Source organism: Struthio camelus, chromosome Z, assembly GCF_040807025.1.
Source record: "Struthio camelus isolate bStrCam1 chromosome Z, bStrCam1.hap1, whole genome shotgun sequence".
In the NCBI taxonomy this organism is placed as follows: Eukaryota; Metazoa; Chordata; class Aves; order Struthioniformes; family Struthionidae; genus Struthio; species Struthio camelus.
Window position 1 is genome coordinate 12,972,397 of NC_090982.1, and position 144,179 is coordinate 13,116,575.

The 144,179-nt window shown below is 46.0% G+C and overlaps 2 protein-coding genes and 1 long non-coding RNA gene across 8 annotated transcripts in view; 2 read left to right on the forward strand and 1 right to left on the reverse strand.

Moving 5' to 3' along the window:
- Positions 1-2,431: 2,431 nt before the first annotated feature.
- Positions 2,432-118,486, reverse strand: PSD3 (pleckstrin and Sec7 domain containing 3). 5 transcript variants are annotated; one of them, XM_068926708.1, is made up of 18 exons: positions 118,395-118,471; positions 117,518-117,575; positions 116,174-116,637; positions 105,209-105,317; positions 90,693-91,755; positions 87,499-87,891; positions 74,283-74,489; positions 74,094-74,174; positions 71,032-71,144; positions 68,223-68,281; positions 64,126-64,215; positions 40,091-40,134; positions 31,505-31,698; positions 29,126-29,196; positions 21,689-21,846; positions 20,372-20,516; positions 17,083-17,226; positions 2,432-11,647 (listed from the first exon to the last, which is right to left on the reverse strand). In XM_068926708.1, the coding sequence occupies exons 4-18, from the start codon at positions 105,210-105,212 to the stop codon at positions 11,435-11,437; spliced, it is 2,979 nt and encodes a 992-aa protein (XP_068782809.1). In that variant the 5' UTR covers positions 105,213-105,317; positions 116,174-116,637; positions 117,518-117,575; positions 118,395-118,471; the 3' UTR covers positions 2,432-11,434. The 5 variants fall into 5 exon arrangements, with proteins under 5 accessions (XP_068782809.1, XP_009685851.2, XP_009685854.1 ...); XM_009687556.2 differs by lacking the exons at positions 116,174-116,637; positions 117,518-117,575 and having other exon boundaries at positions 118,395-118,486; XM_009687559.2 differs by lacking the exons at positions 116,174-116,637; positions 118,395-118,471.
- On the forward strand, positions 94,869-100,424 carry LOC138064402 (uncharacterized). 2 transcript variants are annotated; one of them, XR_011137645.1, is made up of 3 exons: positions 94,877-95,035; positions 96,764-97,091; positions 99,765-100,424. It is a non-coding gene; the product is annotated as an uncharacterized lncRNA (long non-coding RNA). The 2 variants fall into 2 exon arrangements; XR_011137644.1 differs by lacking the exon at positions 99,765-100,424 and having other exon boundaries at positions 94,869-95,035; positions 96,764-98,056.
- A 24,118-nt stretch (positions 118,487-142,604) lies between the features above and the next one.
- Positions 142,605-144,179, forward strand: part of NIPSNAP3A (nipsnap homolog 3A) — a 7,021-nt gene continuing 5,446 nt past the window's right edge. The window contains exon 1 of the mRNA XM_068926690.1: positions 142,605-142,847. Within this exon, the coding sequence (XP_068782791.1) occupies positions 142,764-142,847 (84 nt within the window). The 5' untranslated portion in view covers positions 142,605-142,763. The remainder of the gene's footprint in view (positions 142,848-144,179) is intronic.

Below are 144,179 nucleotides of genomic sequence, written 5' to 3' on the forward strand. Positions count from 1 at the left end.
TCCAAAGTTACTGCTGAGGCAATCTCAGCTTATGCAGTACTACTAACGCATTTGCCTGGGTACAGGGGGCCAAAACTTCCCTACAATAATCCACTTCTTACTAGCAATACTTTATTTACCCTATACCAGCTCTAAACCCAATCATTCTACTTTACCCTTGTTTCCTGCACCTTATTTCTGTTAAGTGCCCTGTCTTTGTACATCACTGTCAAGAGCAGACCAGCAAAACAGAGACCCAAATGGTCTTATGTACTTGATCCACCCAAAAACTAGCTGCTGTATGGAAAGATACACGCTGTAATGATATGACTGTGTCAATGACCCTGTAGTGGTATCTAGGTGCCGCACAGTATTTTTAGGACTGTCATTTCTCCCTGAAATTGGCTAACACAGTGGGTGGTCTGACTTCTTTTGAAAAAGATCTGTTTAGCAACAAATATAGAAAGACAGTGCTGGAAGATATGATGACCTGACACGTGGCAACCTGGGTCATCATCATAATAATTCCCCTTTGTAATGTACCAAGCTCTGTCTTAAAAGCCACTGGGTATTTTTGTCTTTGCCTTGTTATTTCGGAGGCCACTGCAGAAAATCCCTGCTTTGCCGGGTAGGAGGCTTTCTTCTAACCAGATGTCTAACCTAGAGATATCCATGACAGTTTTAGACTAATTTGTGCTTTACTTTTGTCTTAAGTCACCTGCTCGTGCTAATTGATTTACACAGAGCCCGAAAGATGTGCAGCTTCTGTGGACTGTGGAGATTTCACCTGCATACACAATACAGTCCTTCCAGGTTTTCTTGATAATTATATTCCTTACTTGAAAACTTGAACTGAAAACGGACAATAGAGAGAATATAGATGCATCTGTCTTTCACTTCGCGGCTGTTTTGTCATTTTGTTCTGGTTTAATGCATTGTGAGCAACGTGACACGACTAAAGATTCCCAGCAGAAACGGATCAGCAGAAAATGTTCAGTGTTGACTTTGTCAGCTAGGAAGATAATGGGAAAAGATATGGTGAGCAGTCCTGATGGTCATGTTCATATACAGTTAAAACATTCATCTGGGCTTAGGAAGGCACTGAAAACATCTTCTACGTAGGTACAACCCCACCCCCCATCCCCCCACACACTTTGTTTGGTCCTCTTATAAAAGAAATACTAATCCAGGACCAGGTTCTGGAATCAGTAATCCCATCGCTTTCAAGTAACTGGTTTATCTTGGATGGCAATCTGGGAACAGCGCTGAAAAAGTCTGATGGCATAAAGTGAAAAAAAAATGTGACTGTCTCAAGGGCTGGAGGTCTTGCCTAAGATGTTGCCTCATCTAAAGGCAACGTGCCTCAAAGATCCAAAAAAAGAATCATCTCAAGACAGTCAAACATTCAGAGAGGTCTTTGTAAGAAAAAAGCATGTCTTCCCTACTACTGCCTCCAATCAGAAACTCCCAGTCCTGTTGTGAAGCCTCCCTGTGCCCCACCTCGTAAGCTTTTGGATACCTCCTGCTGACCTGTAGCTTATCCATTCCCCTTCTGCATGTGCCCTGGTAACTTCTCATTGTTTGCCTCTCTCTACCCAGCTTCCTGTCTTCCCACATTGAGGCACGTCCACCCCAAGAAGAGGGAGCAGAAGACTGTTTGCTTTGCACTGTACAATCTGCTTCCCCTCGTTCGGGAGGGCCATGGTTTCTCACCTGCTCCCACCTCTGTCTTTCTGTGTCCTCCTTCTTCTCCATACCCTCCCACTCTTCTGTCTGTCAGAGGTCCTCACGTCCCATCCACCAGACCAAGAGCCACCCTCAACCTAGGCAGTGTTCTCAAAACAAGCTGTCTTATAATAATTTGGGGGGAGGGCAGCAATTCCACATAGTTTTTGACCAGTTGATCACTGCAGCCTCCCTCTTCCAACCCATGTGCTGCCAAATCCATTTTTTATTTGGTTAATTGCCTCCTCAGGTCTCTTCACAGCTAACAACTCAGCAGGACATACCCACTGTATATTGCCCAGAAAGAAAGCCCACCTCTTGCAGAGGGGCAAAGGAAGAGAGAAGTATTCCAGCTACCCTCCTGTGGGACCAGTGTGCTTGCTCTACCCCCGCAGTCTACATGCTTCCTCCTGTCTCCTTTGACAGATAAGGACTATTTGCTGTATATTGGTGTAGGGCCTTGCACAGGGCTCTACCCTGGCAGAGGTATTCAAGTCCAGATGGAGTTTCTGAAAGATACGCAATACATGCACACTCTTAAGTCAGGAAACCTTTACACTGCTGACTCCCAGAAGAGTGCCCTGGGAAAAGAACTGTGTCAACTAATTGCTCCATATCTTCCCCATGCAGGGCTGCAGACAAGCAGTCAGGGACTGCTGTATGACCTCTGGTAAAGCCATCTTCATGTTCTTATCCATATTGAGCAACAGTAAGGACTCCAACTGCAGAAGATGAAATACGTTTGGTTTATTTCTTTCTAAAGTTTGTACATACACATATATCAGATACATACATGAGATCCTTCACTGGGGTCGCTTGATTTCAATTACATAAAAATTATTAGGAAGCTTGCAGGCTCTCCATTGCCTGTAAGCAACACTTATTCCAACTTATAAAAACACAGAGGAACAGAGTAATAGTCAGGAACATGGACACAAGAGAGAAGTCTACTTTATATCTCACAGTTTCAATACATCAGAGGCAAGTTATTTATTTGTATACCATAGGCTTACTTTATCAGCAATGATAAAATAGAAGGAAATATTTATATACAGTCACCTCAAGTGAAAAATAAAGCAATGTAAACTTAAGTTCCAAAATATTATTTTAAATGATATAACAATATCCCCATGAGTCCTTTTCCCAAGGGAAAAAAGGACCTATTAAGTGCCTTCATTTGTCAGGAAAAGATCATTCTAGTACCAGTTACATGAAGTAGAATAGGGGATCCAAGGGCATCCTGTGGTACCTGTAGAAAAGAGTGACAGCTCTGCTTCAGGGAAGCATCTCTGTGTAAGCAAGTATTATGTTTGAGTCCCTACGGACATCTACAGCACATGGAAACATATCCCATGAACAGGGGCTACGTTAAGCCTGCACGGCTCTAGCTGTGATCAATGAGGAGGAGGAGTGTACTTTTCTGGCCATGCATGTTCCCAGGGACAGAAGAAGGTGCCCCGGTGGTAGGACAGGTGCAAACCTGAGACAATGACCACCCCAACAGTCAGAACAAGTTTCATGCTGCTGGAAAAGACTTGGTGATTATCTCAATGCTGCTTTGCAGCAGACCGGGAAGCTACCACAAAGCAGTGAGACCAAGACTGCACCTCTAGTGTGTTGCATGAAAAACGCTCCAGCAATTCAGTCATGAGAGTAAACTAAGTTCAGGGTTATTAGAAAGGAAGTTCTTACACTTCGCAAAAGAGATAGGAGGCCAGCCAGAGGAAAGGTCTTGCACAGACTGCTGCCGGGCCCCAAGGGTAGTCCTGGCCGCACTCATCAGTGAACCCCGCAGAATACTACAGTAAGGTTTGGTATGCGCAAAGAAGATGCACAGGGTGTGTGCACATGCATGTGCACGCTGCTCTTTGCAGTTCTGCTACCAAGAGTTAGTATTCCTACATGGGTACTTCACACACGAACTGAGAATTCAGTCCTCTTTCCTGGCCTAAGGAAAAACAATGCTGCAACAGCTCAGGTGGAGAGTACACGATAACTCCTAACTGGGACTCTACATGTGACAGGGTTGATCCTCCTCTTCCCACTGCATCACCATGTGAGGCAGGTAAGCCACAGGAACAGCTGAGCTCCTGAAAACATAACTTCAGGCTTACAACTGGCCCGAAATAAGGTGAAGGGGATGCCCCTCTTCAGTTCATCCTGAGCTACAGCCCACTCGAGTCCCAGTCCTAAAGACGCGATCACTCTGGCCATGGTCCAGTGAAGCACACGGGCATGACTTCACTAAGGTCGCTCAAGTATTTAAAGTTAACTGAACACTTAAGAGCTTATGACTACAGGTAGAAATCTCACCCTAAGGCTTTGCTGCCCCTTTCCTGGGTTAATGCAGATCTAGTGCTGCACTCACTAAAGGTTAATAGGAACACCCACTGGGTTTCATTATGTCTTTATTCAGACCAGCAACTTGTTAAGGTTGTTTAAGCCTCCCAAGAGAAACCTCTGTGAAGCATATGAGATGCCCAAGGGAGACATTTCAGTCTTCCTGCTCTTCTTTTCACTGCTGACGAATTGAACAGATTCTTCTGTAAATCTGTACAGTTGCAGAAGAAAATCCTCACTACCAATGCCTGATTACATCTGCAGAACACATCACAAGCACCAGTGCTGTTTGAACAGTTTTGGACATGATATCCCCTTGGTGAATGTTCACAAAGCGAGGCAAACATTTTCAGAAATAAAACCATATATAGATTCCCATGGTGTGACTTTCAGAAGAAGTCTGCATGGATGGTCACAGTGCAAGCAACATCAGCGTGGAGAAAGTTAGCCCAAAGCTGAGCAAGCAGCAAAATCCCTCCCCGTAACCCTTGCTTAGATACTCAACTATATGCCTTTCTTTCTTTAACATGCGCAACAGCAGGCAGCACCTGTTGAACAACATACAGAGAGCAAGGGAGCTCGAGGGATATGCAAAATCTGCAAAAGCTCTGATGACTGTTTAACTTAATCTGAGAACTAGAACAACAAGCATTCTACCAACATTTACAGCTGCTGAAGCGCTTGGCTTGAAAACAAGCTTCAGAAAGGAGCAACAGATTTTGTAGTGCTGAGCCACATAAGCCATACCACACCTATGAAACACATACATAGATCTATAGGCATCCCTTAAACACATTTACCAAGTAATGTAAGCTTTAGGTTGTACCTCATGAGAAAAGCGGTGATTGCAAAGTTCTCAAACTGCCAAAAAGTTCTGGCTTCTTAGCCAAGTTATAGTCCTATCTTCAAGTGAGAGGACATAGTTGTCATGACTATTCACAAATGAAAAACACCCCAGTTCTCATGCTACAGGTTTTCAGAATTTGACAGCACTCAGCATGAGGCTTTCGTGATATGTGAGTGATTTAAGACTTGGAGTAATGATAGAATTTGTCCTCCAAAGCCACCTGGGTATTTCTACAAGTTGCTTCCAATGTTTTCAGTGACACAGACTGCATACCACAGACCTCCCTTTTCCAGCAAGAGGCTGGGGGAATCGGAAGATGATTTGCATCACACAAATCTCTACAGCAGCTTGGCTAGCTGCTATGCAGTTAGACTGGGATACTCATTTGGCCCAAGGCAAAGCTGAAACCTTGCCTGCTTACACAAAAGGCATCTTCTTGTACTGGTCTCATTAACATGAATTAAATGCAGGACTGGTGCCACTGAGTGACTACTAATTACAATGGCTTGTGTCAGAAAAATCCTACCCTTTTAATTTGTAGCACTTTTAATCCTTTCATTGCTAAATAGAACACTTTACACTCGGCCCAAATAAACCTCTGGCCTGTACCCCAGTTGATCCTTGGCACAGATTTAACAACAGATGACACAGGAGGTCCCTGGCAGTTTAAAAATGTATGATTTGTACAGAGTACTTTACTGGTCAAAGGGGAGGACAGAAGCACTTCAAGCTGGCGTAAATTTGCTCTTTTTGACCATGGGAGCAAAGTTAGGTCAATGGTGTGGTCTTTGGGAAACCTGTTGCTTGCATTTGTTCAGGGAAGTGATCCCATAAATAATTAACACGAAGTCTCGACATAGCTGACAAAATGAATGAGCAAGGTACCTTCCCTCTGAGCTAAGCCTGCCTCCGTTCACTGTCAACTGGATGTTGCCAACAGGAGAGCAGAAATTCACAGAGGGTGTCAGGACATGGTGGGAGACCTCTGAGAGAAAGGAGAGGCCAGGCATAGTGCACAAAGACGCATTAAAAAATATCCCCTTTAAAGTATAGGCTGGAGACCAGCTCTTTCAAAGAAATTTCTGAGGCAGCCTCTTTGGCTTGCCCCTCAAGGCAGCCTAGACAGCAGGCACCAGGACCAGGTGCTGAGGAGTTTTGGTCATGCTTAGGACTTCAAAAGTGCCTTTGCAGGGAGACATGAAGCCCAAGAGCACAGGGAGAGGAATGCTGGGTAATTTTTAAACAAGTAGCCGGCTGGAAGATTGTTTGAGATAAGCTGTTCACACTGCCTTTGCCTCTGCAAAAGCAGCCAGTGTTTCTGACCGCCTAGCTAATCATCTCTGCGCTTGAGGGGTGCTGTCTGAAAATGGCATCTGTTTTACACAGCTCCCCAGAAGGCCGCAAAGCCTGATTTGCAAGGTACCTGACTCCTTGCAAAACAACCTGTCAAAGGTTCCCCACAACAGGGGTTGCCTCTGCCTCTGCTATTTTTGGAAAGGAGACCAGAGTTGGTACTGGTGGAGCACAAGTTTCTGGTCTAAGCGAAGAGGGACATCTTGTATCCCTGCAGCATACCACAAAAGGATCACAACGGTCTGTGACTCTGTCCTGCACCAGCCAGCTTTAACTGCATCGGGAAACACAGGCTACAAATGAGCAGAATCAGAAAGCTGTTCAAAGGGTTATCCATTCAGTGCAGCACCACCACAGAGCAGGTTTTCTCAAGGCAAGAACGGGACAGTCAGAGTTTCTGCATTTCTGCATGCACGCAAAGAAAGAGACCTGTTATACAGAAGTAGCTGAGGTGCTAAGATGACAGACAGGAGCAGCTTGACAGAAAAGGAGGAGGAGCTGTCAGACTAACTGCGAGAAGGTCAGAATTGATTCTGGGATGGAGAATGCAGACATGGTATTGCTAGGTGCCATCTACAGAGGAAAAACCTTCCCTATTTTCAAGAACATTCCAGTGCAATCCCTCCAGAAACTCAGCAATAACCTTGCTACCTTAGACTTTCTCCACTGTCACAATCATTTTCCGAAGGAAGAGGCATCTCTAACCAAGCAGGAAGCCATCTCACCAGAGTGAGGTAAAAAGCTTGACTGCTCTGAGCCAGAAGCATTGTTACAGGAGGGCATGGGCACCCTGGAAAGGCACAAAACCGTGCAGGTTGTAAGGGACCTCTGGGGGCCACCTAGTCCAAACTGCTGCTCAAAGCAGGACAGGACACAGCTCTCCAGAAGACTCCCTGAATTTGGACAGGCAGCAGCCTGGGAGCAGATGGGACCCGAGAGAGGGCACTTCAGCAAAGAGCAGTTACGGCCCCTAGAAAGCTTCTGCTAACCCTTCACAAATGGCTGGCTATAGATGAAAAACTGTCTGAATCGGCATCGCAGCTAAACAGCGTTCCCCCACAGCTCCGCTACATTAATCACCCAGCTGGCTGGCTTATCTTTCTACATCAATTAAAGACACAACATAAATACTGGATTAAAAAGCTGCAGTCGTGTTCACTGGTCCATGCGTGATTTATCTGCAAGACGCACACAAACACACAGCCAGCCCAGAGATTCTCTTGCGCAGCCCCTGACAAACAAAAATCATCTGAGCCAAACCCCAGAGTCCTGCTGACTCACAAAGGAGAGCGCCGTTTTGGCTTTGGGAGAATTTCTCACCCACTTCGGTTGCTGAGTGGAGAGAGAGGAAGGCAATTTCATGCTTTTCTCTCCTCTCCTCTCTCTGCTGTCAGATGAATTTTGTTTATTTATGGGGAGGCCCAGTGGAGGCCCTCTCTCCTCCCTCAGCAGGACAGAAGAGCTGCTCTCGCCTGTGGAGATTAAGCAATGGTCAATGCTTTAAATCAGGACTGGTCCCTCTGGGTCCAGTCCTGCTCCCTTCCTCATGTCCACCCTCTCGAGGTGTGGGCAGGGATGTGGCTTCCTGGTGTCAGGGAAGACGACAAGGGAGGACCGAACCTCCCTGCAGTGCTGAAGCAAAGGCTGGCGTGGGGGCTGGATATAGGTATGCTCTGTGGTGACCCACCAGTCGCAGCCTTGAAAGAAAGTCAGGCTACTCAGGCATCATGCAAAGTTAACTGGCCTGATTCTCCGTGGTGCCAGCTGGCACTCACCACCGGTACCTCCTGCAGATCTCCCCACCCTTTGCAGCACCATCGGAAAGAAAGCAAATGACAGTACTGCTTAGCAGATGTTCTTATGGGACTCCAGGAGGTTTTGCCATTCGCAACAGGATCTCCTTTCACCATTTTCTCTCTACCTGCTGAAATATGCATTTCCACCTGAGAGCCTGGGGTGCCTGGAGTTCATAAAGCAACTGAGCAAAATGGCATTAATTACAGCTTGAGCAGAACCAGGCGGATTCTCAGTTAACTAATCTGCACACCTCAGCAGTCTCACCTAAGTGCCCTAAATCCAGCAAATATTTAACAGCTAAAACTGCAGTGAAAAGCTGCATTTACTAAGCCCAGATGAGACATAAAAAATATACCACAATCCATTTACAAGTATATACGGAAATAGAGAATAAATAATGAAAACTGAAAAAATAAATAAAAAAAAAATCACTTTCGCTGTTTGCTATTTGACTTTTCATATTGCTTCAAATCATCTCCCCTGCAACGACTTTGAAGATGAATTAACCAGTTTCTATGCCAAAGCTGCAAAAACACATTTTACAGGAATCATTTCCTTTTTGAGCTCAGCAATTTAACTGCAGTCTACAGCAGCTGGAATATTTTAAAAGCTGGAAGAAAAGTTAAATGTCACCTCTTTGCCTTTAAAAGCACTGCACTCTCATCACAATAGGCTTCTGGGCATGTTCCAGGCTGCCTTCAAAAAGCCCATCTAGAGAACCCCCCCCTGCAGGGGGTCACAACAGGGCCCATTTACAAATCTGCACCACTTCTTTTGTTTCCACTCCATGCTTCCCGTGAAGCACAATATCAAAGACAGTTACACTTTTTCTTCTCGAATAAGTGGATTCAGCATTCCCCATGAGATTTTATTCCTCTTAGCGTAACTTCTCTTCTGTTTGTTTTCAGCCGCCACGGTATGATGAACAGCTGCAGGGATCTCCTGGCTTTGTTTCCCCTCCAGGAGCTGTTGATCTACCACACTTAAGTGAGTAATCCAAACAATCCTTCTGCGCCTCTCTACGCTAAACTTCTTCTCTCGGCATTCTGCAACTTTGGCTTCAGTACCAGGAGGCATCTTTTCTTCAGGAAAATGCCTGGACACTTGCTGCAGTCTAGGCACACGCATCTACCAAAGCCCCAAAGCTTGGGAAGAGCTGACAGTTTCCATTGGGGACTAGGCCGTCCTCAGTGATGCTGTGGGGGTAGGTGCTGACTTCCTGACTCATGGCACAGAGAGGCCACTCTCAGTGGCAGATGCAGTACATTTGTTTGCCGCGTTGCTTGCACGTCGTATCACCGCGCTGGAAAGCCAGTTCCCTCCGGTTTTGCTGCTGGGCTGCAGCTTTGAGGATCGATTAGCTTGGAACACCTCCTGGAGTCTGGCAGCACAATGTCTTTGTTACAGCCAACAGCCAGCGCAGCACAGGGAAAGCTGTTGCACAGTGGTCCTCAGTGGGGAGGCAATTCATTCACCTCCTGCAAAGGTCCTTCTCGCTTTGATTGTTCCCTTTGCTGCTCACTAAACTGGCAGTTCAGTAAGCTAGACTAATTGACTCGGACCCTTCAGGAGGTCTGGCAGAGCACAAATCTACTCCAGTGGTAATCTTTTTGATGGAGATACTTGCATGGCCTACAACTACTGGGGCTGGAAGTACCAGCACACTTCTAAACGGTCTTGATCTTGGCTCTTCTTTACACATTGAGAATTATATCATTCAGGAATGCTGACCTCAGCCAGACACAACAAAAAATAATAGCAACAACTTTCATCTGACACTTCAACAGTACCTCTTCAAGACGCCCTGTGGAAAAGGCCAGCGTGGTTATACTATTCTGCATATGGGACGTGTGAGGCATAAAGGGAGAAGAGACCTGTCTGAGCTCACTCAGCAGGCCAGTATCAAACCTGAGATTAAAACCCAGGGTGTTAAGTACCGGGTGAGTTGAGTGTGTGCTCTCCACAACGCCACACTGCGCCCAAAGTTGGAGGGGCTAAAAGTGAAAAAGGAATTTCTGCGTCATCTTTTTATCCCCTGACGCCAGTGCCCAGACTGTGGACCACCCAAGGAACCGCAGAGCAAACAGCAGGTTTTGAGGTATGGAAATCTCTAGCCACGTTCCTCTCTCTCCATCCCGCACTTGCCCCTAAAAGCCCGAAGCGGGACAGGTTGGAGCTGCAACGCAGGCTGCTTCACGCAGGTGGAGGGTAGGATCTGCCAAATCAGAGGCTGTTCTGTGCTGACCTCCAGACACAGAGCAGCCAGGATGGCATTGACCTCTGGCCCTGAGGAGCACACGTCTATCCCACTCCCCAGTCTGCGCCAGCCTGTTCCACTCAAACATGAGCTAAAGGAAAATGGATAGCCGAGGAGAATCCCCTCCTGAAGAGAAAAGGCAAAATACTCGGTCGCTAGCAGAGAAATTGCAAATATCTGTGCATACCAACAAGGAAACTCCTGGAAGGGGGAACATGGATGAATGATGTATCTATTGTAAGGCTCTCTGTATAGCAGCTAAGTGAGGGTGTATAGTTAAAAACTACACAAACACCCTCTGTGTTTAAAACATAATGCTTATAATGGCTGGCATCTACGGTAGCCTCTTTGCAAATAAGTTTAAAGTCCAGGCTCATTCCGGCTGGGTAATCTCTGGCCACAGAGACAGCATAGGTTTCGATATCCCCCAGTCTGCTACCTCAGGAGAAGACTTTCCTGAGGAAAGAAACAAATGAATGACTGCAATGCTGCCGTCCCAGCACTCCCAGAGATTTTCAGGTTTCATTTCTTTGCCTTTGCGGGTCCAGAGTCAATGCCACAACCATAAGCAACAGTGCCTATTTACTGAAGCACGCACTGCTCAGTATCAGTATCACCTGCTCTGCACTGTCAGGAAAACACCATTCCCAGCCCCCTGGACTCTAACCAGCCTTCTGCAGCTGCCTATTTGCACACACTTCTCACAGCAACAGTCCGAATTCACAACACTGCAGCATTTGTCCAGTTACTTCACCCACTGACCACATAAATAAAGTGACAAGTGACTTGATAGATGAAAGCCACGTGCCCATGGGAGGAGATAAAAGGGGAAGAGACAGATAATAAGTCACAGAGGTCTACCCCTCCCCCACGCTCCTTTAGAAACAGAAGAAAACAAAAAAATCCCCAAGGATGTGCTTCAATTGCTAAATGATAAATTAACAAAGCAAAGCAAATCAGGAGCAAAGACATCTCCCACAATCTGTACAGAAACAACAAAATATACAATAGAAAATGTCACTAACACCCCAATCAGGCAGATGCACTTATTTTTGTGAATGACAGCTTATCAAAGGAAAAATGTTTGACCACCGGTGTTCTGCTGCATGGATATTCCCCTAGTTGCCATTTCCACCCTAAGTGACCTTCTGCTTAACGCTGGGTGTTTCTGGTCTGTAGTCCTTTCTCTCTGAGACGTTGCGTTTCACCTTGGCACTGACTGGAGACTCCTGATTTAAGGAGGGACTCGAGTGGGATTTCTTCAGTCCTGGCCCATCATTCTCTCCTCCACTCAGCAGCTCCTTCACCCCTTCTCTCAGGAGGCCAACATAAATCTCATAGCGCGTTTTCTGTGGAGAGAAGAAAAAATAAAAAGAAAAAATAAAAAAGGCCTGAATCAGTCTGGGAAAAAATCTACAGGAGCGCTTGAGAGACCGTCTGGTTAACATAATGGTTTCTGCTGGCCTTGAAAGCCACGCGTTTCACACAGATGTGAACAATGGTGGCTAATGTGGACATGAACAATAGTGGCTAATGTATATTACACTGAAGAAAAAGGATTTCAGTCAGGCAGAGCCCCAAAAAGCTGTACAATTACAGACACTTATTTCTGCAGCATACAAATCCCGTCGCTCTGCTGAACAGTGGCTCTCAGCTAGTCAGGGGGCACGGTGATTTCTGAGTCACTATCCCAAAGATTTTGCTGACCTTAGCCAGGCTGAGTCACAGCCCATGGTCACATAGGGCCTGAAGGGAATTAAGTGTCCAAAACAGGCATGTTCATATGGGAGAAGTTCACTTTACCACGGCCCCTTATACTGGTGCTTTCCCTTTACAGCGGGAAAACCTGTGCTTTATGCATCGCAACAATATCCTTCCGCACAGAACATCTCAGCAAACAACAAAATGAAGGCAGATTAACAGAAAATCCCTGTAGGACCTCCAAAATTGTAGGAGGTGTGCAAGGGGTGGAGAACACAGTCCACCTCACGGCATTTGTTTAATAGCCTGTCCCTGACAAATCCACTGACGACACAGTGCAGGCATTGTATTAAGGCGATCTCAGTGGGATGGGGTATTAAACATTTCTACTGATTGTTAATCTGTTCTGCCAAGTGATAAAACAGCTACCAAATTATTACGTTCCTGACTGAGCAAAAAGTGTTTAATGAAATTTTTTCCAATTTGTAATAAAATAATAACGTTCAGGTAATAATACTACTTATTTGAGGGCAGAAAGTAGAAAAGCTTGGGAGCTGCTTTGAAGAGTGAAATGACAAAAAAAAAAAAAAGAGAGAATGTGACTGGGTTTCCAAAGAGTCCCTTGAATAAATAAAATCTCATAAAGGAGGATCAAAAGAGAATCCACCTAAAAATTAAATAAAGGAAAGCATTCTTATCAACTCCATATCTGGAGCTTCAGCTCCACAATGCAAGAGGTAAACGTATTAAGCAGGTAAGACGTGTCACTCAATAAAAAAAGGAAAGAGAGAAACAGCAAACAGAACTCTGATGATGCAGTGGGCTGATGAATGATTCATCACACAATGAACAGTGCAAAAAAGATGCCAAGCCATTGCTCTAAGCCTGGGATCAGCACAATATTCATCAAGGAAGAAGGGGAACATTACTGCCATATGGACCTCTGCTTTTCATTAGACCAGTAAACACCATCAGGGTCACAAGACCTGGCAATCAGAATGGAAACCTACAACCAGTTTTTGCCCTACACTTTAGTCAACGAGCATTTTGCCTCTGACTTTGTGGGTCCAGTATTTCCATCTCAATTAAACAATGCATTAAGAAGTTTCTCTTTCAAATTCAACTGCAAACTTGTTCTTTTAGTGATGTGGTGCATGAAGCTAGGTATTCAAGCTGGTAGAAATTTTTTCTTTTTAAAGAAAAAAAAAGGTAATCTGGAAAATTCTGTCAAGAGAGAAAAGACACAAAAGGTAAAAGAAAAACGTTCAAAGACTTTTGCAGTGTTATCTCTGAAGACTGGATGCACACCATAAAGAGACGAGATAGCCGCCCACCAAATTTCTGGTTTAACCTCTCACCTGACAACACTCAAAAGCTCTCTTTCATACCCAAGATTTGTCACAACGAGCAATCATCATCTGGAGCAACATATTCTCAGACACTGAGCAAAGAGGAAACTAGCGAGGAGAAAAAGACTCTGAAAAAGACTAGGCAACTTCTGGTTCACCTCCCCTCATAAGGAGATGCCATCTCACTTGTATTCTGTTGGGAATAAGAATGAAGGAAACTCAGGTGGTTAAGGAAGAGAAATTATAAGGGCATACAGGAAAACAATTTGGCTTCTTCCTTCCTAATAGGACCATGCTGCTTCCTTTGGCAATATCAGACCTTTTTACTGTGATTCTGTGGATGTATTAGCATGGTTCTCCGCACACCAGTGCCAGGCTTGGTCTGCCGCCTTAGCCTGAAAGACTCAAGCGCAAAATGCTGCCTCACCTGCCTCTTGCCATTTTGCTCTGACCTCATGCAGCAAGGTTGGTCACCAGCTCCTGCCTGGCCCTGACAGGACTTTACTCTGAAGGGAGGCAGAGGAAGCCTCAAAACTGGTGGAAAGTTTCCATTCAGGATCTCCAGGTAGCTCTCACGTTTTTCACCACCTACCAACAGTTGTACATGTCCTGTGAAATGTGTGCCAAGCTTGAAGGTTTGCACAGCGGCAGCTTGCATCACCTTCTCTCACACCTGGCAGAAGTTGGTTCATCACCTGCCTGCCTAAACAGTGTTCCTGGCAGTGCTGATCACACATGTGAACTGCAGGATTCAATGATTATTCAAGGATATCGCAAGGGAAGAAGGCTGTTTCCTGTGCTATAGCTGTTCTGCTTTGTACTGAGATACCTGAGGCATACTTCTCCAAAGCCCACCATGATAAAATTGACAGAAAACAAACAAACAAACAAACAAAAGTACTACTTTTTTCTTCATCAGTTTTCTTCCTAAATCATCAAACACTCCAGCCTACACTTCATCCTAACTCAACATGCTTCCAGAAGCGACAGAAAATAACCTTAGCATCAGTCGGCCCAAACCCAACAAACTCTTTGCTTTCCCAAGTGCCACAAGCCACCTACAAAGATTCTACAGAAGGAAGTGTGTGGCTTCCTCTGCATACCCAAGCACTGTGTTCAACCCTGACATCAGTTTTACACAGACCTAGTCTCTCCCCTTCTAAAACTAGCCTGGCCTTGAGTAATTCCAGAAACCCAGACAATTCTCCCTGCTGAACAAGGGACCAGGGCAAAAAGATCGCAGGGTCACGGAATGGCTGTAGTTGGAAGAGACCTCTGGCAATCATCTGGTCTAATCCCATCCCACTCTAAGCAGGGTCATCTAGAACATGTTGCCCAGGACTGTGTCCAGATGGCTTCTGAATAGCTCCAAGGATGGAGACTCCACAACCTCTCCGGGCAACCTGTGCCAGTGCTCGGTCAGCCTCACAGCGAGAAAGTGTTGTCTTATGTTCAGGCACGCCTGCTTGTGTTTTCGTTTGTGCCCGTTGCCTCTTGTCCTGTCGCTGGGCACCACGGCGAAGAGCCTGGCCCCATCCTCTTGACACCCGCCCTTCAGATATTTGAACGCTTCGATAAGATCCCCCCCCTCAGCCCTCTCTTCTCCAGGCTGAAGAGTCCCAGCTCTCTCAGCCTCTCCTCACAGCGGAGGTGCTCCAGTCCCTTCGTCTCGTCTCGGCGGCCCTTCGCTGGACTTGCTCCAGGAGGCGCGTGTTCCTCTCGTCCTGGCGAGCCCACGACGGGACATCTGCACTCCAGACGGGTCCCACCAGCGCTGAGCAGAAGGGAAGGATCACCTCCCTCAGCAACGCTCTGCCTAACGCAGCCCAGCGTACTGTTGGCCCTCTTTGCCACAAGGGCACCTTGCTGGCTCACGGTCAACTTCCTGTGCCCCAGGACCCCCACAGCCTTCTCTGCAGAGCTGCTTTCCAGCCGGTCAGCCTCCAGCCTGTACTGGTACCTAGGCTTATTTCTCCCCAGGTGCAGGGCTCTGCACTTCCCGTTCCTCAACTTCAGGAGCTTCTTCTCTGCCCCTCTCTCCAGCCTGTCGAGGTCCTTCTGGGGTATCAGCCACTCCTCCCGGTTTTGTATCATCCGTGAACTTGCTGAGGGTGCCCTCTGTCCCTCCGTCTAGGTCCCAGAGGAATAAGTTGAACAGTAGCGGACCCAGTATTGACCCCTGGGGGACACCACTAGCTACAGGCCTCCAACTAGACTTTGTACTGCTGATCACAGCCCACTGAGCTCTGCCATTCAGCCAGTTTTCAGTCCACCTCGCTGGCAAACTTGCTGAGAGTGTGCTCTGTCCCATCATCCAGATCGATAATGAAGAAGTTGACCCAACACTGACTCCTGGGGTACACCTCTAGTTACTGGTATCTACCTGGACTTTGAGCAACTGATCACAACCCTCTGAACTCAGCCATTCAGACAGTTTTTGATTCACCATTTCTTGATTAGAAGGTCTACTCTCTTCAATTCTGCATCCTTTGCTTGCCAACCCACTCGATGACTTTCTGTCCTTTGTAACACAGCAGGAAGTTCATTCCAGCTCTGGATGTTTGTATTACCACCACTATCTCCTCTGGTGGTCTCCCTGCCTTCTGTCTTGGTGCAGTTTCTCCTTCATTATTCACCAAGCCACAGCCTTAGTCAGAACTGCTCTCGCGCATGGGGAATACAGGAGACGGCTCTCAGCTCTTCTGCCCACTAAGATACAGATGCATTGCCCAAGAGGACAAAAGAAGAGAGTGTCACTGCTAGAGCCTGAATGAGAACCTGGAGCCACAGAAAAACCTGCCCCAGTACTCTTCTACTCTAGTGCCACTTGGTTTACTAATTCTAGTGAAGGAGTTCCTCCTTCCTGGAAGAGGAAGAGGGATGTCTGTATCAGCAGAGGAGTAAGCAACTTCTCAGAGACTGTAACAGAGAAAATACATATGCTCTTCCTCTCCTTCAGACCATGGATTTTCTTTCATGAGCAGTGTCCATTTGGAGCAGGGCCCTTCCTTTAAGATCTAAGAAAACTTTGTCTGGCAGTTCTGCACGAAAGTGCTCAAAGGTGCTGCCTTGAAAAACACTAGGCATCTGCTGGGTTGTCCACCCCCTCCCACATAGCCCTATAAAGTGGCAGACACACTGATGGATAAAAGCTGCTGTCAGAGCCTCAGAGCAATCTCTTAATGCAGCTGCCTAAATTGCATCACTCTCTCCCATGACATTTCAGTCTACCCCTTTCCTGCTCCTCCTGATGTCCAGGTCACTGGTAAAAACAGCTCTGATGAGGTGTGCCTGTGAGTTAAGCTGTTCCTTCAAAATCTACCAATAAAGACAATTATCATGACCTGTATTACAGCAGAATGTTGTCATTCCAGGTAAAGAGCGGGGTCCTGCTACGCTAGGCAATACTTAGCCTTATAACAGGGGACAATCCCTTGCCTGAAGAACTTGTAATCTCATCTATAGAGATAAAACAGACAAAGATAGAAGGTGTCATTTTTCTCTCTCATTTTACAGGGGAGGAACTAATTCTTTGGCTAAGATCACAGAAAGTCCTTATTAGAAGGAGGAGCCAGGTCCCAGCTGCTGAAAGTGCTGCCACTTATCTATCTAACAAGAAATCCTCCTCAGTGAGGTAAGGTGCAAACTCAGAACTCAGGGACTGTATCCCAAGTGTGATCACCTGTCCCTTTCCATACCCGAAAAGTAAAAGTAATAATGTTTCCCATACCTACCTCGAACTCTAGGTAGTGGTCCTTCAGCTTATAATCATCCACTTCCTTGCCTTTGAGCTTCTTGTCAGGAGGATAGGAGCGATGCTCGGCAAGCTCAGTGGAGATCTGCTTCAGCTTAGCTTCATGGGATTTCAGCTGTTCATCCTTCAGAAACACATTAGGCACTTAAGAGAGAGAATCTAAAATATTCAATAAGCAAAAAAAAATAAAGAGAGATCCCTGTACAACAGTACCAGGCAGTTTCTTTTGCTTTCTCTCTTTCTTTCTTTGAATTAATTTTAAATAAATTGCTAACACCTATTCTAAGCTCTGTCCCCAACAGCAGTCTCAAAGGGGCCAGGGCAAAGTAGCTGGATTTGCAGAAAAAACTCAGCAGCTAGCAGATGCCGCTGGGAAGGACAGCAACCCTGCCATCCCTCACCTGGCTGAGGGCAATGAAAGCAGCTTGCTGCAGAGCATTACTGACAACATGACACCTCTAATACATTTTGTGGCAGATTAATTAAGGCTGTTGTATGTAGTCAGTCCAAGGGCAGGATTCAGCTCCCCGTCTCAGGTCTCTACTATAAAAAGTAGCTCCTCCTAAGACAAAAAGAACATACAGACAAAGCCCTTCCTCCCATTACTCTACTACCAAAGGCTCACTGGTCTGTGGTTTCCATTCGTTCAGAACAATGCAATGCAATGCACCCAGAAGAGGAAGTCTGTCCTCTCCTCAAAAAGTAACTCATTTTGCTAAGCTGCTACCAACTTTTATCCCACTGTGCAGTGGGAGAGAGAGAGGAGCTGCTACTCTTTCTTTCTAGGCAATTTCCTTTATTATAATCCCAAACCCACTCACTTCCTCCAGTCCATCTGTACATGGAACAGCTACCCTTCTCTTAGCTCAGGAGGTTTCCAGCTCCTGCAGCACGGCCTTCTGGCCATTTCTAAGCTTGGATCTGAAATTCCGCTTGCTTTAGATAAGTCTAAAATACAGATATGGTCATGCAGACCTCACTGACTTAGCCAGAGTCATAACAGCAGCCAGCTTTTGTAGTACCCAGCTCAGCTACCGGATATTGACCTAGCATCAGAAGAGGGAACTGCCGCCAGTGTTTGTCCCCCAGTGGTGCAGCTGTGCAGTGTGCGGGTTCAAGCCTAACTGAGACATGTCTGTACTGCACTGTTAATCACATCAGGGATTTGAGCCTATCAGCTCACTTAACTAGAGGTGTGGAAAAGAGCAGAAAGGGGAAAAACTTCTAGAGCACATCAGAGCTGAGCCCCAGCTAATCTTATGTTTTCTCTCTTCCACAGGGAACTACAGAAGGAAATATGTGGGATAATTTGCCTCCGCCTCTACAGGGTAGGGCTCAAACTGATCTCTATTGGTTGACAAAAATTCTTGTTGCTGTTAGTAACTACTCTGGATCTGCTTGCTCTTTCTATTAGTGGCCAACCAGTCTTTAGCATATTATGCTAAATCCCTGGTCTCAGTGACATCCTATTGCAATGAGTTCTCCACATCCTGATGACAGCAGGTCTTTGAGCAACTATTAATTTGCCACTCTTACGTTCCAGGGCACAAGCCCTTTGGTGGGTTTGTGTGTGCATGCACACTCTCATAAAGAAGGAAAACAAACCTAGCAGATATTTTCTAGGCCAGTCATTCCTTTATACACTTTTTTCACAACTCTTCACAGTAACCAAGATCAGACACTGAAAGCAAACTTAGCACAACGATTTTGCAAAACTTGTCATGTCCATCCTCCCTTCCCAGCCCATGTTAGGTTCCCATTGCATCCTGAATTCTGCCTGACCAGGCCCTCTGAAGGACGTACTGCACATCATGATTCAGCCCACAAAATCCTAAACAGCAACTAGAGATTTGACAATTCATATTTTGTTGTCTGCCAAACAAGAAGAAGCCTGCTGGCAGCTTTTTCACACTGACAGATAAAAGCAGACATGTTTCTGCTTGTCTTTGAATTTATCTGCTTTGAACACTTAACATTCTTCTGCCTTTAGCCAAAACAGTTTATCTTATTCCACTTCTCATGGCTTCCCTTCTTCAAGGCACAAACCACAGGGCTGTGCGCTATTTTTTTCCCTTTCCAGATTAAATGGAAACAATGAGAGTAGGAAATAATATGCTAAATGGAACAATCATACAGAACAATGATGAGTAAAAAGGCTTTTTTTGGTGACTGTGGGTAAATTATTGAAACCACAAGTTGAGCTATAGCATAAAAAAAAGGTGAACAAAACTACAATCTATGAACAAAGGGTAAACCGCAAGGACAAGACAAGTTAGCATTATCCCCTATGAGACACACTTTAAACTTCAGCTGAGAAGAGAAGATGGAAAGTCGGTCACTACGTCATAAGAACGGCTACTGCTACGGAGAGGGAAAAAACAGGGGCAACATGAAAAGTACCACCTTAGAGAAATGTAGATCCTGAGATAATGGTTTCCAAGGAGTGTTGCTAAGCTGTGATGATGGCAAAAAAAGCATTTAAGAAGCAATCCTCTCCAGGGAGATGGCTTTAAAAGCTACAGGAGGTTATGAGCAAAGAATACCCCTAGGACCGGGTTCCGTCTCCTCCTGCCACATATCCAACCAGTTACACAGCCAGCGGTGTGTTCCTGCTGGCACAGGAGGAATTGCAGGCATGCATCACATCCCTTAAAGCGCACAGAGCTACAAGAGCAATTATCAGACATAGCCAGTTTGAAGCAAGCAGAAGTAGGTGTTTTTTCAGGCAAAAGGTAATAGAGCTGTGAAACTCTCTCTCATAGGATGCTGCGTACGCTAAAAGCTTATATGGTCATATATATACGGTCATACTAGCTGAGATCGAACATGTTTCATGAAAAAGAGTTCATAAATATACATAAAACAGGAAATCCCTGAGCTGATATGGGTTGAGGTCTGGAAAAGTATTAGGGAGAAGTATAACTGATGCTTGCCCTGGCCTTACTTTTCCCTTCACATTCCCTGACAGCAGGAAATGAGAGGGGTCCTTGGTCCGACTGGCCCAGTACTATTGTCATTAGCCAGTAACACTGGTGATTATTTCTTTTCTTCAGAAAAATAGAACCATTATATCCAAGCCTGATCCCCCCACTTAAAATCTTGCACCAGGAAACAAGCAGAGAATTACCCTGCTAACAGAGATCTGTGCAGGCCTATTTCTCATAGGAATGCCCTTGGTAACAGGAAAAAACAATTTTAAGAACCACCTGCCAGAATCCAGCTGGTCAGAAAAATCTCCATGACCTAGGCTCAAGATAAAAACAGCTCACCTGAGATAGCTTTGTTGTGGTGGCTGGCAAAAGTGGGCGACTGAATTTCTTCTGAGACCCAATCGCAGCTGGAAACGGTGGTGCAGAGAAGACAGCAGCCACACAGTTAATCTTGTTGATCCAGGCCTGCATTTCTTCTTGGCTCCTGAGGAAGAAACGCATACTGAACACCTGTTGATGCAGCCTTTTTTCCCTTGTTCTCTCCCCTTCAATTACATTTTTAAATAGAGAAAATAAAGAACTGGACAAGTTCTTACAGCCAGCTGAGTTTTGTGGCCTATCTTCGAGAGCAGTTAAGTGTCAGGTATCTCAGCCATAGGTTGGCTCATGGATAGGTCCATAACTCATCCAACTAAGCAGCATTCCCAGACTTGCTTTGCTGATTTTGTAGGAAGCTGAAGTCTTATGGCACCTCCCAAACCTGAATTCAAGCGTGCCCTCATCCTGACCACATCAGGGGCTTATAAACGCATTTAAAGTCGACGCTGCATCATTGCGCATCAAGTTATTGAAATCTGACAACATTCTCATGCAGTGTAACTTTTGTTTTCAGGGCTGGCTGCTCAAAGTAGTAGTCCTAGGAATGGGATGCGATATAAAGCCAGGATCTCTTGCTGTGTTCTCTCTTGTCCTCGTCCTTCCAGTATGGCTGCAGCTTTTCCTATTCCAACACAAGTGACACATGCCAGAGCCAACTGATGCTCCAATTCCACTATATGTCCTAAGGTTTCAGCTGTACCGCACCCCTCAGATTTCTGGGAGGTTTCATGTGGATCTCAGTGGAAAAGAAGGCCTCATGTAGAAAACCGATGCACAGGTTTTTAATACCAGAAGCAAAAGGCAGGTCATCTGTTCTGTCGGGCTATTACAGGCTGAAGAATTTAATCAGATTATTCCTACACTGAAGAGTAACTTTGTTTCTGACCAAAGTGTATCTTCTAAAAAGACATCCAGTCAAGACTTGATGACCTCAGGGGATAGACAATCCAAGACTGCCTTTGGTTATTTGTTTTAATGATTAATCACCTTGGATATTAAAAGTTTGTGCCTTGTTTCCAAATTGAATTTCCTGCAGCTTCAGCTTCCAGCTGCTGCATCTTGTTATGCCTTTCTCAGCTAGATTAAAAAGCCTCTTAAAAATTGATGTTTCTTTCTCATGAATGACTTATGCGACCTAACTAAATCACCTCTTAATCTTATTTCTGATCAAATAAACAGATTGAACCTCTTAAGTCTCTACCTTAACCTGCCCAGACAGGTCTTTCAGCACTGCTTGGCTTCCTCAGCCATTGCCATAATTCAGAAAAGAGAACTTACTGGGCTTGGAAAAGCAGGACCCTCCAATCTGCTGTTTTAAGCTTAAGGACATTGGGTTTCTTCTCATAGTCTGTTGCCTTGGATGCCAGTGCATGGTGCACACTAACTGCATTCTTCAGATCTTCCTCCGACAAAGCCTTTTCTGGTTTATATTCATCCTGCAGGAATTAACAGGGAAAAAGATGGCATATATTTCTCCATGTGACACTCCTCTTTCCTTACCTGAGGAAAAACTTACTTCCATATAAAGCTGTGAACATTATTAAAGTATATGAATTGAATGCAATCCGATTTGAGCACTTACAGTTCATCAGGGACAGGGGGTAAAGAAGGAGTATTTAACTACCACAATAGCTATAGATTACTTGTCTTCACTTCAGGAATCCTACATGACCGGCTTTCCACCTCCACTTCCCAGCTGCTGGTTCCTGCTTGGGTTCCCAACTTCCACTGCCTCATTTTTATTTTTCTCAGTTACCTTTGGACTTCCCCCTAGACAGGCCTCACACAATGGAGGAGCTAATCTATCACTCTACAAAAAGCAAGCATGGGAACCTCCTTTAAATCTCTCCTTTGCTGTGGTCCTAAGGAAAAAAAAAACCTAGCAGTAGCTAGTCTGCCACCACACTGACAGTGTGATGGACACAACATCACCTCACAGTTTGCTTGTACATCTTTTTACACCTGCACCCATCTGTTGTCCTTATCACAGGAATAAAGAAGAAATACCTTAGGCTCTCAGGCCAGTTCCCAGTTACACCACTTTATATGATCTCTCTGGAAGCTCAGAGTTGCACATTCTGTGGGCAGGGATTGCCTCTGCTGAGGGTCTGTAAGTGCCAAGCGCAACACGGTCCTGATTTATGACGCAAAAATACTACCCGTAACAGCAAATAACTAAACAGGGGGTCAGACTACTCTGTGCCACAAGCATCAGCCTGGAAACAGTCTCTGATCTCCTGAGGGATAGGAGCTAGGTGAGCGTGCAACCATGGTGTTGCCATGAGTTCAAATTAAAGCTCACCTGCCTATAAATGGCTTGCTGAACATAAGGCAAGCCAGGAGCTTTTTCAAGGAAAGGTCACCCACTAGCAATGCTACAACTGTGAAAGCATATCCAAGTTCCTTAAGGAGAGGCTGGAAGCAGGCTATAACTGACTCCACTTCTCTCCTTCAGTGGCATCACAGAAATCAGTCTTGTCTGATACACGTGCCAAGAGAGGGAGTGGGATGGCTGCAAAACAGAAGAGTAAGTCCCAGCAGGCGTCACAGTTATTCATCGCTTCTCTCGAACAGTCCTTGCTTGAACACCCAGAGAGCTATCTGTCCCTAAGAAGAATGGGCTAAAGCGTATGAAACACATAACAAGACTTATCTGGTAGCTAACAGACAAGGGCTGCAGCCAGAGGCAACTACGTGGCATTCATGCTCTCTCCAGGCTAGATTTTACCCTATTTCTCTGTGGTCAGTTTCAGGGAATATGGAGTCACTACTCTCTCTCAGAGGACAGCGTAAAGCTTCCCACTCCTCTGCCACATCATTTCTTAATTGCCCATAGAGGTTCATCTAAAGCTGGCTCAGGACCTGCTGCTCACGCCCTCGACCAACACGTTAAGGAAGAGTTAGCTAAGCGGTTATACAGTCACAGCACTAGCTCAGTTTGGGGCCACACAAGGGCAAAAGCCACTGCAGATCGGTGGCAGACAAAGCAGAAAGGCTGAAGACTGTTGCACAGAGGACAGAACCGAGGTAGCCTTTAATCTAATCCTCCACAACATAAAGGGGTTTTCAAAGTCTGGTATTCTGGTAGCGAGAGAAGTCAAATCTTCCCTCTCTCTCACTGCTACAGCTCCTGCTGAGCCTCAGCAAGCTTTTGGAGGGAGCTCCGTATCTTGATGCACTCTGCCTGCTCCCATTCAGGGCACTCCCTAAACCTTCTTTAAGGAAGAATTAGGGAAGTCCACAGCCCAAGAACAAGCACTGAAGGATGTCTTGAAGATGGAGCAAGCAAGCCCCCAGGACAAGCCCCTTTCTTCATGGTTGCAGAAGCTGATTTATTGGGTAGTAGCTTTGGGGGAAATGACTGGGATCGCTATCCAGGCAGACTGGGAGAACTTTAGGGCCAGGAAATGAATTTAAACAGACCTCGGAAGAAGGACAGTCTGGCTTTATTCAAGGGGTTGCCTTTGAGGCAGTATCAGCTATCGCCTTGCCTGATGCTTCCAAGCTTTCTGTGGAAGGAGTCCAACAAGAGAAGTCCAACATTCACAACATGTTCTGGTACCTAAACCCGTTCCAGAAGAGTTTGACATCTGGGCAGTCACAGAAACAGTCCTCACTTAGGACCCCTCCTTATCAATGGACGGAGTTCGTGGTAATGCTTGCTAATCCCACTGGATCAGCTGTCTGTAATTCACCTTGACAGCTGGGCCTCTGCCAGCTCCTCCACAAGCACTGATCAGCGTACCAGAAATGTCTTCAGAGTAGTTGGCCAATCTCAGAAAAAGCTGGAGGGATGCGAACGTGCTGTCAAAATTCCTCCTCTAAGGCCTTCAGCTCTTTTACACTGGCAGAGAATGCTAAGGGTGCAATAACATCCACATCTCATATGCAACCAAGAACAGCACATGCTCTTATGTGCTGGTGTCAGCATGCAAGAGGAGCTGAAATGAAAGGCAGCTCACTCAATTCAGACCAAGACATTGGCAAGAGAATTACATCCATATCTGTATCAACTGAACGTTAATGTGAATATTTTATACAACACAACTCCATGTTGAATTTGTCTTTCTAAAACTCCCCCAAAATGACTTCTCCATTTTCCACTGACCTAGAGTCAGCACATTTCGAAATCCATTTCTAACACAGCAAAGAATGACATTTGGCTTTTTATCAGCCAGTGTACTCTGGGTGGGCATCTACGCTCAGCTACGAGTGATCGTTACAAAATCCTTTCTTTCAGAAAGCCTTGTCCCTGATGACTTTACATCATTCTGGCCTCTTTCTTTTTTTTGTTGTTGTTTGTAAAATATAGGAAATGCATTTTAGAAAAGCTATATAAAAAAATACCTGAAAGCCTACAGGATTATAAAAAGCCACAACAAAGAGCCACAATTTTGCAGACCTCTCAGGAGAGCACTAACGCAACATGAAGGCCTGTGTCCTGCACTGTTTGCACAGAAACAATTTCTAGCAAGGAAGAAAGGTCAGGCTTATGTCCTCTCCTTATAAACCTCTTTTCTGCATAGGCACTTCACATCCCACATCAGTCTACTGAACAGACATTCTGTCAAGCTCATACTTTGCAATTTCCTCCTGTTATAAACACAGAGGAGAGGAAATTAACCTTGGCCTGAAGATGTCCAGAGACAGGTCCAACAATCCCAAACGTCAAATCTCTCATTTTACATAATATTGCAGGCATGTTTAGCTGGCTAATTGCGAATGTTTCCACCGAGCCCCTCTGGCAGTTTTTCTGCTTACTGATTCAGAAACCATCTCTCCCAAATCACTCATTTAAAAATTAAAAAAAAAAAAATGCAGCACAGCAATTAGCCCTGGAATAGTTCCAGCAGAAAAAAAAAAACGTGGGCACAGGGACAAGACTGCCCAGATAAACTCCCCAGTAAATCTCAAGTCACCATCATTTAGGAACCGCTCTTATATATGGAGTTTGACAGTAAAACAGGGAGAACGAAACTGGGAAGCAAACTAAGTGAGAGCAGAATTGGGACCACACTACCCACTGCGGGGAATCACAGCTGTGACAAACTATTAATATTTATATTAGAATAGCATCTCGAGGGAACAGCTGAGGTATAGATAAACAGAGAAAGCAACGATGTAGAGGTTTGTGCACACGGTTAATGACTGACTGGTAGATGAGGGGAGAGCAGTGGATGTTGTCTCCCTTGACTTCAGTAAGGCTTCTGACACTGTTCCCCACAACATCCTCATAGACAAGGTGATAAAGTATGGGCTAGATGCGCAGACAGCGAGGTGGACTGAAAACTGGCTGAATGGCAGAGCTCAGTGGGCTGTGATCAGCAGTACAAAGTCTAGTTGGAGGCCTGTAGCTAGTGGTGTCCCCCAGGGGTCAATACTGGGTCCGCTACTGTTCAACTTATTCCTCTGGGACCTAGACGGAGGGACAGAGAGCACCCTCAGCAAGTTCACGGATGATACAAAACCGGGAGGAGTGGCTGATACCCCAGAAGGACCTCGACAGGCTGGAGAGAGGGGCAGAGAAGAAGCTCCTGAAGTTGAGGAACGGGAAGTGCAGAGCCCTGCACCTGGGGAGAAATAAGCCTAGGTACCAGTACAGGCTGGAGGCTGACCGGCTGGAAAGCAGCTCTGCAGAGAAGGCTGTGGGGGTCCTGGGGCACAGGAAGTTGACCGTGAGCCAGCAAGGTGCCCTTGTGGCAAAGAGGGCCAACAGTACGCTGGGCTGCGTTAGGCAGAGCGTTGCTGAGGGAGGTGATCCTTCCCTTCTGCTCAGCGCTGGTGGGACCCGTCTGGAGTGCAGATGTCCCGTCGTGGGCTCGCCAGGACGAGAGGGACACGCGCCTCCTGGAGCAAGTCCAGCGAAGGGCCGCCGAGACGAGACGAAGGGACTGGAGCACCTCCGCTGTGAGGAGAGGCTGAGAGAGCTGGGACTCTTCAGCCTGGAGAAGAGAGGGCTGAGGGGGGGATCTTATCGAAGCGTTCAAATATCTGAAGGGCGGGTGTCAAGAGGATGGGGCCAGGCTCTTCGCCGTGGTGCCCAGCGACAGGACAAGAGGCAACGGGCACAAACGAAAACACAAGCAGGCGTGCCTGAACATAAGACAACACTTTCTCGCTGTGAGGCTGACCGAGCACTGGCACAGGTTGCCCGGAGAGGTTGTGGAGTCTCCATCCTTGGAGCTATTCAGAAGCCATCTGGACACAGTCCTGGGCAATGTGCTTGACCGGGGGATTGGACTAGATAATCTCCAAAAGTGCCTTCCAACTTCAACCTTTCTGCGATAATTAAGGGCAGCACATGCCACCTAGCACAATGAGATTTACCCGTTCTCTGCTTAAATAACACTTAGTGCACTGAAACCTTCATCACAGCTGCTTCCTCCACAGATATATAAACAATGAAAGAAAGAAAGAAGGAAAATGTGTGTGTGTGTGTAGGCATTCGTACGCTAACCTAAGCGCTACATAAACAGGAAAGAAAGCAAACAGAGGCAAGGAAATCCCTTGCCTATGACCAATGCCAGAGCTCTACATTTCTACAAAAACTCAAGCTGTTTTAAAATGCCGCTGAATGTTCTGAAATTAGGATAATTTCAGTCTCCTGCTACACTGCAGAAGGAAATCACATTTCAGCAGCTTTTACTGTAACTAAGCTTGGTCAAGCTGTGCATTTTAAAACTTTGGCAATCTCATCTTCTGCAGTACCATTTCTCTATCAGAAGTAAGTCTATGTCAGGGTTGAAGTGAAGTCCTGCTGGACTTTTTGGAGTGAAGGCAAATCCGAGAATGTTTTACTGCTGCAATTTGAGGCAAGGGGACTGAGTAGGGGCCAGAGACATGCAGGCTCGCAGCTGCCCCCTCGCTCTGCAAAAGAGTCACTTCCCACCAGGACCCTCCATCAACTTTCTCCAGCACCAAACTAAAAGCCTTCTTTTTCACTGTGGCACGGTGGCTCGAGTGCAAGTGCTTTCAGGACTAAGTGAGAGAGCGCAGCTTTTGCAGAGTAACCACAGAATTCGAGTGTTGTGACAACTGCAAAGCACAAGAACAAGAATTCCAGCAACATATTTTGTTATGCAAAGACGCAGTCAGATGTGAAATTACTCCCTTGCTTTCCAAAGGATGAAGGGGGAGAGTGGGAAGAACCACCTTCTGTAGTAAATTTGTGCGCTATATCAGCATCTGTATGTTTTGTCAGAAAGAGTTTATATATAATATTCCAGTAACAATCATAACAATATTTAATGAAGACACTAAAATAAGACAGCTCCTCCATTTCTTCTTCTTCTACTAACCACCCCTCAGGTATCCATTAAGAAATTAATTCATATCCTATGGACAAGGAACCTTCTTACTTCATCGTAAGGAACCATTTGCTCTTTTCAGGTGAGCACTACATATGACTCATTTCAGAAATCAAAGCATGACTCCAGATCTGACTCCAATTCACCCAGGAAAGAACACATACAAACCTGCCACGAAGGACAGCTTAGTAAAACTGGTAATTGCTGCCCACAATAGGACCAGAGGGAAAACTCAGCTGGGAGGGATTCAGACTTGATTCTAGTCTCTCTGATATCACATCCACTCTTTGACCCAAATTTCCTCTCCTCCCTGCAGGCTCTTTTATCTATTTCAGTATTTCAGTACTCTCTGTAACAGGGACTGCTCCCACAGCATCCACCTTGTACAGCACACGCTGTTAAGAATTTAACCCAGACCATGCTCTTCCTTCTCAGAGACCTTTCAGCAGCACCTAGGCTGGCTCCAGGAAAAAAAAAAACAACTTCAGAAAGCCAGAGTAGAAGAGGAGGAGGAAACAGCATTCTTGCCTGATAGTTGCAAAACACACAGTGTAAAAAGGCTTTCAGTGGAGCAGACTTCTACAAACCAGGGCAGTTTGGACAATCACTACCTATTTCATGAATATTTCACCTATGTTTGCTAGGCAGTAAGGGGGAAGCAAAAGCTTTATCAGTCTACTTTGCTGCTACCATTTATTTGATCTTGTTAGTTCTTGTTCATATATTATATTTCACTTTGCAAGAGAATCGTTCAAACTGTGACATAATATACATAAACTTGCACTGAAAGACTAGAAGGGTTACAGCTGACTTTTTTTAGACTTCTTGCTGGTGGGGAGTAAAATTTTTTAGAAAGGATAGTGTTTCGTTTTGCTTTAGGAATAAAGGTTTCTCCCAAATTTGCTATGGAGCAGAAGGTGCAGTTTCCTACCAGGACCAAGTCACTGTTAAACTACTTTGCAGCTGCTCTCGCAGTCATCGTGGAATAGCACGCTGTGAAAAGAAGAGAGAGGAGGACGGCCTCACAGCAGGGGCAGTCATACCTATAAGCTGGGGTGTTAAAAGCAGCCCAAAGACATGTGTGCTAAACGCAGAGAGATGATACCATTTTTGCTGGTGAAGCTGGCTATTTTTTCAGTCTTGAATGGCAGCAATTCTATAAACTGGAAGTTGATGGGGTGCACATGTGGACGGGGACAAGAGGACTGAACCTGAGAGCATCAAACGGGGGACAGAATCAGTGCCAGGTTTCATGCCTGAAGGAGTGCATAAACGGCGGTGGGAAGACAGTGAACAACTACACTGCGTATCGGAGGGAAAGAAACCTGGAGGTGGGCTGTGAGAGTAGAGGAAGCCTGCTGCTTTATCCCTCTTTAATTAGTTTCCAAAAGAGAGTGATTTCTCTCACCTTCTGCAAGTACAGGACTGTTCCCTTCAGCACAGCATAGAAGGTTTTCCAGCCTCGCTTCCCTCTGGGAGCTGCAAAGAAAACAAATGAAAACCCATTTAACTCAGATCCATTTTTACACTTTGTCTAGGCAACAGGAGAGCTACATTAGTCCTATGTTAAACCTCCTTTGTACTCTCCTTTTCAAAGGACAATGCAACTCAGCACAATGCCGGCACATACCTGCTGCGAGAGAGAGTATGAAAGCAGCCGGTTGACAGCCCTGGACGGGATCAGAAGAGAGTAGGAGCAATGCAGAGAACAGGCCAGAGCGATCTAGTCTATGCGCTCCTGCTGGGGCTAGGCCCTGCCCCTGCCCAGCAGGGTCTGAGCTCAGCGCAGGGGCAGAGATTCGAGCAGCACAAAACTCACGTGCAGGAGGCACTGTACAGAAGTAGTGTGCCTTTGCCCAGGATGCAACGCTGCGCAAAAGCATCCTTCCCTCCTGCAGCTGCTGCACAGTCAGCAGCGCTGGCGGAGAGCTCTCGACCCCGGACCCCTCTCCCAGCAGCCTGCTAAGGATGCCAGAGAAGGGGGGAAGGGGAGAGGGGGCAAACAAAACTCTAGGGGAAAAAAGTGAGTCGGTTAGAGGTGGCACTGGAGGACCATACCGAAGACAACACCTCTAGCTCACAACCATTTAGAAAAAACAAAAAATAAAAGATAATTCAGGATGAAGGTTCCAATTAGAAATGGATTTAGCATGGCTAAAGCGTCACCCTCAGAAAGACATGCCATCCTCGTCCACGGACACCAAGTGACGGTGAAGAGGTTGTTAGTCCCTTGCTCCAGAGGTTAATCATTCCCACCTCACACCATGGGCCTTCTTTCTAATTAGCATTTGTCCAGTTCAGCTTCCAGCCACTGGCCCTTGTTACGTCTTTCTCCTCTAGAGACTGGCTAGCACTTTCGCCTCAGTACTCCTTTCCTGAGAATGTATTTACGCAGTGTAATCACATCACCTCATTTGCTGTCTTACAGGAGCTGAACTCTGCCCTGCAACAACACCATTAGAAAACAAAATATGAAAAGCACTGTCTTTAAAAATGAGTTTCATTTTATTTGGAACTCACAGGTCAAAATGTAAATTTTTGATGTGTTGCACAAGAATGAGATCAGGCCACTGACATTTATGGGAACTTCTGACAGCACGGACCCAATTACCTTGCACGTAAAATGATTACCCCAGAAATGCCAACATCCAGGGTGCTGCATAATGAGTGATTCTGCTTATTTGTAATTAAATAAATCAGTTAACAAAGACAACCATACACAATTACTTATTAGGGTTAAATAAACAAAATTTAATAAACAGGAACCCATTCAGACTATCCAGTCATCAGAAAGGATGAGGTCACTTTGATTTCGACATATCCACATGGTTTTAGTTGCCCAGTTGTTTCAGCCTCCAGGTTGAAAACATTACCCTTCCGAAACATGCTCGCAGAACACACAAACTCCGACAGGCTTAGTCCAGCTAAAGAGAGCTGCAGTTACTCAAAACCCATTACAAGGTCAGATTTCGCCCTTTGGATTCCGCCCAGCAACTATAATATGAATGATTACAGATTATGAATGATCAGTAATGATCAGGGAAAAAACAGATGCTCCGAGTAGCCTCTGCTGTTTCCAAGAACATAACCCGAAAACAAACAAACGAAAATACCCAAACAATAAAACACACGGGTAAATCAAAGGCCTTTGACAATCAGTGTACCACAACTGAAGTAGGATAAGAAGGAAAGAGGATAATTAAACCAAATGAGGTAGAGTTATTACACAGAAAGGACAGGGAGCAACTGCACGGTGTAATTCTGCCTGTTACAAAACTAAGCTTCCCTAGGACACGAGACCCCAAGGCTGGGAAAGGAGGAAAGGGAACGGTTATAGGATCTTCAAAGCAGACATAAGGAACACTCTTTCTCTGAAGACAGAGATGGAAGGGAGGGGAGATTAGAAACAGTTTTGTTTTTCATCCAGTGTCACATAAGGAAAAGACAAATTACCAAACTACTACAGAACAACTACTGTAATTCACTTTAAAATGCTTTCACTTCTATAAACAATGAGTTTCATTTGCTTTTAGCATAAAAGAGTCACATTAATTTTCTATAGCACGTTATTCACCATAAGCGTGCATTACAGCTGCTGCAAATGGGACTGAATGCTCAGTAAACTGCGTCAGCGATAGTGTGATAATGCAACTGCTGCACTGTTTGCAATTGCTGCAGTCTCCACTAATGAAACAGCGCTATTTGCCTTGAGAAGCACAGCCTCATCATGTGGGGCACTGTGCAGAGATGACAAGGAAATAAGATTTTCAGAGTGAAAGATACTCACTTTTCTTTCCGTCCATATCAGCATGGATTTTCCGAGCCAGGAATCCTTTCTTATACACAGCAGCGTTGGGGTCATGAGGGATGTCCAAGAAAGGGTTATTAGAGTTGCCAATGCGACCAGTAGCCTTTGTCTGGCTCCCATTATCCTTTTCATCAGTACCATCTGCGTGAGATTTTTTTTTCTCTTCTTCATCTCTAAAAAAGTGATAAAAAACTAAGGTAAAACAAATGAGCAACTGTTCAGCAAGGTTAGATTTTAGTAATACTTGCACACTACTTGTTAAAACATACCCCTCTTTAAAGTTGACTGTATTTAGAAAGGAACCAAGACATGTACCAAAACAGAGACAGGTCAGAGCAACACTTCTGTTCATTTAATTTCACCAGCACAGGTCACGAGAGCTGAATTTTCAAAAAAAGCCCAACTTTGTCTCTTATAGTCCCGAAAGGCAAGCTTTTAAGACAGCTCTGTGTCCTACAGCTTCAAATATTTTTACATTCAGTTAAATAAGTGCTAAAATAGAAGTACTTGCCTGCTGGGCTTTTCTGAAAAATCTCCAATTTCCTTCTGAGTTCACACGTAGATGAAAGGAATTATATTACTACAGATCACTGTGGCTTGCCCCTTAACTTACTATATGAAACACAGACTCTACCTCCTTTTCTTTATTTTCCTCCACAGACTGGCATAAAAGTAGTAATTTAAAAATAAAAACTACAACTGTGAATTATGTTATCTGTATTTTAGAAACAAAACGTTGCTCAAAATGTTACTTATTAGTGCAATGTATTCAACACGGCTCTCAGGGACAACAATGCAACCCGTTCCAGCAAGTCACAAGCACTGCCTGTCTAACAAACACCCTCCTGCTTGCCACAGCCAAAAGCTAAGAGGAGAAGGTGGCCAGGAAAATAAACACCCATTGTGAAGGACGTCCACCACAAGATGACAGTTATCAGAGAACAACAAGGCACCGCACCTAGGTGGATGGTGCACCTCAAAGTGATGGTTGCTGTTGGGTGCAGGAGCTGTCCTGTCTCCTTTGAGGCCTCACAAGTTTCCCCCCAGGTGACTAATGAGGGAGCGTCAGAGAGGATGAGTAAACGTGTCCACTTCTAGGAATGCCCACTCAAAGAGTTGTCTTCAGAGGAATGCTAGCCAGAGGGATAATCTGGGATATTCCAGTCTTTGCTGAAAGCGTCTTCAAGGGCATTACTTTGTCCAAGGAGATACAACAATAACAGACTGCTGTGGCAGCAAAGAAAATAAATCCAAATCCAGTTTAGAGGCATCACGCTGTTTTGGAGAGCAAGACTTTTCAATAGTATGGATATGGACTGCTATAGACCAAATGTCAATTTAAGAGCTGGAGCAAGGTGATAGACATTTTATTTAATGGTAGAGATGTAGCAATAGCTCCCCTTGGCCCGGCAGTGTACCATTCCATCACGATGATGTCTGGCAAGGTCTCATGATGAAAAGGAACAAATCTTTCACTTGAAGGCCGGATTCCAGCAAAGATCATCAGTCTTTACATCCTTCAGCCTAGCAGTATGTGTTTTCCCACTGCTGAACGGAAATACCTGCAACATTTCTTTTGGTGGTCAAAGCAATAAAGATTTCTTCATGCATACATTGGTTGAAGCCCTTCACCAAACTAAAAAGTGCAGAAATTATCCCAAAATTTTTACTGCCCCCTCTTTTTCTCCAACTGACTGGTGGGCAAGCACAGGTGAAATCCGAACCAGTGTGTGACACATGTTGTTTAAGTATGTGTCCGTTCCAGGAGTAAACTCTCTCTCCGTAACTCTGCGTGTACCTTATGGTGCCTAATCCAGACTAAAACCTCTCACGGGGCACAAGCACTCCAGCTGATTTGTAATTTAGAAGCGCTGTGTGAATTCTGGGATCTCAGCCAAGGACACAGTGGATTTCTCCTTGTCAGCAGAGACCTAATGCAGCAAAAGGCTCAGCATCTTTTGGAAGGAGCTGTCTGCTTTGGAGCCATGGGAGTAGGTTATCCTGTACCAACTGTATCAAATATTCCCATTCGAGCAGCCAGAGGTGTTGTGACAAGCAGATATGGGAATTCTGGACAGCACTGGTGCTGGGGGCAGTGCTCTCAAAGTCAGCTTCTCCGCTGGAGCTGATAAACAGGAATTCTTCGAAAGATAAATGCAGACAGGACTAGATAACAGCAACATGGCATCTCCTGACTACCACACAAGAACGAACCTTCAGCGGGTATTGAAAATGGGACACCTTTAAGATCCAGAAGCTTCAGGTGCTTTTGAGAGCTGGATGCTTTGACACATGAAATAGACGGTTTGGAGGTCAAGAGGCATAAGCCGGTTCAATCCATAAGATCTGATGAGGGGCAAAAGGGCCAAGGGGGACTCACTACAAAGAACATGAAGAAACGAATGAACAGCTGAGGAAATAAAACTAAAAAGAGCCTGTATCCGCCTCTGTTCTCAAATATTAAACCATAGTGGAAATAAAACCAAGGGCTCTGGGACCCAGTTCTTGAAATGCTCCATTTTGCTTCAGTGGTCAGGAATAAGAAGAAAGCAGGAGGATTGTCAGGAAGTTCAAAGCAGCAGAACAGCTCTAGTAGTAGTCTTTACTTGTGTACCCTCCACAGTTGGCTGAATAGGACTGGCCAGGAATGGTGTCAACTGGGGACTGATCAAAGTACAAATCCTTACATGGACTAGTCAAGAAGAAAGGTGATGAAGGACTGGTTAAAACAGATACCTCTCTTGCATGACTGTCCGGAACACAAGGCTTTAGAAGAACAGCTCAAAACTGCATAAGCTTTCCTTTAAATGATCCCAAAGATTTATCAGTTTGTGCTTACTCCTCACCAGCCTTCAGGATACGGTTGCAAAAAAGAAGAGCTACAGAAAACTCAGTTGGCCTCCGGATACACACACCTGAAGACCGATCTTTGTTTGAAACCTTCGGCTGTGAGTGCTGAAACTGTTTCCTCTTCCTCAGATGGCTCTGATGGATCATTCACGGCTTGTAACGTCCCTGATGTGAAGGGCACCAGTGATGCTCGGTTGACAGCTGGTGGCTTGTATCTCTGTGCAAATGTATTCAGTGCCATGGATTTAGTACTACACAGTCAAAGCTCAGGTTCTTGTCAGGGGCAGGCTTGATGCCTTGGCTTTTCATTTGGAATAGCTGATAGCATGATCCCTTTATCTTTGAGGAAGGGAAAAAAAAAAAAGAAAATATGCTGGTTCCAGCACTGATTTCAGTAGCAAAACATCAGCATCTGGGTGAAATCAGGTTTTCAAAAGTCTTAAGAGGTTTTCTGTCGTTGACAGCAGAGAGAGAGAGAGATCATTCCTGTTTCTGCTTCTCGGAGCGATTCCTCTTGCAGCCTGTCTCCGGGGGCAGAAAAGGGCTGATGCCTGTGAACCTGTTGTGGCTGAAAGGTAGCACCAAGCAGTGTCTCTGGGGTACTGCTGGCAAGAACAGGTCTGTAGAGCTTTTCCAAGACACTGCCCAAGTCACAGGCTATTTACACAGTTTCCCAGAAAGAAAAGCTTCACTGGCATTTCATTTAGGTTGTCCCTTTGGAAAAAGACCTGCAGATGGAGCAGTGCCCCAGGACACAGCTGTCCATGAGAACTAGCAGTCCAAAACGAGAACCTGCCTGCTCTGCCATTTGAAGAAAAACAGCAGTGTTGTGAGCCCCACATACGTGATCACTGAAAAACAGAAAATATTTGCCTCCTTTATTCCTAAACACACAGATCTGAAACATACGCAAAGATACGGATGATGCCATTTTGGTGAAGAAATATATTTTTGCCTCTCTTCTCAAAAGACCTCCTACAGAAAAGCCCCATTTTTATCTTCTCCAAGAAAAACACCACCCAGGTCACTCCATAACAAAAACCTCTCTGTACCACTCAAAGACCTGACTTGAGGCTCCATCTTGGAAAACTTCAAATTCACTAAGCTGGAAAGACAGGGTCAAGCCCTTCATTTTTAAAGGTCTGCTGCTTCTCTGCATTTCTTCAAATAGAAACTCACATCACATGGCAAAAGACTGAATTTATCATTTAAAAAACCTGGTATTTAAAAAAAAATCTGATTTGTGGCATATAATTATACAAATCTCTGGAAATGAGAATATTTGTGTCAGGAAATCGACTTGAGAAACCAGTGGAGAGAAGTTCTCCATGATGTCTTTCTTAAAAGGAGGAGAGAAGATAGAGAGCCAGATGATTACCAGATGGCCCCTCTAAAACCAATTTTTAAGTTGAGAACTTAATTTCCTGGAACTTGAGATAAGAAGAGGTAATTATCATGGGGAGAGATCTCTGGATTTGACCTAGGAAAAAGGGATTTTCCCCACAGAGGCCATTATAACCACGTGAGTCTCAGCATAACAATTTGCCACAGAAAACACAGAAGATCCAGTTTGGCAGGTCCCTTTTTATACGGCCTTGCTTGCGGAGATGACTACCATCACTGCCTCTATCACCTGTTTTGTTCTGGCTGGAAGGAGTTGATTTTTCAGTGGCACTCAAAACAACAAAAAAAAAGGACATAACGTGTCCATGTCTAAATTTTTGTAGAAAGACAGCTTTGTCATGTATTGGCTAAAACCCATAAGGTTTTCCTGAAAATTACACCATCCTGCTTGGAGAAAGCTTTCACAGTACTGACGGCTCAAAAGCAACCACTTGTTTTCTGCAGTCCTGTTAGTGTTACTGCAGGGTTTCAACTGTTAATACTAGATCATCATCATTCAGCATATTTTAAGATGATGATATTTTTTACTCCTGTCACCTGCAAAGCAAAGCAGACATAACATTTCAGACAGTGGAGAACAATAATGTTCACCGCAGTATTTCCATGTAGACATCATAGGAGAAAAACATATTTAGCCCTGGCGCCACTGAAATCAAACTCATTCTTCTTCTTCATCTTAAAGATGATAATGAGTGCAAAAGCAAAAGGACAAAGAAACCCCTGCAAAATCCAGACCGTAGTATTACAGACAACGGGACTGAAAGTATCTTAAGAGCTCAGCTAATCTACTTCTTTTCATCCAAGGCTAAAACCACTCTTCCTAGCCAATTCTGGACAGAAATTTGTTTAACTACTTCATAAAAAGCTCCACTGAAAGCAATTGCATAACTAGTTCAGGCAAACCAATTCCCTGATTTAAAAGCTTTATCGTTAGAAAGTTTTCTATCATATTTAGGGTAAACCTGCCTCGTTTCAAGTATTAGCCTATCCACATTGGGTGTGAAGAATACCTCATCCCTATCTTCTCTGCAACAACCTTTTTGCATATTGAAAAAATACGCTCAGGTGCCTTTCATCAGTGCTCTCTTTTCTGACTAAGCAAACCCAATTCTTTTAACCTCTTCTCACAGTTCATGTTCACAACGATCTTGAATTCATTTAAGTCTTATGGGTGATGTTGGGGTAGAAGAGCAGGAGGTAGCCGTTTGACATTACCACAGACGAAAAAAATTTCATGGAAATACCAAGTCATTTAGGGAAGTTTAAGAACCATGAGGAATTACATAACAATTATTGGGGCTAACTGCACTCCTAGAGTGGTTCCAGTGGCCTCAGTCAACTGAAAACAGGATGCATTGGACTAACTGGGTAAAACATTACCTGGTTTCACTGCAGTCAGTAGGAATTTCTGCCACTGACTGCAGTGAGGCCTGATGACTAATAATTATGCTTAGTCCTCCACTTGTGATTCAAAAAAGCGAAGTACAGTCCAAAGATAGGAGAAATCTAGAGCTGTACATATGCAGTAAAGCAGAGACATAGAATGACATAAAAAACCTGAGAAAAATCATATTTCTCATGGTTAATTTTCCCATACTGCACATTCTCTTATCTTCCAGGACACTGAATGACAAGGGAAGCAACTGAAATAAATGGAAGAACACTTCCTAGCAGTTTTATTATGGAAAGTGACCAAGAGAGTGTTGCAGGGAAGTGGGCAGGGGGCATATCCAATCCTACGTTGACCAGTTGTCCATGACTTCCAGGTCAGACGTGTTTCACATCTCACAAATCAGGGTATACGATTCACTTTAACCTTCAGGAGAGCTTGGACGTGGAACTACTGCAGAAAAAGAACTGTAATGCAATTTTCTCTTCCACAGCTGTCCTCACATTTCCATGTTTATAAAAGATAAATTAATATTCCTCCTACTGAATGCCTCTGGAAATACACCTGAAGCACGTGTGCTGATTAAGGTGACACTTCTCTTGGCTACAGATCCAAAGCTGGAATCAATGATAGCCTCTCTTTTCAGTGCGCTTAGGACCAGATTGTAATTCTACTGGAAATGGACATGTCTTGCTCGTAACAAGTGAGAGAAGGATCATGTAGCAGTCTTTCCCAACTCATTTATCACTGTTGGCCTCCCCTGCTTAAGGACTTATCGACAGCTGTTAGTCCACCAAATAACGCACTGCTGGAGAAGCTCTTCAATTGTCAATTAACTCGTAAGAAAGAGTTTTAGATCCTCAATAGGACTCAGGCTGGAGGACTTGTGTCATCACATCAGCATCATGAAAGAGCTTATGCTGGACTTTGCAATACGCTTTCCAACCTTGCTCTACCTCCCACTTCTCCCCCTGCCACCTCCATCAGGGGAAGCAAAGGGACACTCCTTGGAAGGGAGGGAGACCATCTTCCTCAGTTCCATCACAGCAGAACTGACCACTGTCCCTTCCTCATCCACCTTTCTCTGCGGATCACGACAGCAGAGCAAGAGACAGCAATCTGCTTTCTCCTTCCAACCCAGGCATTAACAAGGCCGCTTGGCATAATTATCCTACACCAACCACACAGCTCTGTAAAGGTGAGGAAAGAGATAGATATTCATCCTCACTTTTCCAGTCAGCATTCCCAGCCCTAAAACTAAAGGCACTACCATTTCACCTATGTCTGGAACGAGCCTTGTTTCTCAGCACAGAGAGTGATTTTCACACAAGTTGCAGCTGTGTTTCCGAGTTTCAGATCTGAATGGAAAATTGGCCACTTGGAGCGTTCTACAGGGACAAGGTGGCTTATGGGTGGTTTCAACAATACCTCAAAGCCTTCTTTAGGGAAGACTCTGATTTCCACGTCTTCCAGGCTGCTTGCATTTTTTCCCAAACAAGTCATTAGTGAGGGATATGGACTGGGCTGTGTAAGTGCCAAAGGAGTTGTTATCTGTACAGGAGTAAGCTATCTCATAAATCACCTTGACTGAAACTCATGGGAGTGGAGCCAGGAATGAGCCAGTTCCCACCTGGAGGTTGCCCAAGTGGATTAGACACAGTATGCTCTCTTGCCAAGAGCTGGAGGAAACCTGTGGCATCGGGAAGGTCACATAACAGATTCTGCGGGGTCTGAAGTAGCTAAGAGCGAGCATCTTGCAAATAGCTCTGGTGTTTGGACATGTAAGATTCATACGACATAGTCTAGGTCCAAGGTGCACTTTGCAAGAACCTGTCTCCCACCCTTCCTCACATGATGCTCATCAGAGATGGCACTTCTCAATGATTCCCATTACCAGCCCACCTTTCTCACTACTCTGACATTATTTAACACGCTCCTTACACATCTGAATAGGGGCTGCAACGCCAGTTGGGACCAGCAGCCCTCACGAGCAGGGTTGTCTGCCCTGGTAAGAAATTCAGTTGCAGATAAAGAACTTACAACAAGAAAATTTAGGAGCCGTTGGAGTAGAAAGACCTATGACAGCAGATAGGACTGCTAGCCCAAAAGATGCAGGAGCATGCATTCCAGACATACACTGCTCTCCAGAAGATGAGAGTTCAGGTCTGTGAATCCACATTAAGTAAACATCTTGTAGAGGCAAAATAGTCATAAGACGTGATTCTTCTCTCCTCCACCAAAATCTGCTGTTCTACAACAGGGAAAATCTAGAGCAAACCCTTTTCCTCTCTGCTGGCATACCTAGACCACATACAACCTAAGCACAGGGAAATGTCGATTTAGCATGATCAGAAACGAAAGCTCTTCCTTGTACGCAGTGTTTCAGCGCTTGACAAGTGTTAGCCTGTCGAAAGCAGCTAATGGTGGGCAGAGATCAGACTTGGTCCAATTTATCATCTTTCATATTAGGTTCTTGTCAAGCTATCCATAGTTAATCAGGAGACAATCCAGGACAATAAACCAACAGCAGGAAACTCAATCCCAGACTTGTGTTTCTATTCAGTGGTTCTGACACAATGTACTGAAAGATAAAGGGAGAAGTCAACATCTGTTTTATTTATGCAGTCATAGTAATAAAAGAGGATTTAATTTCTCTCTTTTCAGGCTGAAGTTTCCTATTAAATGAAATGTCCTCTTTCCTTACAAATGCAGTTGGTCCCTATCATTAGCAACTCCCCTCGCTAGGGAAACAGATAAGGCAATATTGCCAGGTCATTCATTAGCAGAAAGGCAAACTCATTACATCTACTGGCTACCTTCTACAGGTTTTGGAGGCCACACAGACAGTCACACAGGAATTATAAACAAATTACTACACAGGTACCATTTTTAAACTCCTAAATTCTATGCAGTATACTTACACTGCCCATTCAAGCTTCTCATTCTTGATTGAATTGTAGAGGGCCTGCAAAGGGAAAGAAAGGACATGGGGTTATTGCTTTAGCCCTGCTACACATACAGTAATATGCTAATAAAAATTACCTATCTAACACTAGAAAGCAAGCTTTCTCTGATTAAGGAAGTACCGTATCTCCTCAAGATAACACAAAAGTCTCAAGCCTGAGGCAGAAATATCAACTAAGGAAAAAAATATTAGAACGTAGGGTTTCAGAGTACAGTCATTTTCTGGAGCAGAGTTCTTTTTTAAAGTAAGCCAACAAGTTTGCAAAACACAGGAATCCACAAAAATGCATCCTCTAGTTACACACCCAGATAGCTGATATATAAAATGGATAAAAGCCTGCTATTACTACAAGCTAATGGAGGTCTTCAAATAGGCCACTTCAGTCAAGTGAAGTATTTTGGTATGGAATGTCCCCGATTCTAGCACTTATAATCCACATTTGTAATTTACCTTATATACATAGCTTGATTTACTCCCTCCAGCACATAACTCCTACACAGCCTCAAAATATGTTAATATGTAGAAAAACTGTGGATGCACATGATTACCAAAAAGCAGCACACCAAGTATGAGCAAGTCTGCAAACCACATACTATAATAGCTATGACATGCTCAACAGAAACAGCAGCATTTAAATAACCTTAACTTTGACCCATAACAAAAATAGTTTGGAAGACGGAAGAATCTAAGGTGGGCTTTTATGTCACAACTAAAAGTGCAATGAGAATCCCATGAGCATATCCCACTGTTTATCCTGTGCTCCAGCAGCTCCTTTTCCAGTCTTGCATGGTCCATCCGAAGGTTTTTAGTGTTCAGCTCTGCAAAAATTTGGCTCTCGATCGAACCGTACACACGCAGGTCAAATACACTGGTACAACTCACCTCACACTGACGAGCTTTTAGTCCCTGCTCACCATAAATCTAGCTTCCTCAGAGTAACAGAACAGATATGATCACGAGCAGGAATCATCCCATATCCTACTTACATTGAGCTAGCACAGAGAGGTTCCCAGTGCTAACAGAGCTTTGCTGTGCTGCACAGAGCAATATGATGAAATATTTCCAACTCTGGAGTGTTCACAGTCTATTTCTATTTACTCTGTGTTCTCCAAATTTGCACAAGGAGGTCATATCCAAAGGCAAACAGTCAGACAAAGGTGAAGGAAAGGGCATTGCTGGCCACGTGTAGACACTTTGCCTAATTTTAAGATGAGAGCTAACAAGAGTTTAAGATGACCCTGCAGGAGGAAAGCAAAACAAAGGGATAACACCTCTCCTACCATGCACCCAGCAGTGCTGCAGAATTAGAACCATGTTCATTCTTCTGCACAAGCTGATGCTGACACTGATTCCCTGGGCTTGCCCAATATTTTCCATTAGAAGGCATTATATTTCTAATGACTGGGTCAAAATCCTGTACTTAACTCTTTGACTCGGGCATTTTTTCATACTATTATCAAAATCTCTTCCATCTTGAGCCAGAAAACTATTTCCAAAAATAAGGTAAATATGTGTATTTTCGTATTTTCCCCCAGTTGCTGGTTGGATGAGCTTTCAAAACTTCTCAAAAGCCTGGTCTAGGGCAGAGAAGGGCCTTTTGCTGTTATCTGGCCCACATGCCTACAAGACTGGGTGAAGACCTCTGAAAATTAACACCTGCCCTGCACAGTGCTGCTTTTTATGGGTTCTGCTGCTAAGGAAATCTCTAAGGATCACTGCAGCGGAAGAATGCCTATTCCTAGAGCAGGAGACACAAAAGTAGAACTCCAGATTGGCGAGGGAATAACAAATGCCCCAGGCTTTTGCCTTGTGCAAAGTGACATGTGTTTGTCCCCTTCATAATTTTCATTAATGAGCCAGACTCCATAATCCTTCTTTAAGAAGTAACAGACACCAACCCAGTCATATGGCGCACATCTGACGAAGGACACAGTGTCCCCCACAGAGCGTCAAATACAGCTGTCTCAAAAAGTCTCTATCATTTACAAGAACTGAATACCTCACAAGCAATGCTGCCACCCGTCAGTACAAATAGCATACACTATCCCTGATATGGAGAGTAGTTGCAAAATACCAGGGAAGTGTTAGCGCTAACAAAGACTACCGAGGTCAAAAGGGAAAGCAATCCCCTTGCAAGGGACAGAAGTAAAAGGGATAGACACTCCACGCGTGCCTCTGTGCACTGCTTCATGGTCCTTCACCAAAGCAATGCGCCCACTTTATGCTTAACATTTTCCCCACATCCGGTGGGCTCTTCCATTATCTGGAGAAAAAAAAAATTCCTCTTCTTGTATTTGGAAACCCGTGGCAGATGTGTACAGCCCAACTCCTGCTCTGTCATTTCATGGCTACTTCCCAAGGCCCTGATTCAGAGAGCATCTCTTTTCGGTAGACATCTCTCCAGAGCATGAGTAAATCAAACAAACCTGAAGAAAGGCACTGAACTGCTTCACTAATTTGGAACAAACCTCATCAGAGATTATGGTGGGGACATGACTTTCACCAGTACTTTGCTAGTTGCAAGGATGGGTCTTATTTACTTGTGTCTTCCCACTGGAGAAAAACATCCCAAGACAAAAAACAAACAAACAAAAAATATGGCTCTGATTTAAAGCATATTAGCAGTTTGACCCTCCCCCAAAAACAAAACAACTCAAAAAAAAAAAACAAAAAAACAAAAGAACAATCACAGCTTCTTACCCGCTTGCCTGAGAAAGCCTGTGGCAAATTTACCTCCACATAAACCAGAGAACTGGGGGCTGGGCCACAGCAGGGAATGACAGAATCGGTCTTTCACTATCTCATCTCCCATGCGGGACCAATAGCACTTGGAAAGGAGAGCGAGCTTTTATCTCTTCCACCCTTCAAGGCACACAGGCAACTGCAGAGGGAACCCAAACCCATGGCTACAACTATTCAGCACTGTCAGGGGTTTCTGCTTTAACCATTAAGCTGCATTACCCAGACCATACATGCCAACTCACTGCCGTTTCTCCTCTCCTGAGGACTGCTGATCTCTTGCTCTGAGGCCCAGCACTGCTCTGTGCTTCCCTGACAAGCAACACCAATTTTGAAGACAGAACAAAAGAAATGAACTGCTGTATAACGCTGGAGAGCGGGCATCATCCTAAAAATTTTTCTTATTTTAATTCCACTGCTGCTTTCCCAAGCTTCAATTTGACTCTTAGCAACCTGCAGTATGAAAAAAACAAAGTGGGATTTGTTTGTATTCAGTTATTACTTGGGTAACTTACTTTCTTTTTTTTTTTTTTAAAATGGACGCCTAAGCTTTGCAAGAAGTTGCTGACTGCTGAATTCCATCCCCAATCCATAACTGTCCAAGCGAATTTTCCCTTTGGTAAGTAGGTAGGTTAACTTAGGAAAGTTATTGTTGGGGGATCATCAGTCTCATCCCTACAAGAGATGCACCAGGTGGCCTCTGCAGCCCTCACCAGAAGGTCCAGCAGGGCACAAGAAGGCAGACAGGGTTGCAGCCACTCCGGAGCTGGGCTGCCTGCCAGCCTCCACCGCAGCCACTGACAAAAGAAAAAATGCCTGAGGACATTTCTGCTTTGGCTCCACCTTGCAGCAGGCAGGGTGAACTGCAGGTGGCCAAGGAAGACCCAGCCACATGAAAAGACACAGAAGCACTCCTCCTGTCCCACAGTCCAGGGCCAGGGCAGCTCACAGGTACAGCAACGGCACCTGAAGACACAGTGTGTGTATACATACAAGCAACACGGTTTCAGGATTACCTCTACCACCTGCCCTCGCTGTGGTCCACAGATGGGAGCCACATGCTTCTTTCCTTTCCGGACCGGGCACACAGGGGCTGCGCCCCATTGCGGTTCAGCATCTCTCCTGCTCATGCAGCACCGGTCCATCTGCTCTGTCACCAGGACAATGGCTATCAGCCAGTCACCAGCCCAGCCTTCACCGTACACAAATTACTGAGGCAGGGAAGGGGAAGGGACAGGGCAGAACCCTGCAAAAATAAAGCATACTACAGAACTAACAGATAGCCGACATCACAGATACCTGCACGCGGTCCTGACAGGTATTGAACTTAACACGTCAGCGCTTTGGACCAGTGTCTCTCTGTGTCACTACCTCCTGTCAGCCTTTGGATGGAGTGAGACACATTGCTATACACTGCTCCCAGCCTCCTGTTGAAGCTATTACCTTCAGCAGGCTGGCTCTCCCCTAAAACTTCTGACTTGCACACAGATCTACATTACCTCACCATCTCCCATCCACCCTCCAAATATTCAGCTCTTGAGCTTTTTTCCTCTTCCCAAGCGCAGATCTGTAACACCTGGTGAGCCCGTACAAGGGCTCTGAACACTGAGTGCCTGTAGCATCTTGACAATCTCAAAGCCAGCATGCCCCTAAATGTCTTTCTTCTATCACATTTTTTCCCTTCTGAAGAGGGTGCAGCAGGGATGCCAGAACGGTACCCAAGAAGCCCATGGGTTCATCTGTGGTGTGGCACGTCTGCTGGCATCACTCTCAATTTCAAATTCCACTGGTGTGTACAACAAACGTTCTTCTAACAAGCCAGCATACATTATTCATAAAACAGCACAGAGCTGTTCTGCAGCATATGGAACCGATGAATGTTGTTTTGGTGTGGGTGGAGATAGGGTTGATAGGAATGTTTTAGGGGGAAGGAAGGGAGATCATTTCACTCAGGGAATTTCGAGTGCGTCACCAACCGGAGGAGAACATTTCTAAGAGAAACTCCTCTGTTAAAAATCTGGTTGTATGGAGAGGAAAGAAAAAAAAAAAAAAAAAAAAAAAGAAGGAAAGGAAGATTGTGCCAGATACATCATCATCATAAAACAGAAAAGGAAGGTTAGCTGGGGCTCCTGAGAGCCAAAAAAATTAATGCCACACAAGAATTCCTTCCTTTCTAGTCTTGATACGTAGAGGTTGCTAAAAAGATTTGTTCAGTACTTGCTGGAGCGTTTAATTCATGTTATTGGTAAAGGGAGCATACTGAGTTATTACAGGTGAACAGAGGAAAGGCTAGCAAAGTGTTTCTTTATAGCGGAGCACCTGCACAGCCTATTGCAGAAATTGTTTTACTGGCCCTGTGCGTTTGCAGACCAGACAGGCAAGGGCACTTTGCAATTCAGTCCCTGGCTGCAGGAAAATAGTGTCTGTAGGGAAAAGAGATGGCTGAGCAAGCTGGATCACACAGGAGACCCTAGCGTCCTCCAGCTCACCTTACATGCATCCTGGGTTTGAGCCCTCTCTCCAGTAATGCAAAAATAATAGTTCACCAACCCTCAATATCCTCTTCACAGGTTCTCCTGCTGGCCTGAGATTGTGAGACCTGTTTATAACACACATCTAGGATGCATTCGCTAACGGCACCTGTATACATACAGGTACATGCGTGCCTATGTGTCTGCACAGCATTGCCTGATGTTTTTAAAGCAGATGACAGGTCCTTGGGTTATCTGACTTCTTCGCCACCGGTAGCAGGCAGACCCGATCAGCTTTTGGTGCCTTGCTCATACTGGCCGGTGCATAAGGATGTATAACATTCTCCACCTGAGCGAAAGCAGCTGATTCACATGTAAGTGGAAAGAATCAGAGGAGTTTGCTTCAGAGGCACAAATGCGTTAGATTAATCTCCTGCCCCAGGTCAACTGTAGCAGATACAGACTAGCTCCTGAGCATTTTAATTTCCTTGTATCGGGAGCAGATAAAATACAAGGGATTCCAGATACCAATACGGCAATATGAAAAAAGACAAATCAGCCAATCTGGCCCTGTTTGAGAGAGAGTGAATCTCCATGGCAGCTCATCTAGAAAGCCCAGCCTAGAACTGAAGACATCTTGTGAGAGCTGATGTAAAAACACACCCCGACTTAACGGATGAAAAGACCTCCTCTGCAACGCTATATCTTGACATTAACTTCCAGGTCTCTTCCACCAGTACAGCAGTATAGAAGAGCTACTGCTCAAACATAATTCAGGTCATGAAATCAGTGAGAGCTTTACAGTACAGGTGGGCAGACAAAGAACATGGAGGGGAACAGATGCACAGAGAAGAGAGAGTTGCCCAAAAATCACAGGGCTGATCAGTGGCAGAGCTTTCCTCGCAGTCTCATTTACAAGGAACATAATGGCCTGCACTGGGGACAAGAGGGTAAAGTCGGCAAGAGGAATAAATCCATGTGGGCTTGTCATCTAATCAGCTGGGCAAGAATCACTCGTCGGGGAGGAAGGGATCTTCTCAGGCCTCCAAAAGGCAGCCTTTACAGGTCTTAGGTACTCCACAGATACAAACACCTTGGCATGAAATAAGGGAACAACACTGCAAACAATAATGAAGTGCAATATGCTTTCTAACTTATTGAACTAGGCTGGAGGAGGAAATAAATAAATCCCCTACCACAGCCTACACAGCTGAGCACTCAGGAAGCAGAAGTCTGTCCAGCTGAAATGCGAATGCCACACAGGGACAAACACATTATTGCAGTAGTAAAAAAGGCCATGTGTCAGATGCTGCACATGAGTGAGAGAAAGTCCCTGCCCTGAAGACATTACATGCATACACTGTGGATACAAAGCCTGGGAGGGAGAACACAGGCACAGAGATTAAGTGATTCACCTGAGGTCAAAAAACCCAAGTCTCAGACAGTACGTGGAGACCTGTTTTACCTGCACAAACCCTCCTACTGAATGCACTGAAACTGTTCCCATGCCTCAGGTGGAAGTGTTTGCAAGAGCAGGGTCCCAGAGTACTTGCAAGATCCAGCCCTTACTTTGGCATTTGCTAGAGTAGCACATACTGCATCAGCAATAGCTCCAGAGTGATGGCCGTGCTATTCTCTGACACAACCCTGGTAATATATTGTTTCTCAGTTATGGTGAATAAGGCCCTCAAAACAGAGGTTCCTGAACTGCACTGAATAAAATATTCCACTTATTTCTATTTGCATTACTCCATGACTAGAGCTCTGCAGCTGAGTCTCTGAAACACCATGCAACCTGTAAACTAGCAGAGGGGGATCTGCCGAGAACTACTGTGCAGCATATGGATATTTTCACCACGGCAGAGGAAGTTCCTTTCCGGATAGATATGGGATTTAGAGCAGAGACTGAACAGGTAGATCCAGAGACGGTGTGTGCCTGCAGTTTTTATTTGCATGCACATAGATATGCTCAAATGCCTTTGGATGTTGTCCCAAAATATTTCAGTCTCATCAAAACACCTCAGCAAACAGTTGCATCTGCTAATCCCAAGGCAGAATCAATTTGCAGCAGGAATGAAATCCGAGGAATACTTGGTCACTATATAAAGTTCATCCGATCCTACGAGACACAGAGCACCTTTAGGAGGGAGAAAGGTATTAAAGCTCTGGTCGGAGGTTCCTGGCACCTCTCAGTTACTGACTGAGAATGATGGAATGAGGAAAGCAGCTCTTCTGCATAAAGTAGGGGTTTGTTTGCCTAGGAACTCAACAACTGTGCTGAGCTGGGCTTGGAGATGCTAAACGCAGCCACGGTAGCAGCTGGGCACAGCCTGTGCTCCCTACAGTTAGACAAACAATTATATATATTCTTATAAATGCAAAAGTGATGTTTTCCTAATAAATATTTGATGGCAATATTTAGTCACACGTACAAATCAGATGATATTTTTATCTAACACCCACACGTACTAAAACATAGAGCTGCACAAGAGAAAGCGAAAACTATTTTTCTACTTTAAAAAAATCTCATTAAATAAAGAATTCCAAGGACATCATTTGCCAACTCATGCAGCTTTCCTGGGAGCAGAGCTCCAATTAGTAATCTTTGTAGCAAGTTTTTACTGTTTACTATTGCACCAAGCTCAGTGACAGGGCATTCCTCTAAAACCTGATCACTACCACACACCAGACCCTTTTCACCTTCAGCCTCTCTTCAGTCCTACAGATCTGCTCCGACTTTACAGCAATTCTGTGACCGCTGCAGATTATCCAGATCCCTTCATTCCTAAAGAGCATAACCTTTTCTACATCATCATCATCTCTACCCTTAGCAAAGAGAAAGACTGTGGATATTTATTTATTTACCTTGCTTTCTTTAGCAGAAAACTCAGAGGAGTTGGAGATTTTCATAGATTTGGACCGATGGGACTGCCGCCAGAGAGATTCTTCTCGGGAGTATTTCACTGAACCTGTGGCTCTCACCCGGACTTTGCTGGTGCTCTGAACACTGTTAACTCCGATCATTTCCAAAAGTGAGGGTATGGGATGGGGGAGAAGAAAACTAATGGCACGTCCCAACCCCCGGCAGAGGAACTGGAAAAGGTCTGGCGAGCCCAGGCTCAAGCAATCAGTGTTTGCTTAAAATGCACTAGGCTGTTTTCTCCAGCATCTTCAGGCACAGTGTTTGGAGCCAGCCTGATTGTTCCAGGCATTGCTCACGTCATTGGATGGGGAAAAAAAAAAAAAAAAAAGAAAAAGAAAAGGACGACAGAAACCCCACCCCTGCTCCACTCCCCTCTCTGGCACAGACTCCCTCTTCATACACATACCGGAGGAGAGAGGGAGAGAGGAGGAGAGAAAGATGCTGGAAGAAATGCCAGCCGATCAAGTAGGAGATTCATTTTCAGTTCACAGAGCCACACTTCCCTGCCTGCAATGGCCTGCCATGCTCATTACTGTCTCCAGTAAAAAAAGGGACACCATAAATAGAGTCCTCAGCTGCCTGCCAGCTACAGGCTTCTGGAAGTGAGAAGTACTAATGGATTCCTTAAACCCTGAAGAAATCAGTAAACCCAGTGTAAAACACAACATCGTAACGGAGTCCTGGAAAGCATGCAAGCCCCAAAGAAGTGAGTCCATCCCTAATGGTCACTGGTCACTGTCCATCCCTAATGGTACCAACAACTCTAGCTGTTAGCACTTCTAAGAAGTCACAGTCTTCAGGGCGCCCTCACAGGGCCAAGGGAGAGAAAGGCCACTTTCACCTTGGGAGAGAGACTCAGGGGAACAAAATGACTTTCCCAAGGTCACACAGCAAAGGAGTGGCAGAGCTGTGAGCAAGCAGCCAGGGGACTAGGTCTCCAGCTGGCATTAAAAACGGAGGTAACAAACATCCATTTGCAAACAAACCACGTGCTCCGCGAACCTACTCAGCAACAGCGCCATGGGCAGGCTGCCCCCTCTCCCTCCCAGGAAACCCACACCATCGAACCGGGGTGGGGGCGCTTTCCAGAGCTGACACAACCCACAGGCACCGCTTAAACCTGCTGGAGCTCCACTCTGTGGGTCAGAAGCGCTCTGCACGCCTGGAGCCGCTTTCCCTCGGCAGGGGGGGGAGCAAGAGGAGACCTGCGCCAATCATAGCCCGTGGCTTCACAAAGGGTGGATGTGCTATATAAGGGAAAGCAGAGAAGATGTTTACCTCAATGTTGCAAAAGCACCATCATTTCTGGCTCCTGGAGACCCAGAACGCAGCAGACTGCACATTACCATGGCAACCCGCTCCGATGAGAGAGATCTCTACTACGCTTGCCACAGAGCTAGTGGCAGCTGATGGCACGCGCTGAGGCAGGTAGAGTGGCTAGTACAAGAGTGGAGAGAGAAGCAGAAAATGGGGACATTGTCCTGAGCCCAGATGGGAGAAACAACTTGCACAGAGAGCGCGCAAAGAGCTGAACAGCTGGGCTGGCCGAGCAGCAAGTCACAAAGACCTCACCGTGTGCTAAATGTAAGGTTTGAGACACTGTCCATCTGCAAGGCAGGGCATAGCCAACCGGCCTAGAAGCAGCAGGGCCACAGGCTGGGCAGACATAGGAGCCTCTTGTCTGCCAAATGGCACCCACCACCACAGTGTCCAATCTCCTCTAGGAAGGGGAAATATCACCCCATCTTCCCTCTGGAGCCCATCAGCATCATCCCTCACATCCCTCACCCTATCTTCCTGCTGCAAGAGGATCATGGTTGATGGACGGCCATCCATCCCTCACCCATCTTTTCTCTGGAGTGTATTGGCACTGCGTCTGGACAACGGTCCGCGAAGGCTGCCAGGGTTCATGCTTCCGGTGCTACGCTGGCGGTGGGAACTGGCCCCCGGGGACTATGTGCGGTGCCAGACACAACTGAGCCCCCTGCCTCACTGTTTGCACTAAAGCGGTCATCGTCCTAGATGCTGTGCTGAGCGATGGTGAAGAGCAGTGAGACCCAGTTCGAGAGGCATCCTGTGCTAGTGGATGCTGGGCACTCCCATCCTGTCCCTTGCACAGTGGTATTTCTGCCAAGATATAGCTGGGGAAAAGAGTCCCTATTTGCTGTCAGTTACCACAACCACAGCAATGAAACACGGGTTATTTCTCTAGCACACAGACACAAACGTCCCTCACTGGAAAACATCGGTTACCTGAAGGTTAGGTTAAGAGGCTCCAGCCCTGATGCATACTCGAGTCCCATTTTTAGTGTAAGAGCTGCATTAATGCAGAGCAAGGGTTTATTTAGTCTTTATCATATGTGATACAGCACCCAGAAGCAAATAAGAAGCAGATGAACTGAGTGGGTGTTTTGCCTGGTTATACCTTCTCAGCCTCTTGCAATCAGTGATTTATGCCCTTAGTGGACACATGAATAGATAATCACATGTTCTCAGACATATGTTTGCTAGTAGAAGATTGCCGCCTCCCCAACATACACCCTCGTTCAGCCAGCAGCCTCCCTTCACTCTCGCTCCCCACGGAATGTCACGGCCACAAATCCCACCTACAGAGAGGACTTAGGAGACTGGCAGTGGAAAAGCAAGAAAGGGGACCCAAAGTCCCATTCCCATGGCCATTTCTGGCTTCTGTCCTGTCACTTCCCAATTCCTCACTGCTCCCTTCCCAGGCAGCTCCCTTCTCAAGCTGCTTGTCTCAGGCAAGCCCTTGCTAGCTATCTCGGTGAAACGGGGAACGAGGAACCTAAATACCAATATAAAAACTGTTCACGGAATGACAAAGCTCTGATTCTCCACAAATCCTGCCTCTGCTCTGTATGAAGCACTGACCTCTTCCCACGTGGCAAACAAGCAACACGCCTTCTTATTTCCACAAAAAGTCAGGTCCAACAAGCCTACCTCTACCTCACACATTGGGCACAAATTCCATATGCGCTCCAGCCTTTTTACACAAACCCATTATTGTTAGGGGTTGCCTGACAGAACAGGGGATCTGACAGAAAGCAGCAGCATACTCCAAGTTACTTGTGCCACTTCCCAGAAAGCATTTTACATTGCTTAACCCATTTGATATTACCCACTACTAGCGGAGAAGCTTTTCAAAGAAAATCTCTTCTTAGAGGAAATTTTCCATGCAATCAAACTGTTCCAGATGAGCTAAGCAGCAGGTCTTGACAGGTGCTACGTAAATGGCCACAAATCATTCCCTAACCTGCCAGCCCCCTGCTTAGCAGATTATTCTTGCTCTTGGATTTATAAGGCCACCTCCCTAAGCACCCTCAGCATATCTGAAATAATTACATTCCCTAAATATAACAAGCAGACCTAGGCCAACGTGCATTATGCAGAGCAATTGCATTATTAAACACAAGCTAGACACATAGAACATTTCCTTGCTCTTGCCCACGACACGGCAGCACCACTACTGCTTAAATGCAGCAGTTCTCCATCCAGCATCCTCTAAGTGAGGTTAGCAGGTCCTGAGATGGGACACAAACCTTAATTCACATGGGATCAGGCCAGATTCCACTGTCACCAAGAAGCAGTCCAAAACACCAAGAGTGACAGCCTGCATCTCGTTCAAATCCCCCCGCCTTTTTCTTCAACAGAATATGAAAAACATTTGCCAGCTCACGCGCTCTGAAAGAGAGCGCCTCTTGAGGTCCTGCTTTTGAAGCCTTAAATGCCCTCAGCTCAGGGATTCAGCTATTTTATCAGCGTTCCCGATTTTCATCTGTAATTGATAATACAATCTTGTAGTCCTGACTGAGCAGTTAGAACTGCGTACACAGCGATTACTTTTCTTCTGGAGAAAGATCATCACTCTTGAACATCAGAGAGGTCCTACCATTTTAGAAATTAACATGCACACAGGATTGATTCGTGTCTGTAACTGAGCAACAGAAATTTCTAAAGGAGTAGGGAAGAGGGTTGTTAACATAAATAGAGGACTAGAAGGAACTTCTTTAAAGAGGGGCTGATATGGCAGTGAAATACCAGAGAAACCAGACCTCTTTGCACCACAGCAGACCCAGCTGTGGTGAGAAGTCATGGTCTTCCCCTTGGTCAGAAGCCAAAGAAGAGGAGGTGGGAAAACAACAGAAGGCAGATATTCTGTCATTACTTAGTTAGACAACCCCATGACATCAGCAAGAGGGACTGGACTCTCTTTTTATTCGTTTACAGCCACCCAAAATCTTTTATCTGCCACAAGCCCAATGGGCAATGGCATAGTACGTCTCCCATGTAGGGAACAGGTTCATGGTGCAACAATCTCCTTCTCATCTCCTCTCCCTCCCATCAGTCAGGTTTTCTGGCAGGTAAGCATATCCAGCCCTTGCTTTGTCCTCCTAATGTCATTCAGCAAATAAACAACACAGGAAGAAAACCTGTGCAATTCAAAGTGAAATTCTATATGGGTTTCTCAGCACAAAAATCCAAGTAAAACAAGCTGTTATGTCTCAAGAAGAGCTTCAGTGTCCTCAAACAAAGCCACAAGGATCCATTAGGACCATTTAAGCCTCACCCCAGTAACAAAGAGGCCAACAACAAGAGCCAGCAAAATACAAACATGCACAAATCAGTTACATAAAATATATTCTCAAGAGCCAGTGACCTATTTGTGCAGCACAGAAAAGCAACAATATTTAGTATTGCTATTACTGTTGTTTGTTAAATAAACAACATTAAATCTTTTATAAGACGATTGATTCCCTCCTTCCTTCACCCCTGATTTTTCTTCTCCCCAGAACAGATACAGTAGGAGAAGTTAATTCTGCTAGAGAAATTACATATACGTGATGGCTACTGAAAGAGATGTTAACAAGTGATCAACAGTCAGTTGCCTTCAGAACTAACATTACTGGAATATTAATAAAATCATTTCTGAGGTCTGCTGACCAGTGGGAGCTGATAACCAGAATTAAATCTTAAATGTCTGCCATTCATAGACACAGCAGATACTGAAATATTAGAGCAACTACTTCACTTCTACATGCACAAGCAACCAGGCCAACAAGGAACCATAACAGGATAACAGCACGTTTCAGGCACAGTAGGAGAATCATGGAGATTGACAGAAAATCGTGAAATTACCCACCAAACTCTCCCTGTGGCATACTCCTTACTGTCTGCTGATCACAGTAACTTACTACCAGACGGTTACAGAGATTCTAGGTCTTATCACAGTCTCAGTGAATTCACCACCAAAAAACACCTGCTGATGTCTCTGAGAGTGTCTTTTGCTTTCTTACGATTTAAAATGCAGTACAAACACCTGTGCTGAAGAATCCCTGGAGACGAGACTCATTTCCCTTACACTATGGAAAATGAGCCTTACAACGGAAAGTGATCAAATTACTGCAGCCAAGATAGTTATCCCACGTCAACTAAACTACTGTAACTGCACGAGCATGGGCTTTTAGACTACCCTGACCATGAAGCAAAACACACCAACTCATAATACCAGGAAAACACAAGCATTGACCCAATGAGTCCCTGAGCCTAACTAAGTTTGTACGTTTTCTTTCACGTTGGAAGCAGGCTAAGAGCACATCCATGTTCAGTTGACTTGGGTCCGAGGCCCAAGTCTTTACTACTTTTTTCATCAGTTAATCCCTCAAAGGTGAGCAGAGCGACAAAACCGGAATGTTGGAAGACGACCAAATTAATCCTCATATCGTTATATCTCTCTGGGAGGCATGCAGTATCTTGACCCAAAAGACATCATTCTTAGACAAAGTGCCCTGCCGAGTATGATGGGCGACTACAAATTTAATACAAAATAAAACTCTTTGTTAATAACAAGGGTGCAGAGAGATTATGTCCCCTTTATCCTGATTAGCGCATTACAAGTGAAGAGATGCCAGTACCCATCTTGATCTTTCTTGCAGCACATCCTAAAACAACTCAGTGTCACAGACTAGCTCTGTCGAGTTTCCACTCTAAGCACTGTAACCTACAGGCGAAGTCGTTCATCTTCATGCATTCCTTTGCGTAAGCTCTAGTCTGTTACACAGCAGGCTCACAGAAATGAGTGGAGCCATGACATAAGCATCGCTTAACAACCACCACCAAATTCCTTAAGTCAAAGCTGCCAAATGCAACCACAGAAAAGATCAGCACCCCTAACCAAATCCATAAAAATGCCAAAATACTGCAGCCCCATGTGGCTGTAACTGTGAGAGCACCCACATCAGGTTGATTCAAACACTGATGCAAAGCCAGTCAACTCTTGCTTGAATCAGCCCATGGACAACCCTGCCTCTGTACCTGCAGCAAGCATGCTTAGCCTCAGCAACATCAGAAACGTCCATAAAAAGAGAAAATCGCCACCCTTCAGTACTCCCCTCTGATTCAGATGGCCAACACAACTAAAAAGACCAAGCCCACTCCAAAAACCTTGCAGGCTTCACAGGGGTGTCGTCTGTGCCATAGGTGCTGCAGTGCGGAAGGAGCAGCCCAAGTGGGGAAAACAGTCATAGCCTTTGACATCCCTTTCCTCCATAAAGGCATGTACCTATGGAGAGGTGTCCACCTGTCTTGCTCCAGCATCAGAAGAAACTCCTGTCAGACAGAGCCCATGTGTCAGCAGGGCACAAAATAGATAGCTTGGTTTGGCCCCATGTTTTTACTAGGATCTTAAAGACTTCATGATCCAAGGAAGCATGAATTTGGAAGAAAACCACATGTTCCGTTTAACCTCAAAGGAAAGGGGAGAAAAAGGGGGGGAAAAAAAATCAAAATGCAAGCAGCAGCCTAGTGCTCTTGCTTGAAAAAACAGTTTAAGTAGGTCAGAGAGAGAGTAGTCCAATGTCATCTGAAGAGTGTGATGACTAACAGAAGGCAGGGATACCAAAGATTTATACAGCAATAATTCCAAAACCAGTCAAGTAATATTTTCTTTTCTTCTCTCTCTTTTTTTTTTTTTTTTTAAATATGGTATAAATTATATTCCTACTCCTCCTTCCCTCGAGTTGCAGTACAGAAGTTAAATTTCGAGCAGATCAGTGGGTGGAAGATCAAAGAATGTTTTTCAGAATTTGTTTTCGACCTACATGGAGGTGGGAGTAATATGTCATAGGGACCAAAACGTATGTGTGACACTGCATTAGAGATTTCCCAGCTCGAAAGGAGCCCAGAATTCCTTCTTTAAAGCAACAGGGCACACCCTTCCTGGAGAATATTATTCTATATTTTCCGAACTGACAGCACAAGAATTGGGAATCTCGGAACAGAGATACTCGTCTTCTGGAACTGCTATGCATTTCAATTAACTGCAGCATAAATGACAGCCTTGGCTATCTGACAGGACAGAGAAGCTAAACATCAAATGATTCACTTGCCTGATCCTTCCTTGGACAACACACTAATGAGACTTTGCCTCCACAGATGAAAACCAAACCCCTGAACATTCATTAGGGAGCCTGGCATTGAACCACGTAATTGCCGCCAATAGTAATGGAAATTCTTAGCTGACTCTGCTTGAGTTTCATCCCTTGCTGACACAAAGGCCCGGTGGGCTGGGTGAGGTCTTTCGACTAAGAGTCTGAAAGCAAAGGGATGAAGGGTTGGAGGAGAAAAGATAATGCAGAGAAATACAGATCAGAAACATATACAAATACAGAGCAGAAACAGGCCTCTCCTAAAATGCTTGCTTTGACACTAAGAGAAGCAATCCCTCATACCACCCCTAGGCCACAGAGAAGAATCCTTATTCCTGGATCACCTTTACAAGATATTATCTTTTTAGCGGTTTCAAAAGTTTTATTTTCCCTGCTCAGATATATAAAGTCGGTGGAGAGCATCAGGCCTTTGCTGCTAGTTCATGTTGCTTTCCTAGCCATAATACTTGGGCTTATTTGCCTTGAGAGAAGTGTACAGATTTCAGATTTGTTCTTTTCTATGACTTCAATCAAGTTCCTGGATCACGGAAAGAAATCTATCGGCATTTCAGCAGGGCAGAGAGGTGTCAGGATCTCAGTTAGTGGTGGAACCCAAAGCAGTGAACACACATAGAAACATCATTATAATCCAGGTTAATTCATAGCTCTGCATAGGCTTCCTTTAGCTGCTTATTACCCTTACAGAGGATAAGCCACAACACCCACAATCACAAACCAAAGGAAACAAAGGTTACCCCTGCGGGAAGGTCCTTGCTGAGGATGGGGGACGGCATTAAGACGACCTGGGTTTCTCTTCAGCCACTATGACTCTGTGGCTTTCCAATTAGTGAAAAAGAGAGTATGTTTTCACAAACAAATCTTTAAGATAAGGATTAACGGATTTATTCAGCATTTCCTGACTTACACTGTTGGATTAGACTTGGTCGTCTCCTAGCAGCTGAAAGAGGCCTTCAGTAAGAGTTATTTCATTTCAAACAGATAAGAAACGACTGCCCCAGAAATATTATCCAAATGGAAACATTTTAAAAAGGAAAAAAATCATTTTTGAGGGGAAACAGGGAGGTAAGTTCTGATTCCTGCCAGGGAGAGTGCTAGCTTTTCTGACAGAGCACAGGCATTTTGTTCTGTCAACCCCCCTCCTGTGCCCAAAGCTGCACAGTACTGCAGCAATAAGTGCTGTCCTTCCACGGTCCTTCACCTTTTCCCTTCTGGCACATTGTACTAACTCCTTTCTCATTTATCTCTGAATCTTTTCCATTCAGCAACAGCAGGAAAGTGGAAATTCCTTGCTGAAGAGTGTCAGCCATAAAATGGAAGAAGTGCAGAGACTACAAATGAAAGCAATTAGAGTGTGCACAGCAGTATGATTAGTGTGATTTCCTCTGGATAAATGGGAGAGAAAAAAGTTAGCTGCTTGAATGTCACACCCTTCTCTCCACTAGACTCTTGAAGTGATTGGAATGGATCAAGCAAGGTGCCAGTAATTCTCTTTTAATCGAGTGCTTGCTTTGGTGGATTTAAAGGAAAAAGAAGAGACAGGAGACAGAAAGACAGTGAAGAAAACAAATCCTTAATTAAAGTGGAGGGAACTGACAACAAAATGAGATAAACACTACCTTGCAGCTTCTATAGGAAATTGCATATCTCAGGAATCCTGATCAAGAATTCAGATCATTTAGGAAATGAAGGGGAATAGGTTCTTCAAAAGAGCTCAGCACCAGCATCTCCCACCCAACTCAGTCATTTCATTCCAAAGCTTCTCCAGGAGATAAAGCCTAGCCAAAAACCAGCCTTTGAGAAACAAAGCAGATCATCTACACAGGACTAGAATATTCTCTCTGTCAGCAACCCCTGTGGTGCCTTTGCCAAGGCCCAGGACCACATCCCAGCTCCCTCAGCTTGACGGAAAAGCACTGACGCTGCTCCTCCGACATGATGCTGGGTCAGTGAAAAGCCACCACCTCCCACCAGAAATCATCAGTGCTGGGCAACATCTCCCTCCCTTGCACTGCTCATGTCATGGGGCAGCATGGCCGCCAGAGCCAGCCAACCTCAGAGGCTGGATGGTGCAACAGATGAAGTGAGGCTCCTTACAGCTTCTTCTATCACATCCAACGCCCTTTGTCACAACAAATGCCCAAGATTCTCCAGAAATAAAGTACTTTGGATGCAGCAGATTCAGAGGAACATGGGCAGGTGGGATCTTCACGTAAGGCCTAAAAACAGAGCACCCTTCTTAAGACGGAGAGCTTCGTTACCACAATCTGTGCACTGCTTTTCTGAGGGTAAGTAACCCTAATAAAAGTAAGTATCTCTTTCTTCCGCGGTGAATCAAAGACAACAAGAAGGGGCTCTCTGAATACATAATTAACAAAAGGAAAACTAGGGAAAATGTGGGCCTGCTACTGAATGGGCAGGAATCCTGGTGACAGAGGACATAGAAGGCAGACATACTGAATGTTTTCTTTGCTTCAGTCTTCGCTACTAAGGCCAGCCTTCAGGAATCCCAGACCCTGGAGACCAGGGAGAACGTCCGGAGAAAGGAAGACTTTCCCTTGGTGGAGGAGGATCAGGTTAGGGATCACATAAACAAACTGGACAAATACAGGACCCTGGGCCCTGATGGGATAGACTCATGAGCACAGAGGGAGCTGGCAGATATCATTGCAAGGCCACTCTCCATCATCTTTGAAAGGTCATGGCAATCAGGAGAGGCGCCTGAGGACTGGAAGTTACCCCACTCTTCAAAAAGGGCAAGAAGGGAAGCCAGGGAACTACAGGCCAGTCAGCCTCACCTCCATCCCTGGAAAGGCGATGGAGCAGCTCAGCCTGGAGGTCATCTCTAAGCATGTGGAGGACAAGAAGGTGATCAGGAGTAGTCAGCATGGATTCACCAAAGGGGAAATCAAGCTTAACCAACCTGATAGCCTACTCTGATGGGACAACTGGCAGGATAGATGAGGGGAGAGCAGTGGATGTTGTCTCCCTTGACTTCAGCAACGCTTTGGACACTGTCTCCCATCACATCCTCCTAGGCAAGCTCAGGAAGTGTGGGCTAGACGAGTGGACGGTGAGGTGGCTTGAGAACTGGCTGGATGGCCGAGCTCAGAGGGTTGTGATCAGTGGCACAGAGTTTAGTTGGAGGCCTGTAGCTAACAGTGTCCACCAGGGGTCAATACTGGGTCCAGTATTTTTTAACTTACTCATCCATGACTTGGATGAAGAGTCTCCTCAGTAACACCTCCTCAGCAAGCTTACTGATGATACCAAAGCAGGAGGAGTGGCTGATATACCAGAGGGCTGTGCTGCCATTCAGAAGGAACTCGACAGGCTGGAGAGATGGCCAGAAAGGAACCTCATGAAGTTCAACAAAGGCAAGCGCAGGCTCCTGCACGTGGGGAGGAATAACCTCATGCATGAGGACAGGTTGGGGGCTGAGCTGCTGGGGAGTAGCTCTGCAGAGAAAGACCTGGGGGTCTCGGTGGACAACTAGTTGACCATGAGCCAGCAATGTGCCCTTGGGGCCAAGAAGGCCAATGAGATCCTGGGCTGCATGAGGCAGAGCGTTGCCAGCAGGTCGAGGGAGGTGATCCTCCGCCTCTACTCAGCCCTGGGGAGGCCTCACCTGGAGTGCTGGGTCCAGTTGTGGGCTCCCCAGGACAAGAGAGACATGGAGCTCCTGGACCGAGTCCAGCAAAGGCCACTAAGATGATTAGGGGACTGGAGCATCTTTCCTATGAGGAAAGGCTGAGAGTCCTGGGACTCTTCAGTCTGGAGAAGGGAAGGCTGAGGGGGGATGTGATCAATGTGTATACGTTATCTGAAGGGAGGGTGTCAAGAGAATGGGGCCAGACTCTTCTCTGTGGTGCCCAGTGACAGGACAAGAGGCAACGGGCACAAACTGAAACACAAGAAGATCCATCTGAGCATGAGAAAAAGCTTCCTTACTGCGAGGGTGACTGAGCACTGGAACAGGCTGCCCAGAGAGGCTGCGGAGTCTCCTTCCCTTGGAGATATTCAAAAGCCATCTGGACACAATTCTGGGTAACGTGCTCTAGGTGACCCTGCTTGAACAGGGGGGTTGGACTAGCTGATCTCCAGAGGTCCCTTCCAACCTTAACCTCATTCCATGACTCTGTGAATCTCTGCAGCCTCTCTACAGGCAGGGACAGCCACTTTCTTTCTTTGCATAAGAAAGTCCTTGTCCCTGCCTGCTCACTGGAGCAAAGTCTCATAAACCTTGCCACAAGGTGACTAGAGGAAGACACTATGGCTAGTTCCACCTTCAGGGAACAAGGCCAGAGTGCACAGTCAAAAATTACGCACATTCCAAGCCAACCTCCTCCTTTTCTCACTTCAAGCAACCTCATGAAGCCCAACTTGGAAGATAGCTATGGCCACATAATGCAAATTCAGAGTATTAGCAGTGAAGATGGTATCACCATACTAGATGAAAGTTGGTGTTAGTAAAAGAAGGAAGCCAGCCTGCAGATAAACTGCTCCTACACTGTAGTCATGAGGTTCCCGAAATTGCCCGAGTGATTTTGCCTTCCTTCCAAGTAGCCAGACACTAGCAGTGACCTCCCTTTCCACAGGAATAAATGAACAGCCATCTGTCTATGACTCCCTTAGGTTAATAACCCACAGGTTAGCCTTAGTTGTTTTAACTGCTCCTGGCATGTTATCTGTAACTGATTCGCCACTGTGGTGCTGAATCTCTCTTCCAGCTTCTCTCATTATCCTCAACAGCATCTGCAGCAACTGATCCCAGGATGCCAGGTACATCTGCTCTGAAGAGGCTGGTGCTGCAGCTGGGTTCCTTTGTGCCTTGCGCTTCTGTTAAATCTGTCACCTGTCCCCCGCTGCAAATGTTTGTAGCTGTGTGATTCATGATCATCCCCAGGAATGTGCAAGAGTTCGTCGACAGCACAGCATTTTCGCACGGTGAGACAGTCGCAGCACCACCACGCTTGGTATTTAGTACTTCTTCCAGGGTTTAAACTCACCCCGACCAAGGGACCTTTGCTACAGGGGAGTATAATATCAAAATTAGAAGGAAAACGTTGCTGGCATTTCAGGATCACATTGCCTGATCACAGCTTGATTCAATATAAAATAATTTGTATGCTTAGAGTGTGACAGCTCAGAGTTAAAGGACAGGAGTTTCAGAAAACCTCCTTACCTTTGAAAAATTTCTCTTTTAGCAACCTTAACCCGCCTGGATTCAACAGGCCTGGTTCACCTTATTTATACCAGTCAGCTTCATAGACAGCCGACAGCTTGGGAAGAGAAGAGAAGAGAGTCACAGCTTGGGATCCTAGTTCTCATTCACAACAAGGAGTTTGTCCCAGTTTGAAGGTATCTGGGAACCCAACAGCAAGTATAAATTACCTGTGTCCATTCTCAGGGCTGCATGCACTGACTGTACCTAACTGGATATCAGGCTACTGTCTCTATGTCTAGTCCTTACTAGCAGCTGATGGCAGATTAACGGGACGTGTGACAGACAGTCAAAGTAGAGCTATGATGGAATAAAAGGAAAGGTACGTACATCTGCCTGCTTGGCAAAGTACTGGCTATATAAATACTGCAAGCAGATCCCATGGGGAGAACCATGCTTTTAATCACAGTTTGGCTTATTTGCCTGTATGGGTCTCAGCATTAAAAGCAACCTCAGATCTGACAAAAGGAGGGAGGAGAAAGAAAAGGAGATGAATCTTTGCACAAATAGGGGTACAAAAGTGACACTCAGTTTCAGTGGTCAGTGAAATGACCAAACAGATAGAAAGACACACGGTGAGTGAGATCATATCAGCATTTCTCACTTCCATTTCTAGCTAGAATGAAGTCTTAGTTCCCAAAGCCCTATCAACAACACACAGAGAATCACATCCTGAACTACAAAGCTTTGTGGTGTTTATCAAAGGGCCCTTACTTTGGAGGGGGAAAAAATACAAACAAAACAAACAAAAACTTTAATAAAGAGACAGCTCTCTCATAGGAGTAGGGAGAAAAAAAAAATACAGATTTCACATCAGAAATCTTCTGAGGCTGCTCCGTACTACAGAACTGACCTTCTCATACATTGATGTCTGCTAGTTGAAACTCTGCTATTTTCCTACTCAGACAAAAAAAGAAAAACACTCAGGACTGCACTCTACTCTTAGTGACACTAAGTTTAATCGGAGTGACTGAAGGCAACGTTTCATTTCTACATGGTGTGTTGATTGTCCTGGATATCTCAAGCATGATTTTCATCCCTGATTATGTGTGTTTGGTCTACGGCAAATGCTACAGAGAACGTCCTAAGTTCGGGATGGACACTTTGAAAGACCATAACAACTGCAAAGCTTTAAATACTTGTAAAGTCTCCCTACGCTTCCAATATTGTTAAGCTCTGATTTGGAGCTTGGCTGTGTGAAGGTGCAGAGCTTCTCAAAATGTTAAAATGCTCACATTAGAGCCATGAGGAGAACACAGAAAGACTGAAAAGCCTAATTCTTTTCTCATCTTGCCTATACTAATCACAAATGGGTGCCTACTGAGCCAAACCCCTTGCTCACTATCACACTCCCACGAGGGCACAGTGCCACCATGCGGAAACTCTTCTTCCTCTCTCAGGGCTCACAGACAACTTGGAAATGCTACGGAGAGGCCACCTGCAGCCTCAGTGCTGCTCAACATTAGTTACTTTGCTAATGCACTAGCAAACCATCAGCAGTTGAGCTCTGTGCTGAACCACGGCTCTCTGAATTTAATTTTATTGAGACTAATGCAAGTTTAATTTCTGTTAAATATTTGTAATCACATGTCTAGTGTCAGGGCGGCTGCTGCGGATGCAGTAATGTAGCTGCTGCAATGCACAGTTCCTGCCACTCACACTGTTTCCTCTCGGCGAAAAATGAAAGCCATGAGGAGAAAATCATCAGCCAGACTCGAACAGACCTCCAGAAAAGCAAGATGCAAGCCCAATCCCTCTTCCCCTGACAGACCAGGGCAGCACACAAAATAGGGCAAAACGCCCAAAACAAAGCAGGACACTGACACGGACCGTCCTCCAGCCCGCCGCCTCCAAAAGACCCTCAGATTCAGTGCCTGGCTTAGGACGTGCTGGCAAAGAGCCAGCTAACCTTAGCATTAGATTGGAGGTCAGCATTAAAAGCCAAGATTCAGTCCCAACTGGGTAATTCTGTCAGCAGGAAAACAAACAGCAGGTGAGCGCCAACGGAAGTCTCTTCTTAGTGCACTCAGAATGTTATTTAAACACAGCCTGGTGACCTATTTACTCAATAAGGACTGTAACTAGCCTGCAAATTAATCTCAACACATTTCTCGACAGCAGAGTGAGAAATTAGCTTTTTTGGAATTCTTTTTTAAGTGATGCTGCTGACACATAAATTTTCTGTATCCAGATTTAAAAAAAAAAAAAAAAAAGTAATTAAATCTAAAAACAAGGTCTGTGTTTATATTCCCTGATCTCTACAATGAACTGAGGCAGAAGGGATCAAGGTGAAGCTCCCTGAAGAAGCTAGGGAAAATAGAGGGAAATACCAAATGTTAGAAAACAAAGTTTGTTACTTGTAACTATGCAGGTGTTCTGCATTTCCGAATGGGCCTGACACAAAACCTACTGAAGAGATGGTGTTTCTTTCATTCACTTCAATAGGCTTTGGGTCACACCTCAAATGCAGCAACCCCTCATCTTTACTTCCATTACCAAAACATTTATGAACTCTAGCGTAAGCGCTGCTCTCCTCATTCAAATAGACCGATGTTTCAGGCCAATAATCACACAAAAGATAGATGAAACATTCTCATTATTATTGACAATAAAATAAGATCCATCCTGCTTAGCCTCTTTTACCGTTGTTCGTATTTAACTCCTGGCATAAACTTAATGAACAAAACCTGAAGCAAAGCAGCCCATACCAGATAGTACATTCTAATCTGAAATTACATCTCCTGTTTTAATGTGAAAACCCCAAAGCACCTTTGATGAAAAAACACATACACCTCCCAGATATGCAGTTTAGCATTAGCCTCTACGTATTCAGCAGTGAGAACCGACTCATCGTCTGTCTGATTTAATCAGGAGGCAGCGCTCTAGGCCGGCATGATCATCTGAGCTCCCACAACATGCAGCTCTGGAGCTGGCCCCACTGGTGTTCAGTCTGGCCTCTCCAGGCTGCACACAGTCTCAAACACATTCAAGTTAACGGCAGTGGGAAAACTACAGAACAAGTTTTCTTTATGTTCTGCATGGAGGAACACGTCCATTCCCTGTCACGCTTGACAATTCGGAAAACATAGGCAGGGTGTTCTGTTTTGAACCATCTCTCACTAACTGAGCCATGAAATCGCAACAGAAATCCATATTCCACAGTTCATTTCTTACCTTCAACAGCCCTTTTGGGAAGTCTTTACCATCATTCATCCCCTGAAGATTAGCAATGAACTCCTGACAGGTCATCTTTTTTCCAATGTTCTGGAAGGGACGACAGAGAAACACAGCATCATATTCATGCTGCTTTCCAAAATGACGTTAGTAAGCAACACCAGATGAACTGCATCTCCTTGCTTCTGCTCAAGTCTGAGGCAGGCAGTCCTGAGAAGGTATTCCCAGGATTATTCAAATGCAAGCATCCCCATATGAATATATTTGGAAAAGGAAATGTGCCCTTGGACCCCAGGCCCCACACCCGGCTGAAAAGAAAAACAGCTAAATACTGCAGGTTAATGAAGAGGACGGTAATGAAGGTCCCTCGTTTGTACATGGTACCTCCCACACCCACATCTTCAGGGGCCCTACCAACCTCTGACAGAAGAGCTCTACTTGATCCTGCTGTGCAGCATAAAGAAATAACCCGCTGAGGCCCTTTCCAAACCTTTCTCTTATGATTTCCAATCCTCACTTGCAGTGGCAGCTGCCATGCAACAGCAGGATGCCCAGAAGCAGCCACTGTGTTTTCTGGTTCCCAGGGTTGAGGCTGCCTTGACATTTCCAAAGAACTCTTTTCTTCTCCTCGCTCTAATTCTCAGACTGAAACTTGCCAGATAGATTGAGTCATGACCAGAAAGGGAACTGCTGTGTTCATGTAGGACCCAAACTTCTCCATTTGGAGGGTGCTCTCAGCTGCTCTTTGGATCCAAGTCACCATCACCGCTCGGAGGTGTCTGTCCTAGGTCCCCTTGGAGCCCTGGGCGCTAAAACCCCACACCTGCATACAGAGAGGGCAGCAGTGAACTGGTGAAAAGAGGGACTAAGGGAGATCTGAGGGAAAGTGAGCTTCTAGGCCTGATTAGAGCTGGCCAGTAGCTCTCATCTGTGAGCCTCTGCCTACAGCACAGGGTCCTCATGGGCTGTACTGCACTTGTTGCCTCTGCCTAGAAGAATACAGCAGAAGGTATCTGCCTGGTTCCGGTCTGCCAAGTGGTCTGTTTGCTTTCCCCTGAGGCAGCAGCCTTTGAGCTTGAAGCCGTCCTCCTTGCCTTGCCAGCCAATGCAAAGTATTCACAGCCTGGAGTGGAAGAGCTCTCTGTGCAGACATGACTCAAGTTAGGAGCGAGAGCCCAAGTTAATGTAGCAGTGAGGCCCCAAGAAGGGGATCAGACTTTACTACAGATCATTCAACGTTTCAGTTACATGACGCCTCGGACTGCACGTCTTTACTTCCCCTCCCGACTGTATGACCAGGGAGAGTTGGGAAACCACCCAGCATTGACCGTCAGCATCTAAGGAAGACCCCTCAATCTGTGGCCAGCATAGATCAGCGCAGAGAAAGCAGAGAGAAACACTGCTTTCCAAGCAAAGGGAACTTCTGGGGAGGGACGCATGATTCACCACCTTCTGCATCAAGAAGGCTCCTAACAACACAGTCTGGCCGTTACCTTGTCTCCTCCGGTTGGCTATGCAGAGCATAGCTCTTCCCCACCTTCCCTGAAGCTATTCTCACAGAGTCCCAAACGCTTCCCTCCTCCCCGCAATAAACTTCAGCCTGTTTCTGTCCATTTCCTCCTTATATCAGTTTGCTGTTTCCCCATGTTGATCAGAACCAGTAGCAATGAGGCTCATTGCACCTGCTGAGCCCTGCTGAGGAAATTAGCGTGGCACTGAAATGGCTGTGTTGCTCCAGGACCAAAGCTAATGTCTCTACACAGTACTACACAGGTTCAGGCAGATGTAGCAGGCAGTTTTAAGCTAGCTTAAAAATCTAGAGATTTTTAAACATGGCATCGCAGTCTGGGTGACAACTTGCCAGCAGAGAAGCGAGCATGCATCTCCAAGACACAATTTGTGAAAATTAACTGTAAAAACAGAAAGACAGAAGAAGAAACTACAGAAAAATAGTTACAGAAATTTAGTTATAGAGAGAATATAACTCAGCATGACATGAACAAATAAAGAGATAAGTAAGAGTTTGTCTACAAGAGCTAAGGGAAAGTGTGAACCGAAGGCACAGCAGCTCTCCTTATAGCCCTACAAGCAGTTGAGCTGACTGTGAAGTAGAACTGTCCACACTTAGTATTAGTATGTCAGGAACAAGAATAGCTCACTGTAGACAAGCCCTATGACTCATTTGTTTCCTGCTCTAACAGAGTCATGCTAAGGATGGGTTGGAGCAATGCTTATTAGGCAATTAGGGTATATGTGCAAAGGGCTGCATTCCAAGTCAGAAATGCCCAACTTACCACCTATGTAGAAAAATGAAAAGCAACAAGAAGAAAATCAAAATTACAGGGAATCCCAGGAAGAGAGAGAGAACAGACGCCCGGCAAACAAACATTGCTGCTTCATCCATGTAACAACACACTAATGACTGACAGTAGGACAGAAGGGCAAGGTTAAAGAGTCCTACAACAACCATAGCCATCCTAGCTTCAGCTGCAACTCTGTGGCAGCAATATTGGGCCAGAGCCAGATCTCTTACTCCAGTACCTCAAAAAGACAGCAGGGCCCACCAGAGCACCTGCATTCAAGAGAGCAACGGGCAGCGCTGCCAGGCTTAGGCACATGTGGTCGCCCTCTCTGGACTGCCACGCAGGGAGGCTCATTGCTCTGCAGAAGGGGATACCAGGGAAGCACCTCATCTGTCAGGCAGACAGAGACAGGCCAATTCCCAGTGTACCGGAGAGAAGCAGGATATATCAACAGTCACACCAGGGTACATTCCCATACCTCCGCTCCCTCTCCCATGGGACTGAGGCACTCCTTAGTTGGGGAAGGGCCAGTATTCAGAGAAATAAAAAAAAATCCTTTGCAACTCCTGCTTGTACAGCTTTCAGATGGGAAATGGGAGGTGGGTGTCAAATCCCCCAGGGAAGCACAGATGAACCTTAGCTAAATTGCCCACGCTTGCTGCAGAGCTGCACCCACATAGGGCCAGGCCACCCTTGGAGAGCCCAGGTGCCCCAGGAGGGCTGTGCCAGGCCTCCCTCCGCTGCAGCCTGACCCCCCTGCCCTTGGTGCATAAGGTCTGCAGGCACTCCTCTCCTGGTGCACGCCTGCTGGACCTTCCTGTTTGGGATATGGTGGTGATGCCAGGCCTGGCACTGCTGAGATGACTAGCACTGGCACTTCATGGGGCCACCCTGCAGCAGGCACTTGCCTGCCTGGAGGAGCCCTGGGTGGCATGGTGGAGGTCCTCAGCTGGAAAGAAACCCCAAAAGCAGCAGGCTGAAGCTACAGCTCTTGCACACTGATGCACTGCTCTTCCCTTGGCTCTCCCCTTGGCCGTGACGGAAAAGGCCACCCATCAGCTCAGGGTTACCATGCACAGCAGTCATAATGCACCATGAGCGCTGAAATACACGTCCCACAACTGCTGGCACTGTGAACCACCTGAGTGTGACCGAGAGGACTCAATCTGGAAGCCGATTTCCCCTGGGCAGTCAATGGGGAGAGGCATGCAGAGGGGGCATTTGGGGCTCCTGTGCAGGACGCCCACGCCACCCCTTCCTCCGCTCCCACGGCTCTGTGCACACCAAACATTACAATGGCTGAGCAGCACGCTGGTCCTCCCAGGTCTTCCCCCGTGTAACTGGCTGTGTGCAAACACCACTTCCTCGCATGACACTCTCAGCCCCTTTCTGCCTCCCTTCCTGCTTCTGCCTTCCCAGATGTTTTTACACTCCGGAAAGGGGAAGCCAATCCCAACCACAGCTTCCTGGCCAGGGCCAGCTGCCTTCACTGGGAAGGATGAGACACACACCAGAAAGAAAGGGTCCCGAGGACAAGGAGCATCCTTATACATAACAGCAAAACCAGGCACAATGCCAGCCCTGGACACAATCGCTCCCAGGCATGCTGGAAAGCCTTGCCGAAGATTACAGCTCTATGAGGGAGCGCAAGCCTATCTCCACTTGCTTTCCACACTGCAGACGTTCAGGGTGCTTTAACAGTATGCAGGCGGCGAAGGGATCCTGCTGCCAAAAGACCACCCCTACCAGCACAAAGTTGACTGGAGCAGTCTACATGAAGATGTGTATACTCACATGGCCATGCAGGTCAGTGTTCAGCAGCATCATGGCACACGTAAGACAGTGAACCCCATCTGCAGAAAGAAACATAACCCAAGTCATATGCAAGCCCACAACTGGACCTTTAAGAAGAGTGCAAACCAAGCCTCATAGCCTAATTGAGTCTGTCTTCTTAATGAGTATCTGTTCATCAAGAAACACACATAATCAAGTAAATCAACAGTGAGGTCATCCCACAGCTGCCAAGCCAGAACAGCCTTTCTTTCATCTTTTAATGACTGACAAAACTAGTGTGCAGCAGCCACAGAAGGCAAACAGGAAACTATGCTGTCTCCCTTTTCTTGATAATACCAATACCACAGCCTGAATCAGCTCCTCCTTTTTCATTTGTTCTCATGACAGAACATACAAAATAAGCTACGTCCATTCTTGTCTCAGTCTGTACGGACACAGACATCTGACGGTCTGCCTCTGCCAAAACATCTGCCCCTGAAGTGTGCAGAGTGGGCACAACATGACAGCATCCCGGTTTTCTCCATCTCTAGCCCCCTCCTCATTCAGAGCTCAATTAGACTGAATTTTGCAGAACTTTAGTCGGCTAACGTTGCCTGTGCTCCATAGCGGGTAGTCAGTGCTTCAGTGATGTCTAAGAAGCAGATCTTGCAGCAAAACTCTCAACAAGCAACCAATAAAGGCTGGCTCCATCCCTGGAGTCACCATGGTAGCAGTGCAAAGTCAGTGCAGACCACTACTGGCAAAAGAGGACACCAATTTTGTTTTCTCCCTTTTCCAGACATCCCTTTAGAGTCCCAAAGGTCTTTGTTTATGCACAAACCCACACATAGGTGACACTATCCACTGTGCCATTTAACACCACAGAAAATTCAGGAACCAAATGCCTCTAGCCAGTTTCAAAACATGAGGAACATACTAGAAGAAAATATTTTTTTCCATCTGCCTGTCTTCAAACACATGGTGCCACCTTCCCTTCACTCGCAGGGGTGTCATGAAGAAAAACAATAATTTATAAGACACACACACACACACACACAGCAGTGAGACACTTAAGTAAAAAGCTTCATCACTAAGTCTGGATAATGACCATACACAATGTCACTCTGTGCTGTAAAACAAAGAGGTTGGGGGTAGAGGGAGGGGCAAGGCAGGGATGGAGATGACATCCTTCAAAGTCAGTGGGACTATCACAGGCTTGAATACCCGTAGGATCAAGCCCTTGCAAAAGGATGTTCCCCAAGGTCAGGACCATGTGTTCTTACACTGTTTGCACAGGCCCTAGCACCCAAGCAACGCCCCACACCTCCAGCAAAGTATTAAATAAGAGAAGCAGTACTATCCCTAACAGCACTAAATTCAGAGCAGCTTGAATCTGGGGCTGTGGTGCTCCAATTCAGGTGCACGTATTTCTGTAGGGTAGCCTGCCCTCTCATTCCCAAATCACAAGTGCCTCCAAAGGATGAAAACAAGAGCGGGGAAAAAAGAGAAAAGCAAGCAGCAGTGCACTCACATGACTCCAATCCAAATGTAATCCTTGATTTTCACTGAAATGAACAAGTATCTTTCTTCTGCAGTGGAGCACTTGACTACTGACAGTGGAAATCCAGCATCAGAATTACTGAAAATGCCTAGACAAAGTCTATGGTGCTCACTTTAATCCCTACACTTGCTTGTGCTCTGAAGTGGAAAAGTTCCTACAGCAATCTGGACTGCAGTAAAACAGCTACATCAACATACAAGTCATTATTTCTATCCAGAAATGACACACTTATTCTAATTGATTGCCTTGGGTATCCTGAAATCGGAAAGGCATTAGGAAGAGCACAGGAATGGTGTGGGAGCAGAGCTTCTCTTGTTGCTACCTATTCTTTTCCTTGACACATCAACCAGTGATGCTGATGAGGCACAAAGCGGGCAAACTTCACTCTCCCGTTAATGGGCAAATCACAACACAAGGACCCCGGAAGTGTGATGGTACCTCAAAGTGCAGCAGTTACATGCTGCTCCTTCTGACTTACACTTGAGACCAAAGTCACAAATGAGCCCATGCATTTTTCCTTTCTTGTCCTCCTCCTTTTCTCGGCTTTCAATGGTGTGTGATCAGCCGACATTGGAATTACAGGGTCAGATTTCCCTGCTGGCATGAAGGGGCGAGCACAGCAGAGGCACATCAGTGGACAGCTCGTCCTCTTCTGCGGTGCCAGCTTTCCTGGGTTTGATCCACACGCTTGTTTGTTTCCTCAGTCAACTTCCAAAATGACTGAAAATGTTGGCAAGGAGGCAGCCTCCAATTGACGTGAGCTAGTCTAGATGAAACCATGCCAAGGTCTGGATACTGCACCCAAAATTCACTCCCACAACTGGCAAGAGCTGGCACGTCTGTTGCCAGTGCATGCAGTGAGACATGCACTGAACTGAGATGAAGAGTGAACCCTTGCTCTTCCACACAAGGTGGGAACTATTCACATTCGCATATAGGTAGCTGGAGCACAGGCACCTACATACACTCTAAGTCAATGACACCAAAGCCAAAACTAGGGATATTTATGTCTGGACATGTTTAAATTAATGATTTCCAGTGAAGAGGCCTTAATGCCTTCCCTGACTGGGTAGCAATACAGATTTTCTCTGCCTTACTACGATTACGTGTACAAAATGAAGAGGATTTCCATGCTCACCACAGGCAATTTCTACGCTTTAGCACAGCAGCTACACATCTTCAGTTCCCAAATACACACCACAGGTGCTATTGAAGGCGAGAACGAAGGAAGAGGGAGACCACAGTCCTTGTTATCAGAAGTAAAATTACCTTGAGTCGAAATGGTGTTTGGGTTACACTGATAGTATCTGCTGGAGAAGTGGATTAAAACTCTCTCTCGTTCCTGAGTTTCTCCAATAAGTGAAAAGGCTTTAAAGAAACTCCTACAAGAAGCGCAGAAAACAGAGAAATTAAAATCATAAATCTCTTCTGGCCTCACACAGCACATACAGCACAGCATATTTCACAGTAAGAAATATGCAAGCACACACTAGAAACTCAGTTCCAAGAAGCCTTCCTAGGAAAACAGATTATTATCCCATGTGCATTTAATCCTAATATTACAGTAACTCAACCAGAAGTAGTTAGAGTACCGCTGGTCTCAGTCATAGAATATATAAGCTAGTAAACAATTATACTCTTTAAAACAGCTGCTCTTATTTTTAGTGGTTTTCATCATGGCGGGGAAGGCAGCAGGTGGCATTTATGGAGGATGCTCATTCAGGTGCTCTCTGTCCTCTTCGAACTGTCCACTAGGCCTGTATGCTTTAACTTTATACCTACTACTATTCCCACTGAAAGCCAAGGAACTACTCCAGGCAGTGAAGGCAGGCAGGTACACTACAGACTTGGAGCCTGGCCTGGATGTGCAACCCTCCGCAGGGAGGGACATGTACAGAGCAGCCATCACCACACCAGTCGCTTTGCAGACGTTAATGGACTTGCAAAGGGGCAGTGTCACTACTTGACGCACAGGAAGCATCTGGCAAAGGGGGCAGAAGAATCACAACTTCTCCCACTGCACTTCAGGAACAGCAAGAGCAACCTGGCCTTCTTAGATTTCCCCTCACAACGCTCCAGAGCACGGCGCATGGGGTTGGCACATACCTGGGTCCACAACCTAGAGACAGTCTCTGAACCATCCCCCTGTTCTTCCTACTAGAAAGGAAAAACTAGCCTTGTTGCCAGTCCTCATGAAGAACCTCCGTACTTGCCGAAATTCCCAAATCCTGGAGTCCAAAGCTGACCTCAGAGGTCTCAGCCTACATTTATTTGTCAGGCTGTTACTAAAAGAGCCTGAAAACACAAAGCTTACGGGTCTGAAGAAAGAAGGCACATAAAAATGAGTGTCTGATGATAGACAATTTTTGAGTATCCGATGAGATTTAAACTAACAGCAGATATGAGAGGCCTGGGAAACATTACAGGAACATTCAAGGTTATCTAGCCTGCGTGAATAAGTGTTAATTTCATTTCTTTGATGTAAGGTCAGAGACAGGCTGTACTTGCAATGATATCACACCCATACAGAGTGTGATCTGATGGGTAATAACTTAATTTGACATGTAATGCATTGCAAATAACCAGATTCACAAGTAGTTACAACTGAGGCTTCCCAGGGTTTCTCATCTCACAGCTGTGAGGGAGGCAGGGAGACAGCCCGAACGAAGGGCAGACAGGAGGGACCTGAGAGACGGGTGACGGGAGCAGGCCCCTACGTGCGAAAGCGGAGGGTGAGCCAGACTGGAGAGATTCAGGACTGATTCTGTCCATGCTCAGGACTCACCGCTGACTGCAATACACCCTACACAACAGCCTCCCACAGTCTGGGGGGCAATGTGGGTCTGGACCACAGCCAAGGGCTCTGACAAGCCAAGTTGCCCCTGGTTTAACAAACTGCGGCCCCTCAGCATGCCAGCAGTAACAGGGAGGCTACTCACCGCAAACGAGAGGCAAAACATTTTGGCTCGGCTGAGGTTGAAGCCAATGCTTTGTGCTCAGCCCGTGCTGAAGGCATGCATCTGGCCATTACTGCAGCTTGGCCAACAAGCGGTAATGCAAGAAATCTCAGCAAGTCCCTTGTGTGCCACAGTCACATACCAGCTAGAGCGTATTTTGCAGAAGGTCATGACTATTAATATTAACAGGAGATCTACAGGGAGAAGAGACCTCCTAAATATGTGCCATGAAGTAATTAGGTATTGGATTGCACAATTTAAAAGATGAGGTATATTTAAAACCATGCTTCATGGCCCCTAGTAACCAAAATAAGGAGCAGATTTCCTACTACCAATGCTGCCACCCCTCCAGGACACAGCGCTCTGGCTTTGCTCTACCCAAACACTTAAGCGCTGGATTAACTTTTTAGCAGGTGTTTCCACTGTCTTCAGCAAGTTGGACTCCGCTTTGCTTTGCCGACAGGGGCTGGCATTCATGTTGTTTCCTGGAGCAATCCCTCTCCAACTAATTTTGTAAAAGGGACTGGCAGCAAGGGCCGTTGGTCTTCCGAGCTTTGTATCATTAGGAGTAAAAAAAAAAAAAAAAAAAAAAAAGACTAGAGTAACGTGAGCCAGATAATTAAAAATTACTTTAAATTCCTCTTCTTTAATGTCACTATTTAACTGTCGGAACATCAGCAACTACACTAACAGGCCACTGCTACACACATTTGGTATTTTGACTCATAGGATTAAAAAATATTGAAAGTAAACATTGTTAAGGCCTAGTTCCAGGATAAAAAGGACATGAATGTTGAAGGGATGGGTTTTCAAACACCCACATAAGCAGCTACCAAACACTCAAAGTATTTCCCATCTGGAAGCTTTTGCTGTTCTGCACATTTTTAGACACCTCAGAGGGACATGGCGAGGGGAGCTGCCAAGCTGCTTGCAATCCTGGCCCCTTCTGTACATGGAGCAGCTGGGCAGAGCAAATGCCACAAGGTACCAGCCGAAAAGGCTGCGAGCCCTGTGCAATTTCGCTGTAAACAATGTCTTTATCCTTCAGCAGCACTCAGTAGATTACCAGTCCCCTGTTCACCAAGTGACTAGTCTTTTTTGTCCCTCTCTCCTCTACTGTGTCAAGCACGTAACCTATCTCTAAGGAGGTCAACCGAAAAGTTTTCTCCTCCAGGAAACGTCACCCCTCCAACGGTGTTACAGCGTACACCATCAGGCCAAGGCAAATAGGAGAGAAAAGGTCCATCCCAGAGTGCCTCACACCTCCCTTTTCTCCCCTGTAAGCACTCATAGGGCAACTGCTTCAACTGGGACAACACAAGAAACAGCACTGTTACTAAAACAAGAATGCAAGGTTTGCAAACAGGCACATACCTCAGCGAGCAGTCCAGCGTCATGCCCGTGAAATCAAAAAACTTAAGGTATTCTTCAGCCACAAGTTTGCTGAATTCGTTGCTTTGAAAATAAAATAAATAAATAAAAATAAGGGTCAGTCAACCAAGAGTGAACTCTCCAGAACCAATGCTATGAACAAGATGGCAAAGGCCTTATTCCAACACGTACTTTTTACCCAAATGTTTCGCCACATCAGAGCGTTTGAATCTATCCAGATGGTAGAGGCGTTTGGCCAGGCGTTGGGCTGCTTCCAAATTGCTGCTGCTGCCATTGCTGATATCACGGCCCAGGGCTCCTGCAGCATCCTTCTCCTGAAGCTCATTGCTCCCCATGGTAGCACTGGACTCTAACACCATATTCTTCAGGCCAACATTGCTACGGTACAGAATTAATGGGGAAAGGAAAAGAAAAATAAAAAGATATGACAGTTCTGAGAAGGACTTAATTTGTCTCAGACTAGGAAGCAATTAATGACACAAAGTCAATACTACATGATACAGCAAATTCCACCTAACCGAAGGAACTGGGTAGAACAGGGATATTTATTTAGCGGTCAGAGCTCAAAGGGTTTAAACACAGAGGGACGAATCTGGGTTCCAGCATTTTGCTCTGCACTCACCTTTTGAGAGTGCTGAGAACGAGAAAGCCCAAAACTTGGTACTCACTTCACAGAAGACCGTTTGCTACTATCAGCCTACAATTTACACCTACCAATAAGGACTCCTTGCTCACTTCTTGCACTACTGTTTCTAGCCCAGCTGGTCGCCAGCAGTAGGTACCCAAAGTCTTTGAGAACAGCTTGAAAGGGTGCCCTGCAAGAGGGAGGCCACGAGCCACTTTCCACAGGAAAATGCAGCGAGCAAGCCAGGATATGCAGCCGCTCCAAGCTGACCCAACAGAAGTCCCTTCCTCATTCTTCTCCAGTTGTCCTGGAAACACTGCTACTCTCCAAATCTAAAATAACCTCTGCAGAAGTCTCACCAGCACCCGTGCTGCCCACGTGCCGTGGGCATCCCGCTGGGAGGCATCACCAGGAATAGGAGGGCTCCAGGCCAGGAACGTGTCTTGGAGAGCGGGACGGAGATGCGAACCATGGGGCCGGTGCGGAAACCATTTGCTTTTCTCCCACTCCCTCATGGCTGCCATGATTTGCCTTGCGGCTGCTCAAAGTCAGGATGCACAGCATTGCAATCCCAGGGCGCTTTATATAAGTCATGCATTTATAGATTCCTCCCACTTCTACTACAGCAGGAAAGTTCTTGCTGTGTACTTGTTTCGCTTCTCCCGTCAAAGCAGCAAGTCCTTCCACTTAAGAAAGCGCTCCCCCGCATGCACCCCCCCCTGCACACAGAGACTTTTTTTTTTTTTTACTTTAGCAATGCTTTTCTCCAACAACTGCATGAAAATTCTTGCATAAAAACATTTCTGTGTGTGTGTGCAACAGCATTTTTATTTAAAAACAAAAAAACCCAGAAATTCTTTCCATTAAAGTCCCGTTTACACAGGGCTAATGAATGCCCAGCAGAGGTTATGAGCAGGGCAGATACGAGTGGAATGAGTTAAAGATGATTTTAAACATAACCCTGCAACATACCACAGTTTCATAAGCCACTGTAATCTTTGAGCTTGACAAGCCATGGTGGAGAACAACCAATCACCGGACTCCTGTAACAATTTTCTAGTGATTTACTGCATCTTCTGCCAGTCATTTATTAACTCTTTAAAGATGGGATCTTCATATAAGGTAAGCTTCAACTACAAATTTTGCTATTCTGCATGCCTCCTTCAACGCAAATCACCGCAACGCATTACCAGGAGGGAATACGCCTCTCCGCCCAGGCATGGTTTCAGAAAAAGGAGGTGCTGTGTTCCTGTGGGGAAGCAGGCTTGCCTTCATTTTGCCGCTGTTTGCATCCTCCTAGTACTGTCGTAATATCACTGAACAAAAGCATCAACTTAATCTTACTCGATGGGGGACGTTTTATGGGGACGAAGGAGAGCAGGTAAGCTAACACAGCTACAGGGCCTTCCAACACAGCAACGCGGCTGCGAAGGCCGCTCTGGCTTGCGCAGCCTCGCTCGTAAATCACAGCCCCGTTTCACCACTGCTCTTCATTAGGGCAATAATTATAACCGTGAAAGACGGCCACAGCTGACAAGAAACATCTGCATTCTGCTAGGAATCAGTGAACTACGGGAGTCGGTGTTACCGCAAACCACCATCAGTTTAGGAGAGGAAGCGCCAGCATCTGCCACTCACTGAAATAAACAGCGCGGCAGCTCCCGGCTTCTGTTTTGCTGCTCGGGACAGCGGTTCAGACCTGAAAAGGGAACACACCCAGCAAGAAGAGGAGAGCGCTCCTTCCCTTCCTCTCAAAAACTAGCTGACAGGGCTGCCTAAGAAACAACCTCTGTCTCCAGCTTTCCTGATTTAAAGCTTCATCCCTGATGGGGAGTGTGCCAGGACATTTACCAGCTCAAACGATGCTTCACCCCGCGAAGCATCCTGACCAATTAAGTAACTTATTACCAGTGCAGAAAGGGGCCACGGTCAGTTAGCAGGTGGTTTGTAACCTAAGCCTCTTGTTCAGGGAAAACGCCAAACAGGTGGTGAGACCTCAGCTCTCCTATGTTATCAGGTGGGGAGAAGACACCGGTCGCCCGCATCACTGAAAACAGAGCGACACCCTCGGATGCGCAGCCTAGCTATAGCGAGCTGCCACTTTAATGCCCCTTATGCACAGCTCGTTTTGGCAGGATCCCATGGGTGCTACACAGGACTGTGCCGGGCAAAGGCTGGCATCTCTTCTCGCCTCCCAGCCTCAGGCGGTGCATCGCTTCGCTTCTATGCCTCAGTTTCCCCAGCTGCTGAACGGAGATATTAATACTGGCCTCTCGCCGCTAAAGCGCTTCAAGCAGACTCAGATTGAGGGCTAGGAATTATGAAGGCTGAAAACAGGTCTATCTTCCGCATGCAATGATTTCTACACATGGCCAGCCCACAGCAGCACTACTAGCTAAAGAGAGCTAGGAAACAGCTTCAGGAAGCAGAGCAAGAATACATAGGCTGGACACTGATTCCTCATCCGGCTTTACTTATCCCATTTATCACATAAAAATGAGAAACCATCACTGACAGAAGTGGGCTGGAAATGTCATATATTTTATTGCACCTAATCCTGAATTCAAGGCCAAAAGAGACTATAACAATACTATGGGGTAATTGCCTGTATAGCAACAGCTGCTGGTTTTCATCTACAGACTCTTAACATTAATCTCTGACAGCAGGGAAAACAAACAAACAAACAAACAGAAGCTACAGAAAAACAAATCAACCCTCCAACCTTTCAGTCACATAGCGCGTGAGCTCTAACTAGAAACCAGCTCCTTACACCTCCTTATTTCTGGCCTCAGCAATGCACTTCACATACATCCTCCCCACCTCTTCTGCCAAAGCACCCCCAGATTCACAGCTGAATGTGCAGCCGCCCCAGGACAGCATCGCCAGTAGAAATCACGGCAATTCAGCAAACAGTTGCTGTGGTAAATTCAGCATCTCTAACTGCAGCAACGCTCACTGATGAAGCACAAACAGCTTGTAACATCTGTGCTGCTGCTTTCCCGTAACACGCTCTAACAGCTACAAAGGGTCTGAAAAATTTTATACTGTGTTTTCACTTACCTCGTTATTTACCAGATCTACGGTGATCTGCTAAGTCCCAATGCCAAGGAATATAGACCACGCTGTGCTCCACATGTAACATACTTGCTCTGCTCAAGAATTTCCTAGATTAACTTTTTTTGGGTGTTATTTTGAAATTGAAAACCTCTACCACAATGTGCATTTGGGGAACAGCTGCAACTTCCAGTCAAAACCGGAGGGAGACCAATAACACAGTGGCAAGGATACAGGTGCATCTCATCTCACACAAGTTCAATTCCCCGCTTGACTGCGCTGCAACTGGAAACTTCAGCCTGAGTTATCCCCAGTTTCAGCGGCCTTAAACCTTGGGACGCTGTCCATTTTTTTTTTTTTAATAAATTTGAGGGGAGTGGGGAACCTTCTCTCAGTTTTGTCCCAAGGGAGAGAAGCACCGTAACTCTTTGTGCAACGGGAAACAGCTCCTGCTCAGACACCGCGCAGATCCCAGCAGGCTGCGGTCAGGGCTGCCGTCCGACTGATACTGCACAGCAGAGCACCTCTGACTTGTTCCCCGCCAGATGCATGCAGCTCCCTCCCCGAGGAAGGACCGTCCATGCGGCATGCGCACCCAGGAGCACGCAGCTTCAGCCAGGGCTTGAGTGGGACGGGGCTGTGGCCACCTCGGGTCTCCTTTGGAAGGGCAGGAGGAGGAAAAGGGAGAGGGCTTTGATAACACCTGTTTTTTCCTCAAACAAACCTGCATGCTCCTCATACCAGCTTTAGGCATGCAAAGTCAGGCATTTGTTAGCAAAGTCCATCACAGCAAAACATGTAACGATTAAAAATAAGGAAGGGCGGAGAGGAGTTACGGCTCTCGGGAACTAGGGCCAGAACAAATGTTCTCTTCAGCAGGGGAACGGCGCCTGCCAGGGGACCAAACTAGGGTCAATACAGTTTTTTGCAATGCTAAGCTGTTCCTGTTGTTTTAAACGCTCCAAGTATTTCCCCCTTCCCCTCAGTTTTAAAATGAGGCACACCTCCTTCCTCACCTATAACCACCAAACTCTGGCTGCGAACAGCACTTGCTGTTTTTAATTCAACAGCACCTCAGCAGTGGTTTTCCACTTGCAGCATCAGAAACACAGAAGTACGTGGCTGGCACGAAACCAGCCTGGATTGCAGAGGAACAGACCTCGCTCCGGGAACAATCCCGCCCGAGGAAAACGAATCCCTGCCCCGCGAAGCTGCAGGGAGAGGTTCACGCTCAGCCAGCGTTAGGCTCCCATAGTTCACAGCTGAATATATGTAGCTTGTGGCACGGGCAGAGTTTTATGTCAAAGGAGCAGAAGCGGTGTGCTTGAGCGGACTGCTGGAAGGAGTATCCAAGCCACGGGAAGACGAGAGATCCCGGCAGCGAATGACCAACCGCACAGACAGGCTCGGAGCTGCGTTTCAAAACCACGGCAGGCAATGTAGTACCTTCCCAGTTAACTCCAGTTTCCAGTGCTCTTCCCATACACAACTGTAAGAAGGCGTTGGGGGGTGGGGGGGGGAATAATAATAATAATTCCCTTTCCTGGCAGATGACTCACTCTGCTTTTTTACTCCGAATGGTTTAATCAGCTTTGAAGTCCTACGTACGGGTTGTCTTCAAAGACAGGCTTTGAAGTAGATCACTCTTTGAGGACTGACACAGCTGCACTTCTCTGCAACTCAGTTCAGTGGGCGTTTCACGACCGCAGCATCCCTGAGCGTGCATGAAGGGAGGAAGGTTTCTACAACTCCAAGCACCCACTAAGCATCCACTAAAAAGCACTCTCTGCTCAGCTTCGTCATGTCACACAGAGAAAAGCGAAGAAAAGGAAAAAAAAAAAAAAAACAAACCCTATAATCCCTCATTTGTTATCAATAAAATAAGTGTGTAAAGTCATCTTCAGGGACTGAAACGCACTGCACGCTGCTGCTTAAAATAACCTCACGTTCCCTGTGATCATGTTCCTTTCTCTTTGATTAGAAGAAATCCCACAGGTCATAAGTAGGGAGCTAACAGCTAAAATGTTCAGAAAACGCCACTCCTGGTAGGCCTGCATTCCAGCAAGTCCAAATCCTGTCTTTATACGATCAGGGCATTAGGAGTTCAAGTCCCACCGCAGGCAAGGACTGCATTACGACCCCACACGAGAGACAGCGCGTCCTTTATTAGGCAGACACGCTGGCGGTCTCAGGGCTCCCTGTATGAGTATTTCTGCCAGCTGAATGCATGCACAGACTGGATGAAAAACCCTGCTGTCGTACACATCAGCACAGCCCCGTGCTCACCCGTAGGACCTGGACCACCTGCCACCGCACGTAAGGAAAAACCAGTCGCAAAGCTTGCATTTAAACACCAGTTACCTCAGTCAGCAAGCGCTCGGCTGCCGGGTGTTTCGAGCAGGCAGGGGCTCTCCCTCCAGCCCATCTGCCCGGCCGTCACTTTCCCCGGGAGCACCCTCCGTGCGCGGCAGGTGCCCAGAGCCCCCCGCGTGCCCGGCGCCCGCGCGACATTTTCCCACGCTGCTCCTGCGGCTTCCTCCCGGCCCCGGGGTTGGGGGGGGGGAAAAAAAGCTTGGAAAGCGGCAAAGCACTTCCCCCTGCTCCTCCGGGTCCCTCCACCAGACCCGCTTCGAAAGCCCACGGCAAAGTCACACATGACCCCTCGCTACTGCTCAGTTTAACCGTTTGGAGACCGGCCCAGTGAGCACATGTTAATGGTGCAGCTGGTCCCGCTTAATTGTCCCCCTGGCAGGGAGGAAAGCAGATGCATAGAAATACGGGGGCTAACGTCTTTCAGTGCAGGCTCCCAGGCAAACATGCAGATGGAGGGTTTCAGAGCCAATAGTTTTTTTCCACAGGAGTCTTATGTCGCAACCCTAGAGTGAAGTGAACTCCCCTTTTCAGAAAGGATTGCTCATAGTAATAAAAAACAGAGCTCAGCGATAACTGGAAAAACAGAAAACCCCCACAGCTCACCCAGCTGTGCTAGCAAGCAGTCTGAATGTTATGTGCGCTGTCCCGCTTTGCCAGCACTCTTGCATCAACTCCGGAGCTGAATGTACATGTACAACTCCCCCCTGCCCAGCCTTGTCCCCCTCTACCCAGGAGGAGGAGGAAGAGAGACAACCAGCACGGATGCAGAGGGGGCTCGACTGGCAGCCAGATGCAGCTAACGGAGGAGACAGCGGGCTACACATCGCAACTGACTTGTAGCTGGCACGCACGCTTCAATTTCAGCGAATGAAGGCTTTCTTGGCCTAAACGGCTTTGACTTTAATGGACGCGTGCCAACACATGCCAGCTCAGAAGCTGAACCGCTGACAGCTTCATACTGAAGCGCTTTGTGCAGCGGTCTGATCAGCTGCTCTACCTTTTTTTTCTTTTTTTTTTTTTTTGGTGGTGGTGGGGTGGTCTCTGTCAGCTCCTGGATTTTCATTTTGTTGGTTTCGTTTTCAGAGGAGGCTGGGAACTGAAGAGGTGAAGGGTCAACAACCCTTTTTCCTAAAACAAAAGTTTATTTAGCAAGCAGAAGCAGTCTTACAAACCCTCACCAAACTTGTTATCGCAAACCCCCTGCTAACCATAGCACAAGCCAACTCATTTCTGTGCGTCCCGAGAGCCTAGGTAAAACGAGGATACCCTCCTCACACCAGTAACCCCAGGGATGGGAATGGCTTTCCGTTTCTGAAGCTATGAAGGTGTGAGATCCCGGGGCAGACCCTGAGCTGCCGGAGAGCCGCCGACAACTTCCGAGAAGCGACAGAAATCTCCCCCTGCTCTGACTCAACCACTTTGTCTTTGCTCGGGTTTAACATACCAGCGCCGCTCACCACGGTTCAACACCTGACAGATGCGGTAGCCCACATGCAGGCAAGGGCACCCCAGGGCCTCTTTGCCTGCAGATGCGTTTCGTGTGTTCATTTCTCTGTGACAATAACTGGCTATACTCCTCAGAACAACCACCCTTGTGCTAGGCGGGTTTTTCCCCTTCAAGGGAAATCAGAGGGGTGAGAAATGGCTTCTCTACCTTTGGAAAGGTACCCAAGAAACATGACCCGCTGTCTGCCAGGCCCACGGGTATTTTTTACTCCCTTTATTCACTCTAAGCCTTACCCCAGAGAACAGTCCCTTTCACCATCCTGTTGCATCACTTGTTCTTTAAAATGACCATGAGTTTATTTGCTTATAGCTGAAACGGCAACTGCTGCTGCTGCTGTCTTGGCAGTGATGTGAGAAGTTGCTCCTGCTTTCGAAACAAATGCTTTCAAAGGAAAATTGGCATAGAAATGCAATTGTAAGAGAGCTCCTCTTTGGCAGGATGCTGCTGGCTAGCAGGAGCAGCGAGACGTGCGACAGACCCACCTCCCAGAGCTCAAAAAGACATGAGCTTGAAATAAAGCTGCAATTACTCCCAACTGTACCGCTACAGGCACATCCAGATGAAGAGATGAAAGAAATGAAATCTAGTGTTAGTCTGCTGTAAGTGTTCACGAGCAATTCGGACACTTTCCGCCACATGAATTTCACCTCCAGATGAAAGACTTTATGGCAGGAAATATTAAGTGCCATCTTCTGACAGCCCTACGTACCCGAGTCCATTGTGAGGTAAGCCATGCCTGAAGGCCAGAAAATGGTCACGTGAAAACACAGAGATCTTGGGCAGATTTTTATGCTAAATGAAAAGCCAGCCAGGTCATAAAGTGAGTTTCCAAAGGGGGGGGGGGGGAATCCTACCAGACACACGGGACTGCTGTTGGACAGAGTAATAAAATTAGTGAATACAGGTTACACGTAAAATATGCAAGTATTGCATAATATACCCACACTGAAAATCAAATATAAACTATCTTGGACAAAAATACCAAAATGCGAACTGAAAACCAGAATTATGACTGACAGGCAGAGCACTGATAAAACGGGAGGAGACAAAAAAAAAATCAACTTGGAGACTGGGTTTAAAACTGGTTTTATCTATCAACATAATTACTGCCTGGAAAAAGGAATAAGCAGAGTGCCAACAAAAAAAGCACCCATACGCAGAAGAAAGAAAACTGCCTAAAATCTACTACTAGGAGACTTTAAGAGGCCCAAAACATTAAATAACATGACTTGCAGAATTTGCAGAGCATCAGCAATGCTCTGAAGATGATGGCAGGTGGCAAATATTTCACATATTTGAGGATTAGGAGCTGCAGTACAGATTTTTTCCCCTTCTCTCTAGATTTTAATAATCTTGGGCTGAGTCCTACTGACAGGGACCACACCTTCTAAGATGAGTCAGGAGGACAGGAGGAGAAATGCCATAAGTTGGGGGGGTTTTTTTGTTTTTTTTTTCCCCTTTCTTGTTCTAACCGTAGTGCACAGGGGAAGAGAGAAGGGAAAGTCTACTGTAAAGAACGCAAAGAAAAAGAAACTGTCTGAAAGCAGAAAAGGAAGAAAGGAATCAGCAGGCAGAGAAACTTCATGCTTTACTTAGACGCTTCCACTGCTTCTCTGTCGCTCATTGTACATACAGCAAAGGCACCAGGGGAAAAGCAAGTGATACCCCACCACACTGGAACCGCTTCATCCCACCTTGACCAGTGGGAACGACTACAGCTAGCTCAAACCATGCAGACTCCTGGTCCCTAGACAGCACCTTGCAAGAAGTCTTCTATAATGTCCCCTGGGCAAGACGGACCCCCAGAGGCAGGTGCCTTTGCTGCCCCCACAGCAGGCCTGCGTGCCGAGGAAGAGAACCCACCCCGCAGGGGCCGCCACGGAGGTGTCCCCCTTGCCTGCCTCTGCAGCGTGGCATGGCGACAGGTCTGGTGACAAAGCTCAGCCCCTGGATTTGCTATCGTTACCCTGAGCAAACCTCTCTCAAGTCTCATAGCTCCTGGATTTTGGCACCTTTGGGCTCTGGATGCTTCACAGAGATACCACACTGCCCGGGGCAGGGAAGCTACCAGTTGCTTCACTTCCAGCAACTGCAGTCACTGCTAAAACATTGCATGCGCTCCCCTTCTTCCCCCAATTCTCCTACCCCTCGATGGAGAAACCGAAGCCCACCTCTGCTGCAGAAATCTGGCTTTTAGAGAGAAACAGCTATTACATAACTAGGAAAGATAATTAAACCCAAAAATAACAACAAGAGCTGAAATCCTTCCTGAAGGACCGTAAACTGCACACACTTTTCACTCAGACTTCCCCATCTCGTCTCTTCTGCGTACCACCTGCCAGGCATGAAAAGGTAAGGAAGCTTTACTGAGAAAGGATTACTCTTAAAAAAACAAGCCAACCTGTCCTGCAGCAAGGCTCTGCAGAGGTTGTGCACGAAAACCCACAGGCTAGCTGATATCCTCCCTGCTCTAAGAAAATACTGCAGGTCCCTGCCACAGCAGTCACAACCAGTGTCACACAGTTTGCGTAGGACTTACTGCATTTAACCGAGGCCAGCAGCTGATAGGACAGCAGGGACGAAATATCCAGACACGAAGGAGCCCCTAGAAACTTGGAGCCTACAAGCCTCTAATCATTTTTTTTTTTTTTTCCTTTTTCCAGTTGCAAAGGCATGTGACTGGCCTTCACATACCAGAGCTGACCCCTCCCAGAGCCAGTGATTTCTTAAGAGCGGAGAAGGATGTTACCCTCCTGCTTATTCATTAGAAGATTAGGTTTCGATGTTATGCACTAAAACCTCACGCCACCTAGGGTCCATGTGCCATCTATACTAGGGATCCTTCCAGAGAGATACAGGAGATGCTGAGGTGTGTCTAGGGGCAAACACCAGGGACCTGCTCCCAAGGTGGCCTGGCCTCCTGGAGCACCTGCTCCTCTTCTCCTATTAGACATCCGTTTTCATTTTCAGGTGTGAACCATTAACTCATTGCTTTCACATCCACCCTCTGGTTCTGTCCTGGACCAAAAAGAGCTGTCAGTCTTCTACAGTCTGTTCCACCATAAATTATCACTGCTACTTTCTCCTTACACACACTTTATGTCACCGAAATACCAATATGCAGGAAGCTGCTGAGGTTCTGGTTTCGATTTCTGTTTGCTGTAGTTGGAAGTGCAGTTTCTGAGAAAAGGACGGGTTTTTTCTTTCACTGCACTGCAGCTTTACTCACATGCCCCCTGCCTTGCAAATTTCCTTTATGCTCGTCACCATTCACGTGCTGAAAGCTTGCACCTGCCCCAGTCTCTGTTGGCCCGAGGCCTCAAATTGCTCTACGGGCGTGCATCCACTCTCCAATTACTCTACAACACAGGGTGGCTGCAAAGAGCTGCGGGAGCCCCAGGCTTCAGGGAGAGCCTGCAGTTCTGCGGAGGGCACAGAGACCTCCGGTGGCTTCACGGTGCACTGCAAGGAAGCAGCTGGCGACAAAGTCCTACCTGTGGCTTTAGGCCGGATGTGCAGGATGCGCGGCCAGGGAAGGCTGCCTGGGAAAGCAGCAAGCTCACAGAGCTGTGTACGTCTGTCTGTCCCTAACCTCATTCTCAGGAGGAGCTGAACCAGTTTAACCGAAGCCTGCTGATAGTCACTCAACACCAGGCAGACGCTCCGGACAGCAAATCACAGCCCCAATACCAAGTTTGGCACAGCAGTAAGCGCTAGGAAATGGAGTCACGTAATAGAAGGCACAAAAAGGAGCTGTGGTGGCTATAACACTGAAAACACAGATACATTTGGCTGAAAAACAGTGTGACGTTGCTTCAGGCAACACAGTCGCACACTCAAACCTATAGGAATAACGTCTGTGGTTCAGGCAGCTATTTCTGGTACAACTGGGCACCGCAGCAACGCGCTCTCTTCACCCCTCCACATATAAATCTCTTGCAACCCCCACCACGCGCACTGCGCTCCTCATCAGCACACTGTAAGCACCATGGTTTGTCTCTTATTCCAACAGTATAGCTTACAAGATCTGGCAGGCAACTGTGCCCTGCTGTAACACAGTATAATACTAGAATCTCACAGGGAGGTGATAATTAGGTTATAGTCTGCAGGAATACCCTGGTGGGCACATCCATGGCAGCCAGGACTGCTGCAGGGACGTCCTTTATCAGCACCTGCCTTAATAGAGTAAGCTCTCAGGACTTGTCCCTAATAGAGCACTGCAATCACAAACAGCAGAAATTCATAGCGAACCCACTGCTGGGGACATTTCTTCCTTCCTTTTTATTATGGGGAAAAAGGAGAACTCAAAAAAAAAAAAGAAAAAAGAAAAAAATACCCTGTTGTTATTTCACTACATCTGCAAATATAAACTGAAATGAACTTAATTCCTACTCCGCACTAGGTAGATACCTAACATATTTCCAAGCAATATCTCAGCTCACCTTTTCTTCACGATAGCTTTTGTCTTGATGAGCCAATGCAGGCCTTATGTGACAGTATTTTTCAGCCTGATGGACAACTAGATACCACACCTATGGGGTAACAGAAGTGGGGTCAGTATATGCTACGTATCCTCCCACAGCTCAGTCTCACGGAAATCTTGGCGTTCAGTGAAAATCAGAGCTACAAGCATCAGGACTGACCTCTGTTTCTGCCTCCGTGTTGGTTGTAGACCATCAGCAATTACTTCATGTCTATAGGTACTAAACAGCTCAGTGTTGTGCAAGACTTAAACACTTATTTTCAGTAGGACTGACGGAAAGTACCACCCTAAACTACTAAGCCCTTTTGCCTGCTTTTTTAAGGGTAAGCTGCACCTTAGCCCATGAAGCAAAACTACTTTGCCTCAGAGGATTCTTTTCACACTGGCACAAAAGGAACAAAATAGATGAAAGACTTCCTGCCGCTAATGTCCAGGAAAGCTCAGACTAGACTAGTCTCGTCTGAAGTAACGTCCTCGTCCACGGAGGATGGACACTCGAGGCATCCCCATCACCCACAAGGTCCCTCACCCCTCCACACCTGGCCACTTTCGGCTCCATCCCTCACTTTGCGTGTTAGTGCCTTTCAGCCTCCTCGCATCTCTTGGTCCACACGTTATCAGGAAAGTCTTCTCATAAAGTGAGTTTCTGGGAATACATTTCCTGACCACTTAGCAAGTTTTTGCCTCTCATGTGACTCTTCTCTCATTAGGCTTCCCTCTTTCTCCTTTTACCAAACAGGAGATATTTACTAGTAATTTTTGCAATCAATACTCCATTCTCTTTCCATCAGTTACTTGCACACAAAGGAAACAAACAGCTAACAATCTCTAAACCCACGGACACAGTGCGAGTAAAATCTTGTCCCAGTTAAGCAAACGGCAAAACTCCCTCTCGGTTTTGTGTGTTGAGAGATACACCTTTAAGGTCCGGATCAAGAGCTGCATTTGGAGATAGGATTTTTATTTTTCCTAACATTGCTGCTAGTAGATTGAAGTATAACTGGAAATGAACAAATATTCATCTGTAACAGACGACCATTCAAGAAATAGGTCCTAGAAATGCTGCTGTACAGGCTAGCCTAGCCTTTTACTTGTACAAACCATCACACAGACACCTACAACGCTTTGGTAAAGTAAATACAAACTTTTCTAATAAAAACAGGTTTGGATGGCTGTCATTTCTTCTGCAGCTCGTTTTGTTACACTGGAAATTATTCTGCTTAGAAAACAGTCAAGGTTAAAGCAGTCAAACCTACATTATAAGACAGTGCACTGAAGTAAAGGGACACTGGGAAAAAATAAGCCCCCCTACCCCCCACCCAACAAGTTCATCTGTTATCTTTACCTTTCCAAACGAGGAACTTCTGTGACGTCTCCTCTAAAGAGCGTTTCACTTACATCCCTTAAGCCATTGGAGATCCCTTCGCGGCGACTCTTCTTTTCTCCATCAGTGGGAAGCTTAAAGACATCTTGCTGTCCCGAGGTTGAAGTCCTTTCTAAAAACTGGCTGCCTTCCTTCATACGTTGCTGGATCATTGGAGTGAGCGGCATTTCGAAGCTGAAGTAGCTATCAGGCTCTGAGTATAAGGTCTCCAGTGACTCTGCGCTATAGTATAAAGACGCATTGTCCAGAATGTTTTCAAACTGCGAGCTGTACAGATCGGTGGAGACGTCAGAGTGCATCTGTCCAAGGACATCCTCATACCCTCCCATGGCCGATTCTTCCTCCTCCATGATCCTAGAAATTAATCGAAAACAGCTGATTTAAATTTGGGTGTTTAGATTTACACTGTTGAGCAAACCTCAGTAGCTGTGTGAAAGTAGCGGGGTGAGACGCTGCTTTCTCGTTGTACTGTCTCTGTTCACAACTGGCACCACATCTCTCCCTGCTGCGTTACAGTGCTGCAGACACAAAAGGAAACAATATTCGGGGGAAAACAAAAAAAGCCTAGTATTGTCTGGCAGATAACATCAGCTGCTTATGCACAAAGGAGAAAAGCACTCACAATTTCAAAAGATCTCCCCAGCACCATTCCTGCCTGCCATGCAAGAGACTGCTCAGATCAGAAGTTCTGCACTAAACCAAGGTCTCCACTCTGCTGGAGTACAGTCTGCTGGCTCTGCAATCCTGGAGTCAGGGTCTTAGACAAAATGCTGATGTAAAACTCTCCAAAATGCATTAATGCAAGAGGAAGAAAACATACTCATAAACTCAGAGACAGGAGTGCCAAAACTGAAGAGGAATGTTTGGCCTTCTTGTAGATGTACACATAAAAGCTTAAGATCACGATCACTTAGAGTTTTCCTCTCTGTTACAGAAATCAGCAGAGACAATCCAGAAATAAGAGGCTGCCAGGCCAGGATGCTTTAGCAGAGGCTTGAAACAGGCACCGTTCCCTCTAGCTCTTTTCCACAGCCACCTTTTTTGGGACACAATCCCAAGCAGTCTGGCAGTAATATTTTCAAAACTTCTTCCATAACTTCAGGACCTAAGCCATGATAGAAACACAGAGGATTCTAGCCATCCCTTTTTAGGAGGAGATATGGTGCGAATGCACATGTTTATCCTTGCTTTTTTCAAGAAACAAACCAAGATTTTTCTGCTTCTTCCACTTCACCCTCTCTCCGCAGCTCCAGGGACACTTCACTGCTACCGTACTCCAGCCTCTTACCTAAAACCTCATGATCAGGCCCACGTATAACTTGCACACCAAGCCTAGACCTGCTTCAGCATGGCTTCGGGGAGGGCAGCTCTCCGTCCATGTGTGGGTGGCCACAGAGTGGGTAACCATGAGAAGGGCTGCAGCGCGAGATGCAACCCGCTGCTGCGTCCTGCAGATGCCACGCTCTCCGTGTGGCAGTGGCTTATGCAGGAATTGCATAGCGGAAGACCAAGCATGGCCTGTCCTCAAGGTGGGGCGGTGCATCTACTGTTTCAGAGGAGGGGGCGGCTGCAGATCTTGCGGAAGTTGAGGGCACATGGGGTGCGGATGGGACGCAGAGCCAAGTAAAGACTTACCTCCTTGGTTTTTACGCTTGCCCCAGGTGGTGTGACCACTGAAATGAATCTCGGCAGCCTGGTTCCCCCGTCCTGGGAAGTCTTCTAGGTGTTTCAAGACATGTGGCTCGGCACCGATAGCTCAAGCCACTTCCTCCTCCAGGCAGCCTGTTGGGGCTGGACCCCTCCTAGCTCCCAAACACTTAACGCTCACTCACAGCTCCCCCTTGCAGCCGGCCCCACCGGGCTGCACATCTTCCCCTTTTCCTCCTCTCCTCCATCATCTCCTGACGCACTCCTGATCCACCTTGCACGCCCAGCCTCTCTCTCAGAGCCTCCATGGGCCTCACAGCCCACCTACCTCTGTACCTAGGGGCTCACCCCCACCCCTACCCAGTCCACCCTGGGCTGTCCTAGAAATGCTGGATTTGGACGCAGAGAAAAGCAATTTTCAATGGGCTTCCCACCCCCTCCCCTTCCTCCTTGCCTCAAGGAGGAAACAGAAGTCAGATCCAGGCCCAGAGGGTCAGAAATAATGAGTCAGACCTCTCCCAAAATCATGGACTTAAGACTCATAGCGTCCTGAAAACATGATGCACTGGAGACTCCTTCTACTGTTTGTTTTCTCAATTATAAAGAATACACTTTGGTTGCATTTTAAAACTTTCCTTCAAACCAATGGAAGCCAGAAGCTGTCTGCATGTGTTTTTTTTTTTTTAAAGTGAAAGCTGAGATCTGCATGTCTGCACATGACCATAGGACCTGAGGCCTTAAGGAACCATCAAACACGACGAGGTCCTTCATACTGCCAGGAAAGTCATTAGGACCATAAATCTGAGCCGTCCCACACACTAATCACAGTAGGGCTCAACAGATCCCAAGGGACAGAGAGACAAGTTCCCCCTGTGTTGAATTTCAGTTGTTTTTAGCAATACCCACCAGATCAGAACAGGTATGCTTGCTCAGAGCTCATGGATGGGGACCCTTTATCACAGATGTGATTAGAAAAGAAAATTAAGCAAATTAGGACACTTCTTAGTTATTTTAGCAGAGAATATATCACTTCTCTTATCCTCTGATAACGTATGGGACTTGAGCTAAAATTTCTTTGATATCATTTGACCTTGCAGAGCTGCTCGCACTGCTCTTGCACAAACCCTGCCTGAAACCAGAAAATCTAGCAGGACGCATACAGCCAGACCCGCATATTGTATGCACTTAATTATCTACCATGTCTGGATCCTAATTATGCTGTGACTTCTTCATAAGAACTGCACTGTGCAAACAGCAAGAGATGTTGCTCCTTTTCCAAATCTAAGGCTGATTTCAAACTTTGGCAGCATGGCGCAGCTGGAGTTCAGTTTGGATTCACACATCGGCCACCATGACACAGTAAGTGCTCCGTAGTGCTGTCAGCTCCACCGTACTGGTGGGCAACTACTAGTACCCGATAAGAGCAAATCGGCAGCTAGGCACAACCCACTCATCCTTGGGAAGAGAGAAACCCTGCCCCCCTCAGCATCCCCAAAGAGACATCTTACCTGTCCTTGTCTCCCACCACCTCAGTGTCTTCTCCATGTGTCTTATCCTCCTTCACAAAGACTTCATCCTCCCCACTTTCATCAAGCAAAGCCAGAGGAGCAGCTCCAGAGACAGTTCCCGGCCTCAGGTCTTCCCAGACCTCCCTCCAAGCACTCTCCGGTGAGGTGATCAAGCCCGGGGAGACCATAGGTGGTACAGAGTGGCTGGGTATTTTGGGGAAAGCTTTCCTCTCAACGGACACCGTCTCCAATAGCAAATGCTTCTCTCTTTTCTGTTCCTCTGCTTTCTTCAACCATAAAATCTCCACCCCTTGAAATTCTACATGTTTGCTCACAGCTGCCTCTTTTGAGAGCCTCCTCTCAGGACCCATTTGCATTTTGCCTTGAGTGTACGCTGAAAACTCCTCAAAATGCGCCCACCCCTCCACTTTGCTGGCTGCTTCCAGGTTTGTCACAGATGGTCTATGACAGCTTGTCTCCTGCGCTGTGTGGACCTCCTCAGTTTTATTACTTATGGCTTGCAAGGACTCTGACTGCTTTTCTCCAGTCAATATTGCAGCCAGATCTTTTTCTATGATCAAATACATTTTTTCCTCAGCTGTTCCTTCAGATGGAAGAGACATGTCTGAGGGTTTTTCTTGGCCTGCTGGAACTGGCTCTCTGGCTGTCTGCACATTTTGGCTGCCAGTAATCCTCTCTTTTTCCATTTGTGTCTCTGAATCCAGAGAAGTATTTGCTTTCTCTTGCACCTTTGTTGCTTCCGGCCATCCAGAGATTTTCACAGTCTCTGGAAGGTTACCCTCAGGTTGTAAACCCTCTTCTGCAGCATGCAGCTGCAATGCCTCAGCGTGAGTTCCTGAACCATCTGCTGAATGAGTGCGCTCAGGAAGCGGCCGGCAAGGTACCTGGTCACTGTCCCATCGCTCAGGGCTGCACACTACAGGCCCTGCTTGACCCTCAGACGAACTCCTCATTGTGTCTCCACTTGGCTCTATTGTACCATATTCTGGAAATTCATTGATGACGGTATGCGGGAGCAAAGTACTACTTCCGTGGCCGCTACCTGCAAAAAAAAGAGAGCGTGGATTTATCCTCTGCGTACATAAGTAAACAGTCTGACCTCCCCTCCCCGCAGTCGAGTAACAGCGTAACCGCAGTCCCCCCTGCAAGGAAAATACTGGTCTGTTTAACTCACTTCTGCCCGCTCTCACACTGCAGTTATCCAGAATTGGTCCCTTCACAAAGGGGTTTTTGGGCAGCCTGCTTTAGAAGTTTGCCTTGCAAAGGAAGGAATGCCAAAAATGCCTGCTACACTTCAAAAAGGGTCCCGATGGCCTATGAATACTCTTAGGCCACATGCCAGATGCAAAGGCTGAAGAAAGCAGATATTCACAGGTTTAACATCCATCCATAGCATTTCATACATACTGGTTTTATTTTTAAAGGATTTTTAAGTCATTTCCATTTATCAAGATGAAGCACAGGGAAGATGATAACCAGTCACATCCCCTATATTCTACAGCCGTGACAGAACCAATTAGCTAAATTATAAGGCAATTAATGGGCAATTTAACTTTCTGCCAGTACCACCATCTTCCTCTAACAACTCCGGTAATTGAAGGTCACGTTGCAGTGATGCGCACACAGTCAGTAGTCCACGTTTCCTAATCAAAAAATAAAATCACTGCTGCCCAAAAAGCTTGTTCCCCCTCCCATCAGGTGCTGTTTTTCAAACTGCTACCAATAAAGTGGGGGAGAAAGCTGACCGTCCTATTGTCAAAAGAGCTGAGCACCCAGTGGCTCCCATTGTTCTTGGGTAACACAGAATCAGTTGTTTTCAGAGGGACCTCATGGATGATACAGTGACCAGTATTTGGCCACTTATGTAATGGCCCAAGGAGGAACTGAGCTTTTGGAAAAAGGAGCAACAGCTGTGTTTGCTGCACACTTCTGGAAAAATCTAGCCTGGAGTATAAATGGCCTTAAACAAAGCAAAAGGGGCTGGATCCAAACACCCACTCGGAGAAGTGTCTGAGAGCGAGCTCCAGAGCTAGACTCCAGCTCGCGTTTTGGAAGCATGGCCCTGCTTGGGGTACAGCTCTGGATGCTATTTTGCAAATAGATTCCTATTTTCCCTCTGCACTCTCTGGACACAAGCCATTTCTGAGAAGGGCGCCACGTAGCTGTGGTTAACGATAGGCTGAGTTCAAGGTAAGAGGGAGGTTAATGTAACACCAGTTCAGCACTCATGCAGCGACATATCTGCCAGTGATTTGGAAAGACATGGAGTAGCAGCTCATACCTGCCTACTAGCTATCCAGCAGCTCTGTCCACAGCGGGTAGATACTGCAGGCTATGCGTCTGCGCAGGACCAAACCGACAGCCTGGGAACTAGCCTAACTGCAGTCTCTTCCCCCGTAGGTTCCCCAGAATCTCAGTTCTGTTGATGTAACTGCTCCAAAATAAAAGTTCCCTGGGTCAGTTTTCCCTGCAGGGCTCAGATCCTGCTGAGGACAGTATCTGGACAAAAGAGTGACCTGTGCTCTACTGCTAGAGTCAGGCAGCCTCAGATTACAGAAGCAGGTCTCACGGGGCAGTCAGGGGCAGTGATGCCCCATCCACACAGCCTACCTTCATCGCAGGGTTTCAAATACACAGGGTTGGATAATGCTGGATCCAGGCCGACCTCGCCACATGACCACGGCCACTACTTTCTCTGTGTGTCTGGGAGCTGCAGATAAACTGCACCTTCGGCACACAATTTCATCTGCACAGCCAGGCAGCACTTCATGCACCCCAAAACCACGTGCTTCGCGGAGCAGGCACCCAATCATCTCCTACAGCTGCTGGATGCTCTTCCATCAGGATGCACTCACAGCACCCACGCTGCAGGCACATGCACTCCCAAGCGTCCTGTGCAGGCAGACGAGGCTGTGTGCTGGCCGTGGCCTTACGGCTGCACAAGCAGCACCAGCTACGGGCACCAGCTCAGCCCATTGCGTGGGCCCGTTTTGCAGCTTGCCGCTCCCGCAGCACACATCTGCAGAGGGATTTTTAACACAGAAGAAATGTCAGTATTCACCGCCTCACTAGAGTTGTTGTCATAAACCTTTCTCCGTAGACCCAGCTCCTCCTACAGCGACTCTCCCCTTGCAAACCTGCAATGGGGGTGCCCCAGCTGGGACATATCATCCCCAGCAGCCCTGAGCCCAGCTGCACCCCGAATCAGGCATGGAGCAGCACCTGCCAGCAGAGTGTGCAGGGACCCTGTATCTCCTGCTGACCCATGCACCTGGCATCTTTGGGCGCTGCCCGGCACGTCGCCCCCAACAAAGCCCTCCTTGCTGGGCCGGGACGCAGCCCACATGTGCTGGAGGCCGAGCCCCCGACAACACGCCACGCACAGACCCGGCCAAGCAGCAAGGCAAGATCTTCCCCGCTAAACGTTATCTTATCTCCCTGAACCGACATCAGGGAGACAGAAGTGGCCGTCCTTCTGGCAGCGAAACGCTGAACACACCGCTGAGCATCTCTACGGATCACAGAAGGCTGCCGCTCAGAACAGCAGTAAACCATCCAGAGCAAATATCTGATTTAGCTCTCGCCATTAACTTCTTCTCTAACCTACTGCCATGCAAACTTCACCCTATGTCAAGTCTGGTACACTCAAGAAGTTATATACATATAAAACAGACATATACACAGGCGCATAGAGACATATGGAAGGTGAGACCTCTGCAAAGCTGTAAGAGCTCCAACTGGGCAAGAGAAAAATACTTTCGCATAGAAATGCAAGGCCTTTTTTTACAGTAAGACCACAGTAACATTGCTCTGGAAAGATTTCCATTGCTGCAGTATGTAAATACAAGTAAATAGGATTCTCATCTTTACCAGAATCCTGGAGAAAAAGTGCCTAATTCGGTGCCCCATAAAAAAAGATTCTTGATGTGGCATCAAAGCAACAGCCTGTCCTGGTTAGGCTACGTAACACCACACACAGTACCGCTGAGCTCTCCATTCCTTGCAGCAAAACGCCACCAGTTGCCACCTGCTCCTGAAAGGTGCAAAGCCAGCCCAGATGGAGCTCGGCGCCTCATTCCAGGTGCACAGTTTGGAGGAGCTGGAGCTCTTTAAGGGAAACTCCTCCCTTATTCCCATCCACCACCACAGCATCATGTCTTGCTGCAGCTACTGGCATATCCTGTCCAGCCCCATCCCCCAATATGACTGCATTACAAACAAGGCTAGAAAGGCAACAACAAAATTTAAGGACTCCACTGAAGATGAGCAGGGAAAAAAAACACCCACCACCAAACAAACAATGAAAGGACACACACTCTCAGGTAACATCAATTTCTACTTTGCATTGAAGGTGGCTTCTTTCAACAAAGCAAAAATTAAAAGGAGAGAGAAAAAGCTAAAATAGCAAGGGGGCGAATGGCTAGAAAACTGAGACAGGGCAAATATAACATAAAAGCAGCTGGCAGCTTTTCTGATGACTAGAGGATGACAGAATTCATGACTTAAATCAGCACTGGCATAGATAATGATATTTCATAGGTAAATAACCATTGCATTTCAATCAAGCTTGCCTACAGCATAATAAAAGGAAATTCTAGGAAGCAAAACACAAGTTACAAGCATAGACAGACATTTTTTTTACAGTTACATTTTATAAAAAGAATGGTGTGAGTGTCTCTCTAGTCTATACAGTATATATATATTAGCTAGCTAGAGAAATTATAGAGATATTTGCTTGAACAGTCTCCTTACTCACAGAGGTTACTGTAGCTCCAGCAGTTACCCATTGGTCAAAGAAATGAAATGCACAGATCATCAGTTTATCTATAACGATACCAGCTAATTCAATTGCTGCTGTTCTAGTCAACTGGAATCAAAATAGTTTCAAATTTCCTGGCCGCTGCTGCCCTGCACTGCACACAATGATGTAAATGGAAGCTTTCTGACTATTATGAAACTGATGGGGGAACTGCAGTCTCATTTGGTCTATCGCAGAAGCTAAGGAGTCCACCTTGGCAGCTTACAGGGGGGAAAAAAATTCCTCCAGCAAGACTGCCTGATGATATGCCAGGGAGATGTTTATGCTCCACAGCCATTTACTACTATACCTGGGTTCAAAAACAAATAAAAGAGCACAGTGGCAATCCTAACCTTGGTACATTCATTTCAGAGCAAAAGGTGCCTGACGGTATTTTAACATTTCTGAGCCGGAAGATTTCACAAAAGGGCACAGTCATCTTGCAGTTTATTTCTCCACAGCTCTTTGCACTGATCACAAATAGCACGTGGGTGAGGTTGCATGCAGAATCATACCAATTATATTTTCTTGTTATGCTCATTTCTTGTTTTTATTTTAAAAAGGCAAATATAAGCAATAAAACAATATATCTGTAAAAGGAAATCGTGTCTAGATGACAAAAATTAAGGAACAAATCACAGGATCTGTGGAATTTTATCATTAATGCACCCTTCCAAAGACGTGGAAGCACACATCTCTCTTCATCTTGAAGTTCCTTGATTATCAACTTCTAGGCTAACAAAAACTATTCAGATTTATAAAACGGTGCCTGCTCAGGCTGAAATGGAGCGGCCTCCGCCTACGAGCGAGTGGGGATGCTGCACCGTCGCTGGCAGCCTTGTGCTGCAGCCCGTTTTCCAAATGATGTAATTCCCCACGCTGTGATAGGTCCTGGCTTGCAGAGGCCCTTCGTTCGCCAAAGCTGTGGGATTAGCATAAGCGTAGCACCATTCTGTCGTAGCCGGCCTGCAAACGTCTGCATGCTGCTGCGCTGACTGGGCGCCCGAGACGCTGCAGCTTGCAGCGGCTCGAGGCTTTGAGGCTGTTTGCTCGCCACGGAAGTTGCTGCCCGGGTCTCACCTGCCCGTCCACAGCAGTACGCAAGGTTGCATGGGCATTATGCAAAAACTTGGCAGAAATGGGGAAGCTGGTCCAAGGGGTAGAGGATGGAGCAGGGATAAGAGGTAAAGGAGGTTTCTTTAGGAAATGAGCACCAGTCAGATGCCTCTACTCATGTCAATTCTTGTCACAGAGACAGAAAGCATGCGGGAAAGGTGATGGAGAGCTGGAGATATGAACAGCCAGCACAGCGCAAGCGACGGCGTAAGTTGGGACACCTCAGCCTGGGGAAGCGACAGCAGAAGGGGCTGCTCTGGGAGCCAGCAGCATCGTGGAGAAGGTGAATCAGGAGCAGTCGTCGCGCCAGCGGCGGGAAGTTCAGAGCAACGAGGTGCCCTGCACGCTCAGTGCAGCCACGCCGCACCGCACACAGCAGCCGAGCGTGTTACGGCTGGAAATTTCCATTCACTCAAAAATCACAACGATCCGTTCAGGGGAAAAAAAAGTCCCGTTAAGTGCCAGTAAGTGCCATTTTACACCGCGTTGCTCAGGAAATCCATAGCCCGCAGGTTACTACAAACTGGAAGAGGTTTTCAGAGGAGTATTGCTTTACACTGCTCTTATATTGTTCCCTAGTATCAGCTTTTGGCAACCAGCTGCTATGTTAGCTGGATCTTTAGTCTGCTGCAGGACAGCCATTCTCGTGTTAGGTAAATTTATCACGACTCTCTCCACTAGTTACGTCAGGTGATTATATGACATATTCAGTTGTCACTGCTAGAAAAAGAGAGAGAGAGGAAAGTGCCGAGATTAAGAACGTGATTTCTATCAGTTCAAACAGCAATGATTAAAACCTGCATGTCACATCCCTGTATATGCGTGTGTGCACATGTGTGCATGTTGTTGTTTGTTTGTTGTTTGTTTTTACAATTGCAAATCTCTGTTTCATGATATCTGGTTCTACATAGAATGCCTTAGGTGAATAATGCTGTGACTGAACCGCAAATTTCTTTCATACATTTTAAGTATTTCCACTGAGAACTGGAGTTGGAGGCCTCTGGTATAACTCAAACCAATTCAAACTGGAAATCCTCCACTGAGCGCCTCCTTCTTTCTCCAAGCCGTAGGAAAGATGGCACCTTGCCGCAACTGCTCAGAGGCCCAGGGTGAACTCAGAACAGGACAGAGTCCAAAACTAACATACAGCACGTGCTGGGAGAATTTAGTCTGAGAGATTATCCACTACAAATTGCTATATTGGCCACAGATGGTCAGTGAGATAGCTCAGTCCCAAGAGTCATAACACTGGAAAGCAAAAGAGTAGAGTGGAACAGCTGCTAACATGAACGGGAATAGGAGGGAATAGAAAGAAAGAAAAAAAAAAAAAAAGGGCTGATTATCCCAGTGTGAAAAGCATGGGTGGTTCTCAGTACATATGTTATGTACTTTTTTTTTCTTTCTTAAAGCCCCACCTCCTCCAGTCAAGTGTCTGTGATCTGTGATTTTGAAAAGTTGGAAAACCTAGGACTTAAACCCAAAATTCAAAAGGCAGATCCAAAAGGCATCTGAAATTACTGTTTTTCCACTGCTCTGATTTGTAAAGGAAGCTAACTGGTGATTTTATACATGTAGATAGACTTAATGATATCAGTAATTAAAACAACCCCCTAAGAACCTTCAGCTGAAAGAGCAAACTCTTGGAGCACTAACAGCTCGCAGCCGCTGTGACACTTGCCGCATCTACAAAGGACTGTATAACCTATTTGAATCCACTAATACTTATGTTACTTATTTTAAATATGACATGTTAAAGAATCTTTCAAAACCCTTTTACAAGTCCTTTTAAAAGAAAGATCTCTCCAGTTAAAAAAAAAAAAGTCTCTCCAGACTTTGCGCTAGCAACAACAGCATAAAAGAAACACAGTCCTGCACAGAGATATGAGACGCCAGTCTGGATCTTCGCAGCAGCCACTGAGGAAAGTAGACCCAACAGCAGAAAAGGATGTTCTTCAGTACATTTCAAGACTTGGGGCCAACTTGCCAGGTTAGGCGAATGCTTGTTAACTAGTTCTCAAAGCTTCCCAGGAGCTGGATACTGAGTTACTCTTAGTTACTCAGCTAAAATAAAAAGAGGACGTAGAAGGGCTGTGCGTATCACAGGATCTGAACATTTGCTGCTAACGGTGCCGACGGATATTGCACAGGAACTTTTTGGCAGGCTAGCACGGTGAATGAGAGTCTCAGGAAGCTGAGCAGTGTTAAATAAAAAATGCAGGGATAAAAGAGTAAAAGGCACTTGTTAAAGCGCTGAACAGTGAATGGGAAAAACCTTTTCTGTACTCTGTTAAATTTTTTCAGTGTGGTACCAGGGCATAATTTCACCTGCCCATAAAATTTTAATTAAGCCCCCTTCTACACATTCATTATCGGGCCATCACTAGCAGCAGGATAATATGCTGCTTTTCCTTCTGAAAGCTTTAGAGACAAATCAAAGCTGCAATATGCTTGTGTGTGTGTGTGCTGCCTATCTATCTTCTTTATCTCAGAAGCTGAAGGTGCTGAAGGAAAGGAAAAGAGAGGAGCCCATGACGAAGACAAGTGGAAATGTCCTTGTACCAGGCACACATGCCTGGTCAAGTCAGTTGTCTGAGCCCCTCTCCTTTTGTGCCCACTGACCCGAATTCTTAGTTTTCTGTCTGCCCAACAGGAAGGGCCCGAGGGCCTCCTAGAAAATATTTCTTAAGTGCTGCCAACTTCAGCTGAGTTCAGTCTGCACCGCATTTGCTCAGAGCATCTGCGCAAGGCCAGACACCACGGCCCAGCTGCCTGCATCACCAGGTCCCCAAATATGTGCGCACTCTCTTGTGTCAGGGTGGCCCTCAGCTTCTGCCGACGGCCCACAAATGGGAAATACTTGCTGTCCTCAATTTCACGTTTCCTAACTTCCGTGGTGCTTAATTCTGCACCTTTACAAAACAACAAGAAGCAGCCTATTTTTCACCCATTATTTCTGCTAAGCCCTTGGCCTTCAAACAGCTTAGTTGTTGACAGAGTCAAGGATGTGGTAATCTCCTCCCAGCAGCTGTAGGTTACGATAACTTGAACCATCCAGCTTTCAAGTGCAGGTCGCGAGATGCCCAATTTCCTCCTGCACAGCACTGGACTTTATATAATAATGCCTCATGCCCTTTCAGTTTTTCTTTCAAAGGGCCTGGAAACCAAGACATCCATCAGAGCACACCGGACAGCTCCAGAGCTTGCCCCAGAATCACGCAGCGCTGGGTAGCGGGACACAGAAATTCAAAGGCAGAGACAGCAACACATCTCCACCTTCTGTAGTCAAGATTCAGAGCGCAGTGCAAGCTGTCCTTTTTTTGTGGGCACAGTCAGGTGTGCTCTTCCGACTACAGTTTGAGCGCTTTAAGCATTAGGTGTTCCTCAGAGCATTCCGGCACTAGTTTAAAATCACCTGTTTTAGACGGCAAGGAAATGAAAGAGGAGCATTCAATGCGGTCAGTTAACATGACAGCCAGAGAGGCAATTGCTTTTTGAACTACTCAAACTCAACTGGAAAAGTACATTTGATTACAGCACCTGTCTTCTGCCCCACATGGGAGGATGTTCATTTCTCTTACTTAAGACACACATTTAAAAAGATACCTCTTACTACTCTCCGTATGTTCTTCAGCCTTTCCCATTCTCTTTGCATCATTACCAACCAGAGGAGGCAAACATCAGTGATTACTATGAGAAAATGTAATGATTCCAGACTAACATTTCAACACTCCTGCTGCTCTTCAGTATGTCAGAAATTGCAATGGGACACCAGCAACAATAAAAAATCTGATTGATTCAAATACAATAAAAGAATGGAATATTAATTTTTTCTGGGGGCATCACAGGTTTTAGCTTTTCAGATTTGAATCGTACATGCGTTCCCATTTAACTGTTGCAGGATATAATCTTAAATACACACTCTACGTACAGGCTCCCTCCCCTCTAATTAAGCAACATGAGCCTAAAAATCAGGCAATCTTTTAACCCTTAGGAAATTCAGTTTTGAGACTTTTCAAGAAAGGAAGGCTACAGAGGAAAAATGCAAGACCAGGGAGCCCAGATTTCCTGGACTACCTGGAGGTGGAAAGACAAAGAGATGAAAATACGACACTGGGCGCTCTATCAAAATGGAAAGTGAGCACGGTTAAAGCACTGGAAAAGACTTCAGCTGGCAGTCTGGGCTAGTCTGAGAACTGTGCAACTTTTGAGGTAATTTGGTCTATAGAAAATTTTCCAAGTGAAGATTAGGAAGGTGCAACCTTCATGCAATGCATAGAGGTGGATATGCAAGACCGGATTCAGGAAATGATGCAGAGAACAAAAGCAAGGCAGGAAAGCAAAGGACAACCTAGAAAGTCAGTGATGATCATTTTACATAAAGTAACTGGAGTTAATTTGCTTACAGATATTTAAATATAGGATCATAAAAGTGCTGTTCTTGCACCAAAAAACAGCTATTGTGTGCTTCCTTAGCTCTTGGCATGAGTTAAAAGAAATTCTACAGCAAACACAATCATTTCCATGGTTCAGGTCCAGGAATGCGTGTGTTGCATGGATTAAAGTATGTATTGCACACTCTTCCATGTGTCAGCTTTGGCAGTGTTTGACCCATCAGGAAGGTGATGTGGCACAGACTACCAGGAGAAACTAGACTTTTTTTTTCCTAGCGGTTTTTTGCTAAGGTTGAGCTAGCTAAGACAGATGAGCACAAGAACTAGCATGAGACAGTCAGAGGGAGCACGCAGCTGGGACCATCCCTTTTGGCAGAAGTGAGCTATTAAATGAGCTCGGTTGCCTCATGACGCCTCACTGTACACAAAATAGTGAGTGACAGGCTTTCCAAAAAGCTATTGGTTTCTCCAGGAATTCAAAAACAATTTTCTTCCAGCAGCAGTTGGGAAAGACCAGATTTACATAGCAACCCAGAGACTATTTGTTTTTTTTTTTTTTTGGAAAAAGATGAGATTAAACCCTGCGTTACACAGAAAAGGTGAAAGCTTTCCCATCGCAGAAGCATCAGGCAAAACGCTGGCCGTGAATCTCAACAAGATATTTTCTTAACATCTGTCTTGGATTTCTTTTCTAATCTAACAGGATTTAAGGAGTTCTTGACTTTTATGTTTGTTTAAGCAACCATTTTGTAGGGTTTCCCTCTGTTCCCCCAAGTCCTTAGGAAGCATTTTTTAGATTGACTCATTTTGCCAAGACTTTTTTTTTCGGTATTTAAATGTATTAACTACAAAGTCATAAAACAGTGCTACCCTGTAGCCTGCCCAAGTCTAAGAGATAAGACTGTTCAACGGGGATCACTGTTTCCATGGCCATTTCCAGAGGAGGGTGTATTTCCAGAGCTATATAAACAAGCGCCCTTTATGTTACAAGGCTCAGAAGATGACTTGTACAACCCAGCTTAGTTCAGTTTTTTAAAAATATTTTCTTTTGCTGGAAGGCAGAAGGCTGGGATCGCACCCAGGAATGCAGGCCAGCTGTGCGCTCACACGTGGTGGTGTGGCAGCACGGCTCAGCGAAGCCCAGGGTACAGAGCAGCCCGAGGAACGGGGCCCTGCAGGCAGACACGTGGCTAGCTGTCCTCTCTGCAGGGGCCTGGCTGCTTTTGGGCTCCCTGGGGCCTGGTCCTACTTCTGTGAATACATCTGCCTCCCCACAGCAGAAGGACAAGAGATAGCAGTATCTTTTTCTGTTGAAGGAGAGAAAGGCAAGAAGCCAGGCAGGAACTGCAGACTAAAGACATGAGCACCAGAGCCACCAGGGATCACAAAATATCTCAAATAAAAATAAAGCATTACAACAGACTGAGTGCAGCAGAGGGGAGGAATGAGGAGGAATTACTTATTTTTAATACAACAAACTTATTACCGTGTACATGTGAACCTTATCAGTGAAACACCTCTTCTACACGCCTATAACTTGATTTTTTTTGTCTCCTCTCATTCATGAAAATGACCACCATTTCAAAACTGGAAGGTAAAAATCAGCACCACTGCTTATTAACCAAGTCTGCTGCCTCCCAGAGGAAGATCTAGGCAAGCGGAGCTGTTTGCCACAATTGTCCCCAATTACTGCTCCTTCTTTGTGAAGTTACTTGTCAGGTGCAAGTGTTTCACTGCCCAGTTAAAAAATGAATGCTCTCAACAGCATCCAGGAAGGCTTCAGCAATACGGCTGTGTCTGAAAGAGAAAGGATGAATTCGGAGGCAGAAGTGATTAAGCCATTTAGCAGCTTAAGTGTTGTGTTCTCACTTTCTGAGGCCAGCCAAGGCCTAGGTGAAATCTGCTTTGGGTTAGATAAATTAAAGCCCAGCTTTACAGCCCACAGTGACAAGCTGTTACCTTTACTAAGTTTAAATACCAGTGCGTCCCCTTGCCCTGCCCTTGTCACTCGTTTGCTTGAAACTGTTCATACTTTGATCTGTGAAAAGCATGCCTTCTTTCTTTTAAAGGCAATGTCAGAAATTAACAGGTTTGTTTGGATGTTTCTCCCCCTCTAATACTGAGAAGGACAGAGAACCCTTCAGACAGAGCTGCTTCCCCCAAAGCAGTCTCTGTCCCCCCAGACACATGTTATGATATATTTGACATATGTCAGTTCAAAGGAAACCAGGAGTTGCACAGGGTTTGTGCTGCTGTACCTCATCATCACTCGTCTCAAGTTGGTAAGCAGTTCAGATGTGCTTATATGAAGAAAACAAGTAGACGTGACAGCACCACCCTGGTTTATCCATGTGGGTCAAACATCTTCCTAAAGGAGGAGGATGCGTTTGTTTTGTGTTAACAAAAAAACAGTTTGGGTAGGTGCAATGTCGTGGAGCAGGGAACCTGACTGAGTTTTGGGCAGGGGGAAAAATGTGCCTTGGTATTTTTATCCACAGGAGGCAAAACACCCAGCAGGAGCAGTACAATTCGGCAGGCCATCGCTGTGTCAGAGCGGGGACATGGGACGGGGTAACCCCTCCAGTCCCTCCTGCATCTAAATGTCTGTGGCTCTGGACGAAGGGACGGGCTGACCTGTTGCAAGGCAAGGGATCCTTTCTGAGGCGCTTCCTGGTACTTAACCGCAATCTTTAAGTCCTGCGGACACAATGGTATAGAAAAAGCACCTTTGCAGCAGATATATTTAATGAAGATGCAGTTTTTAGGTACAATTAGCAAATGTGGTATGTTAAGCCCTGTTACATATGGGAAGCTCTCCCTTGAAACCACTCCCGTAATTGCTAGCCCTTAATGGTAGTTTCTGATTAATAATGCGACAGAAGGAGCCTCAGAAACTAGGCAAGAAGCGATAGAGAAAAAATATGGAAAAGCAGGCATGTAAGACAAGAGATAATGGCTTACACTTTGCTGCCCTTTATTTCAACACTCAGTACTCACGCAGCTCAGAATACCCATCACATCTGATAATTGTTTTGGTTAGCTGAAACAATGGATTGACTTGGATTTATTGGACACAGCACACTTTATTTAATGCAAATCTCCGGAGATGTACTAATGCCTGCTGACAGCGCTCTCACATTGTGTTTCTCCAAACAAGAAATGAGGTCATCGTGATTCATGAAAAATGTGATACGCATTTGGTGGCAATTTGCAAGATTTTTTAAAAATTCCTAAGCAAGGAGATTTATGGGGTTTTGTTGTTTCCCCCAGTCCGCAATTACGATTTCCCAAGTGGAAGGCCTATCTTTAGAAAATCCTAGGAGAACCTGTTTGTTTACTTTCTAGACTTCAGTTCTGCTCTGTTTTTTCTTTTCCCTTTTTTCATGACTGAAGTGGAAGAGCCTACGCAGCTGGTTTCTGTTCAAAGTGCTGCCCTTCTCTGGCAAGAAGGGGATCTTCTTTAATTAAAAGTGACATCCTAGAAAGTTTACAATTAGAAAAGATCAAGGTGCAAAGAGAGCAGCCTGAGGAAATAGGTTTTTTGGTTTCTAAAGAAGGCAGGGATTGCTGGTAATTACAACAAGGCAAAAGAAATAGGTATAGTAACTACGTTTCATTTCTTCTAAGGTCAGGCTGGGAAAAGGTAGAAAACACCATCTGTTTACAAGAAAAGCATAAAAACAAGACTGATCCCTGGGCGCAGCATTTGATCCTGCATCTGGGTTCCTCGTTACTAAATACAGATGAGGGAACAGTCCGAGTACCACCTGGAGTATCTAAATTAAAATGTTGTATCTCTCTAGCTGTAGGTATAGCAGCTTGCTGAAGACCAAGGGCATTCCTAGAAGGACTACCAGGCAGAACTGGCTGTGTTTAGGCATATGCAATTGCAGAAATGACGCAGCTGCAGAGAACTGCTCAGATTCCTGGTACCAAACCCTCGCCGGCATGCTAGGTGGAGATGTAAGACAAGGAACAGCTATCATTTCTATAGCCAAAACAGCAGGCCAGGCTCTCCTCTAGGCCAGGGCACCTTTGCTCTACTGCCTCCTCTGTGCACCCAGGAAGGGTAGCTTAGCAGCAAGACCAGGCTCTTGTGGGGTCATGAAGAAGGAGCTTTGATAACTCTTTCCTTGAGTGGCTTAGGAAATTTTTAATATCTTAATACAATAATAGTAAATAGCACTTACCCATTTCTGAAGGCTTCTCTTCTTCCGAGCCAAATAAAAAATCGTATTTGGCCTTGGCAACAGTGTGGGAGTGGGCCAATACATCGTTATCCCAGACAAGTGCTTCTGTCTGTAGAGTCAAAATAAACAAAGCTTATCTATCTTTCAGTGAAATAGCAGTAGCATGAACATGAAATCCACTCAAGTGTGCTGTCAGGTAGGATTTTCAGAGTGCTCTCTGTTCATTTAGCTGTATTTCCACCCAGGTCAACCACAGCAGATGTGAGCCAACACTGAGCACTTTCAAAGCAGCTTGTCGTTATGTCTTCAAACACGAGCATTTCAGAGTCGAGCAGCGATGCTGGACCACCCAACCCCTCGTGTCTTTAGCAAGTTTATCCATGACAAGGCCAGCTGGGCCTAGGTAACCAAATCAGTAATATCACATAAGGTTGCAAGTGCCTCTGCAATAGTAACCAAAACACCAAATTTGAGTAGAGATGTCGCGAAACTGAGATTAACAGGAAGAGCATAAATAAGGGGCAGGTTGTTTCGTTGGGAGGAGTCTGGTGCAGGGAGAGGGAGGGGCAAGGGCTGCAACAAGGAAGGCCAAGAAATGGCGAAAAGGGATAGTACGGTATGCAAATATGTGACCAGTGCTGTCTGAGGGTACCTGTTGGGCAGCCCATGCCTGACCACTGCTGCTACATCACAGCAATAAACCTACCCTGTTTTTCTGACCACCTGCACAGATGGACAGGCCAAGCATCCCCATGTCACCATGTCGGCACCAAAGCCAGTCGCGGTGGCATCAACACCTACCCACCACTTCCAACTGTGACAGTAGGAAGCAGCTTGAAACAAAAAGTTCCAGTTTCTTGGAAGAGAGAAAGGCTGCATGACTAACATTAAAATTAGCTTTCTGAACAGGTGGCGGCAAACCAATTCTCCAAGAAAAAGTACACACCGCTAACAAACTGTAGCGCAGACACTGCCTGTAATAGGTATCAGACGTTAAGTTTCTTCCCAGCTGGGCAAGATAGTGCCTACAGTTTTTCTGTGTGAAGTGACAGATGAAATAAATCATTAACTCTATAAATTCTTCAGTGACCTTGTATTCATATCTAATGTCTGGAGCAGCCAATTGTTACAGCATGTCAAGTCATTTCATGGATCGTATTGGCAAAGACTTTAGCATATAAAAATGTGCTTTAAAAAAAAGAGCCAGATGGAACATTCTGCCCCTCAGGACAATAATAACTTCTATGCACTTCCACCAAATACCTTAGGATAAGCGTCAACTATAAACACAAATTCAAAGTGCAGGAGACACATAATTCACAAGAACATACAGTCAAGGCTCTTTAATCAGAGATGGATCTATACATTTCCCCAAGGCCAGTTCTCCAACAATTAAGTTTTCTTCCAAGAGCATATTGACAAATAATTATCTTGCCCCGTGGCCTAGAACTGTTTTGCTCAAGGCTTTCCTGGCATTTTTTTCCCCATTACATCTCCCGTCTTTCTCCTTTGAGCCAGTTCTGCGGACTTTAATCTAGCACATGTTTGCAATAACTCAGCAGTAAAGCTCATATGAGAGCCCTGGATATATTTATCATTCACTAGCTCAACTGTTCATCACTGTAGCTCCACTAGCTATTTGGATGGACTTAGCCCACAAATATTTGGGGGAAAACGTGATGAAACAGACCAAGGAGTTTCTAGCACAAAGAAGAACAGCACAAGCATGACGAAACAAGCTTGGAAACAGCCTCTGTATCTCCCCTGCTTTTACAGGGCCACATTCATTTGCAGAAAATGGGGGTAAACAAGGACTAGAAATGGAACAGCTGCACCTACAGCACAGAGAAGTCTTGCAGTCTGAGACAGCCTGGTCAGGAGGAACTCACAGTGCCAGACAAAAATTCAGTTTACTCAGTTAAAGGATAAGAGAGGGAACAGCTAAACATCTAGTTGGACGGATGATCCATGACAGATGAATGAAGTGGAAAATGAAATGGACAGCTGAACAGTCAGGAATTTCTGATCCACACACCTCTGGGACACTGCACCTCCATTCGTCAGCCCTGTTCTTCGAGGCTTAGCAGCCATCTGCTGCACTGAGCTTCCCTGCAAACAGATTTCCCCAGGTTCTTTGTTTGCCCGTGTTTTATCACAAAGCGATGCAGAAGATTCACCCTCTGCAGCATCTAAAAATAGGCAGAAATTAATGATTTTAATCATTACTGGGCAGCATTTACCAGGGTTAGGTGCCTAAACTGAGAGTGCAAGACCTTCGTCTTGGCATCTGAAAGGTATAACTTGATTTTCAGAAGTGCTCAACACTGCTGGTGAGGTTTCCAGATACAGACTTATGTATGGAAACAGTTGACTCTAACATCTATTTAGGCTGTCAGAGTAAGACAAGGATGTGTAAAATTAAAGCAGCTCAGAGCCTCCAGATCACAGCTGAAGGGTAAGTTTATGGTATTTCACCCAGACGAGCGATACTACGAAGAGAAAGAGAACGAGAATATTATAGCAGCTGGCTTTTAAGACTATGTTTTATTGTAGTCCTTCCTCAGAGACAAAGAGAAAAGTTGAGAGAGAGAATATTTTCCCCTTTTCTTCTGACAATTGGCCACTCACCCAAAGCTTGCTGAAGTCGTAACGTCCCCAAAACTGGGAGCTCAGAAAAGGGCTGGACAAACGTTCACAGAGCTTTCCAAGCTGCATTAGCAAGGATTAAATACAAGGAAGATTGGAAGATACAAAAGTCCTGCTTCAGCCTCCTCCCTCAGCTCAAGAGAGGAGAAACTTGCATCCAGGTCAACTCATTTCATAATTGCTTCCCTCACAGGGCTTTAACCACCACCTCTGATGCATCTGGTGTTTGTCACGGCCAGAGAGGCCAACACTTGATCAGACCATCAATCCCCTTAAATCAGTCCAGCTGTACAAACGTTTGTTTCTCTTGAGCCACATGCACATCGCTTTTAAGTCTGATGAAGCTCTGGGCAGAATGGCAGAGAGTTTCTGCCTGCTCACGTGCTGCTCTTGCAGGCCCTTCTGCCTGTTTGATCATGCACACAGTCCGAGCCTACTTCTCTGGGTCACAGTTCGTGGTGAGGAGCTGGAGGGGCTGCCTTTGCCTCTTAGGTGAGTCTCATACAATATTTGTGAGGCTGCTCAGATATGCAGGCCCTCACCACTCAAGCCTCCTAGCAACACCCTGCACCTTTGTGCTGATCTTTCACGAGGCATTGACACAGATCAACACAGATCATCTCACTGGGGTTTTATCCCCTTCCTGAGGGAGAGGAGATTGTTTTGGAAGTGTCCATGGCACTCGCAGTGGTTTAAGGCTTTTAAACCAGCACAGGAAGCGAGGCTGCTGAATCTGTGTTTCAGCACTAAACTAAACAGCAGCAGGACACTAAGACCTCAGGGATCCTGCTGGCATCAGCAGAAGCTGCCAAATACAAATAAGTCAGCTGATTCTGAAGCACGCAAAATGCCTTCAATCAGCTCTGCTGTTTGAATGTCCTAACAAGAGCAGAGGGCCAGTAGTTGCAAGGAAAAACCATTGCCACAATTCACCCCTGAAAGGTAGTTTTAACCAGAATCCTGCTGAGAGTTGTTTGCCAGCACACCTGAAGTGCAATGTGGGTGCACTTGATGTCCACTGCAGTCATGAGCTCCCTTAAAACTGTCCCCAGACAATCCCAGTGATTTTTAGAGAGGAACTGGGAGTCACCTGAGTCTGAAGAACATGCTTCTCCTTTCTCCATGGAAGGAAAGCACCAGAGCATCTTCTTTTGAATTTAACTGAGTTACTGGCTGGGGCCTTTTAGAGGACTAACTGTTATCTTATTGGGGACTTCTTCTTTTTTTTTTTTTTTAATGCCTACCTCCCAGAGAGCATGACTGGAGGAATAGCAAAGCCTGGCTCTCACTACTGAAGCTAAGCTGACGGAAAAGCTAGGCTCCATCCCTGTGGAGTCTCAGCAGAGGGAAACAGCACTGGGCTGCTAGGACAAGGAACCGATCAGTCTGAGTCAAAAGAGCCCACGTGAACCCTTGCCACTTGTAGCATTCATGCGTAGGGTCATGTGTTTTTTTTGAAAATGTCTAACAAGGGAGAAATGTTAAAAGGAGCCGATAATTAATTGGCTAAAGACAGTCTAGTGACACTGAGAACCCCTGAGGGGACAGACACTGTGAGACAGATCACAGTGACTTTGCACAGGAGACTTGGAAACATGGAGCTTGAGAAAAAGCAGAACGGGATGGATGCCCAAGCTTGAGCCTTCAAGGGAGCAAGAGTCAGCCAAAATGGCCAGTTAACAGAGAAGTTAAACATCAGCAGGAACAGATCTGGGGACCTCTCACAAAGGGCTGTGAGCCAGGACAGAGAAGTCAGAGCATACGCAGGGTGGTCCCCACAAGCTTTGTCAGTCAAACCCAACCACTCTTCCTGCAGAAAGAAATGTTACCCCAGTTCTTCTACACTTACTGGAAAAAAATTGGAGGGAACTGGGTATGAGGGAGCATACGTGGGGGCACCTGGGGGCTCACAGGAGTCCCAATTTCGTACTCCTCTGTGTACAGAGCTCTCTTTCCCACAGCTGATAACGCTGAAGGCTGCTTGGTCAGGAAGGTGAGGGCTTCCCAGTCTCGTGTTTCCCTCTCCCAAGAGGGGCATCAGCCACATTGCAGCATGAGCCTTTGCTGGTCACCATCTAAAGCCTACACTCATCTGCTGTACCCAGCTGAGCACCTGCAGCTGTGCTGACTAGGATCAGCAAGAAGGAGGTCTACCCGCAAAACAGCCTAAGAAACGCTATGGCGTTTTAGACTACCAGCCTGGAAGAAAGCATGTTAGCCTGCACTGAATGAAGTACGAACCTCTGTGGGATGCCTGTAAAGCACACCCAGTCACGAAGGATTTTACACCAAGACCAAGACCATTTCCAGTCTCTTTAACGTGTACCAGGTCAGGCTTGCTTCACTCTCATTTCTTCATCTAAACCCGGAAACAAAGAGCCGAATGCCTCCCAGCAGTTTATCGTATACCCTAATCTGGTGAGTTTATACTCTCAGGAGTTTAAACATCACCTTTCTGTGAAACCATGTTGACTGTCACCCTTTTTGTTCCCCTTCTTTCATAAAGTAGTCCTGCCTCAGGCTGTTCTCTCCTTTCGACCAGAATCCGTGACAGCCTGCCAACTGCCTTCTGCACCCCAGTTGTTTCCCCAGAGACTTAACGAAACTGATTAACTAGTAAAGGAGTTAACTTCAAAAAAGGAAAGAAAGGTGGGGGAGGGGGGAAGGAAAAGAGAGAGTGAGAGAGAGTGAGAGAGAGAGAGAGAGAGAAGGAAGGAGGGAGGGAGAATAATGATGGAGAGAAAGTTTCCAGAGATTTGACACTTTCTCCAGCAAGTTCTGAGCCAGCAAAAGAGCCGGCAACAGAGGTGCCTGAGTCAAGCTGCAATGCCACAAGTCTTCAAGCAGTCAAGCTCCAAGAGCCTTGCTGTCATGGATGTCCTGAGCTGCCTTGCTGTCACAGATGGCCAGACTGACCAGCCCAATAGCCTGGTGCAGTTAATGGTCAGCACTTGTTTTTAAGCACTGTTGCAATTCCTAGGTGGGCATGAGTTTAGCAAGCCTCAGTGCTTTCGACAGGTTATGCTAATTAGTCTGGAAAGATGATTTCTGTTTAGCTTTTCTTTAGTAACCTTCCTAAAAAGCAGGGGGAGAGGGCAAAAAGCCGGAGTTAAAATCAACTTGCTAGCTGGCAAGTCAATGCATTGACAACACAGAGACAGCAGAGAGAGTGCTGGTCCTCAGAACAAGACTACTGAAAAGGTTTATAGTTTACAGTTTATTTTTGTGTAATCTCATACATCATATTGGCGCTTTTTTCTCGTCATGCCTCCAACACGCTAACATAGATGTTTGTAATTTTTAAATTAAGCCATTAGCAAAACAAGTTGAGACCCAAAAGAACAGGAGCTTTATGTCAATAAGTCTTAACTGCAGCTCCAGAAGTTAATGCTAGCAAAAGTTTTGGAAGGGCAGAAATCTCAGCATGGCTTTTAAGTGTTTTCCAGTTATCAGGAGTTACAGGGAGACCTGTAGAGAGCCAGAAGTTAAGGAAAGCAGGAAAGGGTGTGAAGGAGTTTCCTATATAACTCTCTTGGATTGTCGAAAGGGATCACCAAGTAAGCCAGGACTTTTCAACTACAAAAAAGAGACGGCAAGAGGTAAGTGGCAGGGGTGCATGCAATCACAAGGGGCCTAGAAAAGGCAGAGATCAATCAGTGATTCGCCACCTCTTTTGAAGCAACAGCCAGAGGACATTGAATGAAGGTATTAGGAGTCAGGATCAAACTAAACAGAAGGAGATGGTTCGTCACATATTTTCTGATCACAACACAGAGCTTCCCGCAAAGCAATGCCATGGAAACCAAAAGCTGAAAAGGAGCGCAAACAAGCTCATGGAATAAAAAGCCTCAACATACATAGAAACCACATCCATTTCAGGAAACCCCAAGCTGAAAATTGGAGTTTTCGAGAAGGGAACCGAGTACGCATGCCTTGCTCTTGTACTCTTCCCAGGCATCTGCCCACACTCGCTACCAAATACAGAGCCTGAGCTAACCTGACCTGTGGTCCATGCCACTTCATCCAGCCACTTTTACCTGCTTCCCAGGTTTTGGTAAGTCCCTGGGCTCAGCACAACCCAAGTAGCCAGCTCCCCTCCCCAGGTTCATTGCAACCCTTTCCCCTCCATACACCCTGTGCCTTCACCCCAGGACTTCCCCAAAAGGGGATTGGGACATTGCAGGCTTTTCATTTCACTCAGAACAGTGCAGAATTTGTTTACCAGGAACAACCTCCTGGAAAGCATTCAAGCTACCGAGAGTAAAACTAAAAGGGTGCAGATAGGATCTGAGCTGTTCTCCCCGTTCAAAGGAAGACTCCACAAAAGTTCAGTGTCCTATGAGAAGCTCAATTCAGAAACTAAGCAAAAGAGTTTCCCCTTAGAAAAGACATGAGAAAGGTGACCAAAAAATGCATTTCTTAGCAGCTGATTCAAACAGTTGCAGGTGAACTTTGTTTTCCATGTGTTAATCTTGTTTTACACCTGTACTTCAGTTTTCCTCCCCTTAAAGAAATGTTTGCTTTGTCGCTTGGTTAAAGTTATTAGGGAGCAGTCAACTGTTATACTCAATTAAGTGCTTTTTATTATGCAAAGGGTGACACTGTCTGCGCTGTAACTGCTTGAATGTGTACAGCATATTAATGCAAAGTCTTTACTATTACACTCTACCTTTAAAGGTCACTCAGCAATTTCTGTTTGCTAAGTCAGTGATTTTTCATATGTACTGTATGGACCTCTGGAGATATACATTACTCCTAAGGTATGTGCAAAACAAGCCCAGTGTCACGTAGGCTGCAATTCACTGCACAACTAACCAGGTTCTTAGATATAAAATGCAGAGACAGTAAGAAGATCCAAAATATTAAAAGCTACAGTGCAAGAATTTTTTTGTTACGAATGTCAAATTGCACTGGGATGAGGGTCTGAATTAAGAAAAATTTCAAAAAGGTAGCTTTTTTGTTTAGACAATTCACTGGTGTATGTACTAGTCAACGTGTATTTAACTTTTTTGTTCAATCTGCTCTGGGTATATTTTGCAAACTGACAGACTGCTTCCTGTCAGCAGATAGTGCATTTCCATGACAGTTAGATCACAGGGGATGGAACAATGTTTGGATAGGTTATAGGTCTGCCCCACATGGAGTTCTGCCCCACGGGATCATAATGGGGATGTGCCTAAGCGGCTGGTGAGGCTACCAGAAGTTACATCTGTAGCTTTAAGCAACTAAATTCTTTCCAAAACCCAAGCCTTTCCAAAACATCTGCTAAGACTTGAAAACTTAAAAAACTCATCCTTTCCCACGTACTACGTGTGTTCCTTACATTGGGCTAAAAACGGTCTGTTTTTATGGATGGAAATAAAGAAAGAGGAAGGAGCAGGAGAGCTCATTTCCACTTCTCAAACAGATTTTACAAATATGGTTTAGGATAGTAGTTCAAAGTAATTACTAAATTCTTCATGTCTCAATTTTTGATGAACTCAGCAGTAACAAAAGAAAAAGGAAACCTACACAAAAGAAACTGAAAGAATTTACATTTGGAAGGTGTACAAATCTGCATTTGTTCTGAGGCAGAGACAAGCCACAGAGATAGGCAACAGAGCATGCAAATTGTTGTGCATCTGCATCTAACCTCTAAGTAGTTCACTGACGCTGCATGATTATTGTAAAATTAATTTTACAGCTTTCTATATAAGTTGTGCTTTTCAAGTTTTAACTAGATTTAACAGAAGTTATTCAGATCAGAAATTCAACTACAGTTTGAGCTGAGCCATGTTTTCCCTGGCATAATCGAGGGAGAAATTAGTAGTTACGCCAACAAAAGTTATTTTAGCATCCTCCTGTGTGAGCACTGTGGGACAAGAGATGTTGCTGCAAGGGCAGGCTGCTTGCTTGCTAAGAAAGTGTGAGTTAAGAAGTGCCACCACGAGCATATGCTGCCAGCCGTGGCTCCACAAAGGTTTGGGAGCCAATAGGCAGTTTCAGCAATGACTGAAAGGCAGAAGATACCAAAGGGTGCCCCAACAACTGTCACAAAATTAGGCAGGCAGGCACTAGTGTCCCACTGGTGCAGAAGTTAACCCTCGCTTCCTTTTTTTGCCCGCACATGAGGAAAGCTCATGAAAACCAGAACTCACTGGTACTTCTGCGGACAGAATTTGTTTTCTTTTGAGAAAAGTTCTCTCCTGGTCAGAGCTCCTCTGTTAACACTGAAATGCAGCCATATCCCAGGCTGGAGTGCATCCTGCCATCACATTTGGCATACACTCAGCCTGGGAGATGCAGTTATTACCCCAATGGCATTTTCTGTTCGAAAGCTGCCATAAAAAAAAAAAAAAAAAAAAGAGTATCGTTTGGAGATAAGCCACATCTTCTGCTGTGCTGCTCCACAGTAAGAGGAGAAAGCAAGCCATGTTCATTACTTCTGCAAAAACAGACGCTTTCACTGTTTAATCCGTGCTGTTTAGGCGGTTTTCCTACTGCTCCCAAACTACCGTATCACAGACTTGGATCACTGCCCTCTCATCCAGCCCTTTTGCCATCTGTCAAAAAAATAGCTGCTGTGGCTACAGCATGAAGCAACTGCACCGCAGGAGGGACGCTTCAGCCATGGTGTCTGCCTCAGCAGCCTGTTGTTCAAAGCTAACGCCAGCCTGGTCCTCCTCAGCTTAGCCCAGCAAAGGTGGCACTGGAAAACTTTTTCCACGCTGCCCAGGTACAAGGAAAGCCACAGCAAACATCATCGTTTTCAGCAAGGAGAGCTGGGAGCTGAGGCACTCCATGGAGGTTGAAACGCAGAGCTCGTGCTCTGATTGACAGCTTGATCCTGTGCCCCAGCAGGTTTGTTTGCTTACAGCATCCAGGAAGTACAGTCAATGCAGAAGCAATTCAGGCCTCAAGGGTTAGATAATAACCGAGCTATTCTGACTCCTGATTCAACCTTAGAGCAGCCTAGCCCTCACCCAGAATAAATTTCACTCCACCCAGCATTTAAGCCCCATCTTGCTCACCTCTGTAATATAGAGAATGAACGCTTGGATGCATTAGCGTCCCAACAGTCTATGCTCTCTGACAGGAGCTGGCGTGACAGCTGAAGGAGTCTCAGAGCAAGGAGGGGCTGTGTTCACAAAAAGCATCTGGTAACAGACTGAAGAAGCCTACTTCAAACAGCGTCATTTCCAAGAGGAACAGCACACTTAGGACTAGACTGAAAGTGTCAGGTGGACGCTTACAGCTGATCTGAAACAGCTCTTCCCTCCCACAGAAGCGTGCAAGTTCTCCCCCACAGCCCCACCTCAGTGCAAGCAGGAAAAAAGAACTGGAAATAACCTCAGGCAACAAGCCCAGCCCTCTGCTACCAGGGGTGCCAGAGGACAGAAATCCCTTTAGGTGGAAGTTTAGATATTTACATTTAAGGCACAAATTGCTCAAGATCTAACTTCATCTGTCTGTGGCCCTGCTGCTCAGCATGGTGATGGTCTGGAGGAGCTTGCTGCTCACAGAGCCTCCCCCTCAGTAAAACTTCAGCCATGAAGGATCCCTGATTTGACATCTCCGCCGGGGTAAGACAAACCAGGCCACTGAGTAGTTTTGGGTGGAGGAGAGCCAGAGTGAGAAATTCAAGCTGTGCTAGAACTCAGATCTGCCTTTTCCATCAGGAACTGGCTTTGACAAAAGAAGTCTCCAACCAGCTGCCCACAGAAAAAGGGTAAAGGGAGAGAGACCGCACTGAGCCCAGGGATGTTGTTCCCAACCTTTCTGACCAAGCCCAGAAAGCTCACACCAACCAACTTTACCAACACTGTACACAGGAGAGCCCCTGGCACCTACCCCCGGGCCGCGTGCTTCACCATGGCACAGCTGATGTGGAGTGGGATACTCTGGCTTGTGGCTGAGTACCCTGACCTTTGAGTTCTGGCATCAGTTCACAGGTTTGCCCAACCTCAGGCTGTCTAGTTGGAACATGGCAGCAGGGAAGATTATGATCAGAATCCCTCAAGATTCATTAAATCTTATTTTCCAGACACTAACCCCTCTCTCCCTTCCTTTTTCTTCTTTCCCAATGCCATGACACTGTGCTACCTCTCAGAAATCTTCAGATCATATCTTCAGATCACCAGGGCAAAATACAGCTTTCAGAATGACCCGATGCACTTTCTCTCTCAGAGTCCTCACTGGTAAATAGAGTGACTCAGAGAGGAAACACATTCAGCTCTTCCAAAAAAGTCACACAGGCTCCATGGCCTGCCACCGCCTATCTTTGCAGAGCAGAGGTTGTTTCAAGCAGTCATCTGTGCTGCACGTGCGAGGACAGCTTACCAGCTGTGGCGAAAGCGTCCGTCTGCGTCAGTGGCCTTTTTGTGCGGCGTGATTCATGCCGTCGTGCCCATCAGGCCCAGCGCTGAAGCTCCCAGCGCTTGGCTAAAAGCTTGTTGGCGGTCCTGCTCCTTGGCCCCACAGCAGCCCTGGCTCACAGGAGGTCACCACGCTTCTCGCAGCAGTTTATCAAGACGAGCACTGGCCCATAGATGCTTCTGCGGTATCAGGTAGTCCCCGATACTCCAGCAGAGAGACTGCCTCTTCATGCCACAGAAAGCAAACCCCAAACCATCTCTTAAATCACAGTCGCAAAACCGAAGGCCAAACTTTGCTAGCAACAAGGGCAAGAATAGAAAGTTTCATTCCAGAGCAGGGGGGGGAAATACTCTGAGCTAACATCCAGGTCTTTTAGCTACGCGGTTTGACAACAGTGAAGAAATTTGCGCTCTCCCAGTTTCAGCAGCCTTCCAGGGAAGAGATCAAAGAAAAATATGTGGTCAGTTCATTAGGATCCTCATTACTCTTCTCCTTTTCAGTTTACTAGCATGGAAATAACAACGGTAACCTAGATACCCATCTGCTCAAGCATCAGTAGCATAAGAAGACCTCTTCCATACGGGTAAGTTGTGCAAGCATTGTGTTTATACGTCAAAAAGTCTGAATGTTTCTTTGTCATATTAACTTTAGAAGTGCTTAATGCAGACGTTGTTTGCAATTGTTTTTAACACCATCACCATCACATAGGAATTTCTTACAATCTTTTCTATGCTGAATTAAGGCTACAGTTGAATCAAAGCACTTGCTAACCCTGCATGGTTTAGCTTCACCTTCACTCCCACCCAAGACATACCCACAAAACATCTGAATAGCCAAATTCTCTGTCGGCCTACATCGAAGAGCTAGGTCAGATTCGCAGCTTGTGTTAAACTGGTAACATCTGCTGAAACACACCAACTAAGGATATGACTGATGAAATGGGATTTGAAGTAGGAAGAGGTTTCTCTCTACCAGCTAAACCAGAAGAGCTTTGGTGATTCTCAGCAGCCTACCAGCACAGCAGTTTCATTAGGAACACTGCATCTGGCTTTCCCTGTTTTAATGGCTTGACCCACAGAGAATATTAAACTGTGAGTGAAGCTGCAAAAGCAGTAGTAATTGCAGTTACCTATTACACACCCAAATGGTTTAAATAACACATAGGTGTCCTCTGCCTGACCATATACTAACTGGCACCCTGTGGGGACTAGGTAATTGTTGTTTATGGCATGGAAATACTGCATCTATATCTGAGTTAGCATCTTGGTGAGTTGGTCTGAAGTTCGAGTACGTTACAATCATACGTACGCGCTCCCATTGCGAAGGCTAGCTTCCGTTCACTGCAGCAAGGCTTGAGATACAGTCCCTATAGCACAAGAGTGTTCACGTGTAAGTTTAATGTGCTAAAACTTTATGTCATTGCTGAATTTGGCGCAACTCACTCCTCCCCAGAAAGCAGTGTTACTAACTCAGTCAAAGCTGCTGCCTTTTTCAAAACATCTCACTGAATTCAAGAATTTTGATTGGTTAGGAGCGCCTGTCAGCCAAGCAACACTGCTTACTTGTTACACAGACAAGGTAGACGGAGAGAGGAGCAAAACCAACCACAGGAGATGCAGGCAGGCCTGGCCGCCTGCCCAGAGTTGCCTTGGGGCAGGGGTCCCTCTACCAAGGTCCACGGGGCCGTGGGGCAACAGCTGCATGCGTGGGCGCCCAGCATGCGTGGGGGGAAAGGGAAAGGAGGAAAAGAGAAAAAGGGAAGGGAGGGGACGGGAAGCAAAAAGGAAAAGAAAGCAGAAAAAGAAAGGAAACAGAAAACAGAAAAGAAAACAGAAAAAGAAAAAAAGCAAAAAACAGAAAAAGGGAAAAAAAGTAAAAAACAAAAAACAGAAAAAGCAAACAAAAAGAAAATAGAAAAAAGAAAAAGAGGAAAAGAAAAAGAGAAAAAGCAAAGAAAAAACCAGAAAAATAAAAAAGGGAAAACAACTGAAAGAGGAAAAGGGAAAACAGAAAAACGGGGAAAAGTAAAAAAAGAAAAGAAAAAAGGACAAAATACAGAAAAACAAACAAAAAAAAAAAAAGAAAAGAAAAGGAGAGGAAGAAGAGAAGGCAAAGGGGAAGAAAAAAGTTCTCGGAGGAAAGGGCCCCCGGCTCCGCGCACACGCGCGCACACGCCGCCCCTTACCGCCCCGCTGCCTCCCTCCATCTTCCATCGCCGGCCGCGGCGGATCGCAGCCGCCCGCCGTCCCGCGGGCCGTGCCGAGCCGTGCCGAGCCGCGCCGCGCCGTGCCGCGGCGGTCCGGTCGGGTCCGGGCCGGGCCGTGGCGCCCTGCCGGCCCGCAGCGCCGGCGGCGGGGCCGGGCTGGGCGGCCGCGGGCGGCCCCAGCACGGTGGGCGCGGCGGGAGCGGGGCCGGGGCCGGGGCTGGCGGGGCGGGGCGGGGGCGGGCCGTGCTGCTGCCCGGGGAGCGGGAGCCGGCTGTTTGCAGGAGTGGGTGAAGGAGAAACGGGGAGCGGAGCGGCGGTGGCAATGGGAAAGAATAGGAACGGAATGGTACATGTGCTTTTCCAAAAGATTTAAAAAAAAAAAAAAAAAAAAGAATTTCAGGATTACCCGAAAGCGACATAGTGGAAAACACAAAACAGATTGTGTGTACCCATAACAACAGCGTCTATGGGAGACGCTGTCAAAAGTCCACAGGGGTTTAGAATAAGCCGTACAGTGCTGTGCTCCTAAATCCCTTAAGTGCTTTTTAAAGTTACTGGGGGAAAAAAGCCTCCTTGAAAACTCTCTTAGCAGATGGACTTTTCTTTCCAACCTCAGTTCGAAAAACAAAAGAACACGGATGTCCTCAGTGTGACCCAGTCTAAACATTCAAAACTGTTTCTTTTTTCTTCTTCCTCTTCTTTTTTCCACAGTTCATTGGAAGTTCTTTTGAATCTTTTGAGTTTCTGAGCCAAGAAGGGGCACCCCATCACATTGTTAGGATGTGTCTAACCATGAACTCTACAAGATGTCTTTTCTTCATGGAAAGCTTCCCCAATGATAAATTGTACTTTGTAAAATACCCTCAGACCTCAGGGGCCTAATTACAGGAGTTAGCAATACTCATGTATCAGTTAGTAGCTGACAGCCTAGAGAAAGAAGGATGTTAGTTGCAGTGTATGTGTATTTTATTTCGCAGCAATCCAAAGCATTGTTTTTTAATCCAAGAAAAAAATTGGAAAAGGCTTTCTGCTGGACAACTTGGTTGGATCGTGGCCCTCTTGCACTCAGTATATGACAAGGAAATCATCCAGCATTCATCCAGCACGTGCAGCTCTGCCAGGGCTCCTTCGTGTCCCAGTTGATAATGTTTTAGCAGGTGCAAACTGTTCAGGGCATGGGCATGGCCCTGGACAGGACCTCGGAGCTGAGTTAGCATTTGTGTGTTGGTAGACAGATCTGCCTTTAAGGAAGTGCAACCAGGAGATGTCTGCACACAAGGCACTTTGCACTGTGCTGTTCAAAAGCCAGGGTGACCACAGCCTTCTCTGTGCGCACAGACTTGAAGCTATGCAGGTCATAGGCAGCACAGTGAAGGCTGGCAAACTGTGGTCACCCACGAGGCAGTGTACCTGCACAGCCTCAAATGCCAGCACGGGTGTGGGACGACCCAGCCATCACGCGGCTATCAAACCCAGCCGGCACAGCAGGAATTAGCTCTTACAGATCTTGCCACAGGTCCATATGTGGCCTTAGGCTATTTGTGTGTTCAAAAGGTCCTTTTAAACCTACCCAGTCTGGGGGCAAGGAGCAGTTTCCTTCTATAAATCAAATTGATTTATACACATTGCAGTCTGGAGCAGGAGGAAAATCCAGATGACTAAAGTGACTAGGACTTATTAATCACTTTACTTTTGCTCCTTCCCTTACCCCGGAGAACAAAGCTGCACATTAGGTGGAGAGCGGTGTTGTTCTAGCTGCTTTGCTGTGATGAGGGACTTTGGTCAGTCTCTGGCCGCAGAAGCGTCACCCAGAAGTTACAAACGATCACACTGAGCCTGACACAGCAGCACCCCGGAGACCGGGGCGGGGGGAACCGTAGCACTTCCCCATCGGCCTCTCCCTCACCACTGGAGCTGCACTCCCTGCCAGCACCAGGGGAATTTCAGCCTTTCAGTTCTCCAGCAACAACACCACCACAAAAAAGGTTCTTCTTCTCCAGGGTAAGGGGAAGTCAATGCACAAAGCATGATGCACCCCGCCCTGGAGCTGGTGTGGATAAAAGAGGTGTAGAACCACCATCCCTTTGCTCTCCAGACGAACAACCAGTCTGGAAGCTCCTTCCAGCAGCACACTCCTCCCAACAGGATCTTGCTGTGGGCTGCTGTGTCCTCACACTACTGTCCTTAGCCCCAACCCCCTCTTTTTAACTGCCTTCAGCTCCATACTAACTTGAGCAGTGCCACGCTTGCTCTCTGCCCATGCCGCCCTGCAAGAGAGCAAGGCCCTGCTAATGCCTCCATCCACTGGGCCAGGCCTGGAGTACCCGATCTCTCTACAGGGGTCCTGTCTACTCTTTCCCTGCAAGTTCCCCCTCACCCCATCTCAGGCCTCCTCCCTGGCTCCCCAGCACCACGCACCTTGCTTAATTAACCACGCTTTCCAGAGAAGTGCAAGACCTGCCGCCTGTCCTGCTCTCCAGCTCAGCAGCCCTTGATTCCAGCTGTCTGCTCCCTCTAGAAATGCTCAGCAGAAAACCTGGCTTTTCAGTCCTTTAAATGGGTGGCACCCATCCTTAGGAGTTCTTTGCACTGGCCACAAAGTGCCACCTCATCTTTCTCTGCCCTGGGTGCCAGAGGCTGAGTGGAGGAGTGGGACTAGTGGGTACCCAAAGGAGTGGTGTGTCATTCGAGCAGTGAGGAGGAGCTGCTTGTTGCCCGTCCGTCTGTAGCTGATGCACACCATTAATCACAGCAGCCCTGACGGGGTAGAGGGACATGCCAGAGGGCTTCTGCCTCTCTCTCCCAGTGAGGCCTCAGGTGCCAAGTGCTTTTCTGCTGTGACTCTGTTTTCTCATATCCATTTAATGTGCATCTGAGGCTCTGCGAGCCGGCAAAGGGGCACAGGCTGCAGAGATTCCCCATCTGTGTCACATCTGAGCTGGCTAATGCAGCGGAAAAAAACACCCAGTGCCTGGGTCTCAGAGGAGGTGATTTGCTTTGTCTCCCTCCTCCCAGACAACGCTGAGGTAATGGTGGTGCAGGCCAGGAGGCAGCTGGAACTGCTTTTGATGGGAGGGGTGGTGCTGCCCTTTGCAACATAACTGCATGTTGCCCAGCCTGGGGTGCCTGGGAGGCAGCTGTAGCCCCAGCGCTTTAATTTTTTTCCTATTTGCGTTCAGTGAGAAGAATTTGACCTTTTCTCTCCAATCCAGGCATCTGGCCTGAGTCACCCAGGCGTTTAAGCTACCAGGAACACGCTCTGTGCAGGAGGACTGGAAGAGGAGAGTGTTTGCTTGCCTGGGGGAGGATGATCCCGCAAACCTCCCCTGCCAGGCTGGCATTCAGCTGATAGGTCACTTCACTGCAAATGAGGGTGATGGGGTTTGGCACCACCTGCCCTGAGATTTGCATGAGGGAAGAGGATATTTCTTACACTATTGGTCATCACTTTCCACAACGTGAGGGCCATATCAAATCCCAAAGCATTACTGTGAGCAGTCAGTCATCAGAGAAAGGGGATGTTTTTAGTGTGGTCATGAAGGGAATCTGCACATCTTGTCAAAAAAGTTTTAAGTCAGTTATATCAAAAAATTATCGCAGCAAAAGCTGATGCAAAAACTGATAGCCTGCTAAGTAAGTGCTTGTTGCATCTACAGAATGCTCTGAATTGCTTAGGGATTTAAGCTCAACCAAATGGCATGTATCTTAACAAAGTCCAACCTAGAAAAAAAGACAGAGGCAGGATCCCAACGATCAGCCACACTGAAGAGAGCAAATACTTAGCTCAGCAAGAATTTCCAGCCTCGTGTAGTGGCTAAGCCACTGAAAATCTCATGGCAAAGGGCACTGATTAGGAGCAGGGAGCTAACAGCACTTCAGTATACAGCAGCCAAACTTCTGGTTTACTCTGTCCACTTCTGTTACCTACACTGCAGAATGGCTGTTGAGAAACTGGAGAATATTTGCGGCCAGATGCCCTTCTAGGAGAGCTTCTGTAATGTCTTCACTTAATATGGGCATTGCTGGGGAAGTTCCCTGGCTCTGATCATCCAAGTGGAAGTCAAAGGAGTCCATTCTGATTTTACAAACGATGGGCTTTAGAAGCCAATTTACTGAGACCAGTCTGTATCTGGCTTCACATTAGACAAGAAACAGAGAAAGGAGCGCTCCCCTAGTAAGGGAAGTCACTGCTGGAAAAGGGATTTGGATGCTTGTTGTTCTGATTGTCCCTCTCAGGGCCTGGAAAGCAGAAAGGAACATTAAAAGTCAGGAGGAGACAATGCCATACTTTTATTATTGAAGGGGTTTGACAGTTCCCACATTGCTATATTATCAGATGCTGACCCAGGCACCAGAAGTTGTGTGGATGGGCTGGAGAATGAAGTTAGCTGTGGCTGCAAAATGTGAGGCCAGCAGGTAAGCAACAAGGCTGTGGACTGGGCCTGGCCTGATTTTCAGCTAGGTGAATGGGATACAGAACACTGGATGTGGCATCAGAAGTTGCTGTACGTAACAGATAAAAGCAGGAGAAGCTGACAAAAGTTATGCACAGTGCCATGAGGGACGGATGGATTCTACAGGTAGGTTAAGGGGGAGCTGTGTGAGAAATGATCAAACAGCACATATACTGGCTAGGGATGTTTTGCAGATTGGAGCCTTGCAAGACCAGTGGTACCCATACAACCCTGTCAGCTGAGATTGCCTAGATAACAGTACTGAAAACACCAAATTTGGGTACGCATGCCGCAAAACCAGGACCAAAAGAGAAAAAGTAATTAGGGCGGGTTGTTTATTTGGGAGGAGAATGGAGTGGAGAAAGGGAGGACTGAGGGTGGAGAAAAGGAGGGTCAAGAAACAGGAAAATGGATAAAAAGCGATGTAGTGTGATCATGACTGCCTGGCATGTAGTGTGATCATGACTATCTGTCAGGCAGCCCGGCACTTGATCACCGCAGTGGAAGCAGGACAACAAGCTAAACCCATTGTTCTGACTGTACCACACAGGTCAAACTTGCTTCTCTGGTCAGGAGGACCGGGGGGCACAGGGTGCTTTTCCTCAGCAGCAAGACAAAGCCTGGATGAATGCACAGATTAAGCATCATTTTATCACTGTGTCCGTGCCTGTTCCAGGCCCAGAGGCACCAGCATCTACCTACCACTTCCTAACACAAACAGTTATCTTCTGGGTCAACGACTCAATGGTATTTTCAGCAGTGAAAACACCTTCTCCACTACCACCAGTGGGGGATCCCATCATGATCACCAACCAATAAACTCTGCAATCTTTTCCCAATAAAGGTGATCTCTTCTTCATTGTGAGGTCCTCTCACAGGAAAGTGAGGAGTGCAGGAAACTAACTTCCAATTTATTCCTCCTCATTCAAAGGGGAGAAAACCATCATCCAGGTACTTGCCAGAAAACAGCTCAGGACATTGCTTTGAAAATCAAACAGAGATTGTCTCTTTGCATGAAGGAAAGAGAAGGCTGGAAAAAAAAAATAGAAATGCCATTAGATCAGATGGAACATCAGATGGAAAGACTGAATTAATCATTTATTGGATTTTCTTCTATGTGTCTGGATTTTTCTGGCCACAACTGGGAAAACATTTTTTTTCTTACTTTACTCAGAAAAACAGAGTTACCATTACAACCCTTTACTTTCTGAATGATGAATGGAAAAGTAGCTATAACAGCACAAGGGGAGCAGCAGACTTGGAAGGAAGGGCTAGACTTGAGCGTGTGTAAGTAAGAGCAACCTTTCCGATACTTCTTAAAAATATTCAGACAATACTGATACATAATTATAATAATACCCAGGGCTGCAGCCATGGCAGACTACTGGTTAGTGCACACACCAGCTAGTTCGCTGGTGTTTCTGCGAGGAGCAAGCAGCATGCTGCAAGCCCTGGCAGTATCACTGTGTTTCATTTGGCTCTTTCCTCCTAGATTCGCAGGCTGAGTTGGCTTTATACCGAAAACTCTTTTCTCTGTCAGGGGTTAACTGATTCTTGTCTTGCTTTTTACTCTGCTGACAGTTCTCTAGGGTCTTGCCTTACCAAGGACTATGGGAAACACGACCTTTCCAGACTCTACGCCTCTTGTCTCCAGTGACTTCACTCCACTCCCTCCTCCATCTGACATGTTCCCCAGGAGGAAAGGAAATGACAAACATTTCCTGCATGGGGACTTGGACAGTGCTTGTCCTTTAATTGGCCAAAATTAGAGCATTTGATGGAAAAACTCAAAAGCTGGTTGCACCTATCACTCCTTTTTTGTGGATCTCTTATTTGACATTTACCTCAGAAAAACAGGGACTTGTTTGACGTTGGACTCAGAGAAACAGGGGGCACGTGTACCTCCCCTGCAAGGCCTGTCTCTGCCCTTTAGAAATCTCCTTAGCCAGATCCAAACTGAAGGACACAGAAAACCCTGTAGAATCTTTCTGCTTCGGCAAGTTCATGGGTACCCGCTAGGTCTCTGTTGTCATCTCCTCTCTTCTTAATCCGATTCCTCCCCACCTCTATTTTTAATCTCCGTTTTTGGCCTTCTCTTCAGTAAAGCACTAGAAGACAGTGAGATCTGCAGTGTTGCTTTAAGCCAATGATGACAAAAGACAGAGAGAGCAGCACACTAAGCAAGTTGATGGTCTCTGTGTAAATGTGCCAAGCTTCTGAGTGGCTGATGAGACCATCTAATGATTAGGCTTGCCTTCTTTCAGCCACAAGACAGCAAATAAGAGCCAGCACCAGAAACTGAGCTTGCTTTTTTCCATCTCAGCTGCTCTCCCTCCTTTTGGGAGCCTTTGGTTTGTTTTATCTTCAAGGAAATAGTATGAAGGGCAAAAGATGTTTTGGACTGTCCAAGTGGGCATTTCTCTGTTTCCACCAAAAGAGAATAACTGAAGCCAAGTGGAACAATAGCTAAAAATCTGTCAAACTGCAGCAGGGACTCACTGGGGGAATTCTGTATTAAATATATTTCTACAGGAAAGAAAGAGAGGATAAAGGATACTGTAGCTGCCCTTAACATGCTGCATTTCAACTAATCTCCCTCCTTTTTCTGCCGTCTTTCAGAAGCAGCTCAAAAAGAGTTCTAACAGTGAACTGGATGAAGCAAATGGAAGTCTCAGTCCTCCAACCCTTCACCCTAGCTTAAGTGCTTAATGTTGTGCAGCCACTGCAGAGGAGGAAAGTCACATTATGTAGGGGAAAAGTGGCTGGTGTAAAACCAGCTGTATGAGCTCTTTATAGACATGAGATCCTTTAAAGAATGAGTACATTCCTCTTACCTAACTTACTGGGTACACTGGAAATGAATGTAGAGGTACCCCACAGTTTTCCTGCCTCTCTGCCTTCCCCCCTCAAGTTCCCTAATTGCGGAGAGACAGCATTGCGTTAGTTGCTCTTCTCTTTCCTCTCTAGGTCTGTCTTTCCTTTCCTGCCTACCTTTTCCCACCGTGCATCTGCTCTTCCTTGCCTGCAGTAACTCCTGGGACACAGATTGTGCAGTTCAAGATCCTAAGAGGAAGGAGCAGGGCAAAAGAAGGATTACAAGCTTGGACGTCAGGAGAGCAGACTTTGACCTCCTCAGGGACCTGTTTAGAAGAATCCCATGGGATAGGGTCCTCGAGGGAAGATGAATCCAAGAAAGCTGGTTGATATCCAAGGATCACCTGCTCTGAGCTCAAGAACAGTCCATCCCAGCGAGCAGGAAGTTGAACAAAGAGGGCAGAAGACCCACATGGATGAACAAGGAGCTGCTGGCAAAACTCAGACAGAAGAAGGAAGTGTACTGAAGGTGGAAACAGGGACGGGTAACCTGGTAGGAATACAGGGACGTTGTCTGAGTATGCAGAGACAGGGCTAGGAAGGCCAAGGCCCACCTAGAGTTGAATCTGGTGAGGAATGTCAAGAACAGCAAGAAGCACTTCTGTAAATAAATACATCAGTAACAAAAGGAAGATCAGGGGAAATGTGGGCCCCCTAAAGAAAGGGGCAGGGCCCTGGTGACAAAGGATACAGAAAAGGCAGAGATCCTGAATGCCGCCTTCTTGGGTTTTGCTGGCAAAAGACCAGCCCTCAGGAATCCCAGGGCTTAGAGACCAGGGAGAACGTCCGGAGAAAGGAAGACTTTCCCTTGGTGGAGGAGGATCAGGTTAGGGATCACATAAACAAACTGGACAAATACAAGACCATGGGCCCTGGTGGGATAGACTCATGAGCACAGAGGGGGCTGGCAGATATCATTGCAAGGCCACTCTCCATCATCTTTGAAAGGTCATGGCAATCAGGAGAGGTGCCTGAGGAATGGAAGAAAGCCAATGCAGCCTTTGGTGCACACAGCCACTCTCCTGGTTGCTCCCCGGTTTTTCACTACAGGTGCCTGCTGTTTCTGTTTCAGGAGCTGTTGACTGCAAGGTCCAAAAATCAGCCTAACTGGCCTGTAACAGTGGGTCTCTACCTCCTGGGAGCACAGCCCTGGTAGGAGCCCAGGCTCTCAGTGGCTCCTGAGCATCCCTTCCCTAGCGAATAGCCAGAGCTATGGGTGATAGAATTACAGTTCATGGAGGAAAGATGAGCCTGCAGGAGAAGCAGATCACAAAATCTTTTTATATCTCTTCTCCTTCTTTTTTCCCCTCTACTCTATTATTTTTAAAAGCAGCATGCAGCATTCATGGTGTCATCTGAGAGCCTTGCTCAAAGCTCTCCCGTGTGAAGAACCCAGGGAAGCATCCAAGCTAGGTCCAGGATGGGCAGGTACTTCCACGCACCTCCAGAAGTGAAGGAGAGGCCGTCAGAGTCAGTCCTGGGCTTCCAGACCCTCTCCAGTTCTGCCCCTGATGCTACACAGCCCTAAGGGTGCAACCCAGCCATCTATCTGTGTTAAGGAAAGCCCTCCATCCTACTTCTGACAGGGAAGCAAGGGCCAGATCTAGCAGTCCAGGATACTTCAGTAACACGAACACCAGCAGTGGAACTAGGGAAGGGCCAATCTGAGCCAGTCCCCAAGAGCTCAGTACTGTTTTTTTTCTGGCCGGATCTGTATTAAAGAGGGAGATTTTTGGAGATGAAAGCACCATGACTCCTTGCCTCATCCTCCCTTCCCATGTAAAGGATAGAATCACACACTGGTTTATTTACAGGCATCCATAGGGCAAGGCGGCTTTCACCTTTGGGAGGGAATGAGGGAGGCAGCTTTTCCTGCCTTCTAATGCACAGCATGCATCACACTCGTACCATTAGCCTTGCAAATCACACACACACACTTCCTCAGCCCTGTCCCACAGGAAAATGTGCCTAGCAGCTAAAAAGCTAAGGAAGGACATAAAGAAAGAGAGATCGCCTCTCAAACTGAAGCACCCAGGCATATATTCAAAAAGTCAAAAAGTGCTTTGTAGAATGAAATTTATTAATCAAAGGCCATCTCAAAACAACTCCACAAAAACCTTTTCCTAAGTGTGGTTACTTTTAGGGTTTTTCCCCTCAGGGTTTGTCTCCCCTTGACTCAGTGATTCTTCTGGTTTCCCTCCCTTGTGCCTGGATATGGTAACTGGACAGATTCACTAGCAAAGCAAAGTAGTCCATTTAGTAGTCCGCTCCATAACAGCGGTGAAAAGCAAGAGTATTTTACACGGACATCAGCAGCATCTTAGATCTTTGGCACTAAGGAAAGTGCAGAGGTGTTCAAAAGTGCTCTTGACAAACCCACCAGGGGAGGGGAGCACACTGTATTCAAGCACAACAGAAGTTCTCTAGATAGTCTTTTCCCCTCCACACTAACGTCTGTGATTCTACAAAATGACACCCTTTCTAGGAAAACCTTAGCCAACCTCACATAAATCATCTTGGTCTTGACCTCCAAGAGGAGATGCCAACTACTGCAACTGTGCGGTATGCTAAGATCAAGGGAAACTTACATTTCAAGCCAAGACACTGTGGCTTTGTAATCTGGCTTCCTGAAACACTGGCATCCTCCTGCGAAATGCCTGTGTATGTTTTCTCCGGTTTCATGGTGTATCTTCTTTCTTCTGCCACAGATGATTCAGGGTGGACTGAGATTTACTTTAGATATGAAGCCAGTGGGAGGGGAGGGGAAGAGGGGGGCATCTGCTTGATGGCCTCTCTTTGGTAGGGTAAATGCTAGCTTTCTGCAGCACTATCTGTATCTGGAAAGCCAGAGACAGAGGAGAACTGGTGGAGCTACAGCTATGCCTGGAATGACACGCAAGCAGCCTTCTGACACAGGCAGATGTAAGGCAGAGCATACCATTGTCCCCTTCAAAATAGGGATGTTTATGGCTCGTCACTGTGGGATTTTCGTACAGCAGCCACCACGCAAAGACCTTCTAGGGAATGCTACACGTGAAGAGAGAATTAGCCCCGTTAAGAATGAAGCTACTAAAAAACAATTAAATAAAGCAATCACACCATATTACAGAGGGGACTAGAACAGACGGGTTAGCCATCTACATTGCAGCAGGATGCTGCTCCTAACTGGACAAAAGAAAATTCCTCCACAGGTAGATATATTTCCCCTCATTTTGCTTCTCTAGTGCAATAAGTAAGGTAGGAGCCCTTTACGCGAGTCAGATGTTGAACAGCAACGGCTCAGCTTTCTAGCAAGTGACAGACTGATTGTGTTTCATATCACTGCCCCAGCTTGCCTACTTAAGAGAAAGGTCTCGCTATTTACTTAGGTCTTAACGATATGCATGAAAAAGATCAGGCTTATGCTGTTTCCAGTCCTGTCCACAGTTCTCATCCAGTCTTCCCTTCCCAAATCTCTCTCCTCCTGTCAGATACTACAATACGTTGTCACTACTACACTTTCATGCAGTCACACCAATAAGATCTGCTTCCTCGCCTTAGAAAGAGCAGCAAAAGGTAACAAGCAGCTAGAAATGACCCTGTGCACCCATATCCCTCCTTAGCTCTCTCCACAGGGTGAACACACAAAGGATGGGTGCCAGGTGAATTGGAAACAATTAAGCACATTGACTCGGGGAGAGCAAGCCTATGCAGTGTAAATATGATACTGATATTGACTCTGGTGGACGTGAAAGGTTTCTACAGATCATTTCCTTGACAGACTTTCTGAACAAATTCCACAGCAGAGAACAGGAGCCAAAGCCGAAAGAGACTTGAGCTGAAGGTATTCTGTGTCCTGTTAGAGTACCGCTAGGGACAGATCACTTTCCCAGGTACAGCACCATGGTAACAGCTGCTCCTTTGCAGCTGAAAGGGCTCTACTGTCTGGACTGGGGAGTACAGCATTTTGTCCCCTTCATAATTGCCTTCCTTGAGCTATTCTACCAAACAAAAAAGCTACCCACCCTCATGGGTGTTAAAGTGCCATTTAAAGAGATGAAAAGCCCTACAGGAACAAGAGCCAGCGAAGCCATTGTAGTAGGAAGGGAGGCATAGCTTCCCATCTCATGACTGGGAGTGTATGCCTAGAGTTACCCACTAAAACTGTGGGTACAAAAGGGACTATCAGAGCTTCCTGTCTCCTTTTCTTATGTAAATCTCCTATAGTATTTCCTGCTCCTCTCCAAAGTAGAACCCCAGACGTCCTTCCAAACTCTTCCATTCTTTCCTCCCTCTCCAAACTACAGCCTCAGCAAGTACCCTGTAAATCTCCATCCCCTCATGTACATGTCCATTTCCTCACAGCAGTACCTCAACTCTCCCTCCTCCCCACTATAGTCTCCAACACCACTCTCCCCCCCACAAGCCAGTGCCCAGCACAGGAGCTCTCAATACCCCCCTACCCCTGCTACACACTAACACCACTGCATCAAAGGGTTCCAGCCCCACTGCTATACATTCCCTGTCTCATGCTCCCAACATCTCAAGCAATCATTTATATTACTTTTTCCTTCTCTAACTGCTCATTCCCACCGTGCCCCTGGCCAGATATCACCCCTCCGTCACTGAGAGATAAGTGCACAGACTTGACGTTCAGTGTTACTTTCCACAGGAGCAAAAGATCCATGTCCCCACCCCACCTCACTCTTATTCCTTCCTGACATTTGGAAATTATGCCAAATGCCAAATTTAGCCAGGCCTCCTCTCTGAAAACTCAGTTTGAGCCAAGAAGCATCAGTTTCTGTTTGAGCTTTTTTTTCCTGCATTTTCCCCCTAAATGAATTTCAGCTATCATCTTTACTCCTAAACCTCCCGTTCTGTTTACTTCAGCCTTACTTTTCCATCTTTAACTGGATAAAACAGCTCCTGCCTGTTCCTGTGCTAGCTCTCAGAAATCATTTCCACAGTTTCCATACATTTTCTCCCACATCCTAGATAGCTGTACTAAAAGCCCGGCTAGCAGGTGATACAGAACCTATCTCTTTTCTTCCCTTTACTTCCAGGAAATCCTCCCCTGAAATGCTGATGCCTTGAAAAAGACAATCCAGTACTCTAGCACGGAGAACAAATCTCCTGCAAAGCACATTTTATCTGAACGACTGAAGGTGTGTGTGGACATAGTCTGTCATTCCCCATTCCATAACACTCACCATTTCTGTGTAGATCCAGTGTCCACTGATGAACCTGATACGCTGCTCCTGAATCCCTGAAATCCAGGCAAGCTTCTTTACTCCATTTTGAAGAGTTTGAACTTTTCTCCTTTAGCATCCTACAGAGTATTAACAGCTCCATCAAACAAGCCTTACAACCCCATAGCTCTCTGAAGATCAAATCCAAGTCATAGTTCGGCCCAAAGCAAAAATCCATTCACTCTCACAAGTATTTGTGCTGATCCTTCAAAATAATTTTCCATTTATGTTTTTAAATGGAGATACTAAATCTTTGACAGTTAGTGTGAAAGCAACACGCTACTTTCCTCCTTTCCCTTGATTTCAGAAAGGCTTGAGGAGTTGCATTCCTATTTTTTCAGAGGTATGTAGCATGATGAAGTGATAACTCTCTGAGACAGATGTGAGAGATACAAACTTGGGTTCAAAGCTTGCATTTGCAGTCAATGGAAAGCTCTTACTAACTGTTTCGGCCTTTCGTGCCCCCTTCGGTTCTAGAAGTTTTAGGTTCTTTCCAAACTTTGGATTTCCACAGACTGCCTTAAAATTAGTTTTTGTTTTAAGTCTGATTCCGATCCTGCTGAGCACATCCCAATTCTACTGCTTTAAGCAGTATTGGCAAGCAGTCAGCTCTGCTCAGGATCAGGCTGTTGCACAAGCGTTTTCAAGTGCAGGACAAACAATTGTTAATTACAGTTTTACATACTGACAGACTTCTCAGACGTCCAGGGCACACACTCATGAATTAATCACCTGTCAAAAAGGCAAACCCCAGCATTTTCACTTGACAGATGAAACAACTGAGGTAGAGAAGTTAAATGACATGATCAAACCACAGACGTAAGTGCGTGTTAGAGTTAATAAGAAAAGGCTGTTCTTTGCCTAGCAATAAACTTTTAGCTTTTAGTCTTTTAGCTTGGCGTCTCTCAGTCCATAGTAAATACATGCTTCAGTCCTACTGAAGCTTGTCACATACTTAAAAATAAGCAGGCACACAAGTACTTAACAAAACTAGGACCCAAATATCCCAGATTCAGATTCAGGTGCTTAGACACTGCTCCAATAAAATTCTGAAGCATGACTTTCAGTGCTTTAACCACATCTGTTGTTCCCATGAAATTGTCAGCAAGCACAATGGTCTCAGGCTCAGAGTAAGCTCAAATCAAGCCCTCCGGGAGGACCTGGACTTCCCTGGGTTGCTTAAGCTTTTCCATGGAAAATCTGTCAATGTGTCAGTAGCTTCTGTGATACCAACAGAGGATCACTGTTTTTTCTAAGTAAAATATAACATCTGGCTTTTCCAAAGAACTCCTTATTCAGCAGTTCTTTAGATACACCTATGAGAAGTAGCCAGATTTACACTGCGGGTTAGCAATAGCCATGAGAGTAATGGAAAAGCCTTCTACTTCTCATAAAGGAAATGTGGCTATGGACAAAAGAACTTGCCTAAGGCTTTGTTCTCCAGAGAAGAAAATTCTCCAGAGAAGAAAATTCTCCAGAGAAGAAAATTCTGCAAATTTATGATGATACGAAACCACCATATCATATAGGACACCAAGCAGCCTTTTTCCATGCAGCAAATGCAAGGAACGCATTTTTGGATAGCAAGATGAAGATTATATCAGGCCATCTTTGCATCCAGGCTATAAGCCTCGAGCCATACTGCTACACTTGATTGCAGGCTGAGGTTTGGCAGGTACTTCACAAGGAACTATTCTGGATATAAAACTTTTAAACATAGGAAAAAAGCTGTGCTTTATGCATAGCAGTCACCCTATAGAAAGAGACTGCCAAAGATCCTTTCCTTCTTTCCTTTAGAAAGTCATATCTGAATTTAATAAAGGCTAAAAGCTCTTTGGGATCCAAGGGATATTTTACAATAGGCTTGTGAAAGAACTGGGACAGCTTGGCGTAAACTCCAGCAAGTTACTATGGACATCGTGTGTGGCTGGAGAGCTGATAGTGAGAAAGAGTAGAAAAGGGAACAGATCCAGGTCTTCTGTCTTGATGGTCACTACCAGCATGGGTTTTCCTGTAGATCAGAGCCCATAGAAGTTCTGGGAGATGTAACATGCCTGCAGGACAACCTGTTAGTTGTGACTACTGGATCTGAAGCCATTGAGAGATCTCCTCTAAAGACATCAAGACAATTCACCAGCTGAAAACACTCCACTGGATTGGAATCATTCTTACTGGACGGCACTACTGAATTTGAATGATATTGCAGTGACAGACCCGACAAACGTGGGGAAAAATTCATATCCTTGGAGTGCATTGGAGTGACAGCCATCCTGAGCATGAACACAACAGAATGCTTTCAAAGACCAGAGCATATTATAGTAAATAAGGTACAGTACAGACCATCTGAAACTACTAATACATCTGAAAATACTAATACTATGGTTTATCCTGTGGTAGAGACCAGAATGCACAGGATACATTCCAAGCATAGCTCCTTATCCCAGAAATCCACAGGTCAGTCTGGGTGATGCTTGCAAAAACTGCTATTTTGCTATGAATCATGTGACAAGCAGGCTTAATGGGATGTCCAGGTTTGTAGTACAGTGCTTTATACTGAGGTTCAACACCTCGCCTTAGCTTCTCCCTCTGGTCCCAAAGCAAGGCTCTGGCACAGCTGGGAACCAAACCCAGTTCTTCTGGACTCATAAAGCTGTCTTCATCTCTTGTGCCTACAGTCTGCTGAAACAGTACTGGGAGAAGTGCTGAACACTGGATCAAAGAGTCTTCAATCAGAGCAGCCTGAGCAGGGATTTTATATTCAGTGTGTGCTCTTGTGGAATCTGCTGGATTTAACCCCTTGGTTTTTGAGGTACAGACTTTGTCCTGAGCGCACAGGCTCAGCTAACTCACAGGCAGCCAACAGTCAGATTAAAACAGTGCTCTTTGCAGCCCATTCTTTTTTAAAAAAATAGAGCTTATGGAGTTACACTATCTGTTATCTGTTTGTTCATCTGTCTGTCTCCCTCAGTATCTTTTGAACAGGTTAGTTAATAGCAGATAAAAGTAGGACAGAGGTGCAAGGAAAAATCAGGTTAATGGAAATCATCACTTGATCTATGATTCTTCTGAGTGAAAGAAAGGGAGAAGCATGTTCCCATGGGCAGCATTCAGCATCAGCTAGTGGTGCACATACCTAGCCAGCTTTTCTTGCCTGATAGAGGTATCCACCTGGACACAACCAGCAAAAAGGAGCTGTAGGTGATCTAGGGTTCAAGTGCAAACAGGAAGTAACACTTGACAACATATGGTATTTTCTGTTACCTCTGGTAAAACTTCCTTGTGATTCATGCGCCCTACTAGCAGGCAAAAAAGAGGAGCAGCTTTCTTGGTAATGCAACACCAACAATACAGCTAGGCCTTCTGAAATACTATCAGCTTTAGCTAGAGTACTCTCATTTTCTTCACTGCCAAAAGGAAGAGCTCCTGGTTACCGAAGGGCAAATCTTTGCTAAATATCAGTGTTGTTGCCTCAAGGGTACGGAGAAGGAATCCTGAAGAAAGCAACTGGACCAAGTTATAGCACAACATTCAGCACTGTCAGCCCTTCTGGAGTCTGTGTTGATCCCAGCAAGAATTTCTCTGGTACAGGCAGGTGATAAATGGCAAAACTGCATTGCAATGTTTAATCCTGACACAACCCTGGTTGCTTTGGTAGTCACTCAAGATTTGAGAGAGCCCTTGCGGGCTGTCAGTGACAAAGGTCTGGCTCATGGCAGTAGCTGGTTGTTATCTGTAAAAACCTGTACCTATAACTAAGAGTTACTTTCTCTCAGCAATTCATGCTATCTTAGAGAAGATGTCTGGAGGGAACTCGAAATCAGGTACTCAAAAATGTCTCAATCCTCTTCAATCAGAGGAGAACTTATGAGGGGCAGTGATCAGTAAATTAACTACTCAGTTTTGGTCAGTGTTACATTTTACAGAATGGTAAATTTACTATTATTGCCTCAAATACTTCAAGTAATCACTGGGAGCAGACAGCAGCTATTTGCAACACCCCTGCTAGCTGTCTGAGAGTGAGAGGTTTCTTTGGATTGCCTTCCCGTTGCCCTTTCATGTCTCATGGATCTTTTATGTCTCAGGGACTATTACTAGTCCATAGTCCCCACAGGTTTAACAACACTGATCTAGCCCATCCTAGCTATATGCACGCGTGAGTATCAGTAGCTTCAAAGTAAATAAAGGAAAATGCAGGAATCCAGAATACCTGGAATCCTATTGGTAAGTATTGATATTTGAAGCCCGTCAAGTAAATAATTAAACTTCTTTGCCTAACACAACTGTGACTTATGGGTTTCCTACTAGCAAGCTGTCTGAGTTTGCTGGAAGGCTGTCCTCTAAAACAGGGTATTGCTCCACCATCAAGGCAATGGCTATGAATAATCAGAATGCTTTCTAGTTAGGGTTGATTTTTTGATTTTCTTATCACTGTAACGGATAATCCACAAAGGAAACGCTCAATGTTTCATGCCATTTAAGATTTTTCCTCCAAAAATGGAACTTTTTATACAATCACCTTCCTGCACCTCTATTGGCCAAAAGACTCTGCATCAAAGCTTCTTATGCAGTTTTATAGGCTTCCTAATTTAAAAGGGAAGTATCTGTTTTATTCTGCTTTTAGTATGCTAAATTATTAGAGAGGAGCTATCTGCTCTAACCATCACCAAGAGCACTCTGTCAGAGCACTTTCTTAAATAATGAAACCATGTTTAAAGACATCAGTGTAGCTTAATTTTATCCTTTATTGAGAGATTGAGTCCTATACAGGTAGATGCAAGCAGGCAAAAAGAAGTCTGTTTCTTTCGTAAAAGGAAGTGGGTGCTGACCTTAGTTACAGTCTGCAGGTGGGCCAAGCCCACTTGCAAACATTCTTCACACTGCACATCCACTCAACTCACACCTGTCTACCTGCAGTCCTAAAAGTGCTACAGTCACTCCTATGTGGTGCCAGGAGTGCTGGGGTGAATCTCACAGGTCTTGCTGCCTAGGCAGTTGCTTTGAGAAACATTGGGGCTGAACCTGTCTGTTCTGGTCTGTCCCCATCTTCCTAGCCTATCAGTTTATTTAACTGAGCTATATCTTGCTCAGCACGTTCAGCCTGTGTTAACTATGACTCTCTCACAGGTAGGTAAAGTAGTCCAGACTTCAGCTGTGCTATCCTTACACCAAAATGCAGCTTCGAATGGAAGCAATGGTGAGGAGACCACGCTGGCCAGATGTGGAGGTAGCTGATGCATACTGCGATGGCTGTAAATTCCCCTTACATACACACGTTCCCTTAGCACAAACCTGCCGCTCACTACCCTTAAGAGCGGCAGTGCCTCCTCAGTTTTGACAAGAGACATTGTATAACTGAGGAAATTATCTTGCAGTACCAAGAAAAGCAAATTTTCTATGGCATGAGGGAAGAGGAACTAAGGCAAAAACAGAGGCCTACGATCAGTACGATCAGTCCCAATTTTAATACAACTTCAGGCACAGGAAGCCTTAAAAGAGGTTGGTTACTGCAGACTGGAAAAGGGAACAACTTTTCCAGGCCTGTGGGACAAAACTGTCTTTCTGTGGGAAAGAGCTATTTCTCTAAGCAACGTATCAATAAATAAAAGAAAGAGGTGAGTTAAGGGGGCGGTTAATTCAACCTTGCTCAGAAATTTCGTCCATCTTTTGGGGCTTTTCATTAATGAAAAATTCTCCAGGACCACTCCCAAACTAAGGAGCCAAACTAGGGCAGAGAGTTTCCTCACAATAAAATGAGCTGTTACCTTTGATGCCAAGAAGACCAAGTGCAGCCATCACTCAGTTCCTTTCATTAACATAGCCACTGGGATTTGTGCTGCAGGCTGTGTGGGACAATGCCATAAACAGTATAGGTGGTATTACAGTCAAAGAGACAAAGAATAGGATACCTACAAATGATATGCTTACTACGTGCTAGCACTGATGCTTCTCCACCCAAGTAACCAGGCCTACAGTAAATGAGCAATGCTCTCATTCCGCATTGGTCATTACAGGGGTTAGGCTCAGCTTAGCAGCACTCAGAAAGCCGACTAGCTGGTCGGTCAGGGCTCCTCACTGGCACAAGCACAGCAAGTGGACAATATGGGGAGATGCACTTGTCTGAGAGCGACATGCTTGCCGTTCATGTTGGATCCAAGGTTGGAGAAGGGGAAGGATGTCACCCAGGTGAGCAAAACAGGCCATATTAGCCACCATCGTCTGCCTCTCCTCTGTCTTACGCTGGACTAGGACCGTGTCTTTTCTCCACCACTGGGCTGGACACGGCATGGGGCTGAAGAATGAGAACAAGTAAAAAGTGCTCTCCCCAGGAAGCTGTCTTGTGCAGGAATCAGTCTTCCTTTCTGAGAGTCTGATACAACAGGTACTTTTGCTTGTCTCCTGCATCGCATAAGGCCTCACATCAGGTCTCAGACAGATTAGGAGGTTAGAAGGCACAGTGTAATTCCACCCTCAGTCACAACCTGGATTTCTCTACCAATCGTTGCATAGTCTATAAGGAAATGCACTCGCTTGCAATGCATTTTCCCCCACCCTTTCAATGGAGGTGCAATAGCAACTTATCCAGTGCTGTCCCGGTTTGCCTCTGAGCTAGTACTCAGGCAAGCTTTAGATTACAGCCCTGGACACAGACTCTGCTCCTCTGCTGCCCATTTGACAGTCAGGCACTATCTTGCCTCTTGCTGCAGCAGTCTGAGTTCTCAGACATCAGCAAACAATGCAGTCAAACTCCCTGTAGCACAGCTGGCTAGAGATCAGTATGGCAGGCTCCCCCATCACACCCTGGAAGATTTTCAGTTATTCCCGACTGTGAACAACCCAACACCTCCTCTGCCCATACCTCAATCCATCACCCCAGGTGCCTCTGCCCACAGCATGTCCTTTGCAGGCCTTGCACAGCAAGGAAGTCACACACTTCATGCAATCCTCTGGCCAGACAGAAGCATGCCGAGGCACCCTGATCTCCCTCCTGCTGTTTGGCTTCATTTGGAAACGGAGAAAGTTGTCCGCGACAGAAAATTAAACACGTCCAGGTGTGCGCATATTTTATATACCTATGAAGAAATGCTGTATGGGAAGTGTAGGGAAAATAGATAAGTGGAAGACCCAGAAAATACCTGTCCAGGTAACGGTGTGACAGCCCTGAAAAATCTAATCTCTGCTACCTGGCTTTACTTGCTTCCTTACTAGGGAACTTAGAGACTGCCTTAAAACAATACAAAGTTCCCATCCTATATTCACTTCTGGGCAAGCAAACTCGGGTTCAGGCCATGAGTACAACCTGGTTTAAAGGGATTTTTCCTAGGCAACACTTGCACTTGGCTAAATTCTAGATAAAAACTACCTCCAGAAGACAGCTTCTTGATTACAGGCAGAAAAGCAAATAATAGAACACTATAGCAAAATATCTTCTATAACGTAAGAGGAATCCGGGTGTTAGATCTCTCTATGTCCTTTCAGGCCTCAACTTTACTGGGAAAAATGTTAACTGAGCTACTTGCAAAGTGAGAAATCAACCCAGCTGGGTCATCACCATGTAAACCTTCATTTCCATACTCACATTAACTCCCTTCCATGCCCTCTGTACCCCAGACCTTACTGTTTACAGCTGCACTGCGCTTGAAGTACCAACAGTAGCAGAAGCCCCTTGATGTCATCCCACCTATGAAAATGTGCACGGAGAACATAAGGCTTTTGCCTGAGATTAACTAAAAGGAATATTTCCTTTACATATTTTGAAAATATCATTCAGAAAATCCAAGGTGACATTCTGAGAGGAACAACTGCAATTGAGCAGTCAGGTAATAAGCACAAGGAATGAATAACGGCTTGGAATACACTTAATATAATATTTATTGACTATTTAAAAAAAAAAGATTTTTTATATCATCAGAGGTCTGGGGTAAAACCATTTCACTCTGCCAAAAATTACAATAATTGAAAGATTTCACTGTGTGTTATCTTTAATCTGTCCCTTCTTTTACAATCACTGTATCCTTGCAGATTACCAAAGGGAAAAAAAGAAAGAATTGACTCCTTAAGCTTCTATGAAACATACCTTCTAAAAAAGAAGAGGAAACACATCTGAAGGTTCTCTTTTAAAATTTAATTCAAATAGATGTAGTAGCCTGTTACTCAGTCCCTGCAACAGCTACTTGCAAGATGAGTGGAGAATGTTTGACTTTGTAATGTTTCTCTCTTCCTGGTGTTGATATAATCAATGATACAAAGCACGGTAACATCAAAGATCAGGCCCAAATGTAAACAAACAAACAAAAACATCCTGAAGTAGCTCTCTAATTCCTCTCCAGAAAGCCACAAGGCCCTGCTCTCTCCTTTACCTTCTTTCCCCGAGGCTCTGAAAAACTGCAGTATCTCAATTGGGCCAAGCCAGCTGATGAACTCCACCCAGGTGTGGTCAGGGGCTTTTGTCAAACCTCACTGCATATTCAAGGTGTGAGGTGGATAAATCTAGAGCGGACAGAGCAGACCTGTTTCTCAGAGAGAGAGAGAACTATATTGCTGTCACATCATCCTCTTCTGCAAAGGGAAAACATCATCAAAATAAGCTTTCTCAGTGCCTATTCACTCCATGGTACGTCACTGATCAGAAACTAGAATGTGACCCTGGTTCAAGCACGTCTTTAAGCCCTGGGTACAAAGAACGTTCATGTGACTCTTACCTGGGGTAAACACAGGGATGACACTGGTTCTTGTAGGCACTCCCATCAGTGACACACAGCAGATATTTATTTAACATGCAGATTGTGTCGGTGAGGTGAGGAATACAAAGTTACTGGAAAAACATGGAGGAAATACTGAGTTCAGTATGTTGTTATTCAGATTTTCATAAGGAATGGCACAGAGAATGGAAATAGGAACACATCAAGATACATTCAGGAACACTGCCTTGTGTGCAAACCAGGAAATCACCGAAGGCCTGCTGACTCCAGCTTAAAACTAGTGAGAGGACAGGCAGCACCTACTGTGAAAGATTTTCGAAAACAAAACAGTGGAAAACACGTGTATTACACGTGTATTACACTTACATTGATTAAGCACATTGAATACCCTTCTCCAGTACTAACAGTGTCACTGAACAAACTAAATGGCAACATTTTTAAAGGAGCCCTACATCCACTGCAAATAAGTGGTGCCTTGTGCTGCCCTGTGCTTTTGAAAATTGCCTGAGGAAAGAGCTTAAGCAGAATGGTTTCTGGAGAAACAGAAGGAAAGCTCCTTATTTTAGCAAAGTGAAAGCTGTGATTAACAAATAGGAACAAGCAACCCAGCAAAGAGGCAGGTATTGTGCTTTCTCAGTTTCCAAAGAGTTTATTCCTAAGTCATCTTTTTGGTATTTGAGCAAACATCACAGATGAAGCTTAAACGGCCCCAGGAAGCGTTAGGTCCTTTGGTACAGACTGTTGCCTTCCTTTCATATCCAATGCTTTTCCACATTCACAAGTTATTTAGGTACAGATCAGATCAAATGCATCTCCCTGTTCTTTCCTATATGGAGGAAAATGCTCCCCTATGGAGGGGTACAACACGAAAAGGCACTAGAGCACACAAATCGCCTTCTTGCATTTTGCTTTCAGGGAGCTTTCACTTCCATCACTAACAAACATTTTAAATAAATCTCTTCCACTTGGGGAGCACTGGTGGCCACAGCTGCAGATCTTGTTTGATTCATTACCTCAGTATGAAAATTAAAACTTTCCACTGAAAAGTGTATGTAATGGGTATTATCTATTACTGTTTCTTTTACAAGATCAACGTTGTCATTGCCAGATGTTAAATCACATCTGTGAGTTGTGAAATTTATGTCTATGCTCCTGCATGAATGGTGAACACATCCGCAAGTGGCAGGAAAAGTGCAAACAGTGAAAATAAAAGCTTCAAAAACGGTAAAGGAATTTTCCCAGCACAAGAGGGCTGGGTTGTTCATAATCATGAATAGTATTACTTCATCCATATCACTAGGTAAACAGAGGAAGACCTTAAATATTTTGGAGAACATCCAGTTTACTGAAACACTATTTGGTCTGAAGTGAAATAAAATTCTGAACATTGAACTGTTAACAGCTACCCCAGTAATCACTTTATATGTGTTTCTGGTATAGAAATGATGAGAATAATTCATAGTATACGGCAAAAATGCTTTAGCATGTATCATACTCAGTTCTTTTTTATAAAAATGTACCAATACCACTCACAATACCATTCACAAACGTCCACTCACACAAATGTCCATACAATTAATTAATGCATATAGTTGCATACTTTTACTTATTTCTGCATCAGCTTTTTATGTGTTTGTTAGAACAACTTCTTCTACCTTGATTTATTTCAGACAATCTTTGTTGTTGGGGCTGGCTTTAACAAAGCTCAGAATTGTCCACCACCATGGGGAAAAGCTGGAATACTCCAGAAATAGCAGCAGAAACTAAACACGAATCCATCATTTCTCTCTTCACCTTAACTCCAAGCAAAAGCCATTAAACTCGATTACACAGAGTGGAAGAAGGAGCGTGCTGCCTTCTTTAAGAGGAATCATAAAGGACATACCGCTTTGTCATCTCAATTTTTGCAGTCTTCTGTAAGCCACTCTTTGCTATGAGCTAATTTATCTTCCATAGGTAAAACCCCTGGATGCACCTTTACCTCCAAAGGTATACAGTGCCAGTCATCACAAAATCCCACCCCTAAGTAATAATGCAACAAAAAACCTCTATGAAATCAGGCAAACTCCTATGGTCGGATGAGAGCGCTTAGAACTGCATCCCCCTTTCACAAAACTTGGACTTAGCTGGGAGACGACTTCAGACAAGCATGGTGCTTTACTCTAAATGAGGACTGAGAAGGAATGATTTTAGCAGTAGAATTTGAAGTTTCATCCCGCAAATGCTAGAGGTTGTGGAATTTATTGTGTGATCAGCCTCAGAGCAATCTGTGGGAGATGAGGGTCCCAGGCACCCCCGAACAATCAGGATAATTTCCTTGTATTTTCGTGCTCAGACAGGGATGTGGGCCCCTATCCATTCATCCCGCTCCAACAGAATAAAGCGGGAATTAAAGTACACTTAAGCTTACCAATGGGAATAAAGGCACACAGACGATCATGGTAACCTGAACTTTGAAATTTCATCCTGACTGTAGCCAGTGTCAGCACATCATAACCACTGCTGCAAGACTGCTTTTAAGCATCTGCCAGAAGCAACTCTTCCCAAAAAGACAACCGCAGCAGCAGGGCAGCGCCACCCGTGGTTTATTCCCGCTAACTCCCCTCAGTCCGGGCGGGCGGCAGCGGCTCCTCCGCCACGCTCCTTCCACCGCCCCGCAGCCCCCAGGCCGCGGCCGACAGCAGGGCAGCTCCGAGAAGGGAGCCGGGCAACAGGCCGCCGAAGCCCGCAGCGAGCCGCAGGCGGCCGGGGGTGGGGGGGCCGCCCGCCGACATGTGAGGGTCTGCGGCCGCGGCCACCGCCCAACGGCCGCCCGCCACGCGCGGGGACGGGGCGGGGCCGCCCGCCCAACGGCCGCCCGCCCAACGGCCGCCCGCCCAACGGCCGCCCGCCCAACGGCCGCCCGCCCAACGGCCGCCCGCCCAACGGCCGCCCACAACGCGCGCGGGGAGGGGGCGGGGCCGCCCGCCCAACGGCCGCCTGCCGCGGAGGCGAAGCGAGGCGAGGCGGTCCCGTGCGGTCCGGCCGCCCCGCCTCCGCTGACCCTCGCTCCTGCGCAGCCGCCGCCGCCGCCTTCGCCTCGCCCCGCCAGCCATGCTGCTGTTGGGGGCGCTCCGTCGGCCCCTCGCCGCCGCCGCCTGCCGCCTAGGCCGCCAGCGGGCCGGGGCTCGCCCGCAGGTAACAGCCGAGGCGGCGGCGGCGGCGGCGGGAGGGGGAGGGGAGCGGTAGGTGGTGGAGGGGAGCGGTAGGTGGTGGAGGGGCGCGGCGCACCCCCCGAGGGGGCGGGGCCTGGTGGGGGCGGGGCCTGGTGGGGGCGGGGCCTGGGCAGGGAGGTGGCGGGGGGGGGCTCTGGGTGTAGGCACCTGCCCATGGCTCTCGGCGGGACCTGCGAGAAATGCCGACTACTCTTTAACTAGGGAATAAAAGCCTCAGTCATCGGTATTCCGCGGAACGCGCTGCCGGGTGGGCACGCTGCTGGTGCTTGCCGAGTAAGGCAGGTCCAAAATCCTTCCAGCCGCCACCTCTGTTTAAATAGCGGCTAAGGCCAAAGCTTTGGTGTGGCCACGGTTTTTTTCTAGTTGTGCTTCAGAAGCCAATGATGCTTCGCCGTTTATTAGGGAGTTGTGAAAATAAGCATGTTCTGGGACTTCTGAAGAGTTCTTCTGTAGCGTGAATGGAAATACTGTTCTGGACCAGCCTTTGGGAAGCTGCCAGCAAAGGGCAAAGATACAGAATTCAGCCGTCTTTTACTGGAAGGAATCAATCAGTCTTTTCTCAAGCAATTGAAACTTTTCATTTTACGCCGCAATATGTAGATTGCTGATACTGATTTAAGATTGTAATTAGCAAACAGATGGCAGTAGCTGGTTGTAGATCATGTTTTATAGCTTTGGTAAAAATCTAATTTACTCAGGTGAAGTATTTACGTGCCAAAGGAAGCACATTTTTTATGTGGAATCGTAAATAGGAAGTATCCAACTGATTGTTTTGTACAGTGGCGCACTGTCTCTTGAGCAGAAATAGTAATGATTTCTACTTTACATAGTACTCTATATTAAATTATTAAATGATATAAAGAAATAATTTCTTTGTATGCTTTTAAATCACAGAGTTTAAAGAAGTATATATATTGCAGGGAGTCAACACCAGGAAGCTTTCTTTGCTTTTTGTATCCAAAAGCAGCTGTGCAAGGGCTTATTCTGCAGATAGTAATGAGAATAAATAAATGTTCTTGGCAACCACTCTTCCTTCTGCCATTTCCTAGGGTTTTGGTTGAATCTTGGAGTCTACTGCTGTTGCACCTTTCCTTCCTGGGGACAGATCTCAGAGGGATTCACTAGTGTGAATGGTTGCTCCCTCACTGGGGTGAGCAGTTTGAGGGTGGTTTATTGTGGCTCTGTGCAGATATTCCCAGCAGCGCAGGTGCTTTGGTGGCACCAGCAGCTCAGCCTTTGAATAATGTATTTACTGACTCTCTTATTACTGTGACTCTTTACATTGTACTACTGG

What these genes read in the sequence shown, in the direction of transcription:
- PSD3 (XM_009687556.2), bottom strand. Translation starts at nt 118,415, where the DNA reads ATGGAGGGAGGCAGCGGGGCG. An exon ending in TCCCAAAAGGGCTGTTGAAG is followed by an intron (nt 40,135 to 64,125) that starts GTAAGAAATGAA and finishes TTCCCTTTGCAG; the next exon opens with GCCCTCTACAATTCAATCAA. An exon ending in ACCACTACCTAGAGTTCGAG is followed by an intron (nt 11,648 to 17,082) that starts GTAGGTATGGGA and finishes TTCTCTCCACAG; the next exon opens with AAAACGCGCTATGAGATTTA.